The sequence below is a fragment of the Hyperoodon ampullatus genome, assembly GCF_949752795.1.
Source record: "Hyperoodon ampullatus genome assembly, chromosome: 4".
Classification (NCBI taxonomy): domain Eukaryota; kingdom Metazoa; phylum Chordata; class Mammalia; order Artiodactyla; family Ziphiidae; genus Hyperoodon; species Hyperoodon ampullatus.
In genome coordinates, this window is record NC_136917.1 from 171020578 (window position 1) to 171164756 (window position 144179).

Sequence of the window (144179 nt, forward strand, 5' to 3'; positions counted from 1 at the left end):
GCTGCAGCGATTTGACTCCTTGAAGGAAGAGCAGGTGAAGCAGGTAAGGGCTGAGAAGGGCCATGGCACTCACAGCCACAGCTCTTATCCGCTGGATACCAGGCATGTGGCACTGCTTTATGCCAGGGCTTACACGGATTAACTTATGTAACATGCATAGTGGCCCTAGGCAGTGGTCATCTCAGCTGGTTCTTACAAATAAAGGAACTGAGGCTCAGAGAGGCTCAGACACTTGAGCAGGTCACACAGCAAGGAGGCAGTGGGCGGGCCTTGCCCGGCTCCCTTGTCCCCACTTCACTTCTGCCACCTGCTTCCTTGTTCACGAACTCCATGATCAAACCATAAAAAGTAGCAAAGACTCAGGAAGCTACCTGGTCCTCATGTTGGTCTCAGACGGCGTCATGCAACTGTGCATTAGGCGCTTGGGTCAGTTTCCAGCACTGCATCTGTGATGCTTTTTCCTTTAGTCATTGGTTAGAAACAGACATTCTGCAGTTGAGGCTGGTAGACACCTCTACTGTCTGACACTCTTGCCTTGCTGTCCTGCAAGAACAATGCCCCTGTACCCACTGGCCCCTGTCCCCAGGCTGCAGGTAAGATGGGAGACAGCAGCTCTGTAAATGCCCAGACCTGTCCTGTCCAGCACTGCCGAGGGCTGTGTCCACCCGATGCTCTGATGCTGAGGTCCACGGGGTTTTACCTTTCATGGTTGTGTGGTGGCTCTTTGCAGAGGTGCTGTGCTTATGGGGACCAAGGTTTCAGTGTGTTGGTACCTGCCTCCTGGGCACAGGTGCATCCTGAGTGCAGAAGCCATGGAGGTTGACTGGGAAGGCAGATTGTGGTCGCTGCCCCGTGGGGTGGTGTCTATGAAGTCCCCATGTCCCTGCAAGGGCAGGGTGTGCAAACCATGCCAGGGGGAGCCATGGACCGGGAGTCAGGACCAGAGACCTGGTCCCAGCCGCCCATCAAGCTCTTACCCTGCCTGAGCCTTGCTTTCTCCATCTGTGCAAAGGCTGGTGTTCGCACCACATGTTACAGCCACCGAGGAGCCTTTAAAACATCCCCCCACCCCACACAGAGGACCTGACTTCATGGCCTGGCAAAGGCCTGGGCATCAGCATTTCAGCCGGGGTCTGGACCCACAGGCCAGATGAGCCCTAGGGCTCCTCCAATGCCACAGTTGGATGCTGTTCTAAATTTTCTCTTTTTTTCTTTTCTAAAGAGTTTTTGACATGGACCCCCCCTTTTTTTTTTTTTTTTTGCGGTACGCGGGCCTCTCACTGCTGTGGCCTCTCCCGTTGTGGAGCACAGGCTCCGGACGCGCAGGCTCAGCGGCCATGGCTCACGGGCCTAGCCACTCCGTGGCATGTGGGATCTTCCCGGACCGGGGCACGAACCCGTGTCCCCTGCATTGGCAGGCAGACTCCCAACCACTGCGCCATCAGGGAAGCCCACGTGGACCATTTTTAAAGTCTTTATTAAATTTGTTGCAATTTTGCTTCTATTTTATGTTTTTTGGCCCCAAGACATGTGGGATCTTAGCTCCCCGACCAGGGACCGAAACCGCAACCCCTGTGCTGGAAGGCAAAGTCTTAACCACTGGACCGCCAGAGAAGTCCCTATTCTAAATTTTCTATCTGGAAAAACAAACGGGTTCCCCGAATAGCTGATCTTGTTTGGCAAGGGAGAAACATCAATAAACTTGTTTATTCAACAAATATTGGTCAGCTGTCTCTTACAAGCAGAAGCCTGTGCTGGAGCCAGGGCCGGGAAGGTGAACGTGACACACGGGGCCTTCGAGGGCCCAGCAGGGTGTCAGTTCATCCCCTGCCACAGCCCTGAGCCCGGTTATCACCTCCCTGGGAAACTCATCCCTGCCAGAAAGGAGGAAATCCTGCAGAGTTACAGGGCCAGCCCTGAGGGGGCCTACGGGTGTAACCCCCGTGTCAGCGGCCCAGAGACCCCCGGCAGGTCTGCTCTTCCCCCACCAAGCGCTGACAGCTTAGGAGAAAGAAAACAGTTATTCCAGAAGACTTACCAGAAATCCGGGGGGTGAGAGACCGGACCCTCCAGTCCTTCTGGGCTCAGTGACTCATTCTGCAGGAAGGGCCATGGGAGGGAGGGAGGGAGGGATGGTAACTTGAGCAGGCCTGACAGGGTCACTGTGGCGACAGCCAGCCCCTCTAACAGCAGGAACAGGAGCAGCGGGGAGTGGGTCTCGCTCTGAACAGCTGCCCCCTTCAGGGGGAAGAGTGGCACTCCCAGCTGGATCTGTAAAACTCCAGGCATCCCAGCAGGACTCTAGCCAAACCCCGCCCTGCCCCAGCACCCAGTCCCCCAGTCCCCCAGTCCCCCAGTCCCCTGCGCTCCTCCCCCAGCTTTGGAAGCTCAGGGCTGTGAATGAAGCAGAGACTCTCCAGCCACATGGGCTTCCCCGGGGCCCTCCTCCGCTCAGACCTTAGGAGTCCATAAGTTCTGCTTCACTTACTGATGTCCAAAACGTACAAGTTGCTTTTCCCATCCAAATCCTGAGCCTCTCTCCCAGGACCAGGCCAGGGCCCCTCCCCTGGCTAACCCTGAGGCACCTGGGGAGAGCTCGGCACCGCTTTTGTACAGGAGGCTGGGAGTGCCCAGGGGTCTGCCAGGGAAGGCAGGCCACGCTGGTCCCCACAGGACACTGTCCTTAAACTACACCCCTTTCCCCCAGCTTGGGGGCCAAGTGGTACCCTCCCACAGCGGAGGGTTCGTTTTTTCGCTGGGCCCTGAATCAGCCTGTGCCTGGCAGGGGTGCTTCTGAGCATGGGCTTGGGGGGTATGGGCCTGGAGCCATGGGAGAAACTGTTTCGTGTTTCACTTTCTTCTAGAAAGCAGCAAAGCAGCCGAAACAAGAAGTAATACATCATGTTCGCAGCACTATTGTTCATAACAGCCCGAAGGTAGGAGCCACCCAAATGTCCACTGACCATCAGTGGGCAAACGGACAAATAGAACGTGGTCTGTCCGCACAATGGAATATCATTCAGCTATAAAAGGGACAGATATCCTGATACAATGTGGATGAACCTTGAAAGCATTGTGCCCCGTGAGGGAAGTCAGACACAAAGGGTTCTGTGTGGAATGATTCCTTCTACGTGAAACATCTAGAACGGGCAGGTCTATGGAGGCAGAGAGTAGATTAGGGGGAGTCGGGGTGGGGTGTGAGGGGCTGGAGACAAAGAGCACAGGGTTTTCTTCTGAGATGATGAAAATGCTCCAGAATGGACTGCAGTGGTGATTGCATATCACCGCGAATACACCAGAGACCATCAAATCGTAGACCACAAGTGGGTGGATGGTGTGGTATGAGGAGTATATCTCAGTAAACGTTAAAAAACGAAAACAATGGCCGTCTCGGGTCCTGAGCTGTCTCTGCAGCTCAGTGACATTCCTCAGGTTTCTGTCTACACCACCAGCACCACCAGTCCTGCCAATCCTCCCAGGACACAAGAGGATGAGGAAACTGCCTAGGAGGTAGGAGTGAGGCTGCCAGCCCCGTTGCCCACCTGCAAGGGCAGGGTTGAGACTCGCTGAGACCCTGGAGGCTTCTGCTGCGTTAAAGAGCATCTTCTCACCTTCACCTGCTCAGTGAACCACCATCTATTCAGGGCCCAACTGGACCGGGCACCCACCCTGTGCCGGCATTTTGTGGCAGACCTTAGGGTCTGTAAGTTAGTTGTACAAATCAGTTCCCCAGACGGCTGCCCAAGGCCTCAGGGGGACATGCAAGATTAGACACCAGTCACCCTCCCTGTCCCTAAAAGTAAATTGGAGAGCTTGGTCACGGGCACACTCTCTGAACAATTCGATTACAGCCACGAAAAGGAAATATAAATAAAACTGAGTCAATAATACATGATAAACTACCTACAGTGAATAATAGCACCAGCTAACTCAGTAACTAATTTAACTTGACTAAATAAAACAATTCCTGGGAAAAGGGATATGGGTGAGGGAACAGGCAAGACGCCTGGGAAAAGGGGTCATATCAAGGCCGGCAGCTGCGATACGGCCACCCTAAGCCTGCTCCCTGTCTCCGGAGAGAAGAGCTGAGTGAGGCGGGCCCCCAGCTGAACCCCTGAGGCTCCAGACCTGAGGCGGAGGCAGTACATGGAGGCGACAAAGAAAAACCTGCCAGCTTTACACAGTGGGAATCACCAGCTGGGAGGCCACAGTAGCAACTAATTCCCAAGGTGGGAGGTACAGGCCAAGGTGGAGAATTGGGGTGCGTGAAGGCAGGGGGAGCGCAAGGCTTCTGGGAGAAGGCGGGCGGACCTGTATGGGTGAGGCGGGAAGCACAGGAGTTTCAGGGAAAGAAAAGAGCAGAACAGCCATGGCAGCAGGAACGTGCCGGGGGTGAGACAGGCCTGGGGCAGGCAGGTCTCGTGGCTCAGCAGTGGGGCCGGGCCTCAGAGGTGAACAAACATGCCCAGGATCACAGGAAGACACACACAACAACTCGTTCTGTTATAGGAAGAGTAATCGCTTTCCCCTCTCCGATGCAGGTGGGCAGAGGCATGAGCAGGGATGCCTGGCCCTGAGCTAGTTAAGGACACTGTTGCTGCTGCTGTTGATAATGACGCTGCTGATGATATTATATTGGTGCTGATGCTGTCCAGGCTGCTGCTGCTGCTGATGCTGATGATGCTGATGTTGATGCTGCTGATGTCGATGTTGATGATGCTGATGCTAGGTTGATCATGATGCTGATATTGATGATGATGGTGACGTTGATCTTGTTGATGCTGCTGCTGCTAACGATGGTCACCTGCTGATGCGCATTTACGCATATGTGTATTTTTTAAATTAATTAATTTATTTATTTTTCTTTGCGGTATGTGGGCCTCTCACTGCTGTGGCCTCTCCCACTGCGGAGCACAGGCTCCGGACGCGCAGGCTCAGCGGCCATGGTGCACGGGCCCAGCCGCTCCGCGGCATGTGGGATCCTCCTGGACCAGGGCACGAACCCGTGTCCACTGCATCGGCAGGCAGACTCTCAACCACTGCACCACCAGGGAAGCCCGCATATGTGTATTTTTAACATGGAAGAGTCCACGCAGCTTTTACTCAGAGCCTGTTTGTGACTGACTTTTGGTAAATTTCCAATTAATGTTGCAAGCTGCTTTTCCAGGCTGCCACAGGCTGGACGCAGAAAATAAGAATGGGGCGGAGGAGGTGGATTCAAACCCAAAGCTGCAATATGACACGAGATCCCCAAGTCATCCAAAGCAGACCAAGAACTCAAAAAGCTGTGGCCACCTGTGTTCCCAGGGCAACTGCCCTGCACGTAGCCACATCACTGGAGGGTGGGATTTGGGTGGTGTCGGGGCAACCGGCCTTCCTAGAGCTCATACTCAATCACCACAATGTATAACCAGGGTCAGAATTCTCCATTCAAGAGTATGGCTGTGAGTATCCATGTATTAGTGCTTACATCAAACATGTCTAAATCCCTTAGAGTTCTGTCTAAACATTATTTAAGATTTTTTTTTTTTTTGGCCTGGGAAACCACTTCTGTGTCTCAGCTGAACCTGCAATGATGCTGAAAAATAAACGGTCATGGAAGGTGAGCTCAAGGGCTGGTATAGCAGGATAAGTCTAAGGTTGGCCTGGTCAGTGTTCCTGTCATGAGGATTCCCTCATGACCCCCCGAGGGGCAGGTGGGCCAGCATCGTCCCAGGAAAACTCAGCTGCTGAGAATCCTTTTTCCCAGTCAGACCGACTCAGAAGATCTACATCAATGGGTCCTGAATTCTGTGTTTACTTGGTTAGGACTGCGGCTACACCAGAACATAGCCCATGTTCAGTCTCTGTTCCCCTGTCTCCCTGTTCTCTACCTGTGTTACAGAGCTGTGCACTTGCACACGTACACAGCAGCACACACACATGCCAATCTCTGCTGTGCTTGGCAGGTCCCAGCAAGATCTACTGAAGATTCCAGCACTGATTTGAATGACCAGAGTATGAGTATGGAGAAAAGAAAAAGGGTCCAGAGTAACTGGATTCACGAGTCACCCACACATCTATCCATCATCTATGTATCTATCTCTGTATCTGTCTATCTGGGGAGAGATTTATTGTACGGTGTTGGTTAACATGATTACGGAGGTGGACAAGTTTCATGACCTGCCATCTGCAGGCTGGAGACCCAGGAAAGCCCGTGGTGTAGTTCAAACACCTGAGAGCCAGAGAGCTGATAGCGTGGACGCCAGTCTGAGTCTGAGGGCCTGCGAACCAGGAGCGTCAAGGGCAGGAGAAGCTCAATGTCCCAGCTCAGCCAGACTGAGAGCCAGTGAATCCTTCCTCGCGCCACTGGTTTTGTTTTATTCAGGCCTTCAAAAAGGATTAGATGATGCACATTAATATTGGGAAAGGCAATCTACTATACCACAAATGCTCCAGGTTCAAATGCTAATCTCTTCTGGAATCTCTCACAGACACACCAAGAAATAATGTTCAACCAGATATGGGTAATGCAGTTAGGCTGACACATAAAATTAACTATCACACCATCCATCCACTCATACTTCCACCCATCCAACCACCCTTCCATTCATGCATGCATCCATACATCCCTTTATCCATCCATCCCTCCATCCCACCATCATCCCTTTATTCATCCACCCCCCCACATGCATCCATCCAACAACTCCTCACTGAGCACCACCTATATGCCCCAGATATTCTGCCAGACCCTTCATGATGAGCAGTGGACACACAGACCAGAGTCCAGCCTTCATGACACTTAGAGAAAAAGTTAGAGATGAAGAGACAAAAGATGATTATTCTCACCTCTTCCTGTTAGTGATGTATGCCCTGAGGTCCAGAAAGGTGACCGTCAAGAAGTAGGAGGTGGTAAAGCTGTCCTTACCCCATTCCTGGTGCTCTCAGAGGCCGATGTGAACTCACCTGATCTTTGCTGAAGCCAGGAAACAAAGAAATTGTTAATGTTCTCTACTAGTCAGAGTTCTCCAGAGAAACAGAACCAACAGGATATGGATAGAGAGATAGATTTATTACAGGGAATTGGCCGCATGATTATAAAGGCAGGCAAGCCCCATGATCTGCGGGGTAAGTCATCAAGCTGGAGACTGAGGAAGAGCCAATGTTTGGGGTTGAATCCTAAGGCAGGAAAAAATTGATGTCCCAGCTCTATGGTCCTCAAGCTGGAAGAATTCTCTCTCACTCCGGGGATGGTCAGCACTTTTGTTCTATTCAGGACTACACCTGATTGGATAAGGTCCACCCACATTAGGGAGGGCAATCTGCTTTATTTACTCTAACAGTTTCAGTGTAAATATCATCCATAACACCCTCACAGACACGCACAGAATAATTTTTGACCAGATATCTGGGCACCCCATGGCCAAGTCAACTTGACACTTAAAATTAACCATCCTATACTCCAGAAAGCTACACACCTGTCCTGCAGGTGTCATGGATTATGAGAGGCACTCTTTAAGATGAAGAATGTTCAGGACCTGAGTCATGCGGAAGAAGCTAAGTATGAACCATGAACGCTGAACGCAGCCTCCTCTCCCTCCTGGGGGTGATGCTGGGGGAGTCTGCCATGGAAGGGAGGAACCCAGTTTCCTTTTCTGTGCGGAGGGAGAGTTTGGAGCTATTTTCTATTGTTTGTAAGCAAAGTTCTGCAAAGACCAATGTATCCCTTTCCAGAAGAAGATAAATGAAACACAATACATGGGGAAGAGAACAGCTCACGTTTGCAAGTTTCTAATGAGAAGCTGCTCTGCCTAGAAATTAGATCTGCTGGCATTTAATCTTTTCTGTTAAAGAACAGGGAAATAATTGCCCTCTGGTGCCCCCAGTGATCGTCGACCCTCATTAAGCCAGTCCTAGATAAGAAGGTCGGAGAGCTGGGCTTGGGTCTTGCCTGTGGCCCACACGTTTTTCTTGGGGAGGGTGGTGAAGGAACGCAGAATGCTCACGCTTTAGGATTGCCACCTGGTGATGGCAGAGGAGGCTCTGCCGTGGCTCGGGGGCCCATCTGTCATCTGACCCAAAGCCCAAGTGACGGAGCTTGTTCAGAGGCCCTGGACAACTTGAGCACTGAAGGTCCACACCTTCGGACAGAGGGCAGGAGTGGAGCCGGGCAGCCCAGGTGTCACTGGACACTGTTCTGTGGTAAAAGGTCCAGGATAAGGGAAACCACGGGGCTGGTCTTTGCCCCTGGATATTCTCCAGATGCCCGCTCAGTGCAGTGGCAGCAACTCCAAGTGAAGGTCTCCGTGAAGGCTGTGATGCCAGCCGAAGCCCTGGGTTAGGAGACCCGTGGAGGGTGAGACCAAGTGCTCCAGCTTCTAGCCCCCAGGGAGTGGACAGGGATACACTTGCCCAGAGCCATACCAGGTGGCTCCAGAGTCTCAGGGGAGAAACTTTCCTCCTGACCATCAGAGCCAAACGCAGCTCCGGGGGGAATCGAGCAATTGGCTGTTCTAGGCTTGTGACCCCAGGAGAAGACAAAGAGGTCACAGTCCCACCCTGTCTTGGCCTGTTCCAGCCTCCATCATTGCCTCCTGCTTGATTGTCCACGTCCCACCTGCCGACAGTGCCCCAAAGGGACCAAGTGTCCCAGGTCACCCACAACCAGAGGTGAGCTGGACACGGTGGGAGCTCAGGGAGTGTGTGGGGGAAGGAGAGATTAGGGAGAAAGCCAAGCAGATGGGTGGGAGGAGCACGAGGACCGGAAGTGCCCGGTCAGAGCTGGGGCGGGAGGAGGGGACGCACGGGATGGAAACCACAGCGGCAGCCGGGACGGGTTCCTGAAAGGGAGGTAGCCGACGGGGCTGGAGGGACCAGGCGCCACTGGCTGCACCTGCCAGGACCCAGCAGTTCTGTGTGGAGCTGACCTGCAACATCGTGGTGATTTATCTTTTTTTCTTTAGTCACTTGTTCATATTGTCTGTATATCTGCTGATTCGACGGTGGCTTCTCTTTGACAATAAGTCCCCAAAGCATGGGCCCTGGGTTAGACTCAATCACATACCCATCCTACTCCAGTAAACATGTATGTTTTTTACTCAACCCAATTTCAAAACCCAATTTGACAGGATTTTTCACTTCTGAATGGCCCCAATATGTTTACCGCATTCTTTTGATGACTCATCATTCGTTTATGCATTCAGTAAATATTAATTGAACATCTTTGCACTGTGCTTGGTGCCAGCGTGATAAAAGGTGGGTCAAGCTTGGATTCTGTCTTTTCCAAGGAGTCAAATACATGAGTAACTTTAACACAAGACCAGTAATTACAAATTATATGATCATCTTATAAGAAAAACCAGGAGAATCAGCAAACGATTATAATGAGAAGAAAGTTTAGCAATGTAGATGGGTATCTAATTAAGTTTTAAAAATCAACAATGTTTCTTGACATCAGAAATAATCAACATAGAAATATAATTAAAAAGCAAGACATTACTCACAATAACAAAAACTATAAAGTGTGTAGGAATCTTCTAACCCTGTAAGAAACTTCTATGGTTAACACTTAAAACTCTAGAAATGGACCTGGAAGTTGATATGAATTAATAAGAAACAATCCATGCCCTGGGAGGGGATGAAGACATTTCTTCCTAAGTGAAGCCCAATCACATTTGCAGTTAATTTTTTTTTTTGAGGAACTTGATAAGTTTACTCTAAATTTTGTGTGGAATCTCTAAAGTCTTTGAAAAAGAGCAGAAAGAAGGAGGATATCTTGTCCTGCTAGATATCAGGACACTGTGTGAAGATGTAGTAATAAAAACAACATAGTATTTTTGAGGAAAAAAAAGAATCAATGAAACAAGACAGAGCCAGAGCCAGACCCTTGTACATGTGGGAATATTATACACAGTAAAGGTGACAACTCCTTAAATCAATAGTAGAGAATGTGAATGGGTATCTTAGTAATACAGAGGGGGAGTGGTCTTGTTAAATAAACTTCCCGAACACTATAAGACAAAATAGACTATTGATGAATTCAGGGATACCTCAATAAAGATTTCTGTTTAGTGATTATTGAGAGAAGATGCTTCTCATGTCTAAAACTAGTAGCTGAAAAATAAATTATACAAGGAAACATTGGAATTGACCAACAGAAGTCAAGAACCCCAATATAAAAATGAGCAAAACGTACAAAGAGGCAACGTACAGAAGAACCTTCAAAGACTTACAAAAACAAGAGTCTTTTGAACCCATTCATAATGGAAGAATTGCAAATTGAAAAACACTTTCCACCCATGAAAACTATCATTTTACACCCATCAGACCTGCAGATGTTTGAAAGGTGGATGATGCCTTTTGTGCCTCGGGATGCAACCCTCCTGCACTTCTGGGGGGAGCACAGCCACTCTTTAGCTCAATCCATCAGAGTTTAGTAAAATTAAGCATATGAAGAGCTATGGTCTAGCACGTACACCTGGATCCTACAGAAACTGTCCCCAAGGTTCCTATGGGAACTCCTGTGAAGATGTTCCACGTGGTGGGAAGAGGAGACGTCGGGGCGTGTCTCCAGGGCTGGGCAGGTGCCAGGAAGTTTAGTTTTGTGTGTTGGCTGGTGGGACTGAGTTCATCACACACTCTTCCAGTGTTACAATGAAGGAAGTCTGTAGACGTGATGAGTGTCTGTAATCAGTTTACTTTAAGTAAGAAAGATTATCCTGGATGAGCTGAGTGGCCCTGATTCAATCAAAGACCTGAAGAGCAGAGCTGCAGCTCCCAGAAGAGGAACTTCTGTCTGTGGACAGACAGCAGCCTCAGCTGGGCCCAGAGCTCCAGCCAGACCTTCCTGACACACACCCCACAGCCTAGCCTCCCACAACTGCATATGTATGTACGTATCTCCTGCTGCTTCTGTGTCTCTGGCGGAGCCCTCTCGGATACACACATTGTCAAGCACCGGAGGCGGCTAGACCCACAGAGTGTCCCTGTACATGGTGATAGGTCTTAGTAACATAGGGCTGGTTGGGAAAAGTAAGAAGTAGCACGAGACCCACAGCCAAACACACTTCAGTAAATTACGTAAGAATGCATGCGCCCCAAACAAACATCCACCATGTTTTACGGGAGTCTACAAGTGAAGGATGTGCATCACTCATACGGGACTGGCTGCCTGTGTGAGTGTGTGTGTGTGTGTGTGTGTGTGTGTGTGTGTGTGTGAAGGTTAGGATGGGAGAGGAGGATAGTCAGGGATAAATAAACTGACAGAACAGGAGAGGTACTTACCTGGACCAGTGATGGAGAGAGTGAATCAGGAGTAGATTTGTACCTGAGATCCATGGAGTGGGCTTGGGTGGGAGGTGGGAGTGGGTTAGAGGGAATGATGGGTGGGAAAAGGGCAGTCAAGTGTGGAGAGGAGAGGCCATGAGGCTATAGCCAAGACTCGGTGGAGTCATGTCATATCTGCGTGTCCAGTGAAACAAGGCAGACGGGGAAAGACAGAGAGACAGAGACAGAGACACATACTGCCTGCCCTTTTTCCACCCCATGGGGCTCTGCTTAGGTGGGAGACATACCTCTCCTGTGCATGACCAAGTATAGCTTTGTGCCTGCTTCTCCATGTAGGCATCTAACTGACTAGCTGTAACTCTAATCTTTACAATTTACAGGGGTTTTTTTTGTTTGTTTGTTTGTTTTGTTTGTTTTAAATCCAAGGCCCTTAAGTGCAAGCTGACTACTTCATTTTGATACTCAGTTGGAGAAAAGTGCTTTGTTGTGGCCACAATAGCTGGTTGCTTCCCTATATCTAGTCTCTCCTTCTCCCTCAGTAACAGACCCTGATTTTGTTTGGGGCATCAATAAAAGACAAACATTTCCAACTTCTGCTGCAGTCAGGTCCTGCACAATAAGACATACGTTGAAGTGTTGTGTGATGTGTCCAGGGACTATCTTTAAAGACAGAGCCTATCCTTCTTTCCTCCCACTCTCTTTCCTGTCATCTGGAATATGAATGTGATGGCTGGAGCTCAAGCAGCTATTTTGGATTATGAGGTAATGTACCGAGAATGACGGAGTAGCTAGAGCAGCCTGGTCTCTGACATCCATGGGGTCACCGTATCCATCACCCAAATAAACCTCTGGCATGAAAGCTCCAGACTTTTAATGCCAGAAGCTAAGTCTGGACTTCTGCCACAGACTATACCTGTGAGTTTATTTTACATAAGAGAATGAAACCTCATTTAATTTCTGTTGTTTGGAGGTTTTTTGGTTATACGTAGCTGAACCAAAATCCAAACACACTTGGAGAAGGGAGATTAAAACTAATGGTGGTACCTCCTGGTAGCACAAGACACAGGTCTTGATGACTAATTGGTGCGGGAGGTGTAAGGAAAAGAGAAAGAGGTTTAGATGACACTCAGGTTTTATGCCTGAGAGCTGGGTAGACAGTGGGAGGAGTACATGAGGAAAGATCCCGAGTTTGATTTTAGGCAGAGAACACCCAGGCTCTTGGAGTTGGGGGCTTAGATATTAAGAGATAGGCCTGGGGTAGAGATTACATCAGTATAAGAGGTAGAACCATGATGAGTGAGAGGACCCGAAGAGCGCAGAGAATTTGAGAGGGTGACCATTGCAGCTAGCAAGCAAGAAGTGGAAGCTGGAGGGGGAGGCAGAGAGGTAGGAGGTGAAGGGGCAAATGGTTAGGGAGCCTGATGCCTCGATGCAGGGACTGGGGACCTGTCAGTGACACGGGATGCAGCCGTTGTCATAAGCAGTGACCAGGCTATCTCACTATTTTTTTCCCCCCTAACAAAACTCCAGAGCCGAAGGGAGTTGTAGACAAAAGAGATGAGTACTGCAAAGCAGGGGAAGCCTCAAAGCCTCCGAGGTGCTGTCGAGAGCAGAGTTGAAAGGTCCTGGGTGCAGGTGGGAGGGGAAGGGGGAGGAGCCCAAAGTGGCCCAAGGAGAGGGCGCCTGGAAGGGGCAAAGTTCGGGCAGAGGGAGCCGTGAGGATGGGGACCAGGGTCCACGGGAAGAAAGGAGGCAGGGGTGGGATGGGGGCTGGTTCCGAGTTCCAGAACTTAGAAGTGGACCCCGGTGTGGGTACCCAAGCCCAGGGCCGTACCCGGCACCGAGGACCGTGGCCTCAGAGAACTTGCGTCTTTTTCATTTCCTGTAGGTCAAGCGCATTTGCAGGGATTGTGCACCCTGTCCTGAGATTAGGGGCAGGCATGCTTCTCCCTGGAGATCCCGGCCATGGTGGTGAAGCCGGGGCTTCCTCCAACCCCCGCCCACCATCTCCACATATCGGCAGCAGCAGTTTATACAACTGAAAACCATTTTTCCAAACCTTATTGTATGGAAACATCAGTACATCATGAAGGAGATGAGAAGCGCAGCTCTGGTTAAACTGTGGTTGGGCTTAGAGTCCTCCTCCTTCCCCCTCCCCCCCATCAAATCCCGCCCTCATCCTGATGGCATGAGGGGCTCACGCATACCAAGTCCCCCAGCTTCGTGAATAGCAGTTTGGAAGACGCTCAATCCATGGGCTGTGACTGACGCAGGAACAGATTGACTCTGAGAGGCTGTGGAAGAAACGGCGCTTATCTTATTCTCTCCTTTGTGCCCCAAACTGGGCTGCCCCTTGGCTCCCTGCCCCAGTGTCTCTGCCCCTCTGTTCCCTAGATCCCCATGTCACCCTCATTCACTCATTGCCCCAGCTGTCTTACGTCCTCTGTATGCATCTCACCATGACCCCTGTGCTCTGACCCCCGAGCTGCCCTCCCCAGACCAGTCCTGCTGTCCAGTGGGCTTCCCCAGCTGGACCTGTGACCCTATGGCCCCAGCAGGCTCCACGCCAGAGCCAGCCTATGCCACACCAGGCACTGACTCTATGTGCTCTTGGTGGGAGGGCTGGCATCTTGACTCCTGATCTCTGACAGGATCGCAGGCGTGTGGGGTGCTACCCGGAGGGCCAGCTCGGCAGGTGCTCAGTGCTGTGGCACCGACGTAAGTGGGAGCTGTGGCTGGAGTCCTTTTTAAGAAATATCTTAATGGAGCTATAACCCACATGCCACACAAGTCTGTCATTTACAGTGTACGACCCAGTGGTGCGATGGACAATTTTCTGTGTTAACTTGGCTGGGCCACGGTGTCCAGGTACATGTGTCTCTGAGGGTGTTTTCTGGATGAGATTAATGTTTAAGTCAGTTCAGTAAAGCAGGGTCTTTGAAATAATTCTCTCTTTCTCTATATATTCACATCCTATCGGTTCTGTTCTCTGGAGAACCCTGACTAATGCAAGTGGTCTTGGTATATTCACGGATATGTGCAATCATCACCACAGTCGGATTTAGAATATTTCATCACCCCCAAAAGAGATCCTGTGCATTTAACTATCACCCCTTCAAGTTCCCTAATCCTCTCCCAGCCCCTGACAACACCTCACCTAAATTTCAGTCTCTATAGATTTGCTTATTCTGGACATTTCCTATGGATGCAATCATACAACATATGGTCTTTTGCAGCTGGCGTAATGTTTTCAAGGTTCACCCATATTAGAGCATCATTGATACTTCATTGCTTTTCATTTGCTGAATGATATTCCATTATATGGATAGACCACTTTTTAAATTCATTCATCATTTGGTGGACATTTGGGTTGTTTCCACATTTTGGCTATTAAGAATGATGCTGTAAAATTTTTCATGTGAACATATGGTTTCATTTCCGTTGGGTATACACGCAGGAGTGGAATTGCTGGGTCACATGGTGACTGCGTTTCAGTCTTTGAGGAACTTCCAGACTGTTTCCCCAAGTGGCTGCATCCTTTTACCTTTCCACCAGCAGCTTATGAGGCCAGACTCTTAAGCCAGAAGAGACCCTGGGGATGCCCTTGTGTTTGAATGTCATTAAATGACTACTGAGAGCTCCAAAATGACCCAGGGGAGGGGAGGAGCCTAGGCCGTTTGTGTGTGTGTGAGTGTGTGTGTGTGTTGGGTGTGTGTGTGCGTGTGCATGTTCATTCTCTGGGGACCTCTGCAGGTGTACTGGATCAGGCCCTCAAGGGTGGTGACCCAGTGACTCAGGGTGGGACAACTGATAAGCCAGCTGGCCTGGGCTGTCTGGGAGGCCTGTGTCAGATCTCCTCAGGGATCCCAGGCCCCGACCCAGCCTGCAGCCCTCCTGGAGCCCTGCAGGATCTCCGCTCCTCTCTGATGCACCACTGTCCTGGGGGCCCCTCACGATGCTGACCAGGTGGGGCTTGCCCCCTGCACATGTCCCTTCGTGGAGCTGAACCTGCTCCAAGGTGAGGCCAGGCCACCCACCATCAAGGAGAGAGAACCAGAGTGGGGATGGACTTCCCGCAGCCTCCAGACAAGAGCGTCCCAGGTCGGAGTCTTCATTGAGTGCCTTAAAATTACAGACAGGGCGGACCACCTAATGTAGTTTAATTATCTCATTATAACTATGACACCTGAGACCTCAGAGATGCTTGGGGGCCACGCTCACAGAGAGGCGGCTTTCTTGAAGCTGAGGGGCTGCCGTAAAGCCACGGCTGTTTCTCACGCTCCACCTAATGGCAGTGCTGTGTCTGGATTGCCTCATCACTCTGGGAACCAACTCCTTCCTGATCAGCGCTGGGTCTGCCCCATTAGCCTGGAGAATTTAACCCCAAACAAGGCAGAGTCCAAAGGCCAGAGACCAGAGGAACTTGTGTTCTCGTGTGAGGTCCGGTGGAGGGCTGTTACTAGTCAGCTGTCACTGCGTAACAAATTTCTCCTAAATATAGTGGCTTTAAGCAACATGCGCTTATTCCACAACAGTCTCTGTGGGCCAGGAATTGGGGCCCTGCTTGGCTGGGTCCTCTGCTGCCATCAAGGCATCGGCCAGGCCTCATTCACCTCAAGCTTGAAATGGAGAAAGATCGGCCCCCACTGGTGGTGGTTGGCAGGGTCCAGTCTCTTGAGGGGTGTTGGCTGGGGGCTGCCTTCAGGGCCTTGTCATGTGGGTCACTCCAGAGCCAGAGGGAGAGGCTGCCAGCAAGATGGAGTCCCTGGCTTTTGTATCCCCATCACGGAAGTGGCTTTCCCTTAATGTTGTCGTGTCCTTGTGGCTTGAAGCAGTCACTTGAGGGGAAGGGATTACACAGGATGGTGGGCATCCTCGGACCATCCTAGAGACTGCTGCCACATGCCTTGGAGTAGCGCTGTCCATCAGAAATACAATGCAGGCTGCATATGTGTAATTTTAAATTTTCTTTAGCCATGTTAAAATAGTAAGAATAAACTGGTAAAATTAATTTCAATAATATATTTTAGTCAAACGAATGTATCTAAAATATGATTTAAACATGTAATTAAGATAAAAATCATTAAAGGGATATTTCACATTCCTCTCGGCACACTCAGATTTTGAAATCCGGAGCATCTCAGTTTGGACTGGCCGCGTGTGGCCCATGGCTGCTGCATTGGCTGGTGCAACTTACACCAGGCTTCTTCCAGGGGCTAAGTGATGAGTGGGCTGAGGCAGGACCCGGGGACACAGGAGGGAGCCTAGGTCCTCAGCCCCGAGGGGCCCCTCCCCGGGAGAACTCACTCCTGACCTCTGCCTCTGGCACCCAAGCCAGCCACGCTGCCATGAACTCACCTGGCAGGTGCTCACATCTCTCCCTATTTCGGACTTTGTGTCTTTGGCCTAATTGTTGCTCTGTGCTGGGTGGTGGCTCCCTTCTTTCCAGCTTGGAATCACCTAAGGTCAAAGGAGTTCCTTGTGACATTGGGACCCCAGGAAGAGGGGTTGATTTCGGTTTGCAAACCTGCTTGGACGGCCTGGTCTGATTTACACTTCAAGAAAAGGCCAGATGTGGTTCTTAGTTAAAACACCGATGCATTTTCGATGGAGGTGACAGGACGCCACGTATCTGGGACCTGCCGGCTCTTCCTTCTCCCCCGCCACCCCCCACCCCGGGAGCCCAGTTCACCTCTTCCATCCAAGGGGACTCCCCACCAGCCTGCTCTGGGGCATCCGTCCTGCTGCTGGTTGGCGCCTCGTCCTGCAAGTCACGTGCTGTTGCTTGTCCCGGTGCTCACGGTTGTTGTGGAGTTGGCGAATGCCACCCCAATATTTACTCCACTGTGCCTGCCTCGCTGGGAGATCCTTAACACTCACCTGACTGGAGGACGTCATAGCTCCAGTAACAAACAACCTGCCTTCCTTGGTGTCACCTGCAACCCAGGGTGACTCTATCGGGGACCCTGGCCCCAAGGGGGGAAGCCACCTACCCTGACTGGCCTTTTTGCCACCCATTCCACCCAGATTCTATCTTCCTCAACCCCTGTCTACACTGACCTTCTCACCAAATTTAAGAGAAGAGTGTAAAATTCAAGCCCTAGGAGCAAAGCCTCCAAAACCCAGCATTTTCTGGTCTCTGCAAGTGCACCCACCTGTCCCAGGGCACCCAGGACCTAAGACACTTTGAAATCCCAGGAATGGATAAATGCTGTTGAATGGGACATGGGGGGAAATGAAATCTCCCTAAGACTCCAGATATGTTCTTTTTTTTTTTTTTTTTTTTTTTTTTTTTGCGGTACGCGGGCCTCTCACTGTTGTGGCCTCTCCCTTTGCGGAGCACAGGCTCCGGACGTGCAGGCTCAGCGGCCATGGCTCACGGGCCCAGCCGCTCCGCGGCATGTGGGACCCTCCCAGACCGGGGCACGAACCCGTTTCCCCTGCATCAGCAGGCGGACTCTCAACCACTGCGCCACCAGGGAAGCCCCCTGTTCTTTTTTTAGTAACATAAAATCGTCTTTTACTCGCTTTCTGTTGTAGGATGTGACTATACGTCACTAACTCAGCGATGATAACATTTACAAAATTAAATAACCAGTTTTCTCTGTGACTGTTTGAGTCCGAGTGAACAGTCAGGCTGATCTCCCCCCAGAGTCGCACAGCCTACGGATCCTTGGTTGTAGCGGCCTCTCCTACCGTCTCCGCCTCCACCCCTGCCGTCGTCCCCAGCTGGGTGACCCTCCCTGGTGGTGGTGATGCCCCTCCCTGAGTAGAGACGGCCGGCCCAAGACAGAGCGCCGTGGGATTTTTTTAAAATTTATTAAAACAATTTTTTTATACAGCAGGTTCTTATTAGTTATCTATTTCATACATATTGGTGTATACATGTCGATCCCAATCTCCCAATTCATCCCACCACCACGCAGGTCTAACTGCTACCTGGACGTGGGCCCCAGCGTCCCCTCTATCACTCACCATCGCCTACTGCATCAGTCTTGCCAGCGAGGCTTGGCTCCCACTTGGAAATACCCTCTACCGCCTGCTGATCAATCCTCTTTCTAATAATCCAGTCTTCTGTGAGCCCCACCCTGAGCCCCATGTTCTCTGTGAAAGAGGCTGTAAATGGACTCATTTGTGAGACCTCCCTAAGCCTGGACATCACCCCTCTTGTCTCCCATCCCCAGTCCTGCGACCCCTCTCCCCGCAGCGGCTCGCGATTGGTGGTGGCTGAGACCTCAGGATTGTTCCAACACGCTTCTCTTCTCCAAACCTTCCATCACGGTGATGCGACGTGGAGATTCTCATGATCACTCAGTGCCAGGTCGAGGGGCCAAGTACAGAGCAAGGAAGACAGATCAAAACCTGTCCGTACATGTGCACTTCGGTGAAAAGAAAATCCTTCCAATCCCGTGAAACAAAGATAAACAGGACTGGAGCCAGCTGGGCTCACACAGGCCCCATCAGCCCTTCTCCACTAAGCTGTGTTGAGGTGGAACTTACAACCGAACCTGAGTGACGACACCCCATCAGAGACAAGTGAGGATGTGCGGGGGCAGGACGAAGCCTCTAACTGGGACGCCAGCGCCGGGAGCTGATGGGGTCCCGAGCTTCATTACCCTCTGTGGTCCTGGAAGTATCTGATCAGGTTTATAGAGTGTTCTGGGAAGCCTCCCATGCCCCCCACTTAGAGATGGGTGTCTGATCAGGGTTCTCCAGAGAAAGAGACAGGACTCAGACTCAGGGGAGAGTGGAGGCTGCAGTCCTGAGTCTGAATTCCGCAGGGCAGCAGGCTGGACACTCAGACAGGGTTTCTATGTTATAGTGCTTTTTTTTTTTTTTTTGGCTGCTCCACGTGGCTTGTGGGATCTTAGTTCCCCGACCAGGAATTGAACCCCAGCCCTCGGCAGTGAACACGCAGAGTCCTAACCACTGGACTGCCAGGGAATTCCCTCTATGTTGTAGTCTTGAGGCCAAATTCCTTCTTCTCAAGGAGGAAAAATTCCAGTCTTTGCTTTTGAGGCCTTGTATTGACTGGGTGAGGCCCACCCACCCCATGGGGCTTGATCTGCTTTACTCAGAGTCCACTGCTGTAAACATTAGTCACACCTAAAATACCAGCAATGTCGTGTCTAGTGTTTGACAGAACGGGGAACCAAGGCCCAGGCAAGCTGAGTCAAGCACAGGCCGTTTCTAAAGTCTCAGGGTTTCCATCCATCGCCTCCTGTTTTCTGCTCTGTTTCTGGCTCTGCGGGCTGCTGGGACCACGCAGGTCTAACTGCTACCTGGACCTGGGCCCCAGCGTCCCCTCTATCGCTCTCCATCGCCTCCTGCATCAGTCTTGCCAGTGAGGCTTGGCTCCCACCTGGAAATACCCTCTACCGTCTGCTCACCAATCCTCTTTCTAATAATCCAGTCCTCTGTGAGCCCCACCCTGAGCCCCATGTTCTCTGTGAAAGAGGCTGCAAATGGACTCGTTTGTGAGACCTCCCTAAGCCTGGACATCACCCCTCTTGTCTCCCATCCCCAGGCCTGCGACCCCTCCCCCCCAGCGGCTCGTGATCCTGCCCCTTGGTGGTGGCTGAGACCTCAGGCCTACAGTGGAAATCCACCCGACCTGGCACTCATCGCTCGGGTGGCCCCCCCATGACGCCCAGCCCTCCCCCTCCAGTGACCTGGGTGACCACCGAGCATCTGCTGGCTGGCTCTGCTCGCCAGGGACCCTGGTCTCTCTCCTCTTGCCACCAGCCATGTGTCTCTATGTCGATCAGTCAGCTTTTCCTCCTTCACCTGTAACTGGAGCTGAGTCCTTCGGTGTCCTGTAAAAAAGTATGGGAGGTGTCTCACTAAAAGCTTGTGTCCTATCCCCACATACCCAGACAAATGGACACCTCTGGGGACAGGAATCACCAAGCATCCTGGATCAGCCTCTGGCCTCAGGGACCCCTAACTTCTCGGGATTTGGGGTCCAGCCTTATTTGTGTCTTCTAAGAACTTCCCTTACTTTCTCATCTGTTCACTATGAATTTAAACATGAACAAGATTTTAAATATATATATATAAAACCCAGGTTTTATAGGTCCATTGGAATGGCAGGATTCTCAGATTTTTCACTTCTCCCAGATTTTGTCTAGCAGAGAAGTGTGGAGTCTGAAGTTAAAATCATTTCGCTTCTTGTGGTCCCAGCAATGCCCACATGGCGGCTGTCCCCGGACGGCCACGGATCTAAACGAGGCCGCCTGCATCGGCGTTGGTGGCAGCAAGCGTGTCACTGCGTCGAATCCCGGATCCTCTTCTTCCGTGAATTACAGAGAAAGCCTCTCAGCCTCTACCTGTGTAAGCCGGATCCAGGATTTCACAGTGGTGTTTGTCACATTTCACCCAGCTTGTCTGGCGAGCACTTCAGCCTGCTGACTTTGCCTGTGGGCCTGCAGTCCATGAAGTGTGGAATCACTTTCCCTCCAGACTCCGGCCTTCTGCAAATCTCATAAGCATTCCAGCCATAGCTCACCCCGGCCACCAGCCAAGATGTTGGCCAGGGGAGATATTTGCAGAGATGATTCTCAGGGCATGGTTCCGTCCACCCTTCTAGGTGTCCAGGTCTCATCCTGGCATTGGGACGGAGAAAGATTCAGGGACACGGACATCTCAGCAGCGGACATCTCACATCGGGTGGACATCTCACCAGTGATCACTGAACACTCTCGGGGGATGGTTGTCCAGTGGTTTGAATCTACTGGGCGATGCTATCGCCCACTCTGGATTCTGTAATTGTGCTCACGGGACACAGTGAGAGGCTTGGGAACGAAGCCCCAGAACCAGATGTGCCACATTGGCCTCTGTTCTGCCCCAGACACATGCCCCCTCGAGGAGAGGAGGCCGTGTTGCCCTGACATGTTGCTGGTCGACCACACTGACCTTTGGGAGATCAGGCTCGACTGTGGCAGGGCTGGTTTCAGAACTGTGCTCTGGACCTGCAGGCAGCCATTTCCAGAACATAAGTGGGGAACCTGAGGCAGGGTGACCTCGCTTCTCACTTTCCGGGGTGGCCTCTCTCACTGCTCCTGATTCTGGGAAGTTCCCTGAGCAGCACGGAGGCTCTTGGGAGACCCTCAGTCCCAGGGGTTCCGGTAGTGTGAGGGTCCTGCTGGGAGGCCTGGGGTGGCAGGAGACCACGCTGGGCTCGGGGTGTGGAGGCCAGGGTAGCAGACGGCTGGGCTCGGGGGCCGTGGGGGAAATCGCACCCCCCTGGGCAAGGAGAAACTCAGCCTCTCCGCTGCACTGCTCCCCAGACGCTGCCGAGGGCTCGCTTTCCTGTCTCCTGCCGACTTCCAGGGCTGGGGGTCTCCGGCGCTCCACCGAGGGCAGGCACCGAGCTGCGGGAAAGCGGGACTGGTGCTGACTTCTGCTCCCCCGCCAGCACTCCGCTCCAAGCGTGATGAGTCAGACACTCCCCTGAGTCATCCACACGCTCGTCTGAGAAGCACTTTCATCAGCCGCATTTGTTGGAAACAGAGGTTGGGGACTTGTCACGAGTCCAGTTTCTAGCAGCGCCTGCCTCCCTCTCCTGTGAGCGCTTCCAGAGCGACTCGGCTTCTGCTGGCTGGCCTCACATCTGCTTCTCTGACTCTGACCCTCCTGCCTCCCTTTTATAAGGACCTGTGATGACACTGAACCCACCCAGAGAGTCCAGGCTCATCTCCCATCTCCAGGTCCTTCAGTGGATCCCATCGGCAAAGTTGTTTTTGCCGCGGAAGGGACGTCACACGGTCACAGGTCGAGGGGGTTCGGAGGTCCATTCGATGTCTTCGGGGGTCATAGGTCTGCCAGCCACGCTAGTTCAGGCCTAGGTTTTCACCACCTGGTGCTGGCTCTCCATCTGTGGGCAGGTCACGCCTGACACGTGGTACAGGTGTGTCCTCTGCCAAGCCCCACCCCCTCCTGAGTGAGCCCAGCCCCCGTTCGTAAGCCATCTCGTCTGATTTGTCCTCACTGCTGAGTTCTGCTCCTGGGTCATCTGAAGGTGGTGCTCCTGGGTCAACGGGGCACTGAGGCCTGTGGGCCCTAGGCTGGCCTGAGCCTTCAGTGTGGGATCTGAGGAGACACCCCCCAGGTTGACCCACACCCTGAGAAGGGCACACAGAGAGGTGGGTGTACACGGGCGCCCTGGCTGGAGCCTTCCTGTCCGTATGACCTGGTCCCACCCCTTTCCCAGCCTCCAGGTAAACCCGGCGTCTGCCCCCTTGATTGGCCTGATGTAGCCACAGCACCTTAAATATTTTCATTTCTGCCCCCCACTTCTAGCTCACAGCAACTCTCTCTGACCACGCATTTCCCTTTTCATTCCTGCTTTCTCATCTTTTTTTAAAGTAAAGATTATAGGAAATATATGGCTTTCCCTCCCTACCAAGATGGAAAAAAAAAAGATTAAAAAAAGAACCCACACAAATAGAAGGAAGCTTAGGAAGCTCAAGTGGGCAGTTTGGACCAATCTGTGTGAATTCTATGCCTTCTGGGCCCAAGCAGGCCACCCTCCAACCCCCAGCCCGCCGAGGCCTCTTTGTTCTGATGGCCCCGCTGGGCCCGCTGAAACGTGGATCCTGGCCAGGCACTGGGGCAGGACAGGAATCTTTTATTGGTGCATCTCTTAGTTCCGTCCAACATTCAGAATTATGGGGAAGGGAAGGAAGTTCTTGCAAGAAAAAAATATAGTTCTCCCTATGACAGAGAAAGTAAATTACAGGGTGAACTCCAGATGGATATTTCTGTACAGGTCTTGCTTATGTTGCTGGTTGGTGTCTTATTTGTGGTTGAGAAATGCCAGCCTTCTGTTTTAGGCTTGGAATCGGAAGGGGCAAGTCCTCCTGCAGGCTCATCTCACCAGGCGACCCCCAAATCCTTTGCAGCAAACTCACCCCTACCCCGGGGCTCTGAAAGGGCCTGGTCTCCAGGACCATCGGTTCCAGTGGAAACCGTCAGAATCAGGTCCAACTAATCCCCGTAGAGAATCTCATCTGAGTGCAGATTGATTATTTTGAACACCACGTGGTGTCTCACTGAGTCCCAGCCTGGATGAGCTCTGGAAAGGAAAGTAATTACATCGCCCAGAACCCCCCACCCGGTTGAACATGCCGTTCAGAAGCCGCCAGCCCAGAAAAGGGGATGATGCTGAGCATCTAGTCCCTATTCCCCATCTTCCTCTAATTAAAACATTCTCTCTTTCTAGTTAACCCGCCAAGCAGACCTTACAGCCTCTGCTCTGCACTGGTCAGACGTAGCAGAATTGGGGCTGAATCGTTGCGGCTCAGGCTACAGGAGCAACCAACACGGGGAAATGTAGTGCTGGGGGCAAATCCCATACAGACTCGTTTGGGAGAAGTTTGAACCTTCAGCCAATGGACAGAGTGGAGGGGGCACCCAAGGTGACCAGGAGAAGCTGAGGGAAGGGTGGGGGCTTCCTCTGTCGGCTCCAGGCAGTGTTGCTTCCCAGAGGGTGGTGGCGTGTCTTCACAGTTGTTGGTGATGATTTTACAGGGCTGGGGGTTTCCCTTCCTGGAGAAGATTTGCCTTTTCATACCAAGATCAATCTTCCCTTTCTCTTTCTCATGCTCTGTGGTCCCGGAAGACGTCCGTCTGTTCTCAGCCAGGAGGGCGGAGGGTGATGAGTCAAGACGGCGGGGCTTCTGCAGGACCAAATGGCAGGATGGGTGTGTCAGCTGGTGACTCAGTACACAGCTCCCCACAGGTGTTCATTATGCAGCGCTGGTTCGAGAGAGGAAAATCCAGTTCAAGGGGAAAGGTGCAGTTTGGAAGTTGTGATTGCCTCTCCCAGAGAAGTCAGCATGGGGTTTCCTAATGAGATGCGCTGACCCGGAGGTGTCCTCTGTGGATCCACAGACTGAGCGGGACCATGGCGGCCTTCCTCTTGCTTTCTCCCCAAGGTCTCACTTGGAGAAGCAGTGGACCCCCTGTCCCTCCCGCTGCAGGGCCTTGGGTGACCTGGCCTGCCAGCTCTGCCCCCGTCCCCTGCCCCTCCCCAGACCCAGGATGCTGAGAAGAGGGACCCGAGAGCTCGGGCTTCCAGTGCCGAGCGTGGGCTGATGGAGGAGCAGGCAGGACGGTGCTCTCTGGAGAGGGAGATCGGCAGACTCAGAGGACGGAGGTTCTGCCCCAGAGTCAAGGGCAGACAGAGCTGGGCTGCAGTGTGCATGTGAATTTCAACATCATTGGCAGGGATGCCTGGAGCGGGTTGACAGGCAGCTCCCCAGAAGACATGTCCGTGTCCTAACCCCTGGTACATTATTTGGAAAAAGTGACTTTGCAGGTGTAATTAAATTAAGGATCTCGGGCTTCCCTGGTGGCGCAGTGGTTGAGAGTCCGCCTGCCGATGCAGGGGACACGGATTCGTGCCCCGGTCTGGGAAGATTCCACATGCCGTGGAGCGGCTGGGCCCGTGAGCCATGGCCGCTGAGCCTGCGCATCCAGAGCCTGTGCTCTGCAACGGGAGAGGCCACAACAGGGAGAGGCCCGTGCACTGCAAAAAAAAAAAAAAAAAAAAAAAAATTAAGGACCTTGAGGTGAAGAGATCATCCTGGATTATTTGGGTGTGCCCCAAATCCAATGACAAGTGCCCAGATAAGAAAAGGCAGAGTGGAATCTGGCACAGATAGGGGCAGAGATTGGCAAAATGGAGCCACAAGCCAGGGAATGCCAGGAGCTGCCAGAAGCTGGAAGAGGCAAGAAGGAGCCTCCCCAGAGCCTTCCGAGGGAGTGTGGTCCTGCCAGCACCATGATCTCAGACTTCTGGCATCTAGAGCTGTTAGAGAATACACTTCCGCTGTTTTAATCTACCTACCTTGTGGTGATCTGTTATGGCAGCCCCAGAAAAGGACGGTGATGCCCAAGGGCCCCAAAGAAAGCATCACTTAACATCTGGGCAAGTGCAGGCCCGCTGTCCTCTGCCAGAACCTTCCCTTCACCACGGAGTTCAATGTCTCTCAATCGGGGAAGAGGAGGACAAAAATGTGAGGTTCTCCTGGTATATTAACTTTTTACTGCTATTTTTATTGTAGGTGTTTGCTGTTAAAATAACATACGTCTGTCGTCTCACGTTTTGCGGTGGTGCGGGGTCCAGGCAGAGCTGGGCTTGATCCTGTGCCCAGTGTCTCGCCAGTTTGCAGTCAGGGGTCAGCCAGGCCATGTTCCTTTCTGGAGCTGGGAGTCTTCTCCCAAGCCCAGGCCTTGCAGCTGTAGGACTGGGCCTCTTGTTTCTTGTAGGTGTCAGCTGGGGGCCGCTTCCAGCTCCTAGAGACCCCTGCAGTCTCCCACCACGAGGCACCCTCACAAGTTGGCAGTGGACTTTTTCAAGGCCAGCAGGAGAATCTCTGCTTTCAAGTAAAGACTAGGCTCCACTGCTTCATTCTTGCCAGGAAATGGAACATAATCAGGGGGTGTACCCCGTCACCTCTGCCATGTTCTGTCCATCTGCCTCACCTCCGCTGTGGGGGGGGATTGTACAAGAGTGTGACTCACTGGGGGGTCACCTTCAGGGGTGGCTGACACACCTGGAGCATCTTCCTTCCTGGGTCTGCTCTTTGCAAGCTTTCCGTTTCTTTCCCGCTGGCTTCCTTCCATACCTGCCACCTCGGCACCATCACACCACTGTGATCTTTGCCCCCGAGGGAAGAGAGTGTCAATGTCGTGAAGGTCTTGGCACTTACATTTTCGGAGATTTAAAGAGAGAAGCTCAAAGGGATGGCTTTTAGTAGGACAGCATCTAATAATCTGCCAACCCATGAAGTCCAAAACTGGGTTTGGTTCCTTCCGGAGGCTGTGAGGGAGAATCCATTCTCCATCTCCCTCCCAGCCTCTGGTGTTGCTGGCCATGCTTGGCGTTACTTGGGTGGTAGACTCCTCATTTCAATCGCAGCCTCCGTCTTCACGTCACCCCGCCCCGTGTCTCAGTTTCTCAAACCTCCCTCTGCCTTTCTCTTATAAGGACACCTGCCATTGTCTTTAGGGTCCAGCCTAAATCCAAGGTGATCTCATCTTGAGATCCTCAACTTAATTACATCTGCAAAGACTTCAAATAAGGTTGCAATCACAGGTCCTGGGGGTTAAGACTTGGGCATATCTTTTGGGGGACCACTATTCAACTCACCACTACATATATATTTATATATATATATATATATATATTTTATATGTCTATAAGCATATATATATTTTTATGTTCCAAGACAATGCCTAGTTCTTAGATGCATCACACATACGTGAGAGTGTTGATATATTTTGTACATCTAAGACAATATGACTGGAATAACAAGGCCCTCAACTCTGGTGCCAGCTTCACGATGTGTTGGATGAGGACCTTCACAATGCTCTGAATTTAACTTCCTGTGCCTTAAAAACCCCCTTCTGAAAAGTGAGGTCCCTATGTTACACTTCTTTTGTTGTAAAGAGTCCTTTCACTAGTCGAAGTCATTGGGACAGGCTAGTTTTAAAACCCCCTATGTGATCTGAGGGAAGTGTTTGAACAGCTCTGAGCTGAGGACTCAGCCTGGGGCCGACTGAACCAAATTAAATGCCGGGGTCATTCCCAGTGACCGCTGAGGTCCTTTCCAGTTCATTTATTAAATAAATGATTGGCATGAAGATTAGAATTCAGAGCCTTTGCTTTTATTTCCAACACTAACTTTCTAGAGTAAATATGAGCAAGCTCCAAGCTATCATTTACTAAAATCAGTTTCTATTCCCACCATGTGAATGTGGGAAAGTTGGACCCTGGATGCCACGAAGTCCAGGGCTCTGACGACAGCCGAAAGAGGACACAAGCCCCCCAGCAGGTGAGAATGGAGACCCCCCAGAGGCTCCAGATTGCAGAAGAGAGGAGGTGGCGTGGCATGGACTTGTGTACTGTCTCAGAAATTAACATGTTTTATGGAAAAGCAACACCATAAAATGGAGAAACTGAGTAAAGGAAGAAGAAAACCTGTGAAACAATGAGAATAAGGTTACATAAATCAGGTGTGTGTGTGTGTGTGTGTGTGTGTGTGTGTGTAGACACACAGAATTTGGTAAAAATAAGAAGTACTGTCTAATGCAAAATGATCTGTATCATTTAAAAGCAGTAAACTTTGGAAAGTTGTAGCTAGAAATATCCTTTGAAATTAGAGATTTAAGAGTTGCTTTAGGATTAACTTAATGTAATGTTTAAGTGACACAGGAAAGTAATTGACCACGTTTAAGTAAAATCAGACTAGAAAAATCAATTAAGCTTTTAAGCCCTGCTTCCTATCTGTAAGCCTGGCATAGTACGGCCTATAAATCTACCTCAAAATGTTGCCTAAGGTGATGATATGAAAAGATAGTTCTAAAAGGTCTTTAAGAAACTAAAACCTTTGCAAATGTAGAAGAAGAAGAAGGGAAAAAACCAGGAATAGTTCCCCATGGGAAAGTTTATTCATGTTGTTTAGAAGTATTTGATTGGATTTAACCTTCAAAATTATTTATTAAAGAAACTTTTCATGACTCAAAAAATATCTTAAAAAATACTATGGGATAAGTTTAAACAAAAAAGTTTTGCTTTCAAAACTCACCATATTCTGACCCTGTTGCTTCTATAAGGACCAATCCTTGCAAGATTATACACAATCCCTACACTTGAAGGCTGACCAGACTAAACACGATTGATTTAAACTTCATTTTTGCCAACAGACTGTGTACACATCTACCTCAATATCTCTACCTTATCCTTGTGTTTAAGTAAAAGTAACTTGTTTCCGTTAACATGTAACAGTTATTCTAGCATGGAAATAGAACTCAAGACAAACACCTAAATGACAAACATAGCAGAGGTCAAGAGCACACATTTTATGTAGTTTTGACCAGCCCCTATCCTACAGACACAGACCACACCTTGACATCTTAGGGTGACAGGTCAGTTGCAATCCTTCTGGATCTTTAACTTTTGCCTTAAGGAAACCATGTCTCTGGATACAGGTTACCCAGGCCACCGCAGTCAACTTCCCCACCAGCTGGGGTTGGATACGCTTCAGGGAAGAGTGTGACTGGACACACGTCCATCTCCATTGCCAAGAGAAAGGCAGAGCCAGTGCCCAATTGATGGAGGACCTTCCATGCCTTTGCCCAAAGGAAAGGGTGCAAATTCACTTGGAATGAAGTGAACAACTTAAAGTAGATCCTAACAGCCAACTCAAGCTGTCAGATCGACCATACCAGATCAATCTCTTTGTTGTTTCCAAAAGAATGTATTGAGTATCAGTTACCTGCCAGGCACAGGGCTTCAAGACTTGCTGCCTGTCTCATCACAGAAGCCTCAGCTGTAAATAGTAACTTCATGACTTTAGTTTAGAAAGTGGAAAACAGTGTCTGAGTAGCCAAGTTCCTTATCTACATGTGATGAGAGGCAGACGGGATTCAAGGCTGTTTGATTCCAAAGCCCGTGCCTATTCAATACCAAAATAGTCATATTTTCCGATTTTAAAAGAAAAGTATGCTCTTGATTGGAAAACAGTTCCAAATATTGACACAGGGCTGAGAAGTTTCTCTGATAAACAGTATAAAATAAAAACTGAAAGCCAACTAGTGTGAAAAGTTGGCTGAATTATCTTTTAAATAAATTGAACTTAGGTTATGTGAAAATTGTTGCTTTCTAGAATTACTACTCTATAAGAGTTTTCCAGAGAAGTATCTCTGTAATTAAGTATTAGTTTAAGCTACAATATTGTGCTAAGCACACAATTTCAATTATGTTGAGAAACTTTGTTGGGAATCATCAGCAAACATGTTTACAAATCTTTTTAATGCATGTGGCAGCTGAAGGATAAATCTTCTAAATCACCCGAATGCTTAATTAGATTTGGTTCAATTACATTTCATTGACTTTTTTTTTTTTTTGCGGTACGCGGGCCTCTCATTGTTGTGGCCTCTCCCTTTGCGGAGCACAGGCTCCGGATGTGCAGGCTCAGCGGCCATGGCTCACGGGCCTAGCCGCTCTGCGGCATGTGGGATCCTCCTGGACCGGGGCACGAACCCATGTCCCCTGCATCGGCAGGCGGACTCTCAACCACTGCGCCACCAAGGAAGCCCATTTCATTGACTTTTATAGAGAATACCTGTGACATGCTTCAGAGTTTTCATCTGGCAAACCACAAATAAATCAAAGCAAATCAGAGGGGACCACGTGACAGACAGCTGCCCACAATGGACCACAGAGGATAACACATATGAAAACCCAGAGAAATTCTGACAAATCCTGAACACAGACCATGCAAGAACACAACCAACATTCCATGGAAAGACATTTATTGGTTTTAAAGTCTTTTCAGCACCATTGTTTTCCCCACGAGGACAATGTCTCTAGATTATGTGACCCGTGCATTCACCTCCTTTCAATAGTCAATATTTCTTTCCTATTTATTTTACGGCACATGCAATTCCACCCACCCTTTTGAGCATCACAGACTAGGACAACTGTGGTGATAGTTTGAAAGTTTCCAGTAGCCTATGGCATGTAGATTAGCATCCTACCATGGTCAAAATGGAGACAACCTTCATGAAAAATAGTCACTTCGGTAAAAGGGACAAGTGGGAAGTGAGACCAAGCATATCAGTTTACAACAATTCTATTTTAGCTCAGTTAGTGTCATCACAAGTGATTGCCCAAGATCTAGAGATACAAAGTGATTGCATGTCTACAAAGCAGGACAGCCAATTTACCTCCCATAGAAGAAATGGGGGGCGGCTTCCCTGATGGCGCAGTGGTTGGGAGTCCACCTGCTGATGCAGGGGACACGGGTTCGTGCCCCGGTCTGGGGAGATCCCACATGCCATGGAGCGGCTGGGCCTGTGAGACATGGCCACTGAGCCTGCGCGTCCGGAGCCTGTGCTCCGCAACGGGAGAGGCCACAACAGTGAGAGGCCTGCGTACCGAAAAAAAAAAAAAAAAAAAAAAGAAATGGGGAAGCACCTGCTTGTTTTAACTCTGCAGGACAAACAGGGTGAGTCTGCAGTGAGAAGGAGTACAGGTATTTATTTTCTCACCACATACTGCCTTCATGACCCAAGAGGACGACCTTGGAACCAGACTCCTCAAGGTCCACTCTACTATTTGTTTAGCCCTATTATGACCTTGTGATAAAATCTGGGTTACTTTTGGATTTACACTCCTTTCAAATACTCTGCCTTGATTGTGCCTCTTTGGCCAGCACACTTTGCTCCTGTGTTTCTTCTGGAACAGAGCTAACATTGCTTATTTCCTTCCCTATGACAACAGTGTTTGGCTCTCCCCATGCATTGGTCACATACTGCAGGTCAGATGGGCCCTGGGATTGAGTGATATTCAATACTATGTAAACTGGAGGCTGAAAAACTCAGACAGATAAGATGGAACATAGCATCATAGCATAAAGTTAAGGAATGAGGCTGTATTTTATTTTAATGTCTTTGGAGGGAAACAGAAGTATTGATTGTGACCACATGGACTGAGCTCTAAGCCCCTCGCCATGGCTTCCCGAAACAGTAGGGAGTGGAAACTGCCCTTTGCACCAAGTTGCTTTCAACGCAGAGTGGATGACTTTGGGTGATTCCCAGCCAGCTTGGAAGACCTGTGGCTCTTCTGACCCAACAGTGGGCTAAAAGGTGTGCGCTTGGATGTGGTCCATGTGAATTGCCAAATGGTCCATAGGAAGCTTCAAGGAGGACCAGAAAGCACCACCCAGACAGTGGGCGTATCTTCACCTCTCCAGTTGACTTTGGAAAAGCCACTCAACCTCTCTGGTTTATGGCCTCCACTGTAGGGTGTATAAAGTTAGACTAAATGTCTCCTAGATTCAATGGGTCTGCCCTCACTACAGCTGGGAAGCAGCCCTGCTTCTCTAGAAAGAAAATTCCATGGAAATTCTGCATGCTTTTAGGAGGGGTCAGATAAAACATGGAAAATCCAGTTCTTAGGGGAGGGGCCAGCCCCACAAGCCATGTTAGGCTGTGGGGTTGGACTCTGTCCTGCCTCCTGAAACCAGATCTGCAGACAGGGTCCCTGCAGGGGAGAAGTGACAAGTGGCTGCCGAGCTCCCCCCTCCAGGGCCAGTGTGGATGGAGACCGTGCCCGACTCCTATCCTTCCCGATCCCCCAGCCACAGCTTAAACCTGACTCACTCTGAAATCTTCCCTGGTTATCAGTCAGGAAGCCTCTGGCCTTGCACCACGTCGACAACTGCTGCAGCGCAATGTAGCATTTAGCTGTCTGTGTGGTATTCTTGTCTTGAGAGTTTCTCCAGGAAGGAGCCATGTCTTTAACTTCTACATTCCCTGTATCTAAGTGGGTAGAGAGATGCTAAGTTTGGTTGATTGACTTAAAGTAAGGGATTGGGGACAGAAAGCCAGTGTAGGGTTATAAGATAATTGTATTTGAACCATTGTAACTGCTCAATCTGAGTCTTTATCCAAGTGTGTTCTAGTGAAATCCTGTTGTTATTATAATTTCCCCATACTATAAAAATGACACATAAAGTTCATATGACAATTTTTGGTTCCCAAGCACTTTCCCTCATTGTTTAAGTCAATTCTCACGCCAACCTGGTAGGAGTTTACGGCTGAGGAAATTGGGGCTCAAGCAGGTGACGTGACTTGCCATTATCACACAGACACTGTGGGCATTTGTCTTTCTATACCAGGTCTTTCTCATGAGGCCACAGATTTTCCTCTCATGAGATAAGGCTGAGTTGTGAAAAATGGAGTAAATTGGGGGCTGAAAAATTGAGGCTTATTTTTTTCCGAGTAATGAATTTTAGATATTGTGAGTCTTCCAGGGACTGTGTGTGTGAGTGTGCATGTGTGTGTGAGTGTGGAACCTTACTGCTCACGGAGAACTTCCTAAGCAGACGTAATTCTTGATCTTTATGAAGCCGATGAGCCACCTGCAGCACCACCACAGCCCTTGGCCCGCTGTGGAGGGGACACCCAGGAGTAAAGGCAGTCAGTCCAGGAAAACTGCTGAAGGGAAAGGAGGCACATGTGAGTTTGTACTTTTTCCTTATCTTGGTTCTGTGGCCACTGGCTGGATTCAAGTTCCTGTCCATAAGCAGGTTTGTGGAGCTGGTGGGCCGTGAACATCTGCAGGCCCGTCCAATTACTCCCCTGCTGTTGGCCTGGAGAGGGATGGATCTCTTGGCCTGTGTGGGAATGTGAGCCCAGCAGGACCCACATGCGGGGTCATCGGGAAACTTCCATGGCCAGAGGGCTCTGCTGGTTGGCCAACACTGCCATGTTTTTCTCCAGCCCCCAGAAAGGGAGTTCTTGCTTCAGACTAAGAGTCAAAGCAATAGTTGAATTTTAAATTATTCTCGGCTGCTTTTAAAATAAGAAAGTCTTACCAATTTCAGTGAAAAATAATATTTCTTTTACTAAAGAGTATGTTTTCTATAACTTCCAGTTTCTAAAAAACCTATTGGAAATGCCATGGAAAAAAAGTCAAGTTTAGGGTGTACACAGAGGTTGAAATTGAGCCGACGGTCTCCCTCCCCTTTGCTGTTGGCAGTAATCTCTCCCACCCTTAGGTTATAAGTCAGCTCCTGGCTACACCTGAACCAACTGTGGCCAAGCTCCTCAATCAGCTAATAAGCAGCACTGAAGTGACCCAGCTGTGGCTATATAGACATATGTCCAAATATATACATACATTCCTAAAAGAAAGTTGTTTTTAAAATCTGGAAGAGGAAACTATCTGGAAAGAAAGGAACTCAGGTGCTCTGCCTAGCTGGTGTTTCTGCCCTAGATGTTCAATATCCACCGTGTAATTCCATTACAAGCAGGAGCCCAGGGGCCCAAAGACCATGGGTTAAACGTCAGGTTTCCAGGATGGAGAATTCCGCTGTGGAGGATCAGGTGAATGGACACTTTAAGTTCATTGTCATCAAATTTCATGACTATTATTTCTCACAGGGAACTTGAGCAGGGGGTCAAGCATTTTGGCTGCACAGAACTGCATGTGTATCTGGGGCACATCAGAACCTTGTAAAAAAAAAAGAAAAGTAGCAATAAAGGGTAGATTTTAGGGGAATGACCGAACCTGCTGGGAGGAGCTGACCCCCGTCCTTTGAGGCGTGGTGTCTTAGATCTCTGATCACCTTGGTGAGTGAACAGGTCTCTGAATACCAAAAACGGCCTGAAGAATTTAATATAATCAGCAAAGAAAATTCCCCTTCCTTCATAGTGGCAAAATATAATTGGCAACATCCGAGTTTGGCCAAATCAGCCCTTAATGCTTCCAGTTAGTTTCTACTTGTCTCCCTGGTTGCTTCTGGGGGTGATTTTAATCCATTGGATTTTTGCAAAGACCATGGGTTCCTAAGACTCTTTCCCTGCACCTTGTTGCAGAATGCTGTCACGGTATTTGTAGTGTTTGAAATATTAAATTTTGAAAGTAGATTACATATTTTAAATCGAAGGATAGCCCACAATGACTGGATTCAGGTATGCATGATTTTATTTAAAATGTGTCCGATAAGATTTTTCCACTTGGAATGAACATTTTAACCTCTTTCCGCATATTATTATAAACAGTGTTTCCTCATCTCATGGTTTTTCTTAGAAAGTTTCTAAGTAACTTAACAGAAGAGAAAAATGAAATTGTGGGGAGTTAAATAACAGAAATTTATATCCTAGCAAGGGTGCTCACGCATCCCAGCCTCGGGGACACACAAGTGACTACTGGGCCATGCAAATCATCGTACGGTCACTGGGTCTCCTTTGGCAGTTCTGGCATTCCCTGTCACGAGCACACAGAAGAAAATGAGTAAGGTGACTTCAGTGTATGGGACATTGTCTTTTGCTTTTGGTGGTGGGTTGACCAGCAGAGAGAAGACAGGAACACAGATGTCGTAGGAGCATCTCAGGATATCGGAAGAGACTGTCCGCATCTCACCACCGTTGCTCTGAGCCCCAGGGAGGGCTCCCCTGGCATCTGCACCGTGTGTGCCCCATCATGGCCACAGCATGCCCGGCTTCACCCATGGGCACGAGCTGAGCTGTGGACAACACACACACACTGCAGCATCAGCATTGGGAGCACGGTTTGACCAAGTGGGCAGTTGCTGTTTTAAATCACTAGAACCTGGCAATATTAAATTTTTGTTTTCATGAGCCAAAGGTCATAGCACAGATGAGGTCTACATGTCATGACATGGGGCCACAGGAAGACACGTCTTCAAGTTATGTTGACCTGCCAGGGAGAGAACCGGAGATACAGAGCACAGCAAACATGTACTGGTGATGCAGGGCGTTCCTGTTACCTATGAACAGCGCCTTTTACATGTAAACGTGTCGAGCATGGGGCACTGAGTTTCCTGCCTGCTCTTTGGAGTTGGTGTCATGGAAAGAAGCTAAGGGCCAAAGTGATGGGGCGGGCGGAGGGTCAGGCGGGCTGGGGAATGTCACCTTCTTGACATTTGTTCTAAAGTGACTTAGAGATGATCATTCATTTATAATTGAAACCTAATCCCAAACAGCATCGGCTCCCTCTTTCTCTCTGTAAACACATCTGGTCATAAATAACTTAAACGTCTCCTTGGCATTCAGGATTCAGTTCCGGCTGGAGTGAAAAAGGATGAAGGATGTTGAGCGTGGAGGAGGAGATGTCGGGTGTCTGTGTGTGTGCAGAGGCGGCTTAAGCGTCTAATGCACGTTGCAAACATCAGCCATCAGAGACGGGCGGGGTGACCCAGCCGTATTTTTCATGAGTCTTCACCAAACTCTTAAAGGTAGCTTCGGCTTCCTTGCGACTGAAGGACTTTTTTGATTTGCCCGCTTTTCTACAGATCCGCCCCTGAGTGAGAGAAAAAGATAAACCAGGTTAGAACCCATCAGCAACCCCAATTCCCGCCCTCATTGTTAAGAACACACAAATTGTCAGGGATTTCTTTTTTTCTTTTTTTTTTTTTTTTTGCGGTACACGGGCCTCTCACTGTTGCAGCCTCTCCCGTTGCGGAGCACAGGCTCCGGACGCGCACGCTCAGCGGCCATGGCTCACGGGCCCAGCCACTCCGCGGCATGTGGGATCTTCCCAGACCGGGGCACGAACCCGTGTCCCCTGCATCGGCAGGCGGACTCTCAACCACTGCGCCACCAGGGAAGCCCGTGGCAAGGATTTCTGATGTCTGAATCAGTGTGATGAAAGTAGAGATATGGAACGTCACAGCTTCGTTACCAAATGGACGGAGGAGTCCAGTGGCAGGCAAGCTTTTTGGGGAGAGAGAGACACGCGGGCTGCTGGCGTCCTCAGAACGAGCTCATCCCAGGATGCTGGAAGGTGGCCACTGCTCCACGTCCCGCGCCCGAGCGGGGAGGACCAGCTTTATCAAAAGAGCATCGATGCAAAACGGAGCCCATTATCCCGGAGGCAAGATGCTGTGCTAACTTCCCTTCCCCCCCAACACAGAATGCCTTTAAAGATAACTTAGAGATACATGTTTCTGTATAGATGTGTATATTTATAGATTCACACACACACTTTAAAACTCCAAGTTTTTATGTTCAAGCTCAGCAGCAATGAGTGACTTTCTTGTAATTCATGCCACGAGGGAACCAGTTCCTGAGAAGACGGTAGGGCCATTTCCACGGACGCGGAAGCCTGTCCTCGAGTCCCCAGTGAGGGGTCCAGGGGAGGCCAGTGCTTCCTCACACGGCCGCCGTGGCAGGGGGGTGGTGCCGGGAGAGGTCCACTCCCCTCACAGTGACCAGCGGTGCTCTGGTCTGAAGGACGGAGCCTTTGGGTCTGCAGGGACCAGAGGGTCTGGTTCAGCTCAGGATGGACGCAGGCTCTAGACCATGAGCGAGAAGGGACCAGCAGACACCGCCGAGGTGGCCGTGTCTCAGGCCATCACCACCCCTCCAGGGAGCCCTGGGGAATGAGGCTCACTCGGCATCAGAGGGGATGGGCAGGCAGAGGGCCATGAGGGGCTGGGCGGAGCTGGACCGCCCATCAGACGAGTCGGCGCCTCTCTTACTGCTCCTGGCTCAGCCGCTCGCCACGCCGCCTCCTCACGGCCCATCGACAGAAACGCTCTCTTAGCCTCTCAGCTACAGTTCCTCGCACTTGACTTCCCTCCGCCCGTCCTGGAAGATCTGCTTGTCTTCCCGAGCATCCCACGCACGTGTTTTGTAGGTGGGATGGAAACACCCTGAGTTTCACCCACTAGCAAATGCGCGCACACCGTTCCCAGCAGTCTCCTGTCGTTTATGAACGTTCACTAACAACGCTCTCTGGACAGGCCCTTGGCAGGTAATATTTTTGTTACAGCACGCTGCGGGCAAGTGCCATCCGTGTAAGGGGACCTGAACGGGGGGGACCTGGGCCTCACCCGCAGGGCCTGGCTGGGCTACCCCACATACCTGTTCCCTTGTACAGGAATTGAGGGCAGCAGCCACCCAGGTCTGTGTGGTTTGGGGACCAAGATCCTCCCGTCTTAGGTCTCTCTGATAACCCACCCATAACTCCCCTGGGAAGACGTCTTCATTCACAGGGAAAATGGCACCGGATCCCTACAAACTGGGAATGGGAGGCTGTTTCACATATTTAAATTCAGAGCTTATGGTTCCTTTTTAACATTTGTCTTTTCAACAGTGGAGACTCAGAGCAAAGCCCAGTTGGGGGTGGGGGGTGGCGAGTCAGAAACCCAGAGCTACTGCTTGCTCTGGCTGCTCTGGACGTCCCTCTGGCTGAGCTTTTCCATCCGCCAATCCAGGGCAAGACCACCTCTTCTAATTAGCTTCTTGGTGCACAAGAAATGAGCTGCTAAAGGGTGAAGGAAAACTGGAAAAGAAGACAGGAAAACTGGAAAAGAAGACAGGAAACCACCAATTATTGGCTTACAGAAACTTCCCCCTGTCTCTCCTGCTTTGCTTATGTGGTGTAGTTACACGTATAAAAAGGGACTATGAAAGGCTAATACATTTATAATCATCATCATGTGGGTCAAGATCAAAGTCCAACGTTATTTCATTAAACACAGGCAAATGCATCTTTGCAGGGATGTCGGCATCAATTGTTACATAAGTGGGAGCAAGTATCAAAGGCTATTGTTTTGTATAACATGCAAATTCTAACCATCTCTATCATTCTTTTCTATAATACTGAAAATGTATGGTATGACTTGAGAATTCTGAACTAAAAGCAGCCAGACAAATACAAGCTCACAATAATCTTGGAATATTCCAACCCTCTTGGCATGAACATATACTTTGCTAATTCTTTGTGAAAGTCTCAATTGTTACAAAAAACAACAGAGAAACCCCCAGATGAACAGACCGGTCTCTGTTGCTTCTTCTTCCCGAGAAGAATTATGAACATAAAGCACCAGCACTCAGTCAATTCAGCAGCCGGGAGACAGAGACCGTGTGTGGCACTCGGAGGTCTTAGCATCTTCACTGCACTCAGCTGGCCACAAAGCACTCCCATCTCGCCCCCTTTCTTACACCCTAGTTTGCAGCTAACAAATATCTTTTAATAGATCACCTGTCCTCCTCTGATGGGCTATTCAAGCATCACCCAGAAACACCCTGGGCTTGAAAACCAGGGCGGCTGAGCTGTTCTTGCTGGAATGCCCTTGAGGTGCCCACTGCACCAAGAAGGGGAGGGTCACTCTGTCCACCCCGCGCCTCTGATGGTCCAGGGCCATTCTCATGTTGAACCAACTCCCATTCTTCTTATTCTTTTTTGTTTTTTTGGCCACGCCATGCAGCTTGCGGGATCTCAGTTCCCTGACCAGGGATTGAACCCGGGCCTCGGCAGTGAAAGTGCCGAATCCTAACCACTAGGGCACCAGGGAACTTCTTTATTTTTTTAATTGGAGTATAGTTGATTTATAATGTTGTGTTAGTTTCAGGTGTACAGCAAAGTGATTCAGTTATATATATATATATATTCCCAGAATATGTGTATTATATATATATTCTTTTCCATTATAGGTTATTATAAGATACTGGATATAGTTCCCTGTGCTGTACAGTAGGTCTTTGTTGATTATCTGTTTTATATATAGTAGTGTGTATTTGTTAATCCCACACTCTTTATTTATCCCTCCCCCGCCTTTCCCCTTTGGTAACCAGAAGTTTGTTTTCTAGGTCTGTGTGTCTGTTTCTGTTTTGGAAGTAAGTTCATTTGTATCATTTTTTTAGATTCCACATATATAAGTGATATCAGATGATATTTGTCTTTCTCTGTCTGACTTACTTCACTTAGAATGATAATCTCTAGGTCCATCCAGGTTGCTGCAAATGGCAATATTTCATTCTTTTTATGGCTGAGTAACATTCCATTGCATATATATATATATATCACACCTTCTTTATACATTTGTCTGTCGATGGACACTTAGGTTGCTTCCATGTCTTGGTTTTTGTAAATAGTGCTGCTATGAACATTGGGGTGCATGTACATTTTTGAATTGGTGTTTTCTCTGCATATATGCCCAGGAGTGGGATTGCTGGATTATACAGTAGCTCTATTTTTAGTTTCTTAAGGAACCTCCATACTGTTCTTCATAGTGGCTGTACCAATTTACATTCCCACCAACAGTGTAGGAGGGTTCCCTTTTCTCCACACCCTCTCCAGCATTTATGATTTGTAGACTTTTTTTTTCTTTTTTGCAGTATGCGGGCCTCTCACTGTTGTGGCCTCTCCCGTTGCGGAGCACAGGCTCCGGATGCGCAGGCTCAGCGGCCATGGCTCACGGGACCAGCCACTCTGCGGCATGTGGGATCTTCCTGGACTGGGGCACGAACCCGTGTCCCCTGCATCGGCAGGCGGACTCTGCCACCACTCTGCCACTCTGCCACCGCTGCGCCACCAGGGAAGCCCTAGACTTTTTGATGATGGCCATTCTGACTGGTGTGAGGTGATGCCTCACTGTAGTGTTGATTTGCTTTCCTCTAATAATTAGCGATGTTGCAGCTCCCATTCTTCGTTCCAGGGTACAGTCTCCTAGAGTCTGGATTTTGGGGAAACCTTCAGCGTAACTCCTCTGACCCTCTGTATTTTCCTCTATAAATCAGGGACAAAAACCACATTATAGCGTCACTATGAATGTCAGATAAGATGAATTTGAAAACATTTTGAGAATTTTAAGGTGTGTACAACCAACTAAGAACAGTTTTTCTTATTTTCCTAACATGGATATTTCTCTCTTATCTATTTCCATGTAACTAATACTCAGAGAGTCTTTTCTGGAAATCTTCCTTCAAATAACTCTTGTTTTCCCTAAAATACCTCTACTTGTATTTAATGCCAAAGGACCTGATGTGACAGCTTGCTTAGCCCACTGTGATAGCTCTGTGCAAGCACTCAGAGGTTAGAAAAGTAAACTCTCTCTCCTGATTACAATCAATCTGTTTTGTTGCAGATTGTAAACGTAGGGTTATGTGCAACCATAGGATTCTGACCTAACAAACCTTAAAAATCTCAAAATCTCTCAGTAATATTGATGCCAAGCAATTCTAATGATAACACAGTTCTCTGGGGCTGCATCTGTCAAACAAAACCATTAGTTGGTGCTTTGGTTTGACCTTTTTTTTTTTTTTTTTTTGCTTATAGCTTTTTGGGGGGCCAATCACAGTGATCAACATGAAAACATTTCCACACAGCTAACAAGCGACCCCATACTCAGGTCCTCGGACAGGCCACCTGGTCTTACGTGGCTTTCATTACCCTGATGTGCACAGTGAATTTCAGTCTGCCTCTGTCACTTCTTCACCTCTTGTTCATTCATTCATTCACTCACTCAGTATGTTGGGTGCTGGGTTTAGAAAGACAAAGTGATCCTGGCCCCTGCCTGTAGGACTTTAGAATCATTACAGGGAGAGAATCGGGGGTGTTGTCGCCACTGAGACAGAAGGGGTGCATCGGGGTTTCTCAGCCCCAGTACTGTTGACAGCATGGGCTGGATAGTTCTTTGTCGTGGGGTGTTCTGTGCACCACAGGATGTTTAGTAGCGTCCATGGCCTCCACCCACTAGATGCCAGCAGCACCTCCTGAGCTATGACATCCAAACTGTCTCCAGACATCGCCAAATGTCCCCTCAGAGATAAAATCGCTCCCGAATGAGAGCCACTGGTGTATGGAATAAAGACAGCGCAGAGCAAGGAGGAGATAGTCCATCTCTATTCACCGCTGCAAGTCCTCCCCGGGTCAGGGACTGTGCTGGTTACCGGGACTGCAGGGCTTTCTAAACCGGAAACGATTTCGGTCCTCATAGAACTTACAGCTCAGAGGGGAGGATGGATTCTACCTTGGGGGAGAGGAAAAGAGAAGGGGTAGTGTTTGTTGTCTGTGTGGTCAGAAAGATTTCCACATTTGAAGACACTTGAACTGAGCCTTGAAATACGGGTAGTAAATGTTTATCAGGTCATGGCGGGTGAAGATAAGTGGTCCAAAAGTGGTGGTTGAAATATGCAGTATTCAGAGGATGGGCAGACAGTTGGTGAAGCTAGGGCACAGTGTGTGTGTGTGTGTGTGTGTGTGTGTCTGTGTCTGTGTGTTGGGTGGGTGTACAGAATTCAATAGACCTGACTTCAAATCCCTGCTCCAACACTTCCTGGCTGTGTGACCCTGGGTGAGTTACTTAACCTCTCTGAATCTCCACTTCCTCATCTGTAAAATAAGGATAGTCGCAGTATTATATGACACTGAATTTTTATAGGGATTTAATACGTTAAAACGTACAAGATGCTTGGCACAGTGCCAGGCACAGGATGACCACAATAAATGTGGATTTTTATTTTTGAAACTATCACAGAGGATCTCATCCTTATTCTTTGGCAAAGTTAGTTTCATTCTGCCCTCTTGGGAAAAAAAAACACACAAAATTCTCTGTCTTTCATGAGGATATTATGATTTGGCTTATTTGGTCACAAAAACATCTTCAGGCAAATCCAATATTTTGCATTTGTAGGGCTAATTTCTCAGTCTTTTTGATAATGTCATTTTAACTTGTTGACATAAACATATTCATTCAGTATTTGTCACTTGGTTAGATTGTCCGTCTCACTATTTTTTTTTCTTTGCAAACATATTTTCATGACATTTTTGTGTTTCACTTGCCCGTGAATTACAGGCTTCTGCTCCTTTAAAACTAGTTAGAATTTCAAGGCTCCTCCTGTAAAATTTTGATGCTCTTCACTCACTTCCTGGGCTGAATTTTAGAGCTGCTGCTACTTGTTTTTAAAGTCTTTGAAAGTGTAATTTTTAGTCTAAAAGCGTTCACGCACCCTGACCCCTCCGACGCCGGTTTCAAGCATGTGTTGTGCTCAGTGTGGACTCCCTCCAGGATGCTGCCTGTGGAGGAGAAGCTCAGATGGGTCACACGCTCGGCTTGAGGAAAGCACAGGAACAAGCATCTTTGAAAGGAGGTCCGCTCGGAGAGACAGCAGTGATTTCGCCTCTCTTTTAAGGTCTGCTCTTCAAAGCAGATCCACTTACAAGTTCTGAAGGACAGATAAAACTCTGCAACGGTTGAGACTGCTTCCAAGAGACTCTTTCCCAAATCAAAACAATGACTCTGAAGCCACTGACCAGTGAGGGAGGGACTCCTGCTGGATCTCTCCAACGGAGCCCCAAAGAGAAGCACGTGTGGGTGGAAATGCATTGATGTGACTCTGCAGCCCTTACCATGGGTCTGAGAGTGTGTATGTGTGTATATGCTTGTGTGCATGCATGTCCACGTGTGTGCATACCAGTGTGCATATGCACGTGTGTTTGTATGTACATGAGCAATCACATGTGCGTTTGTATGTGCACACGTGTGTGTGTGTGTGTGTGCGTGACTGTAGTGATGGGAGAGATGTGAGGGTCCTTGCAGTGACTGGAACCCAAGAGTAACCTTCCCGAGGGAAGCCCCGGGCCTCATACGTCGACTAGGAGGACGGTGAGTTTACAGGGGGGAGACCTGCTGCCCGTCAGGGGTCCCAGCCAGCACCAGCCAAGGTGGGGAAGGAGTAGCCGAAGGTGCTGAAAGGGCAGGAAGGAGAGGGGGCGGAGTGACGCGGTGGGGACATGCCGTCAACCAGCTGGTGTTGGGTTTCGACGTGAAACACCCTGAATCCCCACGTGGCCTCTGTCCACAAGTGCGATGGCATCTGGTCCACATCCGGTCACGTGTGCTGACGTGCTGCAGTGGTGTGGCTGCTTTCACATGTAGTATCTCATTAAACTCCCACAGACAACACTCCACTTGAGCTTGATCATCAGGGCTGGTCAGGAAAGTGGGCTTCCACTATCAGCTTCATCCCCCCCAAGCACAGCTGCCTCCTCCAGACCACTGGGTGATGACCAGAGGCCCCTCGAGGTCAAAGTACCAGGGAGAGATGCGTCATGGCCGGGCTCGCAGGAGGCACGGAACCTGCCAGGGAAATGGCTTTGCTAGTGGGGGTGGGAGGGGCTTGGCGGGCTCCCTCCAGGCAATCAGTGCGTCCAAAGACACAGAGGCTCAGCCCTTCCCTGCGTCCCATCCCTCTGCTGGGCATTTAGGTCCCTGTGCCCTCCTTGGGTTTTAAGCAGAAGCTCATGCTTCTATTTGCTTCCATTATTTCGACGTCCTATAGCAAACTTATTTAATGCCATCCCCCCACCTTAGCTATTTGTAATTTAGTTCCAGATCTTGTTTTTTTTTTAAGATTTTTTTTTGATGTGCACAATTTTTAAAGTCTTTATTGCATTTGTTACAATATTGCTTCTGTTTTATGTTTTGGTTTTTTGGCCACGAGGCTTGTGGGATCTAGGCTTCCCGACCAGGGATTGAACCCACATCCCCTGCATTGGAAGGAGGTGAAGTCTTAACCACTGGACTGCCAGGGAAGTCCCCCAGATTTTGTTGATAAGATCTTTTGTGAGATACAAAAAACTAAAAATAGGACTACCATACGACCCAGCAAATCCACTCCTGGGTGTATTTCTGAAAAAAAACCCAAAACTTTAATTCAAAAACATATATGCACCCCAAATGTTCATAGCAGCATTATTTACAATTGCTAAGATATGGAAGCAACCTAAGTGTCCATCAACAGATGAATGGATAAAGAAGATGGGGTATATTTATACAATGGAATACTACTCAGCCATAAAAAAGAATGAAATATTGCCATTTGCAGCAATGTGGATGTACTCGGAGAGCATTGTGCTAAATGAAATAAGTAAGACTGAGAAAGATAAACACTATATGATCTAAAAAATAAAACAAACTAGTGAATATAACAGGAAAGAAACAGACACAGATATAGAGAACAAACTAGTGGTTACCACCGTAGGGGGGAAGGGCAAGAGAGGGGGAGGGGTTTAAGAGACACAAACTATTATGCATAAAATAAGCTACAAGGATATATTGTACAATGCAGGGAATATAGCCAGTATTTTATAATAACTATAAATGGAGTATAACCTTTAAAGTTGAGAATCACTATAATGACCACCCGTAACATATAATATTGCACCTCAACTATACTTCAATTAAAAAAATCAAACTTCTATATCTTTGTCACAAAATGTTGTAAGGATTCTACTATATATTAAAGGTCTTATTTTTATAATATAAATCACAAGAAAAGACTGTAAGGCAGGTTCTAGAAATCGTCAACTCAAAATATTCACCTCAGAAACAAAAAGCTAAGTTTATCTTTCTGGAAGTTACAGCTTGAGGACACAAGGTCTGTTTTGTAATTCTGACATTGGGTACTAATTCATAGTCACACACATAAAGGCTATTAGAAAAGCAAGTTTCAAGACAGACCACTAGAACATTCCATAGGAACAAAGGATGCTGGGGACAGGGCACTCGTGCTGAGCAGCACTAGGGGCCGCACTGCCAGGTAGACAGAGTGGAGCCACTCTTGGGTGGTTTTAGGTGGAAAAGGCCAGGATCCTCCATTCAGGGACCAGGATGAAAGCTTTGTGCACGTGTGCACGTGGACATACCATCTGCTGGAGGAAGGCACTGCAGTTTCTCCCTAGCAGAAATGTTCTCACAGTGCATCGTGGGCTGTGTGTGTCCACCCGAGGCAGGCAGGGAACCAGCAGGGGATGCCGTGTTTTGGAAAGATGCCTGAGTGAACCCCTGGGGACACCCAGAAGGAAGCTGTGACTCTCTGCCCATCAGGACACAACCTTTCACTGCACACACGTCCAGGGGCGTCTCCCTTGTGGTTGACCCATCCTTAAAGAGACGCTTGGGTCTATCAAAGTCATCGACATGGAAGGGACTGTACCCAGGAGGTTAAACGCCTATTTTCTCCTATGGATGCCAACAAGGCTGTCTGACGTTACGACCTGTAGCCCAATTACGAGAAGGGAGGTGACGTGGCAGGCAGAGCTGGGCCACGGCCATGGGTGATAGGGTGCTCCCCACCAGGACTGGGGTAGACAAGCAGGGAAACACACAATATATCTCTGCAGAAGCGAGTGTCCTCTAGATCAGAGAGTCTCAGCCTGGGCACTACTGGCATCTGGGGATGGATCATTCTTGGTCGTGGGGCCGTCCTATGCATTGTAGGAGGTCTAGCAGCACCTCTGGCCTCTAACCACTGCATGCAATAGCGGCCCTGTGCCAGATGTAATAACCACAAATGCCTCCACATACTGACATGTGTCCCCAGGGGTCGGGGCAGAATCGCCCCCTGTTGAGATAGCCTGCTCTAGTCTGTGCAAGGGGCGTGCTGTGTGGGGTGCAGATGGAGCGCCAAACCTGGCCTGTGGGGCCAGGCAGGGGAGACTTCCTGGAGGAGGCAGTTCAGGAGCTGGACTCAAGGACAAGAGGAATGATCCATCCAGGACACAGGGAGGGAGACCGGGGGAGCACGGGGAATACGTGTCCAGGTGCTCCCGGGGGGACAGAGAGGGAGCAGGCAGGGATGGGAGGTGGGTTAGTTCCTGGGGCTGCCGTGACCAAGGGCCATACTGGCTGCCTTAGAAGGACAGAAATTAATTTTCTCTCAGTTCTGGAGGGCAGAAGTCCAAAACCAAGGTGTGGGCAGGGCTGATCCGAGAGGCTCCAGGGGACAATCTGTCCCATGCCTCCCCCCGGCTCCTGGTGGTTTGTTGTCCATCATAGGCATCCATGGGTTTGTGGACGCCGCACCCCGATCTCTGCCTTCAGGTCACGTGACCTTCTCCCTAGGCGTCCCTCTGTCTCTGTGTCACCCTTCCTCTTCTTACCAGGACACTCACTGATCATGGCATCAGGGCCCCTCCTGACCCTGGATGATCTCTTCTTTACTTCTGCAAAGACCTTGTGTCCAAATAAGGACACGTTCACAGGTGGGGGCGGGGGCGGACTTCAGTATACCTTTGGGGCACAACTGTCCGCACTGTAGGAGGAAGGTTGACAGAAAGGTCAGCACCTGCGTCTCTCCTGGAGGGGACACAGCGCAGGGTCCGGGTTTCCTCTGGGACGGGTCACTTGGGAGGTGGGTGGCCGTCAAGTACGAGGTGGGGGCCAGCTGCGTTATTGCCACCGCCCAGAGAAGACGGGCAAGGGCCTGGCCCGGGACAGAGGCAACTCGGGAGGAGGGAAAGGGGCTGAGAGCAGCTGGGCGACACCTGCGGGACTGGGAGGGATCTGTCGTTGAGGGAAGGAAGCCAGTTTCTGACCCTGGAGGAAACAGGTTTCCAGGGTAAGATACGAGCCCTTGGGAGCGGGTGGGAGGTAAGGCAAGAGGGGAAGCAGGGGGCTTCCCTGGTGGCGCAGTGGTTGAGAGTCCGCTTGCCGATGCAGGGGACGCGGGTTCGTGCCCCGGTCCGGGAAGATCCCACATGCCGCGGAGCGGCCGGGCTCGTGAGCCATGGACGCTGAGCCTGCGCGTCCGGAGCCTGTGCTCCGCAACGGGAGAGGCCACAGCAGTGAGAGGCCCGCGTACCACAAAAAAAGAAAAAAAGAGGAGAAGTGGGAAGTGGAGGGCTTAGCAGCTGGACCCAGCAAGGGGACCTCGGGGAGGCGGGCACAGGTGGCGGTCCACGAAGGGTGCCTGCGAGCGTCCAGAGAGCATCCGTGGTCCAGCCCTCAGGAAGAAACAGTCATTCAGAAGTGTGATGCTCCCTTGATTCATAATAAAATCAGAACTTTAAAAACTCTTCTCGACCTTATTTAAGTGTGATGCTCGCTTGATTCATAATAAAATCAGAACTTTAAAAACTCTTCTCAACCTTATTTTTTAGCAATTACTGCATGTTAAAAAAAGATCTGGTTCTTTGGAAAAGTGCAGCTTAGCTATGAGAAAGCCCCAAAAGGGCAAACTGTATTTCCCACAGATTAATAAGTGCCTGCCACGGAACAGACCTCATGCGGGTTTCTGGAGAGACCAGGTGAGGCCAGGTGAGGCCAGGTGAGGGAGATGTCCAGGGCTTGGCCCCAGCCTCATGGGCAGCCGCTGTGGGAATGCATGAAGGAGTAAACACATGAGTGCCATGGGCCAGACTCGCAGTCCCTCCCCGGAAGGACCACAGGCCAGCTTTCCACGGCATTGACACTCATCTGGGTGAAGGATGACAATAATGCCCAGGATGCAAAGCCACTGCAGTCAGGAAGGAATATTTCCTTGGTGGAACATTCTAGAATTGTCCATTGAGAAACCTTATGGAAGGACAGACTCTCTGTGACAGTCTCTAAAATAGCTTCCCAATTATTAGGCGATAAATGTCCTCAGATATTTCCTTTTGATTTTTGTGAACCTTTCAGGATGACAAAGTCAGCATCAGTTTTATATAACCTGGATAATATTAATATTTAATAGAAATTAAAGTGAAACTACATTATTTAACCCAGTAGTCCCCCTTAGACACCGTTTCACCTTGTGTGATTTCAGTTACCCTCGGTTGACCTTGGTCCAAAAATATTAAATGGAAAATTCCAGAAATAAACAATTCATGAGATTTAAATTGCACACCATTCTGAATAGCGAGATGAAATCTCATGCTCAGTCAGATCATGGAGATATTTCAGGTTTGGTTCCAGACCATCTCAATAAAGCAAATATCGCAGTAAAGTGAGTCACACAGATGTTCTGGTTTCCCAGTGCGTATAAAAGTTATGTTTACATCGCACTATAGTATATCAAGTGTGCAACAGCATTGTGTCTAAAAAACAATTTAAACATTTAAAAACAGCATTAATTGAAAAATAATATTGTTGAAAAAAAATGGCACTGATAGGCTTGCTTGATGCCGGGTTGCCACAAACCTTCAATTTGTAAAAGACATATCTATGAATTGCAATACAATGAAGTGTGCCTGTCCCACTCCATCTCACCTGGGACGTAAATCATCCCTTTGTCCAGCATCTCCACGTAGTATGTGGGAAAAAAACATAGTATATGGGTTCAGTACTACCGCGGTTTCAGGCATCCAATGGGTGCCTTGGAATGTGATCCGCTGCAGATACGAAGGGACAACTTCATTATCACTAAAAAATCCTCACGCCACTGGCAGCATCAAAGGCATACCTCATGGATATTTTTGATTCTTGCAAAACATAAGCATCTCTTTCTTCTACACTTTAAAGAAAGCTCTAGCAATTATGGAATCTGTTTTAAGACAGATTATATTTTCTTGGAAGAAGCAAGCAGGGACAAAGGAACTTTTTGCTAAAACTTTAAACTGTATCAGATAATCATTTCGAAATTATGTTTTCTGGAGATTCCACTAATACTTCTGCTTAAGTGGTTGAGTCCCAGTGGGTCTCACTAGCTGTGCAGGGACACAGGCAGTGGCCGCTGGACGTACTCTTTAAAGGCAATCTCGGTGGTGGTGGCTTGTCCTCGCCGTGTGCTGGGCAGTGTTCTCAGGATTGAGCTTGAACAGACTCCTGAAACCCCCTCTGGAACCCCTCCAGGTGGGCTCCGCTACCGTCAACCCTGATTTATAGATGAGGAGACAGGCACAGACAAGCCAATCACATGCTCGAAGCCACACAGGGTCCCCACGCAGGACCAGAGGCCACACTCTGAACCCCAAGGCCAGGTCGCCTCTCAGAACACGAGAAGGTTGGCAGGTGTCAGCGAGAGAACAAGATATCGACCCTCCGCTGCACAGAATGCGCCCGGCCTGGCCTTCCCTCACTGGATGTGCACCCCGGGGTCACTGAACCCCTCTATCCCTCTGCACTGCAGCCTCCTTTCAACGTGGAGCTCCGGGCCTCCATCCCGCAGGGAAACCCCGAGCCGTTCAGCACCGAATCTGCCTTCACCACCAAAAGCCGGGTCCTCCGGCCACAGTCGTGTGGACCTCGGGCCCCTGCCCAAGTCTGGGGGCCTTGCTCAGCGAGGCCTCCTTCACCCACGCGTCCTGTTCCCTGGGACGCCGGCCACCTGTGCTTTCCATTTGCTGCGCACAGGGTGTAGGCAGAGCTGCTGGCCACAGGCCGAGCCAAGGGCGGCGTGTTCCATTCTCAAGGCTGAAGTGCCTGTTTAACACAACACAGCCACCACTTCCAGATTTTCTACTTGCGAGCTGAGTCCAGCCGCCGGCATGTGGCATTCTAGAAAAGCTCCTGAGTGCACCCTCTGCCTTGCCGGACGATCCCCATGGTGGCAGCTCTTCATCGCGGACACGCTTCCCCAGCTGGCTCCACTGACAAGCACGCGGTCACTTAGCAGCCTTCTTACTGGGACAGCTCCATGACTGCCCTGCACCCGGCGAGTGAACAGGGATCGGTGGTGTTTTCCTACCCAACTGGACTTCTCAGGTCAGAATCCAACCCTCTGTACTACACAGGCAACCTTCCAAGGGCACCATGTTTTCCCTTCTGGGAACACATTTTGAGAAGGACGAGACTTGTCGTTCATCCCCCCAGCACCCCACTGGTTTTGGAGTCCACCTGTCCATTCCCTGCAGCCCCCTGTTCTGGGGATGGGACCCCACTGACTCCGAAGTACAGCCACCCACCCACTGGGGCCCCATGACACGCGAGGCTGCTCCTGTCCGGCCACGTAGCCTTGATTTAGGGACCAGGCACTGGGGATGCGGATCCTTCCTGCTGCTGCCTGGGGGAGATGCAAGAAGGGGTGCATGGGCTGGGGCAGGGGGGGCTTTGTGGGAGAGGCCGGGTCTTCCTTTATCCCGGGGTGGCCAGAGCTGACGGCTGCCAGCGGGAGGAGACACCCACTCCCCACACCTCGTGCCCCTGTGCCCTCCCGAGAGAAAGCGGCCGTGCTGACAAGGGCCGCTCACTCCTGCAGCTTCACCCCACATGCGTAGGGCTGGGGGGAGAGAATCTGCTTCCAGCCGATGCCCTTCTGGGGGGTCTGCTGTTGATTTTATGACCCTCAGTAACCAGGTGACCTGGACACTCTCGTTATCCACTCCCGTCGACGGAAGCAATTCTATGTGATTATAGACAGTAGTTACGGCCATGCCATCGGTGGGAAGTCCAGAGAAATAAAGGAGACTGAGACTGTCACTAGGAAAGGTGACAGGAATCAGCTCAGGGAATTAACCTGTCAAAACAGAGGGCAGCCACCTTCTGCCCTCGGCCCTGCCAGCAGAAGCTTCAAGAGTTTGATGAGAGGGCTTCCCTGGTGGCGCAGTGGTTGAGAGTCCGCCTACTGATGCAGGGGACATGGGTTCGTGCCCCGGTCTGGGAAGATCCCACATGCCGCGGAGAGGCTAGGCCTGTGAGCCATGGCCGATGAGCCTGCGCATCCGGAGCCTGTGCTCCGCAACGGGAGAGGCCACAACAGTGAGAGGCCCGCGTACCACAAAAAAAAAAAAAAAAAAAAAGAGTTTGATGAGATAATCCCAAATTGTGTTGTTCTAGAAAAATTACATCAAGAAGTAACCCGAGACTTTCACAGGCAACCAAGGTAACATATGCTTTCACTCTCGGGATGGCTTGATGGTTTCTAGTTTCAGGAGGCACGTCCGCCTTTGCGATTTACGGTGACATCCCCCAGCATCAATGTTTTCCACGAGCAATGTGACAGAGTGACAGAAAAAGTTCCCACCACACGACACAGTTGGTACAGGAACGTCAAAGTGCTAAAGGAAATTCTGCAACATTAAAAAAATAAATGAGATTCTGGAATCACTGGAAGTCGCAAGAGGTATTTTCCGGAAAAACTCAAAGGTGAAAATGTTATGATTTGAGCACAAATTCTCTAATATATATTACTTTTGAGAAGAGTCTGTTTTTGCTGAAAAAGCACAGAAAGACAAAGGCTCTGTGTGGATGACTATTCTTTGCTACTTTACTGATTTTCAGTAAAGCAGTGGTGCTCAGAAAGCTGTGAAGTTTCAGCTCTGCCCAGTGGAGAGGCCTCAGTCCTGCTCTTCACCTGGTTCTAGTAGGACGGGTACAGGAGGGCAGGGTCTGTGGTCAGCTGGGTTTTCTTTCTTGAAGCACTGGGTAAAGATGGAAACGATCGTGATGGGACGTGGATGAAGCCTTGGACAACAGCCCTGGATGCGCAGTTTGTCTGTAAAGAGCCACACAGACGGGTCTCCAGTCCACAGGTCATGGTTCACACATGCCCTGTGCGGGGTCTCCGGAGTCCACACCTCAGCCTCTCCTTCCCTCCCAGATTCCGGTCACTTCCTGCTGGACACGTGCCGCGGGCCAGCCACTGCTGCCTCTGCGTGGACTCTGCTAGCATCCAACTCATTACCTTCCTGATTAAAGGATTTCTCTCTAACTTCCCTATTTTTACTTTGACCTTTTATTTCTACATAAATTAAAAAAAAATTTTATTGTTCATACCATTTTAAAGGTTATTTTCCATTTACAGTTATTACAAAATATAGGCTATATGCCCCGTGTTCTACAATACACCCCCTGAGTGTATCTTACACTGCATAGCTTGTACCTCCCACTTCCCCAATTTGCACAAAACCCGCCAACTTCCTAGTCAACCGTTTCTCAAAGTCTGGAACGTCACCCAGAGCCCCTCCCTCAGCCTAGGAGGCCTGTTGGGCCAGCCCTTCCAGTTTGAAGGTGCTGGTCACCCCTGTCCTGGGAGGGAGAAGGTGTGCCGCTCCCTGTAAGCCCCACCTCAGGCCAGCGCACCTGCCCTGAATCTCAGCAGGTGGCCTGTGTGAGGGTTGGGTGCTGGGGGCAGTGCACCAAGAATCCCTAATGGGGCTGAAACCAGGAGCCCATGAACTTGGCCTGAGACAGCGTCTCCTCCTACCTCAGTTTGGCTGGGGGGGGTCATGGCCTGAGTCGAGCTCTGTTCGGGAGGCAGGGCGAGGCTTGGAGGGCGCTCGGAGGTGGGGGGAGAAGCCCAGGAGGTGGCAGACGGGCAGACAGCAACTCAGTCTGAGGCAGGAGGCTAATCGGGGTGCGGGGCACGTGGGAGGGTCTGCCCTGCTGGCCCTGCCCCGCCCCGCCATGTGACCATGGACCTTCAGCACCGATGTGACCCGGTGGTCCCAGGGCTCACAGGTGAGACCACCCACCGAGGATGGCCAGAGCAGAGATTTCTGAGCCCCTGGAGCTGGGGAAGAGATGTTTCCACCTGTGTCTACACCAAGGTCGGGGGGATGCTGCTGCCCAGTGAATGGTAACCATTACGGGGGCAGCTAGCGTCCAGTGAAGACAGTGGTGGTTTGCTTGCACAAATGCAAAATAAGGAGACTCATGGGCAGGTGGGCATCACCAACAGGATGTGACCTGAAACATTATTCCAAGCAACGAAAAGAGCCAGAAAAGTGTCACCAGGAACCTGTCACTCACGGGGCTCCTTTCCTTTCTCAGCATGTCCACACACACTGGCGTAGGTTTGGGGCGGGTTTTGCACACTTGTGAGATGCACCTGTGCCCCTTCAGGGGGCCCCCAAGTTTCCATTCCATCCCATAATGAGTCAAAGCGGGGGCCCCGTCCTTCCTCAGGTCCCACCTACCCCCGAGCACCCGCCATGGTCTTAAAATGGGTTTTTTCAAAATAGACCCACAGACATAGAAAACAAACTTATGGTTACCAAAGGGGAAGTGGGGGAGGGATACATTAGGAGGATGGGACGAACACACACACAAATTCTATATATAAAAGAGATAACCAACAAGGACCTACTGGATAGCACAGGGAAGCCTACTCGGTGTTTTGTAATAACCCATAAGGGAAAAGAATCTGAACAATAATATGTGTAACTGAATCACTTTGCTGTACACCTGAAACTAACACGACACTGTAAATCAACTATACTCCAATTAAAAAAATGGGGTGTTTTCCCACGTGGGAAAAGTGGCCAGCTACATGCTGGAAACCATTTAATAAGCAAGCACTTTGTAGTAAACTTGAGCCATGCCTGGTGTATTTGCCCTCAATGCAGTGCTACTGAGGGGCAGGGCTGGGGGCAGAGGCAGTGCTCAGGGAGGCTGGAAGGAGGGAAGTGTGAGCGCGACCAGCACTCCCCCACCCCCCGCCTCCGAGGTTGCAGATACTCCCCCAGATAGCCCAGCAGGCAGTTCCCCACGAGCCACGTCAACGGGTGTGAAGACCTTATCCTGACACAGGAATCCTAGTGCACTTGATCTTAACAGCTACATACATGTGTTTCATCAGGCGTACTTTCTGGAGGGTCTTGGGGTGAAATGCAGCACCCATAACTGGGGTGGGTGCTGGAAGCCTGTGCATTTCTGCCCCGCGAGCATCCATCACAAGGCAGCATTTCACATCCAAGGCTGGAGTCTACTGCTCCGTGCCTCGTGCCCCTGCCCCCCTGGCTTCCCCCATCCCACCTCCCTACACTGCCTTCCCTGTATCATTTTCTTGTTAAATTAAGAAAACACTAGAAGCCCAAAGAGCCCATTTAGCCACATGTGCTATGAAGACCTGGATAAAAGTAAGGCATGCAAACCATTTCAGGGCTACATACTGTCATCCGTATTTGCTGGTGTCATACACGTGTTGGTTCCAGTGCAGAGGAAACCCAACACGTGCTATTTTTGTTCGCGAGAACATGCAGGGCAACGACATGGCATGAAGTAGCTTGCTCTGTGTTGAGAAGCAAGGGGGTGGGGATATTTCTGGAAAACCTGGTATTCTGTTCCCAGAAAATAGTCTCAAGATTGTAATCAAGAAAGGAAGTTGGTTCTAAATTCAAATTTCTGGTCTCTGTCGGAAAAGCTTAGAAAGCTGAGGGGCTGATTTTGGTTGACCTAATAAAAATTAAAAAGTGATTTTCTACAAGCACCTGGGATGGCTATTATTACTTTTAGGTCATCACTTTAGGGATGTTCTGACTTCAGCTCTTGTATCTGTATAAGCGTGCGGCTACAGAATCTTTTCCTTTTGATGAAGTCAGATTCATAATGAGCAGAGAAAAGAATTCAGTCAGTGATTTTTATAAACATCACAGAGAATCTTCAAACAATGCATACTTTGTAACACAATATAGGTAAAACTTGTTCCAGTCACAGCTCTGAGGGATTTACATGTATAAACTCGCTCAATCCACACCACAGAGAGATCACTATACCTGCCATCATGTTGAGGAAACTGAGGCTCTGAGTTAAACTGTCCAAGGTCACACAGCAGGTAGGGGGTGGAGCTGGAATTTGAACTCGCACAGTTGGATTCCAGAGTCCCTGCCCCTCAGTGCTGTGCTGTACTAGAGAAAGCAGCCACCAGTGATGGAAACATAAATACTGGGTGGTTTGCTGCTGTGGCTCACCCACATATACGCCTAGATTATCAGCAGGTTTACACGATATTGGTCCAATTTTTAATTGAGCATTTCACAATCGTATTTAAATGCTAAATAGAATTTTCAGGCAATATACACAATTGTGCCAGTCCCTTTAAAAAAAGAGATCATTTTATTTATTTATATCAGACTATTTATTTATAGCAGACTCTTAGGTCCTTTCCTAGCCCTACCACCTCCTCTCATCTCAATCAGGATTATATTTGTGTCATTTCATTGTTTTCCCAAATTAATTTTCCTCTTTTGTACGAAGGCACTGAGCTTTGGAGCCAGAGGAAGAAGTCTTTCCCTCCCTCCAGTCCTTTTCCATGAGCATACTAACCTGCTGTTGCCTGTGACGGATCGGGGAGCTTGTCTTTCATCAAAACCCGTGTGAGTGCTGAGAACTGCAGCCACAGACCCGCAGGGATGCGTGTGCGACACATCCCTGCTGAAGGAGCACGCCAAAGCACAAAGGGCGGGCGTTGTAATGGAGACAGTATTGCCAGGTTGACTTATGATCGACCTGTGGGTTACTTCTGCTTTACAATGCTGTGTAAACGAAACCCGTTTTACAAATTGAGGACAATCCCTGAAAAGCTTGCTATGGTTTCTACATCACTTTCAACTGACCTTTCTCATTTGCATCTTCGCTCCTTGATGTGGCAGAGAGAGCAACTATTACCTTCCGTGATAAAAAGGGTGGAAGTGGGGGCTGGCAGGTGGGGAATGGGGTCACCCCATTAAGAAATGCTGGAGTCAGGACTGGAGCTGGGACCCCCATTGGATTCCTAAACATTCTTCCCACATTATTTAAGGCAGTAAGCAGCTACCAAACCCCACAGATTTGGGGAATTTTAGAAGTGAGACCAAAAGGAACCTCTGATTCATACATCATTAGCAACATAATGTCAAGGTCAAGACTACACCATGGTAAATCCAGTTACTTTAGTTTTCTTTATTAAGATCAGGTTGGGTAACTATTTGGTCAATATAATTGTACACAATAACAATTAATGTAGCCAAGAAAACTGATTTAGCCACAGAGAGCCCAATGGTGCCTCTATAAAGACACAGCATTCGAGAAAAAAATCCTAGAGTTATGTTTGCACACACGATGCATACAAACTGTGTTTTGCAGATACATGAACTCTTCTTAAATGATAGACTTTATATTAAGCCTAATAAAAACTATATAAATTGAGTACAAATATATTCTCAAGACCTCTAAAATGTAATACAATTAAATAATGCAGTTTTTATAAATTAGATTTCTAATTAAACGACAGCATACATCAACTATTTTGAAGATTCTTACTTTTAAGTTTTTGAAACCGATCTGGACACTGCAGGGCCTTCTGGGGGACAGACTTCTCTCCCCCAGCCCCGCCTCTTGTTTATAGAAAAGCTTTAGCCTTCTAGGCCCTCCCGGAGTCCCAAAGAACAAATCTAATCAGACAAGTGAAAAATGCAGAAACAAAGGAAAACAGTCAAGCAAGACAAAATACTAATAGTTTAGCCATAAAACAAAGTCAAGGACTTTTAGTTCCTTCTCAAGAGCTATAGATAACATCCTGAGCCATATCCTTGAGCTGTTTTGCAGATACTGAAGTCCCCACCAGGTAGAAGAAATTAACTGCATGCTGCCCACAAGCACCTAGACCCCAGACTGGTTGGAACCAGAAGGTTGGTGATGTCCGAAGTACCACCTGGTTACCTCACCTCCGACCAATAAAAAAATGTCCATGAGCTGATCAGGCACCCTTCGACCCTCACCCTTAACACTGTCTTTAAAAACCCTTCCCTGAAAGCCGTCGGGGACTTCGGGACTTTTGAGCATGAGCTGTGCATTCTCCTTGCTCGGCCCCATGTTGGATGCCTTGGAAAAAACACGGTGCTTTCCTTCACCACAACCCGGTGTCAGTGGATTGGCTTTACTGCGTGTGGGCGAGCAGACCCGAGTTGGTTCGGTAACATTTGTGGGAAAAATGAGAAAGCCATGCTGGCTGTCAGTTGCTAGCCTACTGTGTAAGTTAAGGGAATTATATTTCAATTTTGGATACTTAATTTTAACCATGGATATAATGTATGGATTTATCTCTAAGGCAAATTCAGGTCAGCTCTGATTATGTATTTTATTCCCACAGTCACCTGTTTTCGTATGCCTGTGAACATAGGGCACAGGCTGGAGGTGAACAAAACCACTTCTCATATGTGTCAGGATGAACATGTGAGGCTATGGCATCTCTACTCACTGTCTTGGGTACCCAAGGCCTCAATGAAAGCATCACACAACTACATAACTGGCACCCAGCGTGTGCACCAGCACACTCCCTGAGGAGGGAAGGAGGAATCTTATAGGATTATCAGCACTGATCTGAAGGCTCCTTTACGTCCCAGCCAGAATTCCAAAGAAAAGGTAGTACATGGGTTGCCATTTCCCAAAACCTGTCCCATACGGTATTTCACACACTGGCTCATCTAATCCTCACCCGGGAGGTGGACACACTCGTCCTCTGGCAAACGATCCAGTGGAGAACAAAGAGGCAAATCACTTCTTTGTGGCAGCAGAGGTAGTTAACGGCAGTGTGCCTCAGCAACTATTGCTGGAATTAGACTTGAAACCCACGATGCCAAATTTTGCATCGTAGAACCGCGTCTGAACTTTCACAAGAAATATCACCATGTCATTGGCTCTAAGAAGTTTTAATGGCTCTGAGCAAGCCAGGATATCCCAACCTTATCTGACCACAGTATACCCCGTTCCCACCATACTGCCTCCTGCTCGCACCCGTCGTCAGTAACAGCCTAAGAACTAGCGTTCCATGCTGGATGGGTGATCTCCACGGAGTCCCAGATTGAGGCGGTGGATGGTACCAGCCAGATACTGTGAGCACGGACCAACATCAATATTAGCCCTGTAGACTCAACACCAACCAGCACACCAGTTCTGATCAGAGCTTTCCAATAGGAATCTTTAACAAAGTCGACATTTTCAGAAGACAAATTTCAAAGTAAAATCTTTCACTTTTACTGAAAGTACCTCATAAAATGGGTTGACACGTTTACAGTCACTAATTTGGGGGAGGGTTTATTTTGGAGGCACTAATCACGTCAAAGGAAGTGAAGGAGTAAATCAGCAAAACTGCCCTTTTCCCAGTAATGGGAAAGTTAATCTCAGGTATATTTTGCAGTGATATTTTAAATGGTAAAAGGGCAATTTTTCAAAACTTCCTGGCTTTGTTATGTAATATTTACGTTGGCTTGTGTTGAGATTCAAATATACAAAAATCAAGCTTATTCAATCTTTTTTTGTTTTTCTTTTTTGATTGCATTGGGTCTTGGTTGCTGCACGTGCGCTTCTCTTCTTTGCAGTGCGCGGGCTTCTCATTGCAGGGGCTTTCTTGTTGTGGAGCACAGGCTCTAGGCGTGCAGGCTTCAGTAGCTGTGGCTCGCAGACTCAGTAGTTGTGGCTTGTGGGCTCTAGAGCACAGGCTCAGTAGTTGTGGTGCACGGGCTTCGTTGCTCTGCGGCATGTGGGATCTTCCCGGGCCAGGGCTCGAACACGTGTCCCCTGCATTGGCAGGCAGACTCTCAACCACTGCACTACCAGGGTAGCCCAAGCTTATTCAATCTTGAAATTTGAAGCGGCAAAAATAATCGTTTTGCTCTGGCTTTGTTTGCCTGCCTCTCATGGTATTAAGAGGTTTTCTGTACCATGGGATGCAATATTCTGTTGACCTCATTATTTGTAGATGATACAATTGCCTATGCAGAAAATCCTAACAGCTTAGCAATTTTTTTCAACCACTTTGAGGTATGATTGACATGCAAACAGCTGTACGTATTTAAACGTGTACAACTTGGTGAGTCTGAGACATGGCTATTTTTGAGGAACTTGATGTGGTGGAGAACATTGGTTCTCCAGAAACAGCCACATGCTTCTCCTACATTCCCACCTCCCTGGCATCAGATTGTGGCCGTGTGGTTAGTTCTGGCCAGTGGACGGTGAGAAGTGGGCATATCCGTTCTGAGCGTGGGCAGTCAGAGCTGCTGTGCTCACCCATCCTCAGCCTCCATTGCTGGGAATCTGTGAATCTGCTTCATGTGCTCCAGATGGAGATGCTACAAGATGGAGAGGGGCACCAGCCCACAACAGACTGTGTGCCGGAAATACACGTTCACTGTGTGATACTGATGCGTGATGTGTGATGTGCGATGATCTCTTGCAGAAATGAGAGCCCACTACTATGATAAAATTCTTGACAAACAATTGAAAACAATTCACATGGAGCATGAATGATCCACAAAGAGCTGAGAAAAGCAAAGAGGAGGTCTTGCCCAACCTGATGTTAGACAGACTAGGAGGCCGTATTCCTAAGACAGAATAATATTCGTGCAGAAGCAGGGAGACAGATGAGTGGAATGGAAGAGAATCCCATCTGTATGGGACCTGTACACGATAAAAATGGCAAAAAAGTAAGACAGTGGAAGACAGCCAGGTGGTTCTTCAGTACATGAAGAAGCTGGGCTCTTACCTGATGGCACACAAAGCAAACAGATTACACTTAAAATGCAAAAGGTAAAGTTATAAAGCCAATGGAAGATCACATAGGGGTGTATCTTGTGATATAGGGTGAGGAAATGGGTCTTAACAAACAGTTCTTGCTGTGAAAAGATGGATGAATGAAACTACTTCAAAATTAGCGATCATTTCTTCAGTAAAAGAAGAGAGAGAAAGACTGGTGGGCCATGATTAACCTAATTCTCTCTGCACCTGAGGCAAAAAGAAAAAGTCACAGTAAAAATGAGGTGTAAATTGATACATAGCTATGTAAATACATCATGTGTATATGAAAATTTGATAGTTTTCGTATATATCAATAATAAATGTTTAGAAAATGTAATCAAAAAAGGCCATATTGGGGCTTCCCTGGTGGCGCAGTGTTTGAGAGTCCGCCTGCCGATGCAGGGGACGTGGGTTCGTGCCCCGGTCCGGGAAGATCCCACATGCCGCGGAGCAGCTGGGCCCGTGAGCCATGGCCGCGGAGCCTGCACGTCCGGAGCCTGTGCTCCACAACGGGAGAGACCACAGCAGTGAGAGGCCCGCGTACCGCAAAAAAAAAAAAAAAGAAAGAAAGAAAAAAAGGCCATATTGACAAAACCGGCAAGTCCTGCCGTTCCTGTGATGGGCAGCTTCTAAGTTGGGCCCAATGATCCCCTTCCTGGTGGTCATGCCCCTGTGATCTGAGTGTGGGTAGGACCTGTCACTTGCTTCTAATGAACAGACTATGGCAGAACAGATGGGACGCCCCTTCGGAGATGACGCCTCTGTGTTTTGGGCTCTGTCTCGTTCTCTCACCAGTTCCCTCTGAGGGAAGCCAGCTGGCCCAGAGAGAAGCCCAGGTGCAGGGAAGAGGGGCGGCCCCAGCCAGCGGCACCAGGCCCCTGGACGCTGCCAACACCATGTGAGTGATCTTGGAAGCAGGTCCTAGCCCCGTCAGGCCTTCAGATTCCTCAGCTGATCTAGGCCCTAATCTCTAAGTGACTCTACTTGGAGATGGGGCCTTTGCAGTGGTAGTTAAGGTTAATGAGGTCACTAGAGTAAGCCCTGATCCTATAGGTCTGGTGTGCTTAGAAGAAGAGGAGATTAGGACACAGACACACACAGAGGGACGACCATGTGAGGACACGGAGGAAACACATCTACAAACCCAGGAGAGAGGCCTCAGAAGAAACCAACCCTGCCCACACCTTGATCTTGGACTTCCAGCCTCCAGAGCTGTGGGAAAATAAATGTCTGTTGTCTAAGTCACCCAGTCTGTGGTCTTTTGTTATGGTGGCCCTAGCAAACCAATACAGATGCTATACCTCAATAAAATAAGAAATACATAAGTTTAAAAATAAGATCTGGGGCTTCCCTGGTTGTGCAGTGGTTGACAGTCCGCCTGCCGATGCAGGGGACATGGGTTCGTGCCCCGGTCCGGGAAGATCCCACATGCCGCGGAGCGGCTAGGCCCGTGAGCCATGGCCGCTGAGCCTGCGCATCCGTAGCCTGTGCTCCACAGCCGGAGAGGCCACAACAGTGAGAGGCCCGCGTACCGCCAAAAAAAAAAAAAAAAGATCTGTTTTTGCAGAAACATGGATGGACATAGAGATTATCATACTAAGTGAAGTAAGCCAGACAGAGAAATATCATATGACATCACTTACATGTGGAATCTAAAAAGAAAATACAAATGAACTTATTTACAAAACAGAAATAGACCCACAGACATAGAAAACAAACTTATGGTTACCAAAGGGGAAAGGCGGGGAGGGATAAATTAGGAATTTGGGATTAACATATACACACTTCTATATACCTACTGTATAGCACAGGGAACCATACTCAATATTTTGTAAGAACCTATAAGGGAAAAGAATCTGAAAAAAAATGTATATACACATATATACATATATATATATATATACATATATATATATATATATATATATAACTGAACCACTGTGCTGTACACCTGAAACTAACACAACATTGTAAATCAACTATACTTCAATTTTAAAAAACACAAACCCACAGATTAAATAAATAAATAAATAAATAGGGAGGCAGTTAAGTGTAGAGTTTAAGAAAATAAAAGATCTGTTTCGTTAATGAGATTAGGAAGTACGACTGGAATAACAGTTACTGGGGTGGGGGGAGGCTTCTCGTTCATGCTGTTGATGGGATGTAACCTGGCATAACCTTGGTGACAGGCAATCTGATCACATCCTCCCATCCATATGTGAGCGTTCACACCCTCTGATCCAGTGACCCACTTCTGGGAGTGTCTTTCATGGTAACAGAAGCGCAAGTGAGGGACTGTGATGTACAGGAAAGCTAAGAGGGAAGGCTGCCCAGAGGACAGATCAGGAACGCAAGATTCCACACCCAGGGTGCTCGGTGGCCTTTTATTTATTTATTATAGTTATTTATTTTTGGCTGCATTGGGTCTTTGTTGCTGTGCGTGGGCTTTCTCTACTTGCAGCGAGCGGGCGCTACTCTTTGTTGCGGTGCACGGGCTTCTCATTGCAGTGGCTTCTCTTGTTGTGGAGCATGGGGTCTAGGCACTTGGGCTTCAGTAGCTGTGGTGCATGGGCTCAGTAGTTGTGGCTCACGGGCTCTAGGGTGCAGGCTCAGTAGTTGTGGCTCACGGGCTTAGTTGCCCTGCGGCATGTGGGATCTTCCCGGACTGGGGCACGAACCCATGTCCCCTGCATTGGCAGGCGGATACTTAACCACTGCGCCACCAGGGAAGTCCTCCGTGGCCTTTTAGAGTGACCTCGATCTAGATCAGCTGACCTAATATTCAGACATCCACAGTGCACTGGCGAGAAAAGATGTGCAAACTTCAGACCATAACGCAGAGCATAATTCCATTACTGTTTACGTTGTTACACTGGTGTAATTGTATGTGTGGTGCGTGTGTGTAAAAAATTATTATTTCTGGCAGGTGGAATTCTGGATCTCTTCATTCTCTATTTTGTACTTTCTGCTACTGCATGAATTTTGTACAATAAGCATGTACTATTTTCTATAATCAGAAAAAACTTAAGAATTTTACACATTAAACAGAATAACATACAACATTAACATTTTATACATTGCCACAAAATCTATGCATTTCGTGGCCCCTTCAGGAAATCCTGCGCCCCTAGTAGTCATGGTAAGAATCGAAAAAATTAATGATGATGATGATGATAGAGCTGTAATAGCATCTTATAACCACCTCATCACAATCCCTGCCTCGAGTGGACACAGGCCACTCCCGGACTGCCCTCTGGGAAGGACAGTCCTCTGAGGGACCATCTTGCATTTAGGGAACAAAGGCATTACACCATGTGCTTCCTTCTAAGGACCTTCGAGCCTCTGGACTCAGTGCTGGTGCACAGACACACACCTGCACCTCGGCTCCCCTTGGCGTTGTTGGCCTGTGATGGCCATGGACCAATGTGGGCTCTTACGTGAGTCTCTATCATAAAATGTCTCCTGGAAACAGGAACCCTCCTACACTGTTGGTGGGAATGCAAATTGGTGCAGCCACTATGGAGAACAGTGTGGAGCTTCCTCAAAAAACTAGAAATAGGGGCTTCCCTGGTGGCGCAGTGGTTGAGAGTCCGCCTGCCGATGCAGGGAACACGGGTTCGTGCCCCGGTCTGGGAAGATCCCACATGCCGCAGAGCGGCTGGGCCTGTGAGCCATGGCCGCTGAGCCTGTGTGTCCGGAGCCTGTGCTCCACAACGGGAGAGGCCACAACAGTGAGAGGCCCGTGTACTGCAAAAAAAAAAAAAAAAAAAAAAAACAACTAGAAATAAAGCTACCATATGACCCGGCAATCCCACTCCTGGGCATATATCTGGAGAAGATGAAAATTCTAATTTGAAAAGATACATGCACCCCTATGTTTATGGAAGCACTATTTATAATAGCCAAGATATGGAAGCAACCTAAGTGTTCACTGACAAATGAATGGATAAAGAAGATGTGGTATATACACAATGGAATATTACTCAGCCATTGAAAAGAATGCAATAATGCCATTTGCAGCAACATGGATGGACCTAGAGATGATCATACTAAGTGAAGTAAGTCAGACAGAGAAAAAGAAATACCATATGATGTCACTTATATGTGGGATCTAAAATACGACACAAATAAACTTATGTACAAAACAGAAACAGACTCTCAGACATAAAGAACAGACTTGTGGTTGCCAAAGGGGAGGTGGCGGGGAGGGATGGAGTGGGAGTTTGGGGTCAGCAGATGCAAACTAGTATATACAGGATGGGTAAGCAACAGGGTCTTACTGTAGAGCACAGGGAACTATAGTCAATATCCTGTGATGAAACATAATTGAAGAGAATATGAAAAAGAATATATATATATATATATATACACATATGTATATATATACATATATAGAACTGAATCACTTTGCTGTACAGCAGAAACTAACACAGCACTGTAAATCAACTATACTTCAATAAAGTCAGTTAAAAATAAAATAAAATAAAGATTAAAAAAATAAAACATCCCCTGGTCTCACTTTCATCGCAGAAGGGCATTTGATTCCAACTCAATAACTGTTGTTACATTGAACCGAATTAGAGCCATCTATTCTCTAATAAATCATTATCATCACGGGGGGAATACGAAAGTCAGTAGCAACAGAGAAAACCGATTTGTTATTTCTCATTTAATTGGCTTTTTGTGGTTAAATGCATTTAGTGGAAGAAAAAAACCCCACAGATCATTTTAATTATGATCCTGTGAAAGTCAGCGATATCATCCTGAAATTAAAATGAAACCTCTAAGTGTATGCTGTTTGAATAAGAAAATTACCTCAAAACTTTAAACATGCATTTTTATTTTATAAGAAACCTTGGATGATATGTATTAACGCTCAGTCTTATGACATTTTGTTAGACTCTGATACTTGTGAGGTTTATGGAAGAACCCCTCCACTCAAGTAACATCTGGGGTCAGTTGGCCTTGGCAATCAATCGTGACAAAGATGCTGAGGGTCATCTGCAAAGCATTTCGTCTGGACCCACAGAAGTAACATAATTGTGATTGAAGAGACGCAGGAAGGGCTCAAACGGTGTTACTGTCCTCTGTCAAGGCTGGTGATAAAACCAAGCCTGTCTTGCTCTACAGAATTCCAGGTTCCAAGAGGACCAGAGATAGGAGGGATGGTTTAGGTGGACCGGAGCTGAACAAGAGGAATTCAAGGACGCTGGAAGGAGACGGGGATGGCTGTGTGTATGAATCACGTTGGCCTCTGCCGGGAATCATCACGAAGGGCTGTCCTAGCCTGTTCTCAGGCTGGTGGAGGTATTGTGGGATATTTAAATGAATTCCTCTATTTCTCAATAAAACAAGAATGCACGCACAGTGCAAATGGCTGAATAAAATGGTTCTTCCTGATAAGCCTTGCGATCTGACGTATCCCTCAAACTCTTAAGTGCTTGTTTCAGACATGATCAATAAATTTACCAGTGAAGAATTGTTTTCTCACATAACTTAGTTGAATGAATAAAATTACCATAAGAATGGAAATGAGGGCTTTCAGAAAGCGTCCTACATCTAAAGACATCTAAAATGATAAAAATCACTTTTGATTAAAAACATGAATCAACTTGGATGTATCAGCATAAAAATCAATTGGATTAAAGCATATTCACTATAATTTTGACCTCAGCTGGTCCATTAGTGCGGCCTTCCAGGATCACTGAATCCCAAGCCGCCGTCTGAAATAATTATCAACCAATCAGCATCTCTCCCTTTTGGCCCACTCGGCATGTCTACACTGCCCACCTGACACCATCCCCTCTGCAACGTGGCTTTGCCCAGAGCCCTCTTTTTGGCTGCAGGCCCCCAGGAAAATGCACGGAGCAGAACAGCCCTTTCCTCAGCTGCCTGCCCCCAGGGCTGAGACGACCGGGAGGAGAAGAAGGCACAGAACCCGGTGAAGCAAAGGAGAGGGAACACTGAACCAGAGAGAGGCAAGAGGATGGGCGGCCGCTCCCGTGTGGACGCGGATGCGGGAGACAGTGACGGCTGGAAACAACGGGGAGAAAAGAACACTCCGGCCAACCGCGGAAAAACGGGAGAAGCAGCGTGGGAGCAGGAATGGGGAGATTTACAGGAGCTGTGACGTGGAAGAGTGGAGCAAAACTCACAAGGCATGCAGGGATAAGGGGGAGCTGGGGGGGCGTGCCAGAGAAGACGGGGAGCCCCTGATCACTGGCTCTAATAAAAGTAGGGGGAGAAGCCCACAGCAAACAGAGCCAGAAGGAATCCTTCAGGTGGAGAAGAAAAGGAAAGCGTGAAAAAGCAAAGGCAGTCGCCGTCTTTGGGGAAAAGTAGAAAAGGAAGATTCTGAAAATGCCAGGGAAAACAAAGAGACGTGGGAAACCTGACAGTGATGAGGAGGAACGTGTGGATGTGGCAGGAGCTGCTTAGATGAGAAACGTCTGGTCACTCAGTCAAGGGGCCTGGACGTAGCCAGATCCTGGGACAGCGACGGGAAGATGTGAAATCGGAGACCAATGTCAGGAGAGGAAAACAAGTGGCTAAAACTTACACGCTTTGAAAGGAAGAACCTGTTATGGGTTTAATGGTGTCCCCCAGTATTTGTATGTTGAAGCCCTAACCCCTCAGAATGTGACTGTTTGGAGACAGGGTCTATACAGAGGTAATTAAGGTAAAATGAGGTGAGTACAGGGGGCCCCGATCCAGCCTGACGGGTGTCCTTGTAAGAAGAGGAGATTAGGACACAGACACACACAGAGGGACGACCACGTGAGGACACAGGGAGGAAACGGCCATCCACACACCGAGGAGAGAGGCCTCAGAGGACACCCACCCTGCCGACACCTGGATCTTAGACTTCCAGCCTCCAGGACTGTGAGAAATAAATGTCTGTTGTTTAGCCACCCTGACTAGGTGTGAGCCCTCCAATAATAATAGAGGCCATCACAGGCTCCGATAAGCTGAATGGAAGGAGGGAGAGAGGAAGGGAGAGAAGAGAGAATGAAGTTACATGGCAACACGGAAACCTCCAATCAGGGTCAGACCACAGAGAAACGAAAGAGATGGTTACAGGGAAGCTCTTTCATATTAAAATTGCTTGACATAATAATCATGGAGCCCTAGGTGTGGACTGATCATCTGAGGACAGTGGGCAGGAACCCTCACCCACTGTCTCTTGGACACTAAATACCAGCCTCCATCCAGTGTCCACCTGGTGTATTTTCTGGCAAATAGAATGATGACATTTCAAGGGCACATGATCAAACACAAAACCTCATAAAATGAATTCTCACTAAGACACCAGGATCAATCAATTCAGTGTTTAGAGAAAAACAAAAAAAATTAAATCACATGGGATGGACACAGGGCAGAGGGTAAAATTATTTTGGTACTTAGCATCAACCAGAAGACACCACCTTGATTGAGTGTCTGTTGCTAAAAATGTCCATTTTCCCGACACTGCAATTACAGGGCACTCATCACCCTTAATCTTTCTTTGATGATTCATGGTCTTGCGGTACCTGAAGGTCATCAACTCGACTTCATTCTACAACAGCTGTGGACTGCCTACTAGGGCCAAGGGCTGGGCTAGTCCCCTTGGATCCCACACACCCCCTGGGAGCCCCACCAAATTGCTCCCCCCATGCCCCAGGAGAGGTGCTCCATCTACAGGGAACTGCTGCCCCCATGGGGAGTTGCTCCCGCTGTGGGGAGATGCTCCTCCTGGGGAGGTGCTAGCATCCCACTGGCTGTGACCGGAGGCTTGTGTGTACACTCGGGGCAGGGCTGTGCAGCCCAGCAGTGAGGCCTGCAAAGGTGGCCTTCCCAGACCCCAGACCCGCTGAGCCCCAGGGAGGGCTGGTAGGAGTTTGTTTTCTCTCTGACCTCCACATAACCAGTCCAGTCCAGCTGTAACTGAGAAAAGCAGCCGGAAGTGGACAAGAACCCTCACATATGAGAGAGTGAAATCAGCTACTTCTGATAAAGGACTTCAGAACCTCACAAACGAACAAACAAACGGAGAATCTGTGTGCTAAACAGTTCTACTGGAACTGACTGGGGCTATTTCCCATTTCTTTTTCATTGATGAGACAATTCACCATCTTGACTTTGGAATTTTGTGTGGTGCAGGATTTCAAATCTCTTGTAGCTTCGGTGTTCCTAGCACGGAATTTTAAACTATGTTATACTGGGGACAGAATTCGCTTTGCATGGCAAGGAAATGTCAATGTTATCACAGCTCAATAAGCATCACTGAAATCTGGGATTATGTGCTTCCCCAGCTCTGCTTAATCCCAAGATTCCACAAATTTGTTTAAAAAAAAAAAACCTTAGCATATTCTGGAACAAAAATTCAGTATAAAATCATAGCACAAATGCTAAGCCTAACTGGGTTTGGGGAGATCTTTGGATCAAGGCCTGGCACCTAGTCTCTATGGCCTGACCATGGCTTGAGGGCCAGGCAGTGTGGGAGCAGGTAATGGCCACACTGCAGGCCTACAATTTTGCAGTCTACGCCAGTGCAGAGAAATGGAGGGCCACCCCACCCAAGGCCCAGCATAGAGGAAACACTACCCTCCTCTTCACTGATGGCTTTCTTTTCCCTTCCAGTCACTACTAAACCCGTATTCTTTCCCCAGACTCTCTGCTGCACATGGCTCTGGTTTGTAATAAGTAAAAGTCTTATTGTTTAAGTAAAAAAAAAAAATACTGGCATCACTGTATTATAAATTTAACACATGGTACATGGTCAAGGTTTGCAAGAAATACATTTAAAGGATTCACTCACCCAACCTCAGAGTAAAACCTTCTAGAACATTCTGAAAATTTTTTCTAAAATGCTACCGATCTGTAAATATTGTGACTTACTGACTTAGAAGTGTAGCAGAAAGTAGTGGGCTAAATGAGACTGGCAAGAAATGAAGAAAATAAAGATTGGGTACAATGCACCAATATTCACTGTAATTATGTAAAGAAAATAACATGAAAAGGAAAGGAAGATACTAAGTAGCAAATAAATGGATGATTTAGACATTCATATGTCTGAAAGGTAAGATTACTTATGAAAAACTCTCCCTTCTTTCTATCACTCACTCAAACTATGCTTGACTTATAAGACTAGCTAGTATCACTGCATTGTCCTAAAGACCAAACAAATTACAAAATTCACTGTAGGTTTCGAAGGCAGACATGTCAGAAGCATTTCCTTGCAGCAGAAATCTTAACATTTCCCTCAGCCTTTGGGGGCAACTTAATTTAATGGCACAGTGTGGAAGTTTTCATTGACTCTATGGGGACTGTCCCCAGGAATTTTGGACGAGGCTCGTTCTGTCGTGAATGCACACTAGCAAGGGCATTCTCTTACCTCCCCGAGTTCTGTAACAAGCTCATCTGTCCAGCCCTTCAGGGTGGACCGTCTTCTTTCTAGTTAGTGGTCCTTCAGACTTGACTATTTGACAACTTCTACTTAATGATGCTACAGAATGAGACCACAGGGAGAGAAGATGCCCCTTGGAAATACTCACTAAGCCCCTAGTTCCTATTTGAGGAATAATGGTCTGGTTCTATCACGTTGCCCTTGGGAACTCAAGAAAACAGGCACTTGCTGTAGCCTCCGGGCTGCCAGCTTGCCCCGCTCCCAAGCTGGACTCCCCCTTGTCTCGGACCTCCAGGAAACCACACAAGTAAAGTGCTTTGTAAGCAGCAACAGTGGATGCAAGTATTGCTCCAGGATGGGGGTCTGTTTTGCCCACCTCCATCACAGACCCCCATTCAGCACCTGCTGGCAGCACCCCCATCCTTCCTCCATGCAGACCCATGCCTCTTACATCCTGCCATTGGCTGCATCCTTCATCCATCTCCTCCCACATTTGGGTTTAGGGTTCTGGGCCATGGGTGTCCTTCTGGGTTGGGTACTGACCAAGACCCAGTTCTGAAGTCTCCGGGGGTCTTCTGGCCACAGAGATGGCGTGAGACCATCTATCCTTTCTTCAAATGGCCTGAAAGGGTTAAACAAGGGTCACCTCTTCTTGTGCAGCATCCTGGCCCCAGAGGCAATCAAATCAGGTGTGGACCAACAGCTGCTGGGTGCATCCTTATCTGAATGGGGAGACCAGCCAGCCTCTGAGACCCTAAGTGGTACATGGTCGGGGCCAAGCTGCAGATTGAGGGCCTTGGATGTTTTTCTTAGGGTAGGGCGACTGAAATGATCTCAGTGAAAAGATTTGATGACAGCCAAATAATTAGTTTACAGGTGGGAAAAAGAGACATACATAAATGTGAAGAAAACAATCTGAGCAGTACTGGGTAGAACCGTTTCTATTTGCTGACTATGATGCTGAAAACTTTACCAACCTAACGTGGTAGTTATGGCAACACCACCCAGGCCCACGCACTGACTTAGATATTGTTACAGACTCCGCTTCCAGGCAGAAGATAACACCCCTTCTCAGAATGATACACACTGCAGGCTGAGAACCCCGGGGGATGGGAGGATGCTTCAGGTCTAGTGATCTCAGAGGTCAAATTTCAGGCTTCAATATTGCTAAACTATGGGGAAATCAGTGAGCGTACAACAAAAACAGCATAAAAATCCTGGAGGACCAATGAACCGTATACTGTTCCCGCTCCTTGTGAGAATGCTGGCTCCATTCATCTAAGTCTTAAGACTTGAAAAGAACCCTGAAGACATCTAGTCACTTTCCTACCAAGTGCAGGACGACTTACCCTAGATGCTCAGGGCCTTAACTGCTAAGCAATAAGAGAAGGTTGGTGTTCTTTGTTGATTAGCCTCCAATTGTCATAATATCATATATACTTATGTAGGTCAAACATTTCAACCAGATTTCTCTTGAATTTCATTACAGAAAAAAGCCTTTCCTAAAGGTATCAGTCAGGCAAAGGATCACTGACTCAGTGAAATTCTCTTTCAGTTGTACTGAGGCAATTTGTGTTCATTCTGTGTGACCTGTGATAACTGATGGAATCCACAGCATTTGAAAAAAAAATTTACATTTGATTTCTGAACCGGCTTTTCATCTTGAAACAAAATGGTAGCTCAAAAGTTTTCAAGTGAACATCGTGTTCTGTAATAAAGAAAGAATCTTAACAGTATGGAACAGTATCAGTGTGTGCATTGAGAGGTGATAAAGGTAAATGTTTGAAATAATTATATTCTTCTACGTAATTTTCTAACTTAGCAGCAGCAAAAAAATGAAGCTAATTTAAAGATACTGCTAACAAATAGGATTCTTAGAGAGCAAGGCTGCACAGGTGAAAACACAGCTCTCAGGGCTTCCCTGGTGGCACAATGGTTGAGAGTCCGCCTGCCGATGCAGGGGACGTGGGTTTGTGCCCCCGTCCGGGAAGATCCCACATGCCGCGGAGCGGCTGGGGCCGTGAGCCATGGCCGCTGAGCCTGCGTGTCCGGAGCCTGTGCTCCACAACGGGAGAGGCCACAACAGTGAGAGGCCTGTGTACTGCAAAAAAAAAAAAAAAAAAAAAAAAGCTCTCAAATCTGTGCTTGGTGGATAACATGATCGTGGTTACTATCTGAAATTGACACCTGATGGTGCAAAATGACTTGAGGATGGACAGTCCACAGAGGTGATGACAAGAGTCCACAAGGAGAGGTGGCAGTTCTGAGAGGGCGAAGTGGAGGCTACCGTGTGATTTTTGTGAATATTTATAAAATTCTGGTCAAGTACAAAAATATTTTGAGCCAACTGGATGTCAATATTGCTCTGATATACTAATAGTTATGAAAGCAGAACCCTTCATGTAATGAATGTTGAATGTAAACCCAAGTCTGAGTCTTTGGTCATACTTTTCTTATGTATTGATTTCAATAAAATTCTACTTTTATAAAAAGGAGGAACATCTATTGATCACCTCCTCTGTGCAATGCACCTGCGCACATCACTTCCTCTGAGCATCACGACACATCTGTGAAGTGGGTTTACGCTCCTCATCTTCAGATGAGGCACCTGAGGCTCAGGGAGGTGGCTACCTGCCCAGCAGGGAAGCAGGCTGGAGAGGAGGGGGGGTACTAGAGCCCGGCCCCTGCTCGAGGGGGGCACCCACCCAACAAGGTCACGGTAGGACTGAGCTATATGTTGGGCTCCTAAACCTCGTTCCCAGAGGTTCTGGCCATGAGCTGCATGATAAACTTTAAGTTCTTTCCCAAGACAGCTGTCAACACCTAGAGCCATCTACCACCTTGGGGTTCTTGGGGCCATGCATCCCCAGGGAACACAAACTTAGATGGAAAAAAATGTCTTTATTTTCATTAAGTCTAACTGTAGTCCAGCACTTCGTTTAACTGTGATTGGAAGTCACAAAGTAGAAATATAGCATTGCCTTGATTTTGTCACCAACAGAAACCCCAGACATTTAAAAATCATACGACAGTTGTTGTAGACGACTTGAAACGTCATCAGTTCTCCTTCCTATGTCCAGTTAGGACAGTAACTAGACCTTGATATTAAATGTGTTAATAAAGACATGCTTTTTAATTTCATATTTTAGTTCATCACTTTTTAAAAATAGCAATAACTATTTCTAAGTATGATTGTTTCCCTTTGAAAGCCTATGAGTTTTATTTTGTGCGTTTAAAAGCATTTTGCTGAGGAGGGGTCTTCAGATGTCCCCAGATGCTGAGGGTGGCCTTTGGGGTCAGAGGTGGCAGGAATTATTCTCGGATCTGCGAGAATAACCAAGAGGCATCCATCTCTCTTGTCTATGAAAAGGCAGATGCCGGGATCCCCTTTTAAATAAAATTACTAAAACAGAAATCACTGTAATTCAATCCAGCAAAATTCAAAGTCACTTTTTATTAGATTAGTTTTAGGTATGAATTAAACCAACCTCCTTTAAGCTTTATGTAATTTTACTGGTTGATCCTACAGTTAGAGAAACTTTGTCTTTCATGAACTCTCTAAGATTATGAGACTTCATAGGATACATTATAAAGGTGATCAAAGGAAAAACAAGCAGGGGAGGGATCACAGTAGCCACCGTGGGCAGCTCGTCTGTGTTAGTTTCAGGCATTCACTGGAGGAAGGGGCTTCCCGAAGACCCTAACCCGCAGATTTGAGGGGCTCTGCCTTCCCCAGGCTAAGCGAGCCTTGGTTTCCTCCTCTGTCAAATGGGAATAACAACAGCACTCACCCCATAGGCTGTTGAAAGCATTTAATCACATGACCCACTAAAGCGTTTTGCAAGCAGCTGGCCCACGGTAAGCACCTGGTAAGTTCACAATGTTACCGTATTCCAAATAGGGACGAGAGGAGGGGATGGGGTGTGTGTGCAGTTGAGCAAGTTGCACAGTGGACAGATTTATTCTGCACATACAGTGTCCTGGGCCTTGGGCGAGCGGAAGGGGAAACAGAGCTGTAAATAGGGACACGCGGTCTAGCAGGATGAGAGGAGAAATGAACACCTTCCAGACAACGCAGGGGTTTGGAGGAGGGAGCCGATGCCCTTACTGGAGGAGCGATTGCGGGGCCTCTGCAGGAGTTAAGACTTCTCGGCAGGGCTCTGAGGGATGGCAGGGCTCAACTGATGCATGAGGGGGTGCTTTCCCGATGGGGGCGGACCTGTGAGCTCAGCAAACGTGGAGAGCTGCTGGTGTGCCCTGGCTGGAGGGGCTGGTGGGAGAAGGGCTTCCTGGGGGCTGTGGAAGGTGGAAGAGCTGCACCCAGGCTGGGCAGCGATTGGGCGCTTGGATGTATTCCGTCCCCGTCATAACCAAGGGTGTGAGAAAGCCAGGTGTGCGTCTTAGAGGACCCAGGAAGGTGGCAGCAGGGAGGATGGACAGGGACGGAGAGGTTGGGCGGGGGCATCACAGGAATCCAAGCAGGGATGACGAGCTTCTGAGGAGGCAGGAGGGCAGGGAGGAGAGGAAAAGCCAGGCTTGGGAACGTGAACATGGAGGCCCGGTTAGTCTGCTGCCTGACCACACCTAGGCCTGCCGGGTGGGGAAGGGCACCTTCCGGCTGCTCCTCCCGGCTCCCCGCTCCCGCCCCGCCCTCCTCTCCCAAGCCTTTGCCACCTGGTTGGTCCCAATTCCGCTTCCTCCCCAGAGGTTCTCAATCTGGGGGCCTTGGTCCTCCTGCCCTTAGCGGAGAGGACCAGGGGTGACCCACAGGATGGGGGAAGGTCGCCACGGGAATGCTGAAGACCATGCGTGTTCAGTGCCCAAGTCATGGTAGACCCTCAGCAAACGGGTCTGGAATGAAGTGTGTGACGATGGGGAATTAAACAATTAAACCTCATCTCAGTTTGCTGACTCCTTGGGTAGGAAAGCGTAGATGTTATTGGAAATACTTCTGCCATTACAATGACTCCTTTGTCTGTTTTGGGAAATGCCTCATCCTCCCATTTATTAGCAGTGAAACTACGCTCAGAGAAACGGGCTAACCCTCAGTGTTACAATCACGTAACAATGAGCATTCCTGCCATGAGCATTCCTTCTGGGAACGTCACCCAGAAGTTTTGAAGACCCTGCTGAGCCCAGGACCCCATCTCTCTCAAGTCCCTGGCGCACCCACAGGCCACTGCCAGGTGTCCAGTCCACTTGCACCAGTGACTGGACAGTCACCCAAATACTAAGCAAGCGATAACTGCGGAGCTCCCTGGTACATCACAGACAAATGTGAGTGGGTTTCACTTTATCCCCACTAGACAGTCAGTTCTCCGTGGCTGGCACTTTCCATGAATCTGATTCACCACCGTGTGCCCAGTGTGTGCCTGATAGAGTGGACACTCAGTACCTGTGCTGTGTGACTAGCTAATTATCCACAGTTCTGGGTGGTCCGTGCACCTAAGCCCTCACAACTGTGTCTGATCCGGGGGTGAGGAACTCTCTTGAGCACATTTCCTTTTTCAGGGTTTACACTCCCTCTTGGTCCAGGGAGGAAGGACTGGGTTGTATGATGACCTCCTCTACAAAAGTAGGGCTTCCAGAGGGCTAGTCGGGGTGGACACAGGACAGTGAGTCCAATCAAGGTGGGAGGGAGCAAGGTAAGGGGTTCATTACATCCACCACCACCTGAAGCTCCCTGTTCTGGCTGTTGGTGGGAGGATGTACCGAAGATGGTAGACGTGATGAGTAATTCTGGTCCAGGGTGGTTTTTCCAACCCTGGTTTGTCCATTAGAATCAACGTAGGAGATTTTCCAACAGGCCTCTACCAGGGCCTCATCTTAGCCTCAAGAAGTATGAATCTTTGAGGAAAGGGCCTGGCATTGGAATAATTTAAAGGTTCCCGGAAGCATCTAATTAACCTGGGGCTGAGGACCACCGGCCATTGTGTAGCCGTAAGTAAAGGAAAGAGAGGAAAGGGGTTACCCCGTCCCCATCCTCTGCCTCATCTCCCCACGACCCTATCAACACAGCAAAAATCTAGGATTCAGGAGATTTGAAATGTGGCTCAAAGAACCCACTATTAGTGGCTGCTTAAAAAAAAAACCATGAAAGCCATTTGGCTGGTTCCTTAGCTGTCCCCAGAGTGGTACCACTGAGGCTGCACGACAGCCATTTGGCTGGTCCCTTAGCTGTCCCCAGAATGGTACCACTGAGGCTGCATGAAAGCCATTTGGCTGGTTCCTTAGCTGTCCCCAGAGTGGTACCACTGAGGCTGCATGAAAGTCATTTGGCTGGTCCCTTAGCTGTCCCCAGAGTGGTACCACTGAGGCTGCATGAAAGCCATTTGGCTGGTCCCTTAGCTGTCCCCAGAGTGATACCACTGAGGCTGCATGACAGCCATTTGGCTGGTCCCTTAGCTGTCCCCAGAGTGGTACCACTGAGGCTGCATGAAAGCCATTTGGCTGGTCCCTTAGCTGTCCCCAGAGTGGTACCACTGAGGCTGCATGAAAGCCATTTGGCTGGTCCCTTAGCTGTCCCCAGAGTGGTACCACTGAGGCTGCATGAAAGCCATTTGGCTGGTTCCTTAGCTGTCCCCAGAGTGGTACCACTGAGGCTGCATGAAAGCCATTTGGCTGGTTCCTTAGCTGTCCCCAGAGTGGTACCACTGAGGCTGCCTTCCTTCTAAACCGGGACTCACACACACCTCTTTGTGAGGATGAGAAAGGGCAGGATTCTGGGTTAAAACAAACTTCAACTTAGTGTTCATGTTGGCATTTTCCATTAAACAAACAAACAACCCCCCCAAACTCTCCTGACCCTTAGAAAGGAAAACAATCCTCTCACACCCTTTACTATAAATCAGAAAAGTAAACCGAAATGCATTTGCATCCTCTTTTTGCAACTTTAGATTCTCAAAAGTTTACAACTCTGGGTAAAGTAAGCCGCTACTATTCTTAACTGCACCGTCAGCCCCGGGATGAGCAGGCTCGCCAGCGAGCGGGCACGTGGGAGCTTGCCAAGTTGGCGTGGCACTATTTTTAGGGTGCAGAGTCCTGTCTGCGTCCTCCTGCCCGTCCTAGTTGATACCAGAACAAGCTATTTTTTTCTCCGAACAGTCGAGTACATAGAGACCTCAAGCTGCAGAGTCATCCTGGGTGGTAATGACCTCCGTCGTCTACACATGGGCACAGGACACAACGACACGGTGACTCATAAGACTCCTCCACAAATCCACTCTCCTCGGTGAGTCACACGGCAGGACCCAGCCCCTGGCTGTCACTTTTCACACTCTAGGTTCTCCCAGCTTCCCTTTAAAGCGGCCACCACCTCTGTGTTCCAAGTAGGCCCTCCTCAGTGTGGTCCTGTGTTCACACAGATGACCATCATTTATGTTACTTTGCAAACCAGCAATAGCCTCTAGAGAAACGAGAGGTTGAATTGGTTAAGAAATTCCTGTTTGGGCTTGTTATAGGCTGCACTGTGATCTCTCAAAATTGATATGGGGCTGCCCTGGTGGCGCAGTGGTTGAGCGTCCGCCTGCCGATGCAGGGGATGCGGGTTCGTGCCCCGGTCCGGGAAGGTCCCACATGCCGCGGAGCGGCTGGGCCCGTGAGCCATGGCCGCTGAGCCTGCGTGTCTGTAACCTGTGCTCCGCAATGGGAGAGGCCACAACAGTGAGAGGCCCGCGTACCGCAAAAAAAAAAAAAAAAAAAAAAATTGATATGTTGGAGTCCTATTCCCAAGCACCTCAGAAGGTGACTGTATTTGGAGGCAGGGTCTTTGCAGAGGTGACCATGTTAAACTGGGGTCATTAGGATGGAGCCCTGATCCAATGCGACTGGTGTCCTCACCAGAGGGGAGATTAGGACACAGACAGGCACAGAGGGAAGACCACATGAGGACACAGGGAGAAGACGGCCGTCTGCAAGCCAAGGACAGAGGCCTGGAGCTCATGCTCTGCACAGCCTCGGAAGGGCCCAACCCCACTCTCACCTTGAGCTCAGACTTCTGGCCTCCGGAACTGTGAGAAGTAAATGTATGTTGTTGAAGCCCGCCAGTCTGTGGGACTTTGTGACAGTAGCCCTAGCACCCTCACACAGGGCTTTCAAAAATGTTGTGTGACTTATAATAGTTCAGAAGCCAATAAACTTGAGGAACCCACAAGGCTGTTTATCTTCATTACTTTTTTCTGATAAGACCTGGAGATTGTGTAGCCATAAGTAAAAAGCTATTTCCAGGCCTAGTACTTTGGAAGAGGTTCTGAAGACAGGCTCTGTGTGTGTGTGTGTGTGTGTGTGTGCGCGCGCGTGCCCATGTGCAAGATTCTCAGTGACACCCACGGTGCAAAACACTTTAAGTCCTAAAGTCGACCTCAGAGATGCACTTTATCATCAAACAGAGCTGAGCTGCAGAGCCTGTTACTTCTTCACACACTGACACGTGGCGACATCCGCCAGTTTTCTGTGTTCAAAAATTCCAGAAACTAGTGCTGTCAGGAAACATGTTCCGGAATCGCTTAGCAATTTTTAATTCAAACACTAAGAACTGAAGGTGTTTAGTCCTGTTGTTTTCATTCTTCTGCTGACAGCTGACTGTGTACTTGTCCTTTGTGGACACAAATGATGATCACACCTGTCACTGCCAACCACTGGCTGGAGATGGCCAGGGACTCAGGTGGCCTAGGTGTGACTCTGCCGTCGCTGACTTTTACTAATGTGGACTGGTATTCAGAGCCTCACACTCATTGCTAGTGTTAGAACACGAGGCTGCATTCATTTCACCGGACCGTGTGGAGCTGAGGTTTCCTCACCTGTACGGTGATCACGGAAACAGTAGAATCAGGTAAGGTTAACACCCTAAGTGCTTCGCTGGTCCAGAGCTTGGCATGGGGCAAACAGTAAATGCCGCTGCTGTTACTGCCACATCGTCCTCATGCCGGGTTGAGGCGCATGGTTGGCACTGACGGGACAGAGGAGGAGTACGGAACTGTCTTCCAAGTGCCATCTGGTTCCCTGCCCCTGGCGATGTCTAACTAATTAAAAAGGGGACACTCAGGAGGCGAACTGACGTGAAAGTAGAACCCTGACTTAGTGCGCCCTCAAGCTACTTTTGGGTGCCTTCTGCTCACACAGCTGCAAGGAGAGGGTTTCTGTCGCATCATCAATCATCCCAGGTGAGAGACCTGGTACACACGCCAGTGAACGCCCGGCCTGGGCAGGACCCTCCCAGGTACGGGGATTTTTCATTTAATTGCAGGAACCAAGAGTTACCTAAAATGTTTCTTTGTAGTCAAAAGAGTATTCGGTAATAAACAAATAGACAAGGTATGTATGTCATTATTTCTACAAAGAATATATCATACAAGAAATTTTTAAGTTAATTTAAAACAACCACAATCCATAAGGTAGCACACGAGAGATTTTGATAACACGGGCCCCAAGAATCAGGTAAAGATCTCGTGAAATGACTGAATCTGTCACACCGTGAGATAAACGCAAACATTAATACTATACACAAAACGGTTAATCAGATCTTTTCTTACCAATGAAACCCTTAAAAGTATTTTATGATTTCTCTAAAGGTAGAGAAACAAAATCAACTTAGGACATCCCCAATTCAGAAAGTTAAGCTTAGTGGTTATGAAAGAGGAAAATGAGCCGTTTCTAATTGCATTGCTTAAGAAAAACGAAAGTGCCAACAGATGGAGGAATGTAACTAGAATGGAACCGTTCTGCCTTTTAAAGTAATTATTGGTTTGGTAGCACTCTTGGTTCTCTTTGAATACCTAATCAGGCATTTTGATTGCTTTCCCAAAGTCCTTTAACTACCTTTAACTACGGAAATAATTCGGTAACTACGGTAAGTGCAATGAACAACCTGGAGGTAGGAAATTTACAAAAGCAGGAAAGCCACCATAACGCTGAGGGCCCTGAGACCCTCTTAGGATCCTTTCCTGCACAGAATCCTGAAACACTGATGAACGTTCATTCCTCCTGTTCTTACACTGCATTTCGAGTTGTTTGTGTATATCCTACACAACTCTCTTTTGGATGTTGAAGTCAGCATGAAAAGTGCAAATAAATTGAATTGGTATTTTTATAAATTGCTGAATGCTCACCTTCCTTTCAGACATTTCATAACTAGACTTTAGAATAGATGATATAACACAATATGCTAGATGGAGGGCCCTGAGTTCAACTAAGTAAGATTTTGAAATTAATAAATAAAAATACTGATAATTACTTTCAACAATAAGGTCTCTGACTTGCTGACTGTATGAAGACTCTCAATTTGGATTACAAAGAAAAGACATATACACACAAGGACCTTCCTAATTTAATAGAAGTGCAGGGGCACCCAGAGAACTATCATTCACAGCATTAATGTGAACATGGAACTTAACTTACTGACATATATCTCTTCTAAAAAAAAAAAGTGACCGCCTGGAGGGGTGGGATGGGGAGGGTGGGAGGGAGGGAGATGCATGAGGGAAGGGATGTGGGAACAGATGTATATGTATGACTGATTCACTTTGTTATAAAGCAGAAACTAATTAAAAAAAAAAAAAAGAAAAATTGCCAACATAAAAAAAAAAGTCCTTATTTCTCATTTGAAATCTTTACTTTCCTAAATCTTTCAAAATGCAGGCTGTGGCTGAGGTGACCTCTAGGATCTCTTCCAAATCTAAATGCTATGATTCTGTGATTATAAGGCAAAGTCATCTCTGTGAAGAATGAAAGAAGGTAAGAGAGTGTTCCAGAGAGTTCTGAGGAGCAGTGCTTTCAGAAAACATAACAGAAGCATTTCTGCAAAATATTTTTCCCCATCATTTGTATAAATCCTGATAATAACATAAACCCTCTCCCACCCCCGTGGCTTGTATCGAATCACAGGCTCTTCACATCAGAGCCAGCGCTGAACCACAGGCTTCAGAGTGAATTTCTGATGTGAAAGCATTAAACCTCACCTTTCTAGAGCCGCCAGGTCCCTCTTATTTCGAACGCGAGAAATAAGCGGAAGCTAAACCCCAGAAAAGACGGACTAGCAAGATAGTACTTGGTAACAACAGACCTCAGTCAAGAATTAAGTGCCTTTATCCACTGGAGTCACAATGCGATTCGCTTGGAATCCCAGGGGCTCCACCTCTAGTGAAATTGGCAGAACAAGCATTATTTGATTAGTGTGAAAGACCCTGCCCTGAAAGGGACAGAGGCAGGTGACAGGGGACTGATGGCTTCTGAAATGCCAGCTGTAGAAAGATCAAATCGAGGTCATTCCGGGTCTCCTAAACAAAACAGGGATTCTTCATAAATCTAAAGGACACCCATATAAAATTATACTTTTATTAAGTAATGCTCAATAGCGATTTGGGAAAACATCAACCAACTTGAACATGATCAGGAACATATAACGTGGGAAGATAAAACCATCATGCCTCTGCCTGCAGCTGGGGGGGACAAATTACAGCAGATTCATTCATTCTCTGCTCTCAAGTTCTCTGGGGTTTCTTTTGGTAAAGCTGCCGTCTGGTGCGGTAGGTGAGAAGATTCAGGCGCCAAGCCTGCCCCTGATTTCAGTATTTAGTTAAAAATCTTTCGTTCTGGTAATGAATTTAACCCCCCGGGGCAGGGGGAACCCAAGGAAGAAACAGGTCTGAGAGAGACCAAGACCTTGAACGACTGCCCAGGAGGTGATGGTCCTGGAAGGAGTCAGGTACCATGCATTTCCTTGAGGGCATCTGGCCTTGTCACACTCAAACCACACCTCTGCCTGTCCAGTGAAATTTCTCAAGAGCAAAATGTTCACCTTTGCGCTACATGCTGGTCAGGAGGCATCAGAGCAGTGGAGCAGATACACCAGCAGGCAGCAGGCCCTCTGCAGAGCCCCCCACCTGCAGAGCCCCCCTGAGTTGTTGTCGGGCGGGGGGAACTTTGCGTGTGTGGCAGGGAAGGGGGCAATAAACTGGGCTGGATACTCAGATTCCTAAGTCCACGTGGAGCTCCACCCTCGGGGAGATTGTGGGGTCGGGAGGTGGGGAGAAGCCAAGGAAAAGGAGAAGGGGGTCAACGGGAGGGGGAGGGGGAGAGAGCGGAAGCCTGGGGCGGGGGCGGAGGAGGAGGAAAGGGAGGGGCACATGGGGACAGCGGGTCAGGAGATCAGGGCAGAGGGTACAGGGGCAGAGCCGGCGGGGAGAAGCAGCGGAGGAGAAAAGAGAGGAGGGTGTGCGGAGAGGGAGAGAGCGTGTTCTGGAGAGATGGGGACCGACCGGGAACAAGCGGGAGACCCGCAGAGACGGGATGGAAAAGTAGGGAAAGAAGAAAACGCTCAGGGAAGAGAAGCGGAGGCGCCCGGGAACGTCTCCCCTTGGCAGGCTGGGGTAGAGACACAGCCCCGCGCGCACCAGGAGCGAGAGGGCCGAGGGGCCAGCCCCGCGCGCCCCCGGCCTCCTCCCCGCTTACCTGGCCCTTGACCAGGCTGGCGGCGAACTGGCGCATGACGGCCTCCACGGTGTAGGCGCTGGACCAGCCGCGCGGCGTGAGCAGCTCCATGCAGATGGCGCCGCCGTCCAGCACGTAGCCGTTCTCCAGGCGCGGGCTGAGCACCCGCATGAAGGGCGGCGAGAAGGGGAAGTTGTCGGGGAAGGTGAGGTTGAGCAGGATGAACTCGGTGTTGGTCTCCTTCATGTCCTGCCACAGCACCGAGTCCTTGTCCACCTGGTGCAGCTTCACGTTCCAGTCGAAGAGGCTCTCGTCCACCAGCTCCACGGAGATGAAGCGGTCGCTGAGGCGCGCGATGTCCTGCAGCTCCTTCATGAGCCGCCGGCTGCGCACCTGCGTACAGTGCTGCTGGCGCGCCGCGGGCACCAGGCTGCCGCCCGCCGCCGCCGCCGCCGCCGCCGCCGCCGCCGCCGCCGGGCCCGGCCCCGCCCTGGCGCCCGCCGCGCGCTCCCGGGGGCCCCCGCCGCTCGCCGCCCCCGCCGCCGGCTGCGGCGGCTTGTCGCGCGAGGCCAGCTCCGCCGCGCGCTTGCCCTTGCCCTTGCCGGGTCCGGGGCTGGCGTCGCCCGCGCCCCCGGCGGGATGCTGCTGCTGCGGCTTGTGGCCGCCGCTCTTGGCGCCGCCCTTGCCGCGTAGCGACGCGCTCTGCTGGCCGCCGCCGCCGCCGCGGTGGTTGTGGTGATGCTTGGGGTCCTCGGTGTCCCGGTTGTGCAGGCGGATGAGCCCGATTTTGCGGAGCAGCGTGGCCATTTTAGGCTCGGCGCCGGCGCGGGGTTCCCCTCGGCTCCTGCCCCCGGAGCCCGAGAGCCGGGGCGCGGGGGCGCGGGGCGGCAGCGACCGGCGACCACTCAGCGGGGCGCGGCGCAGGCCCCCCCTGGCGCCGGCGGCCGTGGCGCAGCCGAGCGGGCAGCACGCGCGCTCGCCGGCCGCTGGGTCGCCGCTGTCATATGACGGGGCCCGCTCTGGCTCGGGCTCCAGCCGCCCGGGGAGGGAAACCGTGGAGGGGACGCGCCGCGACGGGCCGTCCCCCGGCTGGTCCCTGCGCGCAGCCCCCCGGAGCCTGGTGTCCGCGGTCCTTTGTGAGCGGCCGCAGCCTGGCTGGCTTCGAGTCCGAGCGCCGCCTCGGGGCGCGCCGAGCCGTCCGCAGCGCCCCGTAGGCAGCGAGGCGGCCGCGGGATCGCGCCGTGCGCGCCCGCCGAGCCGTGCTGCGCTGGCCGCTACCGCGGGACCCCGACCGCCGCCGCCGCCGCCGCGGCTGCTGACATTGCAAAGGCGGCTGCTCAGTCTGAGCTGAGTGCGGCGCGGAGGGGGCGGTCCTGCCGGCCGGGGAGGGGGGCGCGGGGCGGAGCCGCGGGACTGCCTGCGCCGCGCCGCTACCCCGCCGCCCGCCAGCCGCCCGGCTCCCGCGGCGACACGCGCACGGCCGCTGGGGGGAGACATCGGCGCGCGCCGGGCTGCGGGGTAGCGCCGCGCGGAGCCGACCGGCCGGCCGGAGCGGAGCGAGGGTGGCGACCAGGGCGAGAAGGGGCACGTGTGTGCGCGCGCTAATGAGGGTCTCAGAGGCTCCGGGTCCTTCTGCCCGGGATCCAGGCTCGGCCCCCGGCCCGACCCTCCGACCTCACTTAACCTAGTGGGAGCAACCCGGAGGGGAAGGGGCGTCGGAGAAGGATGGAAAGCAACCTGTTTATTGATTCCCGTGTGCACCAGATGGAGCCTGGTGTCCACACCGCAGTCCTGGACCGGGGTCTGCGGAACCGGTGCTCTTCTAAGGACTGATCAAAGAATCAGGGCCTGGGGAGGAGGATGCGGGAAGCGTGCTCCCCGCAACCCCCTAAAGAACCCCTCGAGTCCCGACTTTAAAGGATGCCGTTCCGCGAATTCACCTCTGCGACCGGGCCCGGCTCCTCTCCTCACCGCCACGCCAGGGGGTCCCTGCGTTCCGAAAGGGGAAGGAAGGGACCACGGAGCACTGGCTTTCGAGTCGTTTCCAAGAGGTTGCGGGGAAACGCATCCGACTCTGGCGCCAGCGGGCGCTCAGGGCGCGGGGCGGGCCCTCTGCGGCCCCGGAGTCCTCGGTACCCGCGGGTAACCTCGGGACTGGCCGCGGAAGGGGTGGGGGTCCTCCTTCAACTTGGACGCTTTCATCCCTCCCCTCCCTTTCTGCCTTTAACTCATTGAAACTTATTTTTATCTGGTGAAATTTCAAGCAAAAAGCACTTTCAGGGCCCCAGAAGCTGGAACAACCGGGGAAGCCGTGAAGAGTCCAACGTTTGCAGGAATCGCGCCGCCGCGCAGGGTCTAGTGTGTGTGGCCCAGCAGCGCAATGGGGAGGTGCGGTGATGATCCCCGCAATATAGGAGGAATCACCCCGAAAACCCAAATGGCCAAGGACTGACTCCAAACTTCACCGCTGTTCCTGGTTTGGCTTTCATCTTGAGGAGCCTCTAAATTCATCAGCAGAGCGCGTTCATTCTGATGTCACCGTGACGATTGTTTTTAAACGTCTTTACCGTTTTCACTTTTTATAAATTATTTAAAAATTTTCTCTGTGAAAAATAACTCTTCAGATCACCGCGGAAGTAAGTTCAGACCTAACGGGCCTGTGGTTCGGTTTTCTAGAGTTGCTTCCCGGTACAGTGAGGTGCCCGCCAGTCCTCACCGGTTTGTGGCAAGTGCATGCAACCCTGGGACGTGGTCCCCTGGATCGGTGACTATATATAAAGGTGCCCTGCCGTGGAGGCTGTTCTCCAGTGGGTGGGAGTGGGCAGTGCAGCAGACCAGGCAAGACCAGTGGCTGGTGACCAAATCTCGGCTGCAACTGACTGAGATCTAGTTGTCCTGGTCTCATGGGCTTTCTTGTGATCCGTTCTGTCCAGCTCTGATTTTTAAAGATAGGTTGAGCAGAAAGATGCCAAGGTCTGTCTGTAAAGTACCCTGAGTTCATTTAACCTATGGGAAGAGGGAATGTGAGAAGATCGGGAGGTGACACTGGTGGGGACAGGCAGGCATTAATGTTTTATCATTTCACGGCCACAGAAGCCATCTCGGGTTTTATCTGACCCATTTTCCTGGTGAAGAAACTGTGTTTCAAAGAAGCTCAGCAGCTAGCCCAGCTCAGCCGTGTGCTGGGACCTACATCCTGGTCCCTGTGACCCCAAGCCCTGTGCTGAGGTTGACCAGCTGCCCCAGACAGTACACTGCACTGCAGGGTTTCTGCTGGGGTTGGCTTTCAGTCCCAGTCCCGGAGGTGGAAGTGAGAAAGTCTCCGCAGGTGTGATTGTCATCCCCACAGGCCAGCTGACCTAGGGGGAGGCCTTGGAGAAACGTTTCCTACCTGAAGCAGGGGTGTCATCCAGTGCGGTTTGGGAATGGTTTAACTGAAATCTCAGGCAGCCATCTGTAAGGGCTTTAATTCTGATTGGAAGTATCGTTAGGGTGATCATATAATTTATTCTTGGAATGCAGGCCTTTTTTTTTTTTTTTTTTTTCTGAAAGTGAAAGGATCACAGTTAATACTGATGCTGGGACAAGAGGCCAAAGCAGGACAGACAGACAGGTGAGATACAGGTCATCTTAATTATTTTCTACCTGTCACACTTTCAGCGTCTCTGATCAACTCTTTAAAGGGCTAAAGGCAAATGTTAGTTAAAAATTGGAAACAACCTAAATGTACAACAATAGGATAAGTGGAAGGTAAATTATACCTAATCCACTTGAGAGAATATTATGCAGCAATAACATTACAGTTATGAAGATTATATAGCAAAATGAAAATATTTATGATGTACATAATAGTTTTAAGAGAGCAAAGTGCAAAATATACACACTATAGCTACAACTGCATAAAACTATGTGTAGGAAAAAAGATAAGAAGAGGGAAAATTGAAATGGTAACAATTATTATGTTAGTACAGGTAGGTATTCTCAACATACCCCCTCCTCAACCCTCCAGTCCATGGACTCAAACATTTGCTTCAGTGACGGGATGCTAGCAGCAGCAGTGGGAAGAAGGAGCCCCTCCTTCTCCTATCCCAGGAGATTCTAGAAATTTCCACGTCACCAGTGGAATGAATGGGCATCTACCCAGCTTAGCAATGTGTAGAGGTTGCACTTTGTTTTTAAAAGTACTCTCTTTTATTTGATTTTCAAACACTCTGAAAAAGAATATATTGCAGTTACAATGAAAAAATTGTTAGCAAGTTTTTAAAAATTAGCTTATTGGCGATTAAGTTTACAACATTAAGACAGTTGAATTGAGAGTGTTTAGCAAAATAAAATAATCTCTAAGGACAGCTGTGGGTCTCTATCTCCTCCTCCCTTCGCAAGTAGTGATGGGGTGGGGAGGGGAACGTCTAGGGGATCTCTGCAGAGAGAGCTGAGGCCAATCTGCCACAAAGGGGAGAAAGGCAGGGAGGCAGGGAGGGAGGGAAGCTGGTTATCACAGTCGTCTGTCGTCTGGGAATTGTGTTGTACCTGCCAGTGATGCTCCCATGAGCATTTGAATCAATGGTGCCAGGGGCCAGCTGTCTCCAGTGGCAGTTTTTATAAAGAGAGGCCGAACTGGTTTTGCCCATTTATTCTTTGTCTCAAAGGACTGCATCCCAGTTTTTTCCAGTTGGTCCTATTTCTTTAGGAGCCCCAGTCTCATAAAGGCATCAACCAGACTAGCTCAAAATATCAGCCCCCAATTCACACACATTGTTTATTCCCTTGAACGAAGGTGTTAAGGTCACTATCAAAATTCAAAAACATTTTCTGCTAGAATTCACTGCAAGGAAGCATAGTATTGATCTCTGATGTCACCAGGTCACCTGACCTATTATGGCATTCGTTCGTCGATCATCAAAGCCAGTGCTTAGATGGCACTTCATATCTCAAGTGTCATCCCAAGCACTATATATGTATTATATAAATATAGATATTCACTTACTCTTCATAACGACTTCTAAGTAGGTACCATGTTTAGCCTTACTTTATAGAGAAATTAAGTAACTAGTCCAAAATAATACAGTGAATGGTCAGTGAAGCCAGGATTCAAACCCAGACAGTTTCATATGGTGCTGCACTATTGCTCTGTGGGCACCTACTGCATGCAGTCATCACTGCAGAGATGGCAATGAAGAAACCCTGCCATCCTGGAGGTGGGGTTCTGGGGAGGATGCCTTTATCACCCTCTGAGCACTCTATAGAAAATTTCTCCAGCAGGCTCTAAAGGAAAGCTTGAGGATGTCAAGGAATGTTCCATACTCACCTCTACATTTGCTCAAGACCCATGATGGATGCAGATGTATTTTGTTATTTAATTGAAAACTCAGCCTTTCATTTTACAGCACAGACATCTGAAGTCACAGCAGTGAGGATCTTGCCCAGAGTCACAGGAGGTGATGGAGAGGGAGCCTGGAGCCCCAGGCCTGATGCCTCATCCAGTGCTATCACAATGCAGTCTTCAAATTCCATAGGTTGTGCTATAAGAGGACAGGGCTCTGACTGCTTTCTGTCAGGATGCTCGTCTTGGGAAACCAGCCACCATGTTTTGAGGAAGCCCAACCTTCATTAAAGAGGTCACACATGTTGGTGTCCAGCCATCGACCCAGCTAAGGTCTTTGCAGACAGCCAGCAGCAGGGACCAGACGTGAGGGAACTTGTCTTCAGACGGTTCTGGCCCCCAGCCTTTGAGCCTTCCAGCTGAGGCCCCAGATATTGAGCAGCAGGAAGCAGCCATCCCCACCGTGCCCTGACGGATTTTCCCACCCAAAGAAACTGCGAGGGATAAGAAAGAACACTGCTGATGTAGACCATCATGTTTTGGGCAACTTGTTACACAATAATAGATAACCAATACAGTACAAGTCTTTCTGATTGTCACTTCCTCGAAGCCAGAAACGTGCTTTCCCAGATTCCTTGCAGCCAGGCACAGACATGGGACCTGGTCTCAGCCAATCCGACACATCAAAGCAGAACTTCAGGTTAGAAGATGGAGGCTCCCTAGGGGTTGGTCTTGGTGAGTGGACTTTGGTCAAACTAATTCACATGAAAATTTAAATAATATATAGCAGTGTTTTTATTTTGAAATATGTTTTGTATTAGGTAGATTGCTTTAACAAAAAGTAATCTAAGGGCTCGAATAAGAAGTTTATTTCTCTTGTATGTAATAGGACAAGGCAGTCGCCACGTGGCCTCCCTGGTGGCTTCACCTGCTGCCTTTTGCTCATTCTGGATGTAGCTGTAATTAAATGTCCTGGGAATTCCATATACCACTCATAGCCAATTCCACACCCATGTCCAAGGCGGCACGGGAGATGTCGTTTTTTCACTGGATAGCATGTGCCAGGTTAAACTCACTAGAAAGTAACAGAGAGGTATGGATTCTGGGGGTCAGGTAGAAGTCTTTATCACCTGTACTTAATAGCTAATTTAGGAGAGTAAACCAAAGTGAAGAAGTTCAGGTCATGTGTGCACATGATCTTTATCGGGCATTTTCTCTAGCCTGTACCTGAGCAGTTCTTCACTCTGCCCTTCGGATTTGGTGTAAGCTTACACTGTGTTGCAGTTCCTCTGGAGTACAAGCTCTCTCCTCTTGGGTCAGACATGGCCTTTGTCCCCTTGGGGTGAGCTGGGCTCTGGTTTGGTGGCAGTGAGGGGTGGTGGCTGAGTGTTGGGGAGAACAGGCCTTCCCTTGCAAGGCAACTCCCTTGGGCAAGATTAGTATGGGGTCTTCAGGCAGAGGAGCTAGTACTTTCACGCAGGTGTGGAGAGACTACTTTCACAGGCAAGGAGTGTCAGGGTTGCAGGTTCTCAAAGCTTTCTGAGTCACCCACATGGGCCCGTTTCAGTTCTCAGGGTGCTATTTCTTCCCAATCGATGCTCAGAGTTTTACATCAGAGTGTTGGCAAGGCTGTGAGTTCAATGTACTTCCTAATTCTGCATCCTCAAGATTCAAATTTGGGGACTGGTCTTGCGCTGTACCAGTCCTGCCACTCTAAGGGTTACGACAGTCTTATGGGGCCACCGTGGAGTGTCCTGCCTGCTCTGACTCTTCTTGGACTGAGTGTTCTGATCTCTGAGCTTGTTGCTTTCCTTCTGTGAGCTCTCTCTCCGCTGCTCAGAGGAGCTCATCTTCCGCCTTTCCACTGTCATCAGCGTTTCTACTGTCATGGTCAAGCGCAGCAGCTACTTGCTCTCCCCAAGCCTTCCTTTCAAGTATGTCCCACATCGCAGGCAACCACAGGTGGTGATCATTATGGAACTGTGATGCTGCTTTACACTAACTACCAATTTTCCATTTTCCACCAGCATCGATTCCATCACTGTGCTCGAGGTCAAAGCCATTAGCTGGTCCTCTCAATCTTTGGACCCACTCCTGGTCCTAAGCCCTGTATTAGTTAGGGTCTAATCAGGAACACAGAGCTAGGCTAAGTGTTTCAACAGGAGATATTTAATCCAGATAATTGGTTACAAAGCCACTGAAGTGTTTGAGAAGCCAAAGAAGAAACAGAGGTGCTGAGGAAGCCAAAAGAAAGAAGGGTATTGCCTTTAGGTTTTAGCCACTCACCTCCCAGAAATGCCATCAGTGCCAGAAATGGCTGTCGAGGTGCTGTGTGCTGTCCCCATGTGCTGCCTCGGCCCGCTGCTGCTTCCCCTCTGCAGTGACTTTCAGAAGGTATCGGAACATCCTGACCCCTTTGTTCATTCAGGACTTCCAGAAGTCAGGTGGTCCAGTCAAAACGCGGGTCAGCGTGCGGGCTGCCTGGAGGACCCGTGTGAACTGTCGCCATGACGATCTCTGAAGGCTTCCTCCTGGGCTCTACTTAACTTTTTGAGTGGAGAAGACGGCTTTTGTTATAACGGAATTTAGATTTCCTCTGGCAGTTGAAGGCATGCTTGACTTTTGTTATAACGGAATTTAGATTTCCTCTGGCAGTTGAAGGCATGCTTGACCGATGAAATGAGTCATGCATTCTTTTCTGAAGAAGAAACTGCCTGGTCCTGGAGAGATTTCCAGAGATAATCATCCCGTTTTCCCTGTCCTTTTCATCTTTGCTTGAGGCAAAGGCAGTTAACTTTCTGGTTGTGTGGAAGTGTGAAATGACAGCTGATATTGTGTGTCAAGGTGGTGTCTCTACTCACTGTTACCTTAAATACTAGGTCTAAATATAGGTCCAAATATAGTGTTCTGAGAAAGAAAAGTCAGTTCTGCTTCCTGGCAAGCTGAGGGGTGGTGAGTGAAATATTGTAATTAGCTGAAACTGAGAACATGTATTATATTTATCTTACGCATTTTCAAAGCGTTAGAGTATAATGGAATCTTCTGAACCTTTTTTGCTATTTATTGTAACAGCAGTGTATGACAATAAATGTCCTATTGCTCTCATGTCAGCTTTGAAAAATATAATGAAAAATGAACGCTGCAAATTTGGTACTCAAATAGTATCTTATTTTCAAAAATTTTTAAATAGAGGATTCATTTACATACAGTGTAGTGCACAGATCTTAATTGCACAACTCAGTGGGTTTTGAAAAATGTATGCACTTGTGTAGCTTACACCTCAATCAAGATATGGAGTATTCCCATCACTCCAGGAAGTTCCCCTATGTTCCTTTGAGGTCAAGCCTACCCTAACCCTCCACCAAAGGCACCCTTTGTTCTGATTTCTATCACCATAAAGTAGTTTTGCTTTTTTTTTTTTTTTGAACTTTATATTAATAGAGTTATACAGCATGTACTCTTTTATATCTGGCTTCTGTCAGTGATATATAATCAGTATATGATTTCATGGTGAGATTCGTCCATGTCGTGTATGTGTCAGTAGTTGTTTTTATTGATCAGTAGTATTCATTGCATGAATATACCACAATATGTTTATCCATTTTCCTGTCGAAGGACATTTGGGTTGTTTCCAGTTTTGAATATTGTGTATATAACTTCTATGCCCACCGAGGTGCAAGTCTTTTTGGATATATGTTTTCACTTCTCTCAGGTTATAACAAGGAGTGGAATGGCTGTGTCAAAGTCTAGGCATATGTTTAACTCCGCAAGAAACTTCTAAACTCTTTTCCATGTTGATTGAACTGTTTTACACTCCCACCAGCATACTGCTAGAAAACAAGAAAGAGGATCATTAGTGGACATGAAACTTGGAGGCATCCTTGAAAGACAATAGCAGATTGAAGCAGATTGTCAGAGAAAAGTAGTTCAGTGAACACATACGTGAAACTTCTGTCACAGAGGCTGGAACTATTTCAGACTGAATGAAGATAAAGGACAGGATGGGGACTCCAGCGAGTCACCGAGGTGATCCAGGTTGTGCCACAACAGGCAACATTGGAAGATGCACCCAAAGTTAGGAGAAAGCATGGGTGCAGCTGGAGATCCCAGGCTGAATTGGAAGCTGCTTCCCTGGATGACCAGTACCAGTTCACTCCTTCTGGAAGTGTGCCCCTCACCTCAATCGTGGAAAACAAATTCAGAATCAGCCTTCCCCAGGGGGTGAGCAGGGATTCCTGAGCAATCCCACATGCACAGAGAATAAAACACCACCAAATGTTTGAGGAAAAGCAACCCTAAACAAAGAACTAACATCCAAGGAAACAAAGCTCAAAGAACAACAGAAGAGATTTTAAGATATATAACGAACATCTTCAAAAGCAATGGGAGATAAAATGTATTCCATCTTTCAGCGGATGACATTTTTGAACGTATTTTTACTGAATGATCGAATACATGCATAAATGAATTAATCCCGTCCTGAATATTTAAATAGAAAAGCCTGTGTTTTGATCAAAGAAATCCCACCAGTGATACAGCCTGGCTGGAAATGTGTTTGTGCAGTGATCCTTGGGTAGAAATCCAGGCACTGAAGCACTTCTACTGTCATGGTCCTCTATGACCCTGGGGTAATCAACACTGGATTACTCCTAAAATGCCTGGAACTCCCCCACCCCCTTCCTGGGGTCTGGATGAGCCTGGAAGCCACCCCTATCCCAAGCTGCCCAATGTGTCTGAGCCCGAGCGGCTGAAGAGCCTAAAACTTCATTGCTGCTCTTTGCATTCACAAGTAGCTGGGGAGCAAACACTTATAAGACCCCCCCTCTGAATCTATCACTTTGCAACCTCATCTTTTCTGAGAAAATATTCTATATTTTCAGTGCTGCTTTTTCATCTAGGCAGCAATATTTTTCTTGAAAAGAGATTTTATTCTGAGTGAGACTCTGCAGAATAAAAAATTAGGCCATTTAAGAAGATTAGATATTACTTCCCCCAAACAGAGAGCTTAAGCAGAGAAGCCACGAGTTGTGCACATATATATATTTTTAAAAGCAATTACCATCTACCTGATAGAGGAGAATAACTCTGTTGGAATTGGGGTTTATTGTGTAGCTTTCTAATTAGGATGCCTCCAAAAACAATAACATCCTTATCAGAATTCATGAAGAACGTCTTCTAACATTTTTCTTTTATTTTCAGACTCATTATATAAACAAGGTTTGGGGTTTGGGATAGAGGAATTTGAAGGTAGAATCTTGTCTTGCAGGGCAGAACATTTTTGCACATATATTTTTCAAGAGGTAGAGGAACCACTCAAGTTGAGGTGTGGATCCTTTTTGGTGGCTATCAGTCGTTTCACTCATGTCAGATGTGTATGTTGAACTGCCAGCTTCATCCAAGCAGCAGGGCCGGTTCTGAGCTTACGAGAAGCAGGTAGGATCCAGCCCTTATTTCCACCCTGCAGCCCCATTGTCCCCTCCCTCCTGCAGAGTCCCTCCCTGCACTGGGTTCGGCCTGTCCCTCACCCCACCCCACCCCGATTGTGTTCTCTGTGCCAGAAAATGATCTCCCTGGCCCCAGAGGCTCACAGCTCCCGGAGACCCCTCAGCTCACCTTCCCCGGTTACCTGTGACCCCCTGGGGCGCCAGTTATTTGAATTCATCAACTTGAGCATGGGTTGGGGGTGAGGAGAGGTCTACGAATGCCTCAAGACACCCATTCACAACTTTCCCCTGTTACGGACTGAATTGGGTCCCTCACCCCCGCTTCACATGTTAAAGTTCTAACCCCTAATACCTCAGCATGTGACTATATTTAGAGATAGGGCCTTTATAGAGGTAATAAAAGTGCAATGAGGTTATTAGGGTGGGGCCCTAACCAATATGAGTGGTGTCCTTGTAAGAAGAGGAGATTAAGATACAGATCCCAGGCACAGAGGGGTGACCACGTGAAGACACTGGGAGAACGTGGCGTCTATAAGCCAATAAGAGAGCCTCAGAAGAAATCAACTCTGCCAACACCCTGATCTTGGATTTCTAGCCACCAGGACTGTGAAAACATGGTACTTTGTTATGGCCACCCTAGTAAACGAATACACCCACGCTCGCACCCTTGAAGGAACCTGTTGACCCAATGAGTCCCCACTGTGCCCTGCACAGAGGGGGTGGGATTCTTCAGCACAGCGTCCTGGCCCGCTCTGCATGGCCGTGGCTTCTAATTCCAAACTTCTTCTCCAGGTAGTCTGGGAAGCACTGTGTCACCAAGGCTCACTTTTAAGTCTGCTAGAGCACACATTTTACTTGTCCCTAAAACACTGTTGTGTGCAGAGTATGTGCCCAGACTGCCCTACAGTGGTCCTCGAAACCTGAAGTGTGGAATTCTTCCCTGGCCATTCATTCTGCGCCTTTCCTCACAACCCTCAGGCAGACACACACACTTAACCCCCAGCCCTGGAGGTGTTTTGCTGGGACCACTGTAGCTTCCCCTGGGCTCATCCCAGGAGGTGGCGCTGGGGCTCTGGGTGCGACCCAGGTGGGACCTGGGGCAGAGGGGCAGGGCGGGGGAGCTGAGGACTGCAGGACTGCCTTCACCCCGCTGTTTAGAAGCGCATCACTTTAACGGCTGGTTCTGCTTGGTCTTTTCTCCACGCGGGTTATGACCTGACTGCCTGTGAGTCGCGACCTCACCTTCTCCTCCGCAGCCCTCCATGCCCAGCAGAGCACCCGGTGCCCATAGGTGCGCACCAGGCGCCCAGGGATTGTGCTGATGGAGGCTGTGACCTCAGTGGGGGGTGTGGAAGCGGAGGGGACCTGCCGGCCTCTTCTCCCCTAACGTGGACAGCTGCACCCAGAGAGAGAGTTTCTTTTCTCCCCTGTCCTGCTGCACTGTTGTTGAAGAGAGGAAGTGTCAGGCCTTAAGGGCTCTGAAGGGAAGGAAGGCAGGGAGAGGGGCCACCCTGCTAAGCTAAGGCTGGCACCTGTGGCGGAGGAGAGGCTGGCACCTGTGGGGGGAGGAGAGTCAGCTTCTTGGGCCACGAGCTGCTTGCTCCCCCATCTGCCAATGGATGAGCCCCGAAAACATATCTAGTCCAACCCCAGATTTCAGAGATAAGCTCCCACTAGTTGGAAGTTCCTCGTGGAAAGGTTTCAGAGGTGGAAGTCAAAGCAGTGTCCTGGACCTCTGGCTGATGGCAGGGTCCCTGAGCCCTGGGCCACAAAGGGCCAGGCTGGGTTGGGCTGTGCTCCGGAGTCTCCCACACAGCCCTGCCGCCCCTCCAGCCTGGGAAGCTCTGCAGAGGAATGCAGAAGCGAAGGACGAGCCAGCCCAGGGGAAGGACGAGCCAGCCCAGGAAACAGAGTGAGCTATTTTTAAAAGTAATACGCAAAAGCTCTGTCTGTGACATAGAACAGTCTGCATGCAAAGTGGAAAATGTGATTCATCTCATGACTCTTTGCAAACGTCACTAAGTCTGAGGTCATGAAGACAGCTGAGAACTCCCTTGTTAAAGATCTAGGATTTGTTGGATTTTGTAAAATAGGAACATTTAATAATATTTAGATATGGAACTAATATTTAAATATCTAGGTATGAAAATAGTGTTAAACTAGAAAAAAATATGTAAATAGAGAAAGTCTTGATATGCTTGCAGACATTACCCTGTCTTCAAGGGGAGTTCTCTGAACTGGTAGTGGAGACATGTTTATGTGTTCCCAACTTAGCTACCCCATGTCTGCTCACTATCCAAGTTGAATTCATCCACTCTCAGTTTAATTTTCTTTCTTTCTTTCTTTCCCATCCTTCCTCCCTCCCTCCCTCCCTCCTCCCTCCCTTCATTCCTTCCTCCCCTCCCTCCCTTCCTCCCTCCCTCCCTTCCTTCCTCCCTCCCTCCCTTCCTTCCTCCCTTCCTCCCTTCCTCTCTCCCTCCCTTCCTCCCTCCCTCCCTTCCTTCCTCCCTTCCTTCCTCCCTCCCTTCCTTCCTCCCATCCCCCCTCCCTCCCTTCCTTCCTTCCTTCTTTCCTTCCCTCCCTCCCTCCCTTCCTCTCCCTCCCTTCTTTCCCCCCTTCCTCCCTCCCTCCCTCCCTCCCTTCCTTCCTTCCTCCCTCCCTCCCTTCCTTCCTCCCTTCCTTCCTCCCTTCCTTCCTTCCTTCCTTCCTTCCTTCCTTCTCTTCCCACTCCCTGCCTCTCTCTCCCTTCCTTCCAGCTAAGAACATATAAACATAGAAATTGTCAAGTAAAACTCTGTGACCCATTCCACTGAATCTTGTCTTTGACCGGAACATCAAGAACTTCAGACGAATTTGACACGCAATTGTTGATTGACTACTGAGTATGAGATGCCGGATGTGGCCTCAATCTCAAAGTAGCTTCTGGAAAGAGGTGATTGTCCTTTCTGATGTCAATTTCAGAAATGTGCCCCAAACAGCCTATCTTCCCATGAGAATGCCATTAGTAATGTTATTAATGAATTTATATAGTGTCTGTGGGGCTGGATTTATGCTTAGCTGGTACTGACTTTTGTGAGTATTGAGTTCCATAAACTTACTCACAACTATGTGAGGCCATCCTTCTTTCAGTCTTCGATTTTCATCTTTCATGCTTTGTTGAAGCTTTTTGATTTGATAAGTAGAGGCATTTTGGTGAAATGGTTGGGTTGATTTTGGAGCATCATGATAAGAGTTACATAATTTGGGGCAAGTTATCTAACTTCAGTGAAACTTAAATTTCCTCATCAATAAAGTAAAGATAATACCTACCTCTGAAGGACTGTGATAAAATTAGATACAATACATTTTCCAAGTTTCCCAGCACATATTAGCCACTCAGAAAATATCTGTGAACCCTCCCTTAGTGATCTAAAAGACATCACGAATGCTCCTTTTTAGCTTTATTTTCATTCCAGGTGTCTAAAACGTCACTGATTCAATCCAGGGTTTTTCTCCTTTGATATTATTAACATTTTCAGCCAATCAAGTCTCTGTTACGGGAGCTGCCCTGTGTATCCTGGGATGTTTGCTAGTATCCTGGTCTCCACCCACCAGATCCCGGTAGCAACCCCTACTCCACTTGTGATGACGAAATATGTCTCCAGACCTCACAAATTGTCCCCTGGGGGCAAGATTGCTCCTGGTTGAGAACACTGCTTTAACCTAAAAGGGCAGAGTTTCTAGTTATGGAACTTCAGGAATAGAGCAAGTCTGGAGAATTCCCCAGATGCCACATCTGTAGCTCCTTCCCTTGTCTCCTTGGTAGCCTGTCTTTGCCAAGAGAAGAATGGGTACTTAGCACAGAAAAGAGACTCCATGGAGAACTACTGTGTGACTGAATTGTATTGTTAGAAATTTGGGTAAAATCATGTGATTTTGAGGCTATGACCACCCTTAAAGAAAATACTTGGTACTGGGAATTTGCTGCATCTTTAATTCCTCTGGGCTCAAACATTTACACAGTAGGAAAACATCCTTCAGAAAATCAAGACATTGAGAAATAATTTTGAAAATGTGTAAGTAATGAAGGAAAGTAGGAATAAGTTATGTGATATCAACCAATGTAGGAGCCCCAAATTCTTCATGGAATGGTCAGAGGAATTAAAGATACAGAGCTGAATTTAATGAGATGTTGTTTGTTTGAAGCTTGATAAGTAAGATGTCATTTAACCAGGTTTCTCCTGTACAAAGAATGAGAAAGTTTAATAAGTTCCAGCGTGGCCCTGGCAGCTCACTGCCACGGTCACACTTACAAATGGTTTATTAGAAACTCCCTTTTACTCACCGATTTCCATTTGCTTCCATTTCCCTGGTTGTGGCTTATGTCTGCAACTCTCCATATTTAATCTTATTCCAAAGTCAAATTACTCTTGGTTTATTTGGGTCAAACGAGGTCTGCTGTTAGGTAATTTTTCAGGCATGAAAAAGGTGTTATTCACTTTCCGTAGAGCGTTGCCCTTTTCCTGTCAAATAACAAATTCCAGCGGATCACAGTTTAGCAGGAAAGTAACCTTCGTCTTTATATCTCAGAATTGGCAGATCACATACAAACTCTTCCTCTTAAACTGAGGAAGGCACATAAGGCTTCACTCGTTTGTTCGTTCGTTCATTCATTCGTTCGTTCATTCATTCATTCATTCATTCATTCATTCAAGGAACATTTGTTAAATGTGATGGACTGGGCTGGGCTTTTATATCAATAATTAAAACAAATGTATAGATGGCAACACCATAACTTCAGGGGTTAATATTCTAGTTCAGCCATCTCAACCTGGCTACACACAGGCTCACCTGGGTGGGCATGTGGGGCTGTCTTGGGAAAATTTGATGCCCACTCCTCCAAGGCCAATAACATAGAACCTCCTGGGTGAGGCTTAGATCTGGGCAATTTGACAACTCCCCCAGTGTCATGTGTAGCCAGGTTGGGTTTGCTGGCCTGGTGAGACAGGCAGGAAACCATCACACTCTGTGCCTTGGGCAGTGACTTAATTGTCCAGTGCTGTGGTTGAGTGGCTGGAACCAAGCATGGCCCCGAGTGGACAATGCTCTCCTCCAGGGCTGTACACGGGCTCTGGAACCCCAAAGGCAACTAGCTGGGCACAGGGCAGGTTCTGAGAGAGGGACGACTCGTGTCACTCGACACAGCAATCGCATAAACTGCTCGTGCTGGCGGGTCACCCGAGGGTCACTCCTGGTCTATTCTCCAGGCGTTGGTGGTGAGTCAGACACAATCGTCCTAGATGGTGTAGAGTGTCTCCCACGGGACTCACACACCTGGCTGGGACAGGGCTGTGAGCTACCCGCTGCTGCCCCAGTGACCATGGACCTGAGTCGGGAACTCCGTCGAGAAGAAGAAAGGCTGCAGTGATGGCAGCCTCAGGTCGCTGTTTAGAAGCTTCTTGGGAAAAGAATTAATCAACACTCCCTCCCTCTTCTGTTCTGTCCTAGAGGGAAACTGTTGGGCAATTAATGGTCATTATTAAGAAGATTGATAGACACACAAGTGCTCCATAGAAGCAGCCCCTCTTAGCACACTGCAGGTGGGGAGGTCCGAGGTGGGATGGAGAAGCAGTGCTGTAGGTGACTATATACAGTAAGGGCTTTCCTGTTTTCCATGTGACCTTCTCTTCCTTCCTCCTCGGCCCTCAAAGTCTGAGTCCATATTCATTTTCATGACCCACAAAACCTCGCCTCGGTGAGTGCTTTTTCTTAATGGAAGAAGTTGAGCCAGGCAGGTTGGCAATAACTCAGGAAGATGGCTGAAGGAGAGAGAGGCCGCCGGCCCGCTGGTGATAAAAGTGCCATGGACGGTCTCCCACTGAGGACCCGGCAGCGTTCTGCCCGGTGCTGATCTGTACCACCGTCCCAGGTCCCCTTCAGAGACTCCACCACCATGAGCACAAGCTCAAGCCCTGACTCCTGACAAAACAGCTGGGCAGGGAGCAGTGGGAATATTGTGTCCTGCTCATAATACTAGGAAATCACTCATTTTCAAAGGAGGTGTTATTTTGGTTTTTGCTTTTGGTTTTAGTCTACAATGAATTCAGTTTCTTACCACTAGCAAAAGTTCTCTGATGAATTTTATTTGAATGGTCGGTGCCTCCCCACTGGACCCCAGCTGACTCATAACAGGCAAGGTGCTTGGCTGAAAGAAGGAGGATGAGGTCCTGGGGCGGCTGTAACAAAGCGCCACAAACCGGGCAGCTCGAAACAATGGAGATTTGTTCTCTCATAGTTTCGGAGGGCAGACGTATGAAATCAAGGTGTTGGCAGGGCTGAGCTCCCTCTGAAACTCTAGGCTTCCGGTGGCGCTGGCAGTCCTTGGTGTTCCTGGGTTTGCGGCTGTGTCACTCCAGCTGCCTCTGTGACCACAGGGTGACCTCCCAGTGTGTCTGTGTCTTCACATGGCATCTCCTCTTCTAAGGACACTACACTTTGGGTTAGACTTGCCCTAAGGGCATCTTCTTAATCCGATTACATCTATAAAGAAGCCTATTCACAAATAAGGGCACATTCACAGGTAGCAGGGGTTAGGACTTTTGGGGGGCACAATTCAACCCATAACAGAAGGTGAGAAAAAATAAAATAGCAGTGGATGGGAGGTGGCAAACAATGAATGAAAGAGTAAGAAGGAGATGGTGTTGATGGTGAACAGAATCTTGGGGGCCAGGGAGGGGACCTTCGTTATATGGACTTGCTGACCATCAGAAGCCCTCTACCTGCTACCACCTGCCCCATGAAATACATTGAACTCCCAGGAAAGTGATTTTCCATTTGTCCATATGGTATTACGTCATGGACATAACTTAAATCGGCAGAAGGCGAATGTCTTGATTTGAGGGGCTAAGTACAGAGTCTGTCTTCCGAGTCGAGTTGCCTTTTGGCTGGACTGGGAAGTGGGGACAGGGCAGGTGAGAGTGGAAACGAGGAAGGAAGAAGCGATGACGTCCTCCGGAATCCTGACCTCAGGCACGTTCTTCAAAGTCCGGGCCCTGAGGACCCCATCCATCTGAGGTCCGTATGACTATGCCCACTGCCCTGGGAGCTTTCCTCACTGGCATCACAGTATGCACTTACCCCCTAGAGTTGTGAAGAACTGCTTCCTGCTTCAAAGGCAAGAAGTTCTGTCTTTAGAAAAAACAGAAGACAAATAATCAGATGCAGGCTCTCCAATACCCTAACGACAAGACTTAGAAAAATCACTGCAAAGCTGAAAGGCTGGACTTGTCTCCTATGTTGAAAATATAAAATCATGGAAGTGAGTCTCCAAGTGACACATTAGTGACATACAAGGGGCTTCTGGGTTTCTCTAGGGGTGCTAAGGGCTCTCAGATCCTTATAAGAGCTAAATTAAAGCTACCTTACTTTAATTACCAGAATAAAGAGAAGCAGTTGGAAGTAGCAGGTTGGACTGGGGAAAGGCATGGCCTTTAGAGTTGGTTAGACGCAGTTCTGAATCTTGATTCTAGAGCACCCAGCTGTGTGAGTGGATCAGCTCATTTAGATGTCCTCTCGGCCACTTTGTACCAGTGGGAATAAATTTAACCTACCCCCTTGGGTTTGTGGAGGGATCAACTCTAAGAACATGTACAAAGGACTTTGCACAAGGCCTAATGCTCTGTTGGCCCTCAGCAAACATATCCCCCCCTCAGCACATGTATCTAGGAACAAACCAATGCAAGCAGGACCTCAGAATGTGAACTTATCTGGAGACGGGGTCTTTAGAGAGGTAATTAAGATAACGTGAGTTGTCTTAGCTCAGGCTGCTATAACAGAATATTGTGGAGCACAACCATTTATTTCTCACAGTTCTGGAGGCTGCAGGGGGAGGTCCAAGACCAGATCCAGTGTCTGCTGAGGACCTGCATGCAGATGGCTGCCTTCTTGCTGCATCCCCACATGGCAGAGGGCACAGAGAGAGGAAGCGGCTCTCTCCAGCCTCTTCTTAGAAGGGCACGAATCCCATTTGTGAGGGCTCCATCCACATGACCTAATCACCTTCCAAAGGTCCCACCTCCTAATACCATCACATTGGGGATTTAAGCTTCACCATATGAATTTGGGGGCAAACATTTTGTCCATAGCATGAGGTCATTAGAGTGAGCTCTAATCCAATATGACTGGAGTCCTCATAAATAGGGGAAATTTGGATGCTGAGACAGGAATGCACAGAGGGAAAAGGTGGCCATCTACAAGACCTGGGGAGAAGCCTGGGACAGGCTAGCACCTTCAGAGGGAGCATGGCCCTGTCCATACCTTGAGCTAGGACTTCTGACCTCCAGCACTGTGAGCAATATATTTCTGCTGTTTAAGCCTCCCAGTTTTTGGTACTTTGCTATGACAGCCCCAGGAAACTCACAAACATGTGTTGGGGCAACACAAAAGCAGGGATCAGTCCACGAATTTGGCAGATGCTACCCAAGTTGGAGACTGTTTCCATTGTACCTTCCACATGATGGCCAGTACAAGACAAGCATCACTTCCATAAACACCATGGCACTCAAGCACCAGTGAGGGCACAGTCAATGTAAAGAGACCCTTTTTAGCAGCTGCCTTGCTATTTCTTTATTTTTATTAGTTAGATCTATAAAAAGATTAGAACATCTTGAAGCTTGGGAAACCATTTGGGTACAGCTTAGGCACTGAAAAATCCCCCCAAAAGAAGAGTTCTGAGTGAGTCTGTGACATCACGTGCTGTAACAATGTATAATTACATGAGATATTATTAAATTGTAACATGTGAAGCTGGAAAAGTAAGCACAGTCTCCTGTGGGTATAATTACATGCCTCTCTGTCGGCTGACATTTGATTTACAGGGCAAATATCATATGGGCTCTTGCCACCGTTGTTAATGTGAGACTCACCAGAAAACATGCCAAGGTGACAAGGTCAGCGAAAAAGGAACACTCGTCTTATTTGGTACCTAATATTTTATTTGCACTATGATGTGATAAGACATTGTTTAAGTTTAATAAATGCCAGCTGGAAAGTTGATGGTTACTTATTTCCTTGCTTTCTATTTTCTTACATGACTTTCTTTTGGTCTCTATAAGTAATTATTTACATTCTTCAGCTAATCGTGATTAGTTTGGTCGGATGAATCTGGGGTCTGAAAACATAGTGACAACTTAGAACCTGAATCTGTGGGTGGTTGGGACAGGTTTCTCAGCACGATCATCCTTGGGGTGGGGTCATTGTTCGGGGGGCTGTCCTGTATGTAGGACGTTTAGCAGCATCCAGGCCCCCTATCCACTAGATGCCAGTAGCAACCTCCCTCAGCTGTGACAATCAGAAGTGTCTCCAGACACTTCCAAGTGACCTTGTGGGGGGACAGCATTGCCCCCAGTTGCAAAACACTCGGGTTATAGGAAGAGGGTAAAGGATTTTGCAAGGACAGAAGACTTAAGGCCAACTCTGAGCTGCTGATATAAAATGCCTCATGCTGGAATATTGAGGACACCAAGCACACATTTCACCTCTGAACAGTTCCACCTTCCAAAGTCAATCATCTTGTTTATTTTCCCATGTTTATATGATGAAATCAAATACAGAGTTCTTGATAAAGCAGAAATGAATAATCCCATATTAGTTTGCTAGGGCTGCCATAACAAAGAAACACAGGGCAGCTGAAACAACAGAAATTTATTTTCTCACAGTTCTGGAGGCTGGAAGTCTGAGGTCAAGGTTGGGTTCTGGTGAGACCTCTTTCCTCAGCTTGCAGAAGACGCCTTTTTGCTGTGTCCTCACGTGGTCTTTTCTGTGTGTGCTGAGAGAGAGAGAGAGAGAGAGAGAGAGAGAGAGAGTGAGAGAGAGAGTGAACTCTGGTGTCTCTTTTCTTCTACTAAGGACACCACTGGATTAGGACCTCACCCTTATGACCTCATTTAATCTTCATCACCTCCTTAAAGGCCCCACCTCCAAATACAGTCACATTGTGGGTTAGGGCTTCAACCTATGAATTTTGGAGGACACAATTCAGTCAAGGACAAATGCTAAGAGTATAATTCTGTCCAGAAATTTCCAAGATACAATCAGTCACAGGGAATCAGGAGAAGGAGCCCCAGCTTTGAATAATGTCTGTTCTTTTTAGTGTCGCCCTCCCCCGTTAGCATTTATTAATGTCTTATTTGGGGCTCTCTACCTGCCAAAGTATGGTGTGTCCCCTGCTTCGTGTTTGATCATTTTGAGCAATAAAACCCAAGATGGAATGAACGAAACCGAGCGGCCCTGCTCGGCTGTGCCGCTGGCCCTCATGAAGTGGCAGCATCCCTCCCGCCCCTGGTTTTCAGCTTCCCTGTCGGTGATGAACTTCCCGCGTCCCTCTTGATTTCATGTGCAATGCCTCTCGCCTATTTGGAGGAGGCTGCAAGATGGGAGAAAGGACACACGCTTTTTGGAGTAGTAGGAAGAACTCTCTTTTTCCTTGACAACCGTGCCAGCCACCGGGCCAAACCCCACAGATGCAAGAGAGGGCCACCCAGCTGGCCGTGTCCTTAGCAGGTAGAGGGGAATCACTTACCCGGGGATCAATGGCTACAGATGCTGAGTGACAGGGAGAAAGGTCTTCAGAGTTGGGGAGCCCTTGACCAGGGGCTTTGTCTACTTTGGGGGTGGTCATAGAGGGCTTCCTGGATGAAGTGACAGTTGAAGTAAGATGCTTTTAAGTTAAGAATTTGCACACTTGTTTTAGAAATTTAAATAGAGACCTTGATTTCCTCCGGATGATTCACATCTACCAGGGCACTTTAATTACATTGAATCTGTTTATGCTAAAATGAAATTTGGGATTATTTCTTTAAAGTATTTTAATAAAATTGCCCTAATTCGGATGCCCCTGAATACAAACAGGGATCATTCAGGGGGAAGGTATTAATCTTTCTCATCTCTCTACAGAAGCGAGGATGCCATGAATGAAAGGGCTTTGCCGGAGAGGCAGCCCAGGAGGGAGACCCCAGAAGGCGTTTCTCAGGTGTCTTTGTAGTTCTGTGATCCCAGGTCTCAGGGCAGGTACAGGAACCCAAGGGTCATCTAAAATGTCACTCAGGAGGGGTGGTTTGTGAATGACTAAGACCCAAATCATCTCAAACTCAATTGACCCAAACGAAGCAAACAGCACTTTTAATCTATTGTGTTCTGGCGGGAGTTCCCACCTGGCTATTCTGACTCTAGTTGGAATGTGTGGGGCTCCCCGACCCATGAAGCTATTCTGTGTCATCAGCTGAGGGTCCTGCAAGTCAACTCCATTCTAACATCATCTACCTGGAGATAGTGCCAGCTCCCACAGGTTAAGGGCTCAGTCCTAAGACCGACGCCCACCCTTGCCACCCCGCCAGTTCGAACGCCAGGTCACCTGTGCTTCTGACCTACTGGTTATAGATCAGAGGTTCCAATGATCCCCCCTTCCTTGGGTTTGATTAATTTGTAGAATGACTCACAGAACTCAGAGAAACATTTTACTTACTAGATTACCGGTTTGTTATAAAAGGCTATAACTCAGGAAGAGCCAGATGGCAGAGATGCACAGCACAAAGCATGGGGAAGGGGAAGGGGGTGTTCATGTCCCTGAGCGCCACTGTCCCTGAATTTTCACCTGTTCACCAACGCAGAAGCTCTCCCAACCCAGTCCTTTTGGATTTTTTAATGGAGGCTTCGCTACATAGGCATGGTTGATTAAATCATTCAATCTCCAGCCCCTCTCCACTCTCCAGGGGTCGGGGGTGGGAATGAAAGGTTCATCATCTAAAACACAGGTTGGGTCCCCTGGTAACCAGCCCTCCTCCTCAGGTGCTTTCCAAAGTCACCTCATTTACATAACAAAAGACACAAGAACTTCCAAGGGTTTTAGGAGCCCTGTGCCAGAAACAGGGAGAGACCAAGAACCTATTTCTTATTTAAAAACACAGTATCACACCACCCAAGCCCATTTCTGAGATAATTCAAAGTCTGGTTGGGAAAGGAGAATTCCTACCCAGATGAAAATGGGGGATGTGTCCTTAACCCTTGATTCTTAACCCTGATTGCACAAGAGAATGACTTGAGAAATAATAATTTTAAAACAAATGAAAATCTCTGAGACCTCCTCTGATGATTCTAATGTGCAAGAGAATAGTGAGACCAGTTCTAGAACAATCTTTGGAGAAGAATGAGTATTTTGGACCTAGAAGACACGGCAGAATTCCCTCGGTGCACAAGTTGGGGCAGGACCTGGGCTCAGAGCTACTGGGTTGTTCCTGACCAGCAGTCCTCCCACTTTGCTGCCCATCAGAATCACCTGAGGAGTTTTGAAAACCTTTGTCCATGCCACACGTCATGTTAATGAATCATAGGCTCCATAGAGACATCAGCTATTTTTTTTAATGTACAGCCAGGTTTGAGAATCAGGTAACCAGAGTTGCAGACCAGAGGTCCTCACCCTTGAAGGTGCATCCGAGTGGCCCTGAGGGTATGTTAACTCACAGGTCACTGTCTCCCTCCCACCCTGAGGTCCTGATTCAGCCAATGCATCTCTAACGCGTTCCCAGGTGATGCTGATGCTGGAGGTATGCCCTTGCAGAACAACCTTCTAGGTCAAGTAAAATCTCTTGGACTTCATCCTGGCCACCGGCTGGTTCTGCAGCCCCCCAAAAGGAGACCAGAACATCCAAGTGGACAAATGTCCACGGTGCCCTGGATTGGGCAGATGTATGAGAGTGGCCTCCGCTCCTTGAGCAACAGAGTCACAGTCTCACTGTGACTACAGGGGAAGCACTCCCGTGGCCCCTGGCCAGTGGCTCCTTGGTGGCTTCAATCTGTGTTACCTGACCTTGGTAGTGGGCTGTGACTGTTGAATGACCAAAGCCAACAGGACATCAAAGAGAGGACCACTTTCCAGCCATTGATGACCGCCCCCCTTTAGTCAAGCCCAAGATAATTAAGCAAGGATTAAGTTATTCAGGGTAAGAAGGAGAGAGAAATTATGCAAGTTAGTTTGACATTTAGAAAGCTATTTATAAAAATGATCGGTTCTCAAGAAAATAAAAATAGTGAGAAAACTAAAAATTGGCAGTTCTAGCAGAGGGAGCTAATGTTATACAGAAGGCATTTTCAGGGTTTCCTTAAAACATATTTTGGGTTTATTCAGTGTTCTTTCTCCTCACTGGCATTCAGCTATCCCTCTGGCAACATTCCCCAATCCTACATGTTTTTCACCTTGTCAATTTAAAAACTGCTTATTTGTTCATTGTTGTAGCCACATCCACATCAGCACTGGCAGCTTCCAGGGCTGGGTCAGTTCCCCTCGGTCCTCCCCTGGTGCTGGGCAGTGGAGGAGGAAGTACTGGCCTCTGTGTTCCACGAGTGTGTGTTTTGTGGCATTACACTGGAAGTTACGCGCCACTACACAAATGGGAGAACATTTTTTAAGCTCTCAGCTCAAGTAGAAGGTGACTCTCCTCCCTCCCTCCCTCCCCCCGCTCCATGCCTGGTTTCACCTAACAAGGACACAGCCGATGAAACGTCCCCTGCTGAGAGGGACCAAAGACATAGGAAGGTGGGAGAGATACTTGTAGCATTATGTGGCTCCTTCTTGTGGCTCCTAAGAGAAGGCTGAGAGCACCATGGTCAACAGGCATGGAGCCACCAGGCAATAGTACCACTCAACCATTCCAGACAGCGTGTGGGCAGAGTAACATGGATCGCACAAGTCTGGATCCAATGGGATGCTGTCCATGCTGATTTGGGGCTGTAGTTAATTCTTTGAGGATCCTTACCAGAATCTACAACGTGTCATGCCTGGTCAGTCATGAGCTGTAAGTGGAGTCCTTTAATACACTTCTCACACTCAACAGCTTCTTTGGGTTTGTAAAGCTCTGAGCCAAGGTGTCCCTTTGGGTATTGTTAAACACGGGTACCTACCTGGGGGGCCCCTGCTGGATTATTATCTATCACTGGGATGGCCTAATGTCACTGTCTGTGTACCTGCTCGGCAGGTGTAATAGGCTGAGCCCTACACTCACAGGCTTGGAGCGGAGCAGACCCTGCATGGTCACGGAGCCAGATTCTCCCTTTTCCTTGCCAGGAAGATTTCTGTTCCATATCCTAATAAGGATATTGAAAGACTCCAACCAGAGCTTTTTTCTTTCATAAGCTTTTTATTTTGGAATGATTTTAGGTTTATAGAAAAGCTGCAAATATAGCACAGAGAGTTTCCACATGGGGTCACACGTGGCTGGTACATGCAAGACCCCCAGAGGGGGTCCCTCCCTCACTTTGCACCCAGGTGCCTTGCTGGGCGATGCCTGGTCCCAGCCCCATTCCCATACACCCTTCACCCAGAGTCCTCGGATGTCAGCATCCTACATGACCATGGTGCACCTGCCAGCACTAAGGTTAACACTGCTGCATCACTACTAACCAGACCTCAGACTCTGGATTTCTCCAGTTTCCCCAGTCCTGCCCTTTCTCGAGATCCCAACCAGGGCTGCACATTGCATTTAGCTATGGTGTCTCCCCAGACTCCTCTGGTCTGTGATGGTTTCTCAGTCTTTTCTTGTTGTTTGTGATGACCTTGACCGTTTTGAGGAGTGCTTGTTGGGTATTTTGTAGAATGTCCCTCAATCTAGCTTCTTCGAGGTTTTTTTCTCGTGTTGATACTGGGGGTGTTTTGGGAAAGCACACCAGAAAGGTGAAAGTCCCCTGTAATGCATCACATCAGGGGCACCTGATATGGACATGACATCCCCGGGCATGATGACCTGGACCATTTGGAGTAAGTCTGCCAGATTTCTCCACCATAGCATTATTCTCTCCTCTTTCCATATTCTGTCTTTTGGAATCAAGTCATGGAGTCGAGCTCACACCCTGGTGGGGCAGGCATGAAGTTAAGTTCTACCCGCTGAGGGGGATGTATTTACATGGACCTTTTGGAATCTTTCCTGAGCAGGGCTTTTATGGGAGGTGGGTCCATATGTTCCCTGAACTTAGCCCTTTGCAGACAACAGGTGATGAAAACATCAGTGGCTCAAGCAGTTCTTGTTCAGTGATGACCACGACAGACATTGGTGCTTGCTTCCCAGGGGACCCATGCTACGGGCACGCCGTGGCACTTGTGCTGATGGGGCTTCTTGTCAAAGGCAAGAGGCGGGCTACAGGAGTCTGAGTGGATGGCCTGTCCACCTTGCCCTCTTTTGGAGAACCGCACCGAGCAAAGGTTTTGCCCCAGCCTGAGACCTACGGCAAGGCTGGGAAACTGGGAGCCTCCCTGACAATATGGAGATAGTTGTAACAAACAGAGGCATCACAAGACAGTTTCCTGAATGAGGGTGGAACTGACAACCTCCTCTTTCAAAGCTGTCATTAAAGAAACAGTGGAGAAATGTTATCTTTTCCAATTATGCACATTCAAACTTATCTGTCACAAACTATTGTTAAACTCTCTCTTCGGTGTCAAAAGCCTACTGCATTTGCTACAGAGCCTTATGTCTTTAAAGGGCTATCCAGGTCTGGGGGGCTGAGTTGTGACAGTTCAAATCCACTTTCTGTCTATCAGTTATTTCATTTCCCCTTGCTGGGAACAATCTTGTTGAAAACCCAACCTTTATAGGTGCATTTTTTTCCTGTTAGGTGTTTGCATGGGATTATCAGCAGCTTTATCAAAAAATGGACTCAGGTCTGGGAGTTATTAATTGAGCTCCACCTGGGGAGATTTGGATTTTGTTTCTCTGATTTAAAATCCCCCAGTGCAGCAGCTTTTACTCGTGATCCTGACTTGATATTGAATCTCTCCATAGGAGAGGAAGCACTTTTTACCCCCATGGGATCCACATGGCCTTGGCTGTGCCCATACACTCTTGGAGGCAAAGAGAAACAAGGTTGATACTCACTCGGGAGGGTCAGCCCAGGCTTGTGGCAAGGGGGTGATGTCCCAAGCGAGGAGGCAGGGTTTGTACCTCGATGATGCTCAGGACTGGTGGCATTGTGGGTGTCCCATCGTCTTATCATAACTGTAAAGAAACCACGGGGGTGGCTTCGCTCATGCCTGCTTGATTAGTCTTGATAGTCTGGTCTGGCTTTTTTTCTTAAGTGAGTTTACTCTGGAATTGGAATACTGAGAGGGATCCTTTCTAGACACGACCACTGAAATCCTCCAAGGGGCCACCCAATGGGGGAGAAGAAATGAACTTCTCGGTCAGCTCTGCCAAGTATCTGAAGTTAGAGGGTCTGAGGGGTTTACTTATTCCTTCTCAAGGGTCGCTTTTGTCAAGGAGCTGACATGTCCCTCTGCCACCCTGCCTACCACGCCATTGCTTCGTCCTGGCCCCGGCCCTGTGGTGCTGCAGGTAAGGGTGCAGGGTGCCCCAGGCTCTGCTGACCAGCAGCCAGCACGTGAAGGCTCAGAAGGAGACCTGAGCTTGGAACTGTAGTCATTCCTTCACTGGAAAATACACCTTTCTCCCTTATGACCACTGGCTCATTCCCAAGAGTTTTCTGGGCTGATATTAAAATAAACATGGCCTCCGTTCTTTCCTTCTTTAAAACAGGACCCTATGAACACAGAACAAAATTAAGGCAGGGAGAGTTATAAGAGGCAAAGAAAGAACGGAGGCCGTGGCTCTGTGCTCACCGCTGACTCCTGCTAGACCTTGCTTTTGGTTGTCCTGTTGAATCAGGTCACTGCCCACAGAGCAGCTGGCTTTGGTTTAACCTGTGTTTTTCCAGAGAAGCTTCTGGCTTAGAATGGGCATCCCTGGGGTCACTGGAATTGAGTGGGCAGGAGGCCAGAGGCCAGACAGCCTCTTCAGGAGTGTGCTTGCTGGAGATGAGGTGACCACAGCTATGTGACCTCAAGGGGAGGACGCCCTGCCCAGGGAGTGGGTGTTGTCATGAATTACACTGTTGTATTTCTGTAACTCAGCCATCACATAGTTGACCTTGAGGACAACTGAGGCGGGCCGTCTATGGACCAGGACTCAGTCAAAGAGGAATCGGGTTTATTACCAAGATCCCCTGCTTACCGGTGCTGGTGCCACAAAACTAAGTCATCATATCAATTTCAAAGTGCTGATAGGAGTGTCTGTGGATCGTGCTTGAGGTTTTTAATTGAACTTACTTATTTAAATAAGATTATCCACCTGTTATGTAACTGGACATGCGTGTTCACACTTCTGGTGTTTACAATTCAATGTCAACATCATAATTCAAGATAAAATAGGTCCCTGGGCTGTAGAAAGACGGAAGTTGACATAAATGCTTTTAAATATAATTTCAGTGCACTTCTCATCAAGACATGCTGAAGTTTCAACTTTTGTGCGACCTGAAATGAGTAAAAAATGCCACAGGCTTCAGTTAAAAACTCCACCGCTAGAGCAGAGAGGACATTTAAATGGCTTGTGCTTGAACTACATTCCACGGGAAAAAAAAAATTTTTTTTTCATTTGTGATAAAGAAACATGGTGCTGGGACAACCCCCAGGGTTCTTTGTCCCCAGAGCCTCATTGTACAAACGAGCGAGCTGAAGCCCAAAGGAGGACAAGTGACCCACAGAGGCTGCCACCAGTGAGGGTGGGGTGAGTGCTGCCCTGTGGAGAAGGGCCGTGATGACGTGTTCACTATTTGTACAGGGAGAAGCAGGCATCTGCTGGCCTCAGAAATAGCATCTTGGGTGGTTTGTATTCCCACCCCCAAACCCTGTTATTCTCCAAGCTCCTTTGCTTATATCTTGAAATTTCCCTCTCAGAGTTTGACTGTAACTAGCCTAAGATTGCTGTGCAGAAATCCATCAGACAGGACAGTCAGAAGACCCATCACCATGAGCAGCCTTTATCATCACTTTCAGCTAATTCAGTCCTGTTCTGGACCCACCTGTGCCAAATTGAGACAGTGGGAAGGGTCCAGATGGGTGGAAAGAGGACCTTATGTGTGTGCCGATTGGTCTGGTAAACAAAAGTTCACCATTGAAATTCTGAATCCTAATGAATATTTATTTAGAAATTAACAAGAGTTTAAAGTTATTAATGGAACAAATACTCATGTAAATATATTATATAGTACTAAATACTATTACATACTAAATAAATGTTAAATAATACTAAAAATCATTAATTAGGATCTAGCCACATGACTCCTATATAATATTAATCACCCAGAGATTATCCTGACCACTCACGGTTCTCCACCTTTTTTAAATGGTCCGTGTGTCTCTGGAATGAATGGTCTTGGGGAATGTGTCAGCAAGTGTTTATCCACACATCTGTATTCTCATGGCTTGAAACCCATGGAAGCTCCAGTCCACAGCACTTCTGGCCTCTGTTGTTAACTTGCAGTGTGAATTTGGTCAAGTTAACTTATATGTTCTGTTCTTCAGCTGTACAATGAAGGCATCAGGTTGGATCATCTCTTAGTCTTCTTAGAAGTCTTAAAATATAATGATTCTTCAAATCTCTGACATCTCTTTGGATCCTTCTTGATTGCTTCTGAGAGCTCCATGAAGAATGCTGGAGAACAATTTGGTTTCCAAAAATTCACCTACACATTCAGACAATGATGGTTAGAATGGATTCAAGCAAATGTGACTAGGGTCTTCCCTGTCCTTTAAAGGGCCATCTGGAATACTCATCTTACACTTCTCAGATAATTTTGATATTTTTCAGGGTCTGTTGGGATCTAGAACACCCAAAATTTCTGCTCCCAGGACTCATGTTCACATATTAAGCCACCAGAAACACATCCTAGGCAATGTGTTGGCCAATCCAAACTAGCAAACCTGGATCCAAACCCAGATCTTCTCACTCCAAACCCCATGTCTCTTCTTCTATTGCCTCCCACCAGCTGGTGGTGTGACCTTTAAAAAGTTCCTTGGCCTTTAGTTTCATCACCTCTAAAATTAGAACTTAAACTAGGTGACTACTAAGGCATTCCAGCTTTAAGATCCATGTTAGCAAGTAAGGCTACCTGGTTTCATATATCATTTGAGGAGTGTGGCTATAAAGAAGGAAGGGAGATCCGTGGGTAGCAGAAACATACATCTGAGAACAGACCACACTCCCATTTTGACATGATGGAAGAGTTCTGTTCCATTTGGGTTCAAATTGTCATGCTTTGCTTTTTGTCCTCATCAGGGATGTCTTAGAAATTTCAGCTTCAGCATGACCTAAGAAGGCCAGTCCAATTTTCACTCAGGGTTTGATTCCACAGAAATCTCTGATTGGATTCCCTAGTTCCTCAAGCTTAAGGGATTTTGACTTGGTTGCAGGATATGCTATATATTTTACTAAGGATCAAACACTCCTCCAACTCTCAGGAAGACCATCCCATCCCCAGGAATTTATTTCCTAGCAAAAACTTCAATAACAACAGCAAACACAAATAATCCCCATAACCTCATCCACCTCCCTTCCCCAAAGTAGACTTATCGTCTAAAGACATTCAGTGGAATGTCTGGGGAGAACTCAGACAGCTAGCTGCAGGACCTGGTTTCTCAAGCAGCATCCTTCCTTTCTTGCATTTAGGGCCCTAAAACAAAACAGTTACTCCCCACCATCTGCAGCCAAGCCAAGTGAAAGAGCTCCACCTACACATATAGAGCTCAGGCAGCTGAGCTCTTGCTCTGCACTTCATTAGGAACAAGTAAGCAGAGACCAACAAAGGAGGAAAGTGCTCTCAGTGACTACAAAGTCCTGTCAGTGTTACAAGCTGTACAAACAGGAAAAGAAAGAAGAAGGAAGAGAAATAGACCAAAGCAAATGGAGCTAATACAGGGAAGAAGAGAACACTTTTTTGTGTGTGAAAAGACACCCCACACACACTATTTTGTATTCTCAGAAATTCAAGATGTGCTGCTTATGCTAAACAGAAAGGGAGCAATCAGGGAATAAGAGAAAACTGTTGAAATAAACGCTAATTGCTGAAATTTAAAAAAAAATCAGTGAAAGGTTAGAAGATGAAACAGAGAAAATCTTCCAGACAAGAGAAAAATAGCAAAAGATGTATAGGAGAAAAAACAAAAGACCTGGAGAAAAAATGTATGAGGTCCAATACCTGATTAATAGGAGTCAATTAAAGAAAACAGAGTGGAAGGAATGATATAAAACAGAGATTGAGGACCTTCCAGAATTAAAAGACACAAGTGTTCAGGTTGAAACAGTCCACTGAGTTCTCAGTGCTGTGAATGAGACCCAGGCCGAGACCCATTCCTGGGGGGATTTCAGAAAACCAAGGATGCAGAAAGTCTCTTCCTGGAAATAAGAATCGGTCTGAAATAAGATCTAATGAAATAAGATCTCTTGTTATCTATAGTGGATGCTACAGGAGGATGGAGTTGTTTTTCAAGTTCTAAAGAAAAGTGACTTTGACCTAAGATTTCTCTACACAGCCAATCTATCAAAATATAAAGTATGAAAGCAGGATGACAATGTTTCAGATGTGTGAAGATTCGGAAATTTTATCTGCCAGCGTTCTCTCATCAAAAGTTACTGAAGTTTGTACTTGGGGCTTCCGTGGTGGCGCAGTGGTTGGGAGTCCACCTGCCAATGCAGGGGACACGGGTTCGTGCCCCGGTCCGGGAAGATCCCACATGCCACGGGGCAACTAAGCCCGTGCGCCACACCTACTGAGCCTGCGCTCTAGAGCTTGCGAGCCACAGTTACTGCGCCCACGTGCCACAACTACTGAAACCCGCGCACCCTAGAGCCCGTGCTCTGCAACAAGAGAAGCCACCGCAATGAGAAGCCCATGCACCACAACGAAGAGTAGCCCCCACTCGCTGAAACTAGAGAAAGCCCGCGTGCAGCAACGAAGACCCAATGCAGGCACAAAAAACAACACAAAAAATGTTACTGAAGTTTGTACTTGAGCAAGGCAAAAAAGAGGAAGATGGGGGTCCAGGAGATAGTGAGTCCCACACAGTAGGAGAGAAGTTCTCAGACGACAGTGGTGCGGCCTGGAAAGTGGATCCAGCCCAGGAGGGTGAGGATGGGGAGCTCCTAGAGGTCATTTCCAGGGGAAGGAGGACTTGACTGAATAGAACAGGTAGTGGAGAGGTTGCAGGGGGAAAGGATGTGAAGAAGGCAAATCCTTAAAAGACATTAGAAACTCCAGGAAAAACAATAAATAGTATAATAAAAGAAATGAAATCAAAGCACGCTCTCTGGCCATGCATGAACATATTTTCTTAGTCTGAGGAAGACACCACTGTTGGCTGCCTTGTGATATTCAGAACTAACCCTACAGATGATGCATAGAAGAGCCCATTGGGTAGGGGGCTAGTCGCTTATACATTTGAGGGTGGGGATGTGTGGTTTATACCTGATGGAGTTAAGAGATGAGAGGGCATCACTCAAAGTTACTTAGGAACCAACTGGAAAAGTAAAAATAGTGATGCACTTGTTGGGAGCAGGGGTGGAACATAATAAAGCTAAGCCCTCATATGTCAAAGCATGAAATCAATATATACTTCATAAATTGACAGATTGAGTCATGCCAATATGAGCACATTATGTAGAGATAGGGCGGTCGCCACAGGAAGGGGAAACAGCAGGGAGGAGGGGGGGTTTGGGAAGCAAGGGGCCGAGGACAGCTGCTCTTTGTAAGTCCTCCTGTACGTTTTGAGTTTTTTATTCATGTAGTGTATTACTGGATAGAAGTTGGAAAAGGTATAGAATAAATTTAAAAAACGCAAAGGGACTTTCACCAGGTTGCCTCAGGCTGGATAGGGAGCAGATGTGGAATCCCCTGCTCTGTACTGGAGATTCTGTTCTGGTCTGAGTTCTGGGTTCCGAGTCCTTGCTGTCTCTACCCTCCCCCGTCCCAGGAAATTCCTTGCTTTTCCTCCCTCCCTCCCCAAAAAGGTTGCAGTCTGCCCTCAGTTTTGCAAGAGACCGTTAATTCCCGGCTTTGATTTCCAGATGTCCCAGCAGCCGATCAATTGGTCCATCACTCTTGCTGTTGAGTGAAGAAAAATCTTTAAAGCTAAAATGTTATTTCTCACCAGAAGTTTATGGCTTACTCCACTCTGAACACGCCCATCAACATACACAGTTGCATGCATTGCAGGCACACTCACACACACTCACACATGCTGGAGCATCCCTGGGTCCCCCAGGACACGACCTGAGGGGACTTTTCAGAGCAATGTCTGACTTGTCAGAGGAAGCTGACTGGGGGCTGGGGGTCCCCTGGGGCACCTGCAGCAGTAATTAATCAGCTGTGAGTCTTACCACCTCAGCACTCCCAGAGAGGTTCTGGAAATCTGTGGAGAAAGCACTGTTTCTAGCCAGAGAGATCCCATAAAGAAAGAGCCCATTACAGAAAAAAGAGAATATAAGAGTGAGACCAAGGAGCTGCACCAAGAATTAATAAAAGAAAAAATGAATTTCTAAAATTAATTACAGTAACATATGTAAAAATGCCTGCCATGGAGTGGTTCCTTAATACTTGTTAGCATAAAAAAATTCCTGTCACCAATTTAACATCTATAAATAGTACGAAGCTCTCAGAAGTGTTAATTCACCCTCTCAAGGAGTGAGAATTCATATGCTATTTGGAAAATATGGAATTAAAATCCAGCAATTATTATAGAAGGATAAAATATAATAAAATATATACCTGGGATAAAATATATACCTCAGGATAGTGGTTTATGTGTTAAGTACAGAAGTCCTTTGATAATTGAGTGGCCGGGTGGTTTTTTAGTTTAATTTACTCCTATGATTATGCAAAAAAGTTATTTATGCTTTTAGTCAGAACCAAAGCTGGATAATTTCTGCTATAATTATGCTTGTGAAATATATTTTACTCAGATCAACAGACTGGAGATTAGCATGAGAGAGTGAAGGCTAAGAAAACATAGCTCTTGGGGTGAAGATGTTCTGGCTATGGTTATACATACATAATTCAGCATAGCAGACACCACAGATAGACCCATAACACTATTTGTCTGATAGTTTCTTAGCAATTTTACATGGCTAACAAATCATTAGACCCTAATCTAAGATTTGGAAAAAGTATCGTGTTGAAATGGACCAACACCCAACTCTTAACTACTAGGGTAACTACCACCTCACATGTAAAAGCCGTTAAGGGGATGTGATGTCATAAGTGAGGAGGGGACGCGGTGACCCAGCCTTAGCACCGTGGGCACATTTCAAGTCCCAGGCATGGGAGGCAGGCAGTGGAGGATAATGATGGGTGGGGGAAGCTTGGACAAGTCATCTCCTGCTGTGTGGCAAAGAATAATTTCAGGTGATGAGAATGAGTTTTAAGTAATGGGAGTAAATTTGTATAATACAAAAAAAAATGTAGTAAGCATTTGAACCCGAGCAAATTCTGCACTGGGTCACAGCCTTGCTCTTCTTGTGAACAGGTAAGTCAGTGCAAAACCCCATCTTGCCTGAGTTCATACATCTGATTGTTGTTGGTGCCACATTAGATGCCCCAAAAGTCGTAGAGAGACATTCCAAGTTGAGTGTTTCAGTGTTAAATTCCTGTGGCTTGTGGAATTTTAAAATACTTTCTGGAGACCTTACTTTGTAGAATCTCAGGTGTGGTAACAGGAACAGGGATGTTTGTGTCTCAGGGTCAGCAGGGAATGAACTCAGGACAGACTCTGGACCATCCTCTATGATTTTGATGTATGTTTGTTTCCTATTGCCTCCATAAAAAATTACCACAAATTTGGTGGCTTAATACAACAGAAATGTATTTTCTCACAGTTCTGGAAGCTATAAGTCTAAAATCAAGGTGTCTGAAGGGTCTAGAAAAGGACCCTCCCTTGTCCCTTCCAGCAGCTCCTGGAGGCTTCAAGGGCTGTTTGGCTTGTGGTCACATCACTCCAATCTCTGCCTCCATCTTTACAGGGCCTCCTCACCTGTGGGTCTCTCTCCCCTTCTGTCTTTTGTAAGGATACTTGTCATTGAATTTAGGGTCCACCCAGAAGGACCTCCTCACCTCCAAATCCTTCATTTAATTATATCTGCAAAGACTTTTTTCCCCCAAATTAGGTCACATTCAGAGACTCCAGGAGCTAGGCCAGTGGGCATGTCTTTTGTGGGCCACAGATCTACCCACTACAAAGATTATCCAAGTGAAACAGGAAACCTGTGAGGTAGAATCTCTTCCCCAGCTGCTCCGCCCACGCCTGGTGGCACTGCATGTTTTAGGAGTTAGTCTCTGGAGCCTACTGCCCGTGCTCAGTCCTGGCGTGGTGCTCCACTGGCCACACAGCCTCAGGCAAGCTACTCAGTCTCCCTCTGCCTCTGTCTTCTACCTGAAAAATGGAGAGAACAATAACACCTCTATCCTATATCATAAGGTTGTCGTGAGGATGAAAGGAATTAAAAGGTGTGAAGTGATTACAAGCAGCCTGACCCATGCTGGCCCTATAGAGTGATGGGTTCATTTTCAACCACCCAGGATGTGAGCATTTGCTGTGTACGATGTGCATAGTTCAACACACAGCAAGATGGTTCAAGACCTGGGAAACTGAATCACCCTCCGGGCAGGTCGCTGCTCACATGCCACGTGATGTGGGAGGAGACTCCCTACTTGCCCCAGCAAGTCTCACTTTCCCCTCCCCTGGGTGTGTTTCCACCCCGATCTTCCCTGTGGTCCCCTGTCCCTGTGTCCAGCTCTTGCCTGAGACAGTGCCCTGTCTTGCCTCTCCTGTTCCTCTCACCCCTGCATCACCTTGAACCTCTCAAGGTGCCTTCTCTCCTCTGCTTGTCGGGTCTCTTTCCACCCTCCACTGTGCATTGCAGACCCCCAGGTTCCTGCCCTGAGCCCTTCGGTTCTTACTGCATGCTCTCGCCCTTAACCATCTCACCCCGTACATGGAACTCATGGCTTGTGATCCTGGGTCTCCTGAATCCCTCTCACAGTGACCTTGTTACAACCTTGACACCAAGCACAGGGGCATCTTCTCAACTGTCTGATGGGCATTTCCATTTGGAACCCCACAGGCAGCTCAACCTCAACATGGCTAGACCAACACCGTGCTCCCTTGATTCCTTCCTCGGGAACCTTCCTTAGTGTTTCCTCCTTGCCTTCCCGCCAGAGCCATAGAGCCACACGTGGCTCTTCCCTAGTTCTCTTGTTCAGCCAACTCCACCCCATGTGTTCTCACAGCCACCTCCCTACCTCTCCGGTCAGACTCTTCATCTCACACGGACTCGTGCAGATGCCAGGGACCGCTGAGCACTGTAGACAAGTCCACATTCACCCTAGTCTCATCCTCAGAGCCTCCCGTTGGGTGCAGGTAAAGGTCCCTGTGGACTGGTCCTGCCCCTCACAGCACTCACTCCCTGAGACCCTGTGCTCCTGCTGGACAGACCCATTGTCCATGTCCAAACCCCTGGGGTGGCCCCAGACCTGTGTCAGCATTCCATTTTTCTGGCTTCATAAAGGACTGCGGTCATGATGCTTAAGTGTATGTGTCAACTTGACTGGGCAAAGGGACACCCAGGTAGCTCGCAAAACATGATGTTTGGGCATATCTGTGACTGTGTTTCCAGGAGAGATTTGTATTTGAACCGGTAGACCAAGCAAAGAACACCATCCTACCTGCTGAGGGACTGACTGGAACAAAAAGACAGAGAAAGGGCAAATTTGCTCCCTACTTGAGCTGAGACATCCATGTCCTGCCCTTGGATATCAGCACTTCTGACTCTTGGGCCTTTGCACTCAGACCAGGACTTAGACTTTTGGCTCCTCTGGTTTTCAGGCCTCAGACTGGTACCGAATTACACTGCCAGCTGGGCTTGCAGACAACAGAACATGGGACTGCTCAGCTTCCGTAATCACATGACCCAGTTCCTTACAATAAACCTCTTTCTATATATCTATACATGTCCTATTGGTTCTGTTTCTCTGGAGAACCCTAATTGACCACCTTCTCCCAGGGTTCACTGCCTGATGGATGTGCATGTGGGTCTCTGGCTGTCCACCGCCCAACTTTCCCCTCACCCAGCCCTGACTACAGGTAAGATTCCACAGGCTCTTTCCTTCCGGCAAGAGCTTGAACAAAGTTTCCCTGCCAGGCTCCGGCTTAGGGCAAGTAATCTGTGGGAGTCAGGGTACAGCGTTGGCTCTGCCAAGGCCCTTAGATTCCAGCCACATGTCACCACCTGTCCCCGGCATCCCTCGGGGCACACACTTAATAAACAGGAATTGATGAGAGTGATCCCAAAGGTGTCCTCTGCCAACAGCCTGCTGGAGTGAGTCATCCTGGCTAGTCTTTGTGCTTGGCTGAGGCTACAGAGTAACCTTTTTGTTAGTGTTGGAAGGGCTGCTGTCCCTAGGGAGGATCTGGGTGCAGGGGACAGAACATCCTTGTTTGGGTGTGCTCATTTGATGGCCATTGGGATTTGAAGTCCAAGGGAAGAATCAGAAGCAGCATTTCAACAGCTAAAGTATTGGGTTTTCAGGTAAACTAATACTAGAGGAGTTATTTACCTATTCAGTCATCCGTTCAATAAACATTTGTTGAGAATCTTCATTGTGCTAATCACTGAAGGAAAAAAAAATGACAGTCTATCCTTGAGTGCTCACAGAGGGATAACTAAACAGCTGCCTATACTAGAATATGATATGTTCTACAATAATAGTCACAGATATGAGTGCTTAACTTGGACCAGACACTGTGTTAAGCTCTGTACTTGTATAATCTTTTTTTTTATTACTCCCAAGAACCCTACAAGAAAGAGCCTATTATTTCTCTTATCCTATAAGAAATAGAGAAAGCTAAGGTCCAGAGAGACTGAGTTGCCCAATATCACACATGTGGCAAATGGTGGAGCCTGATTCAAACCCACATGTATTAGTTAGGGCAAAGCTAAGATGCTATAACAAAGAGCCCCCAAATATCTTAACAATAGTTAACAATTACAGAGGGATATGATATTCTAAGTGTTTTACATTCTTACTTCATTTACTTCTCACAAGAACCTGAGGTTGTGTACTCTTCATCTCCCCAGGGAAGTGTTGAGAACTGAGGCAAAAGGACATAAAGAGACTTGCTCAAGGTCATACAGCTATTAAGTGGCAGAGCTGGAATTTGAACTCACAAAGTGACCCTCCAGGTCATTGCCATAACCACCATGTCACAGTATACTAACTGTCCTAAAAATATTGACTTTTTTCCCCTCTCAACTGTTCTGAGTTAAGTAGTCCATGTTGGTGGGGTAAGTCTGCTCCACTGGGCATTTCAAGACTCATATTGCTTCCAAGTCATTGCTTCTCCATCCCCAAGGATTCCAATGTCTGATACAGTATACACTGCTGACAAGGCTATTTTACAATTAAAAGTTTGGTTCCTCAGTTGCCCTAGCCACATTTTAAGTGTCCAGTGGCTACCATCTTGGACAGCATGGATCTAGAACATTTCCATCAACTCAGAAAGGTCTACTGGACAGTCGTTGCATTGTCCAGGTCCAGCCAGAGACATGAGGGAAGTGGTCATGGAGAAGACCCACCAGATGTGTTAAGTCCCAGACCCAGCTATGGCAACATCACTTCTGCTCGAACTTCTTAGTGTCAAGGCCAGAGGTAACTTCAAGCAAGGCTAGAAAATGTGGACCAGCCGGGCAGCTCTGGGCCTGGCTTCACTTCCATTTCTTTGGAAGAAGGAAGACTGGATTTTATTGGGATTCAAGGGGTCTCCACCACACTTACCTGTCTGAAGGTAGAGTCTGTGATTTTAGCCTCTAGTGGACCCACTACCTTTACAGAAGGGAACAGGTCCCAGATGTGCCAGAGCTCTGACCAGGGAGTTATGATTTTGCCTGAAGCAGTAAGTGAAAACTTCACTGAGATGGACAAGTGAGTTCCCCAAGCATGGGACAAAAGTGTGAAAGGGGACTTCCAAGCAGAAGGAGGAAACCAACAAAGACTAGGAGACAGGGACAGCAGGGGTCCAGCCAGTCCCTGGGGTGCTGGTCAGTGGGAGGCAAGGACTTGGAGTTCATTCTGAGGACTGGAAACTCTCAAAGGGGAGACGAGGGCTGCAGCCTAACTTCCTGGAGGATGAGAATTTTCAGGCTACACATTCTACTCCTCTGAGGGTCTCATGCCCTCTCCCAGGGGCAAATGCACCTGCTCCCCCACAGAATTCGGGTAATGTAATAGAGCCAGTACGAGGGGCATGTGGATGGCGTTACACAGAGAGTAAGGTTTAAAAATCCCTGCTGTAAATGGTTAAGAATACGTCTGCCAATGCAGGGGGACACGGGTCCGAGCCCTGGTCAGGAAAGATCCCACATGCCGCAGAGCAACTAAGCCCATGCGTCACAATTACTGAGCCTGCACTCTAGAGCCCATGAACCACAACCACTGAGCCCATGCGCCACAACTACTGAAGCCCACATGCCTAGAGCCTGTGCTCCGCAACAGGAGAGACCACCACAATGAGAAGCCCGCACACCGCAACGAAGAGTAGCCCTCTCTCGCCACAACTGGGGAAAGCCCACGTGTAGCAATGAAGACCCAATGCAGCCAAAAATTTAAAAAAAAATCAATTAATAAATAAATAAAATGAGTGATTAAAACAAACAAACAATCCCTGCTGTAGAAAATGGAAGCTGTCAGAAGATTTTAGGTTGAAGAATGACATAATCAATGCATTTTTGCAAGAGTTAGTTTATGGTACAAGAAGCAAAGCTTGACTGTGCATGCTCGGTGTAAGCTGATAGAAGGGACCACATTTGTTAAAGGCCTTTCACATTCCAGATGCCATGCTAGATGTTTCACCAATTTATAGACATTACCTTGATTCCAGGAGGAGAAAACTAATGACTAAGGTCATTCTTAAAGTCATGTAGCAAGGAAGTACTGGGCTTTGTCCCTTCCTGGTCACACCTGAGCTCTGTTTTTAGACAGTCAGGAGGATTTAAGGAATACCATTTGGGACCATTAAGGGCCCAGTGTGATGATGAGTCATTTGATGGAAAGTGTGATGGTGTCAGTCTCAAATCTTGTCACTTATGAATTATGCAGAACACAAGTAGCATTGTGGGGTTTTTTTTCACATCTTTATTGGAGTATAGTTGCTTTACATTGTTGTGTTGGCTGTGTTAGTATTGTTTCTATTTAAAAAACACTCAACTTTTTTTGGCTTAACAAGTGTTTCTTGTTGAGGAAGCAAAAGTCTTCTCATGTGTTTACGGTGGTAAGAATATAGGCTTTGGAGCCTGAGGGACCCAGGATTTACTGTCACTTCTGCACCAACCAGCTGTGTAGTCTTGGTAAGGCACTTACCCTTTCAAGCTTCAATTTCCTCATTGAAACTGAGGAGCAACCATACCTAGCCTGGAGGGTTGTTTCGACAATTATGTTTAATATGTAAAATATCTAGTGCAATGCTAGGCTCTGAGCAGGCTGTCAGTAAACAGCCATTATTATGATTATGGTTATGATTGTCGCTTGACCTGATGTGGTGCCCATGAAAATACACCCCTCAGATCTCCCACTGCAGTGGCCAGAATTGACAAGGAGCCCCAGAGCTCTACTCTGAAATTTATTACAGTTTCTGCTCCCATGAACTGCTTTTAGCCAATGACTGGGTGAGGCAGGAATACTAAGTCATGTTCATCCAGAAAGACCTGGGACTCTGCTGATGAGGGATTTGGGTTTGAGGATTCTGTAGTGGTCTTACCAAACTCTCCTTTGAACTGCACTACAGTCTAAGATGCTTCTAGCCTGCCTGCCCACCCGCCTTCCTCCCTCCCCCACTTCCTTCCTCCCTCCCTCCCCCGCTTCTTTACCACCTCTTCCCTCCCTCCCTGCTTCCTCCTTTCTCTCCTTTTCTTGGGATCAGACCTGCATCTTGGTCTTGATTCTCCTGGCCTTTTCTGGTTACTTCTCCATTTTCTTTCACCAATATTTCCTTAAAAAATGTCTTAAATGTTCAATCCCATCTTGGGATCTGCTTCTCACAGACCTGGAATAGCACAACTAAAGCCATTTTCTAGAAGGTTAAGGAGGTTGACACTAGTTCTAGTGTCCATTGTAACTGAAATTGTATAGACCTTGATCATGGCCCCTCTTAGCTTCCATCTTCCATACTGAGAGTTTTGATATATTTTTACTTAGTCTTCTGACACAAGCTGCTTCATATTTACTTATTTCAGGTGTTCTTTGCTGGAAAGCATTCTGGTGCTCTTTCTTGACCAGAACCAGAGGCAGGTGTCCCCAGTCCACGTGCACCATGATTTTCTGCAAGGTAAGGCTTTGATTTCTGGATCATCACAATTGGAAGAGCATACTTGAGCACAGTGCATTTCTCTTTGGAGTGTTTAAGACAAACTTAGACTTCTGCTGAATGTCATCAGTTTTTACACAGGACTGCGAGATATCAGGACTTCAGCAATGTACTGAAGGAGCTAGTAGGGTGAGAATTGGTATGAAGTCTAAAAAGTTTATATTTCTGTGTATAATTGCCTAAAGAGTTAGATATGTCACCTTTTTCCTCTTTCTATAGTGCTACCCTGTCCTCTCTTGAATTTGTGACAAACTTTTCATAAAAACTTAATAGTGAATGTCAACTGCATGCTTCCATTTCTTGATTGTCTCACATGTCAGTCTGTAGGCTATAGGAATGTAATCTTGTCATAGGTTCATTACAGAGAATTTCAGGTAGAACCACAGATGTTTCATGTCAAAGGAAATAGAAGAGAGATCTTACTGTTTCTCAATATTTATTAGTGTAAAAAACAAGATACAATTTATATTTTTTTACGGCACAAGTCATGCACGCTCACTGACATGTGAACCTAATAGAATGAATGGTAAATCTGATTTATTTGAACATTCATGTGTCAATGTGGCACTTGGGGAAAAGTGATATCAGCCTCCTCTACCAGTTGGAATTATTCTGCTTCTCAATTCTGTATTTAGGGAAGCTTTTTTGGTTTACATTTGACTATGTATGGTGCAAATTATAGTAGCTTCCTCTTAGGGTTATGAAGAATAAATGAAATACTCTTTATAAAATGCTCAGTAAAACGCTAGCTATTGGCATCAGTATGGTCATGACCATTATCATATCATCATCATCATCATCAAAGCAAGAGAGTTGCAAACCTTCCCTTCTGCTAGAACTGCTAATGTGCGGAAAATCCACAAAGTAAGAAGCAGAAACCAGCTGCTTTGCCCTCTTGGTAGGATAGCTGCATTTTTAAAAACCTAAGCTGAATCTGGTTCTCAGAATAAATGAAAATGAATGGCAAAAAATGTTCCAAATGGCATCACTAAGGGCCATGAGTGCTGATGGAGCAACAATAATGTGAATGAATAAAAAGAAAGAAAGAAAGAAAAAAAAATGCCTCCAGATTCCAAGGTCACAAAGCATTAGAAGCCTGGAAATTTCCCAGGGGCAGATCACCTTGACCTCAGAGGGAAACCAAAGTGACACCCTGTACCGTAAGCAGAGCCCTGCAGGCTTTCTGCACGCAGCGTCCTACCAGGTACACCTTCTGACCTGCTGGGATTTTCCAGCCTAATTCCATTTACATTTGGAGCTTTGGGTGTTTAAATCTTAAAACATGTCTTACAAACAAATAAACAATATTTACCATGTTCAGTAAAGGGAAAGCAGCCACAATTTAGCTGTGTCAAGAGGAAAAGGGAGAACCTGCATGAAGGTCTCAGTGGGTTTGAATAGCTTTTGGTTTCATCAGAGAACAATAGTCGATGGAACAATAAGTTAGGACAACTGGGAGATGAGTGATTTAGAGAGACTTTCAAACTCTGGTGCACTCAATGGATCTCAATGGCCCTAATTGGGATTGTTTCAAAGGTCAGCCTTGAAAAACTCCCATTTCTGTTCTCACTTTAGCCAATACAAATAGGAGGAGAGAGGAAAGAGAATATTTATGGGAACAATAATTGGAGCTGATGACTAATCACAAATCACAAAAATGTAGGGTACGATACCATAATTATACTCATTATGACCTGGCCTGAATTAAATGTCCTGCAGTCACAATACAGAGAGCAAGGGCTGGCGTTCCTGAACAGAAGAGGCAGGTGTTACGGCTTGAATTGTGTTCCCTCCAAAAAGAGACGCTGGAATCTTAACCCCCAGTCCCTAAGAATGTGACTGTATTTGTAAATAAAGTCTTTGCAGATGCAATCAAGTTAAAATGAAGTCATTAGGGTGGGCCCCAATCCAATATGACTGATGTCCTTATAAATAGAGTACATTTGGACAGAGACATGCACACGGGGAGAACACAATGAGAACATGAAGGCAGAGAGCAGGGTGGTGCATTTACAAGCCAAGGAGCACCAAGGATTGCCAGCAAACCACCAGAAGCCAGGAGAGAGGCATGGAACAGATTCTCCCCCCGAGCCTCAGAAGGAACCAGCCCAGCTGACACCTTGGTCTCAGACTTTTGGCCTCCAGGACCGTGAGACAATACATTTCTATTGTGTAAGCCCCCCAGTCTGTGATACTGTGTTGCAGCAGCACTAGGGAACTGATACAACAGGTAACATGATCCCAGAGCCAGGGTGACTATTATGAGGCAGGGCAAAAGCAGCAGTGCAGAACATCTCCGTGGAACCTTTTCTATGGCCACAGCAGCTCTTAGGAACTGGCCGTATCGTGGGCTACAGACACAAGTACAGGACGCAGCAGAAACAACTTGCCAAGTGCTGGAAAAAACCAGGGGAGGGTAGCACAGATGGGGCCATAAGTCAAAACTGCAGAAGCACTCATTTCTCTTAGTTATTTGGAAAGCAAGTTGCTGCCAGGGTCTACCCGACAGAAAAGGATGGCTTCCTGGGGAGTTACATCCGTGGTGGAAAAATAGGCATTTGGTTTCTTTCTGCCGTTTTCTTTTGTGGTTTTCTTTTCTTTCTTTTTTTTTTTCCTGTGACCTTCGAATAATCAAAAACTGTTTATTGAGTTAGTTTGAATACAATTGGGACTCTGGGGGATGTGTAAGATTGGATTCTTCTCCTCAGAATTCCTAAAATATAGCTGGAAGCTAAGGTATAAGATATGAGCAGGAGGGACATAGAGGTTCAATGTCAAAAAAGGCAGACAGGGCTTCCCTGGTGGCGCAGTGGTTGAGAGTCCGCCTGCCAATGCAGGGGACACGGGTTCGCGCCCCGGTCCGGGAGGATCCCACAGACCACGGAGTGGCTGGGCCCGTGAGCCATGGCCATGGAGCCTGTGCTCCGCAACGGGAGAGGCCACAACAGCGAGAGGCTTGCGTACCGCAAAAAAAAAAAAAAAAAAAAAAAAAAAGGCAGACACTAGGGAGGCCATGAGTAACAGCCCAGTGCCGCTCCCATGACTGTTTCTACACTGGCCGGTGCTCCAATGAAGTACTGAAGAGTTGGGGTGATAGGGAAGATTCTGGCATGTTCTTGACTTTAATGAGACTGTTTCCAAAGTTCTATCATTTAGTCAAATGCCCTCTATAAGTTTATAGTATGTATCCTTTATTAGGATCAGGAAGTTTCTATTCATTTTCCCAGAAGTTCCTTTGTTAAAAACAAACAAACAAACAAAAAACCACGAATCAAGTTGAATTTTATCAGGTGTCTATTTTAAAAATCTGAGATATTTCTCTGCTTTAATTCTTAATGGACTTAGATACATGAAAGATTTTATGATATTCATCATTCTTGCAGTTCTAGGAGAAGCCCAATAGATCATTATTATTTTTTTTTTCAGTGTGATGTTTGACAGGTTGTGTTTTTCAAAAATGGCTTCAAAAGGTCTCACCTGTTCTTTCACCTGTTCTTCCAACAAAGTGACTTCTTACTTCTTCCATTGACAGGTCAGGGTTATGTTTCCTCCCTGGGAATCCATCTGAGCCATGGTTGTGGTGCAAATGATGCTGTGGGACTTTGGAGGCAAGGTTCTAGACGGCTGTGCAGCTTCTATCTGTTTCTCTTGAGTTACGTGCTCTTGGAACCCAGCCGCCACAAGGCAAGGATGCTCCCGAAGTCCAGAGACTCACGCAGAGGGGGACTGTGTTCTCTAGCTTACAGTTCAGCTGGGCTCCCAGCCGACATCCACCATCAATGTGATGGCCCTGTGACCATCAACTTGAAAGTAGACCCACTAACCTCAGCCAAGCCACCCAGCCAAAGTGACATGGAGCGGGGGCAAGCTACAAAACGCCACGAACAGCCCACATTGCAGATTTGCGAGCGAAATAGAGAAAAGTAGCTGTTTCAAACCACTACGTTTCCACGAGTTTTGTTTATGTAGCAAGTGATAGCTGATAGGGGATAATTGATTCGATTTGCTAATATTTTATAATATTTGTGATTTTTACATCTACTTTCAGAAGGAAGATTGGCCTATATTTTCTTCCTTTTTTTTTTGGACTGTCGTCTTCATTTCCTATCAAAATTATATAATCCTTTAAAAATGAGCTGGGATGTTGTTTCTTCATTTTCTAGTCTCTGAAAATGTCTGCTTAAAATTGAAATTCTTTTTTCTTTAATGTTTCATTAATAAAGAACAAACTAGTGTTAAAAGCAGTCACAGCTTGATGTGTTGTTCCTTTGAAAGAGATTTTTGTCTGCTGGCCAGTTTATTGAAAGGTTAGGATCTATTCTGATCTCCTATTATTTTTTGGGTTAACTTTTGGGAGTTTCCTAGAAAATTGTCCACATCCTTCAAGCTTTCAAAATATGAATGCAAGTTTCACTGTAATTGAATGATGTTCCCTCATTCATTTATAATATTGTTTATTCTCTCTCTGCCTTCCTGATGGACTTGCTGAAGTATGTATCTTTACTCGTCTTTTCAACAGTCAGCTTTTCTTTACTGTTCATCTTTCTAGCTTCTAACGAAAGCAGAAAAAAAACTAATGAAAGAGTTTTCATTTTCCTTAGTATCTCTCTTTACCTTTTCCACTCCTTTCTATATACTTTCTGTGCTTGTGATTTCTCTCTTGCTCCTTTTCATTAACTCTTTGGGTTGAAAGCCCTAGCTTATTATTTCCAGGTTATTTTTCCTCAGTGTATCACCTTAGAAGCAAAGCAGAAGTTTGATAAGGAGTGCTTATCATTCAGTTCCAAATATGTTACAAATTCCCCTTTAACTAGTATGGCCATGTAATGTATCAACCAAATTGAGACACCTTTGATAATGAGTGACAGGAAGTGCTACTAATAATTACATTGGGATGACGGACATCAATCGGGTCTCACCCATACAAATTCAGATGTATGTATATCCATGAATTATTTCAAAGAGTGTGTTGTGGTTTTCAGGTCTGTGTGTGTGTGTGTGTGTGTGTGTATGAGTGTGTGTGTGTGTCAAAAGCAAATAACTTCGTTGATTTCTACTGTAATTATACCACTGAAGTCAGAAAATCCAGTCCATGTGACATCATTTGAAATTTGCTGAAACTTCCTTCGTAGTCTAGTGAAAGGTCAAATTTTTATAAATATTCCATATGTGCTTGAAAATAATCTGTTCTTCAGGGTTCAGTGTTTCTCAAAGATCACATACATTAATCATATTATTCAACTCTTGCATATTCTTCATTTATTTTGTGCTCTACTTGACATCATTTTCTGATAGAGGTGGTTCAAATCTCCTGTTATAATTATGGAGTTTGAATTTTTCCTCATAATTTGCCAACTTTTGTGCTAGATATTATAAGGCAACATTGTTAGTTGCTTATAGGTAAATATTAGTATAGGCTCTTGGTGGACTCTTTCCTTGATCATTAAAAAAGTCTTTTAACATTTTTATTAATTTTTAATTTCATATGTTTAATAATTTTTTTGGATTACCTGTCATATCTTTTTCTATCCTATTCCTTTATCTAAACCTTTCTGTATGTTTGTTTTAGGTGTGCTTTGGAAAAGCCACATAGCTGGATTAAGACAGCAGCAACAACAATAAAACAAAACACAATATAATAAAACACTTCCAATCTGAGAGAATCTCCCTTTTAAACAAGTAGTGAAGTCTGTTTACATTCACTGTGATCACCAACATATTTTTCTTTAATTCTTTTATCTTATTGTGTGCTTTATATTTTTTATGCTTGTTCTTTGCTTCACCTATTCTCTGTTTTTCTTGCCTTCTACTTAATTGATTGCATTGTCCTTATTCCCTTTCCCCTTTACTAGCTTGGAAATTATATTGTTCTACTAAAGAAATAAACTTAATTTTTAAAATCAATACTAAACAAAGCCTAAGTGCCATCAATATCTATCCCTTTTTATTCTTATGAAATTGAAAAGGACTAACTTCATATCCAGCCCTCTCCCCAGTCATCATTTTTTTCTTTTTGTCTAGTATTTTATTGCCACCTCGTTTTAAAATTCCCCTGAAGTTAACTGCCGTTAAGTTGGGAGGGAGGTATTTTATCTAACATGTCTGTGTATTCAGAGCAGAACAGAGGCTTTCCCCGTCACTTCAGCCCACCACATCAACTGGAGTTCCTGATTCAGTAAGTCTGACAAATCACGTACCTGCTCTGGGTTCCCATTTCTGGCTGCAGTTGGGAGAGGCTTTGGAGATCATCAAGAAAAGGGGCTTCCTCATTTTGCCTAAGTCTCTAGGAACTGAAAAGGCTGAATGCTGGATACTATGATATTCAGTAGAAAAGGAAATTACAGTGGCTTGAGGGATCCAGGCAGGCTACTGCAGGAGCAAACGTCAGTTACTCCTAGAAGAATGGGCGTAAACGTTTCTTAAGCACAAGAGTGGTCAAAATGGAATTTTAGTAAGATCAATGAACAGCAGTTTACAAAAAGCTCTGTGAAGTAGGGGAGGTTATTCTTCGCAGATAGGGAAACCCCACAGGGCACTGTTTTATTAGAGTTGCCACGAGGGGCCGGGGACCTGACCTAGGAAGGTGGCTGGAATTAGGGAAGGAAGAGCTGAGGGGAGATGGTTAGAAGGAAGAGTTAGAGTTGGTGGGTGCTAAATACATACCAGAAGAAAGAAGTCGGGGTGCCAGAGCTGACCTCAAGGATTCCGACTGAGGGGCAAGGAGACTGTCCTTATTGGGCCCTTCATGCAAACTTTAGGGTTTTCAGGTACGTGGGTATTTGTGAAGACGTTGCCTTATATGGCACATGCAGGGCACCGAGACCTCTGGGGGGAGGTGGCAGCAGTTAGCACTAGAAGCCTCAGTTGGGACACTAGACCTAAGGTCACCGTGTGTTGTTGTCCTTGCTGCTAATTCACCCCTTTGGGGATGGCAAATCACTACTGGAAAAGTGATGGGTCTGAAGCCCAGCTTGAGCTGCCTTTCAGGGTCAGGGCAAAGGCTGAGTGGCTCCAAAAGGGAGAGGCCAGCTTCCGGAGGAGCAGGTAGGAAGCTTGCTGGACCCTGCACAGCGGCTCGCTGGTGTGGAGTAAGAAGCTGACCAAGCCCTTTGTCCGCAAGCCGTTGTACCTGCCTGTAAAGAAGCAGAGGAAGGGAAGGTCTCCAAGATCTTAAAGATGGCTCATGTCACGGGGCAGGATATCAGGTGTCTTTTCCCCTTTCTTCATTACATTTTTTTCTTTATTGTTGCAATTAATTATCATAAGTACCTGTAATTTGAATACTCGGGGAAAAAAAGTCATTTTCATCATGGGTCAAGCTACTCTTTCCAAGTACTGCCCGCTGTGCTTCAGCCTTACCGGCGTTATCTCCTCTAACTAACCTCATGTAGCTGTCGGGTCTCATTATCCTGATTTTATGGACGGGCTCAGAGGCTCGGGAACTTGCCTAGGGCCAGTGAAGGCAGAGCGGGATCCCACAGGTCCCCATCGCGGGCTCTTTGTGGCCCTCGGAGCACGCGTGCGAGTCCTGAGGACCAACACCTGGCGTGCCCCGCTCACCTGGGCCGCTTAGAGCTGCTGGGGCCAGGCTGAGCTGACTTCCTCCTCTCCCCACGCTCAAACCCCGCCCCCGATCCAGGCCCCGCCCCAGACACCGCCCCGCCCCGCGTCGCCCCGCTCCGCCCCGCCCCACCATCCAGGCCCCGCCCACCAGCCCCCAGAGGAAACGGAAGTGGTGGCGGGCCCCGGCGGAAGCCAGAGGCGCCGGGACGGAAGGGAGCCCGCGGCGGTGCGGACGGCCGGGCGATGGCCGAGAAGTTCGACCACCTGGAGGAGCACCTGGAGAAGTTCGTGGAGAACATCCGGCAGCTCGGCATCATCGTCAGCGACTTCCAGCCCAGCAGCCAGGCCGGGCTCAACCAGAAGCTGTGAGTGGCGGCCGAGTCCGCCGGCGTGTCCCCGGCGCCAGCGGGGTGGCGTCTGTCGGCCTGGGAGCCGGGATGGGGAGCCTGGAGCCGTCTGAGAGCCGCCGCCTCTCCCCGCCCTGTTCGGGGCCGGGCCCTCCCGGGCCCTCCCGGTCCAGGCTGTGCGCAGGCGGGCTGGCCGCTCCCGCCTGTTGCAGGCCCGCCTCCTTCCCGCTTTGCCGCGCTGGGACCTTGTCTTGGGGCCGCGTTTGGACACGTTATCAGTCTCCGTTCCTGGGGCTGTCAGGGGGAGGTGTGCTTCTGAATCTGAGTCTTACCCCACGCACGTAGGACTCTCTCCCCTTCGGCGGGGGGTTCCGCCCCTGCCCCCCGAGGGGAGGCGGGCTTCACGCGGCAGTGCGGTGAAACGGGCCCCGGGAAGGTGAGGGCTCCGAAACCGCTTGATGGCTAGGCCCCAAGGGAGGAATCGGATGATGGTGGGCGGTGGTGGGGTGCGACGGGCCACAGAACGTTTATGAAGTGATTTTTGGGGCAGCAGCCTTGTGCTGGCGGCGGGGCCCGGCCCTAGGGTAAACAAAAGGCAGATACAAATCGGATGCTCCGGAGAAGGGCTCACAGCTGTACGGAGGGCACAAGCACCAACCTGTTTGCAAGCCCGCCTTGCGTACCCGGTGCTGCGGGACTAGCCGGCTGATCTAGGAAGGCTCCCGCGGGGAGCTGAAGTTAGACTAGGCAGCCGCGGCTTGCTTTCCCCCAGGCTTTGAGGATGGATGCTTGAACTGGAGTCGCCCACCCCGGGCGTTGTCTGACACCGCACACAAAATCCCCACCACCTCAGGGTGAATGTTTTTGAGAGAAGGCTCGTATTTTTCATCAGATTCTCAAAGGCTCCTGCCCTTATTCCTATTGGTTCCTGCCCCCCAGTATTGGCAATTCCTTGTTTGAAAAGACAATCGGGAGATAGGTGAGCATATGATATAACGCCAAAGCTTTCCTAGGAATTCTGTAGCTAACCAAAGAACTGAGAGCCACGTGTAACCTGTGCTTGTGCAAGGAACACGCGTGTGGATCCCTGGTCGCCCAGGTGTGGGTGGTGCTCAGTGCCGTCGTCCCAATTAACCTAACGTCCCAATTTTGCTTTTTCCCTCAGGAATTTTATTGTTACTGGCTTACAGGATATCGATAAGTGCAGACAGCAACTTCATGATATTACTGTCCCTTTAGAAGTTTTTGAGTAAGTAGCGTTCTTGATATTCTAATTATTGTTTAGTTTTGCTGTATTCATTTCTTCAACTACCAGTATATAAGTGTCTGCTATATGGCAGGCATGGTCTGGGTGTTTTGTATATGCTAGGGAAGAAAACAGACAAAAATCCCCGCCGTCGTGGAGCTTATGTTCTAATGGGATTAAACCATTAAAAAAAAAAAAATCCTCAGGGACTTACCTGGTGGTGCAGTGGCTGAGAATCCACCTGCCAAGGCAGGGGACACAGGTTCGAGCCCTGGTCCGGGAAGATGCCACATGCCGCGGAGCAACCTAAGCCCGTGCGCCACAACTACTGAGCCTGCGCTCTAGAGCCCGTGAGCCACAACTACTGAGCCTGCGCTCTGGAGCCCGTGCGCCACAGCTACTGAGCCTGCGCTCTAGAGCCCACATGCCACAACTACTGAGCCCATATGCCTAGAGCCCATGCTCCGCAACGAGAGAAGCCACCACAATGAGAACCCCGAGCACCGCAACGAACAGTAGCCCCCGTTCGCCGCAACTGGAGAAAGCCCGTGCGCAGCAACGAAGACCAACGCAGCCAAAAATAAATAAATTAATTAAAAGAACTCAGTATTGTATTGTTTAAAAAGAGTTACATGTGAATAAAGCCTTTTTAAATATGTGAAGAACATCCTAGGCTCTTAAAATCTTGCTTATATAAAAGGACAACCACATGAATTCCTTTTTTTTTTCTTGAGAAGGAAAAATTCTTTTGCAGCTATATTATAAATTAAAAAAAATTAAAGCCAGAAACAACCCAAGAAGTACGAATTTGGTCTGGTATCCCCCAGACTGCCCTGGCAGTGCTGGTTCTAGGAGATGATAATATCTGCTCTGTTGAAAAAAAAAGTTCTTAGGCCGGGTATGTTTGGTAAGTCTTTTTACCGTTTTCTGCAAGAGAGTTACCTGCATCTGGGCACAGTCCTGGCCTAGAGAATGCCTCTAGGAAATAAACTCTTGAGGTTTTATCCATCCAGGTTTTATCACACTGATTTCACAGGTGAAAGAACCAGTAAGTAACTGTAGTGGCTGTTTAGCTAGTCAGTGTCAGAGCTGAGACTAAAATTCTGGACTTTTAACAAAAATTTTATTGAAGTATAGTTGATTTACAATGTTGTGTTAATTTCTGCTGTACGGCAAAGTGATTCAGCTATACATATATATATTCTTTTCCATATTCTTTTCCATTATGGTTTCTCACAGGATATTGAATATAGTTCCCTGTGCTACACAGTAGGACCTTTTTGATCCATCCTGTATTAGCGTCTCCTAACCCCAAAATCTCACTCCATCCCTCTCCCACCCCCATTCCCCTTGGCAACCACAAATCTGTTCTCTATGTCTGTGAGTCTGTTTCTATTTCATAGATATGTTCATTTGTGTCGTGTTTTAGATTGCACATATAAGTGATAGCTTGTGATATTCGTCTTTCTGACTTCACTTAGTATGACAATCTGTAGGTCCATCCATGTTGCTGTAAATGGCATTATTTCATTCTTTTTTATGGCTGAGTAGTATTCCATTGTGTATATATACACACCACATCTTCTTTATACATTCATTTGTGGATGGACACTTAGGTTATTTCCGTGTCTTGGCTGTTGTAAATAGTGTTGCTGTGAACATAGGGGTGCGTGTATCTTTTTGAATTATAGTTTTGTCTGTGTGTATGCCCAGGAGTGGGATTGCTGGATCACATGACAGCTCTATTTTTAGTTTCAAATCCTGGACTTGTGTTGACCAGGGCCAATTCTCTGGGCCAAGCAGCTTCCCTCCCGGAGCTGGCTTGGAACAGCAAGAGTATTCTGGGGCTTTTTGCAGTAAAACTGCAAATGTAAATCACTAGAGTTCCTTGAACAGTAAAAGGAAAAGTTACCTTTTTACATCCCCAAAGGTCAGAGATGAAAGTCCCAGTTACAGCACAGCTCGGCAGCTGGCCACCAGGTCAGGACACGTAGGCTGCAGTTTTCCCAGTCTCAGCTCTGTCCTCACCTGCTGGCCAAGGTGTCACGTGTTCCCAGGTGGGCGCGAAGGTGTGTCTTGTGCGTGTGTTGCAGCTCTAGACTCCTGCTCGTGAAGTGTGGCAAGGTGGAGGCTGATTTCCCTTCCTTAAGTGTCCTCATTAGAGCCATTGTGGTCACGAGTGTGTGGGATGAGTATATTGACAGATGCCAAGGAACTAGTCCTGGCTTCTGAAGTGGAGCAAATGAGAGGAAGACAGATGGGGAAGACCGCTGAAGAGGCGGGGGCAGCGAGGCCTTGGCCAGCACAGCCAGAGCCGGTGGGTGCAGGGACAGCGGAGACCCACGTGGGGACTTGGGATGGGCTGGCCTCTCAGCGCCCAGCAGGCAGCAGATCCGAGCTGTCGGTCAGCCTGTGCCGACGTAGAAGGGTCTCCAGGCCTGTTCTCAGGCACGCCGACTGCGTCTGGAGCAGAGACACCAACGTCAACCTCGGCCCTTCTGCCCGGTGCTTGGGGTTGGCGAGTTGGCAGAAGTGGGAGTCAACCCTCGAGTCTTCAAAGGAGAGCCTGATCCAAAGGACATCAATGTCAAAAGGGGTTGTTTATTTAGGACCTGTGGGCCTGTTGGGTTTTTTTTTTTTCCCCAGAAGTGGATGGATTTTGCTTAGGATTTAACCAGAATGTTGCTTTTTTCATTCCATCGTTTCAAATACATCACAATAAAATGGGATTTCTAGGACTTTTGATTTATTAGTATTTATCTGTCATAATTAAAAGCCAGTTTTTATGCCATTAACAGCAACCTAACAGTGTCTTTAATCTGAAGTGACAATTTTTTTTAACTGAAGCATAAAAATGCATAAATCAGACTTAGTATAGTGGTGGTGGTTTTTGTTTCTTTGTAACGAGTCATTCAGTTTAGCCGGAGGATGCGAAGGTCTTCAAGGTGCAGAAGTAGGCAGGTGGCCTCCGCAGGTAAAATGTGGAGATTCATCTAGGCGGTACACTTAGTGAAATCTTTGGGACGGTGAAGACGTTTTGGGGACACGTGTTGATGATTTCACGGAACAGTGTTATACTGCTAAGAAATAATTGGAGAGAATCCGTCTCTTAAATTTAAGTCACGGAGGTATTTTTAGGAAAGTAGTGTATCATTCCCCCCTCTCTCCAGTTGGTAAACTAGTCTCAGGACAGGCAAAGCCGGTGCTCTCGTGCTCGCTGCTTTGCCCTCCCCGATCCTGCAGCCCCGAGGCTCCTCTACAGAGGACGGGGTGGGCCTGCTGGGTTGCATCTCGGTGGGCTCCCTGTGTTGCTCAGGCCTGAAGCTCTGGCCCACGCTTAGTTCTCTCTTGTCAAGAGCTGCCTGACCTTACAGGTGGTTGTGAGGATAAAAAGGTGTGGTTGGCCATGAAACCTTTCGAAAAACACGGGTGCTAAAAATGTGAACTGGTGTGGCTGTGAAGCTTGCTTGGTTTATCAGTGATCGTTACTTGATTTCATGAGTCGTTCATATTATTAGAAGTAATGTGAGTGCAAGTCATCTGTACTTGTATCAACGAAGGAATCCTAATTCACCTGGTTCCTGGCCACAGCCGCTTCTAAACAGGGCCATGTGAGGTTACAGATCGCTGCCTTTGTTTTTGCCCCATAAGAAAACTGTGAGAGGAGGTATCAGCCATGAATGTTCATTGAGGTGTTTCATGTTTCCAGATACATAGATCAAGGTCGAAATCCCCAACTCTATACCAAAGAGTGCCTGGAGAGGGCTCTGGCTAAAAATGAGCAAGTTAAAGGCAAGATCGACACGATGAAGGTAAGGTTCCTGTAAACAGAAGATAATGTCAGAACATCGGGGATGCTCACAAAGCAAGTTTGGCTAATAGACTTTGTAAAACGTCAGCTACTGGACAACATTACACAGTTGAGATTTCTGAAATGCATGATAGGTAATAATATTAGCAAGCCATGTAGTAGCATAATAAACGTAGCGACGTGGCTAGCCTCCCTTTTACGGAAGTCTGGGCTAATTTTTGTGGCGTTTGTTGTTGTTGGCTAACTGTGCTTGTTTCTGTTTTTAAGATTTTAGTATCTCCAGGTTGCCCTTTGGTGCTTTCTGAGTCCTTCTGTTCGGCCTTTTTCTGTAATTGTGGGTCTTTGGTTTAGAGGATTGCCAAATCCTCCTTGACATCTCTTTCTCTGGTGGTCATCTCCAGCTTCCGACTCCAGACCCCTTTGTACCGTATACCCTATTCTCCACAGAGACCCTACTCTTAGTGTTTCTTGGTTTTGATGGGATCGAGAAAACTCTGCATCTTGAACATGGTATATGGAGTGTTTTCTTACCTACATTGACACTCGTGTGGCGGGGGGCGGGGTGTGTGTGTGTGTGTGTGTGTGTGTGTGTGTGGTTTTCCTTTAGGTGGGCGGTGCCAGCCCCACCCCCCCAACGAGGCAGCACTGGCCTCGTTTGCGTTTCTGGAATTCACCAGCCCGTCTCCTTCCTGTCCATTCCCCTGCCGTCTCCTCTGCTGGGACTCCTGCACGTCCTCCCTGGTCAGCGTGTCACCTCCTCCGAGAGGCCTTGCGGACCAGCCTTGGCTGATAAGGATCGGCCCTTCTGTCTCTGTCCTGTGTCCCCTGCTGCAGCCTAAGCTCCAGGATGTGAGGGGCACGAGTGTTGTGTTCCCCCTGCTGCCCAGGGGCACAGGTGCCTGCTCGGTGTCTGCTGTTCGCAGGGATGGCCACGCGGAGGGCGTGCTGGTGAGGCGAGGGGCCGGCACAGAGGTGGTGACGGGACTGCCATGACAGGCCCGTCTCACGCTGCCTGGACCCCAGGGATCTGTGCTGATCTCAGGTCGCCTGCCCTGGAGGTGGCTTTGCTGTGAGGGTTAGTGTGGTGCCCCCAGCCTCATTTCTGCTTGGCCAGCTTGAGATTGAGTTGCTCTTGAACTGAGCATCACCTCTGGGGCACGATGACGCTTTGGTCGAGAGCCAGCTGGGGTCCTTTGGGCCAGTCTGCGGGCGAGCTGGGTCGTCCAGCTCAGGGACGACAGGCAGCAGCCCCGCCCTTCCCCTTAAGAACAGGCCGTGGCTGCAGGGCGATGTGCTCCCGGCTGCCTGCGCTCCTGTTTGCCTCCCTGCTTTTGAGCCTTGAGATGGCCTGTCGGCGGTGACACTAGCGACCGTGCTGTTTGTTCAGTTTGCACCCCTTTCTGTTGCCTCGTGGAGTCATTTCCTCTCATGAGATTGGGAACGTCTCACGGTGCAGTTTGTGTGCCTGGTGGGTCGAGTGATTAAACTTGCACGAGTTCTGTCTTAAGTGCTTTCTGTAGGGTTGGCATGCAGCCTCCTTTGAGGATGTGTTCCTGACCTATGTAAGGACCATCTCTTTGTTTATATCCGCAGTGCTGCTTTTCTGTACAGCTTATAAGAAAGGGTTTTGAGATGCTGGCAGATATTTAGCTGCTTTTAAGATTGGATTAAAACAAACGTTATGCTGAAACGAAGGCTCAAGAAGCGTCGTATTTGGAGAAGACAGGTTTCTAGGTGCTCTGAAAGCTTTGATCGAGAGCTGTTTGCACACAATGGGTTTGATGTGGTTCGAATTAATAATTGCTTAATTATTACGGGAAGACTCCTGTTACACGTGCTCTAATCATTTCCACCTGAGAGGCTGGCTCCGCGCGAGAGGGCTCCTTGTCACTTGAGGCAGGAGGGAAGAAGTAGTCTTTGAGTGAACATTCCTCTTTCAGGTAGTTCTCCATGTACCTGATGTACCTGCAGCATAGCTGCAAGCAGTTCCCTGCTGCGGTTTGGCAGCTCTGGCATCCAGGGAGGTGAGCAGACAGTGCGGGGAAAGCCCAGTTTCTCTTTTGAGTTTGAGGCTGTGGTGGGGCGTCGTCTTTACCTTGGGTGATGGGTCACAAGCAAAAACATCTTGACCGTGTGTATTTTTCTTCCTAGAAATTTAAAAGCCTGTTGATTCAAGAACTCTCTAAAGTATTTCCTGAGGACATGGCCAAGTACCGGAGCGTCCGGGGGGAAGACCATCCTCCTTCCTAACTCCCTCCTCCGTCTGTCTGAAGGTCCTCCCAGCCCTGCTCGAGTGGCCGTGACCTTCAGGCAGCCTTGACTGAGCGGCAGCCATGCTGTTTCCTGGGCCCATCCTCCCGCCACCTTGTCCTCGCCGTGGCCTCTGGGGACGGCAGGGCCTGGAGGGCGTGTGGGGCTGCGCTGCCAGCTGCCTCCTCTCCCTGACGTGCTCTGTTTGGTCCTCTAGCTCTCAGGGGACTGGTGATCACACAACTTTGAGTGCGATGTGTATGATTCTCCATGGCCAAATAGTCTTGGAAATATTAAATAAGATAGGTAAAGTAAAAGTTTTAAAAAATTCTACCTAATAGTTTTCTTTTAATGTACTCTTTCTGTTCTTTTCTTTCTTTTTTTCTTTTATGGTGTCAAAGAAAACTAAACAAAAAAACGAAGGAAAACTTGGTTTAATGTAAGTACTTTAAATTCGTTTTGTATTTTATATTTTAGTATAGTGCATAAAGAATGTGTTCAATGGAACTGTGTTTCCATAGGTTTCAGTTAGTCTAATAAAGTCTTTAAGTACTTATAAGACTTGTTCCATGTAATTATTTCTGTAACATTTTCATAGTATAGTATCTTGTATGTCGTAAACAATTGTCACTTCCCTAAAGTGTGAGGGATATTGGTGAAGTTTGTTCTGCAGGCATTTAGGCAGGAAAAGCCAAAGTGAAATGCAGGATTCTAATTTCCCTGCGGCCTCTTTTACAGAGGACATTACGGACGTATTGACACAGTTCAGGAACGCGCCCCCCAGCCCGTCCCGGGGCCCCGTGTGTCCGCCTGAGGGGGCTGCCAGATGGCGGGGACAGCCGCGCCTTCAGAGTCTGCAGGGCCGGGTGGGCCTTGGGAGGCTGCGTGGCTGGTGAGCTTGGGCAGTGCTGTTGCAGCACCTGCGGGCTGACTTTGAGCCGCAGGCCCCAGTGCGGTGTTTCTCGAGGGTCGCCGCAGACCACGGCATCAGAATGACCCGGACTCGTTCATCGGAAAGGTGGGTCCAATTCAGACCTATTGGGTAGAGGCTTTGGGCTGGGGCCTGGGAACCCGTGTTGTTGATTTCCTGGCCCCAGTGATTCTGGACCCCTTAGAGCCAGGATCCACAGTTAGGGACTTGAGTCTCATTGGTGTGTGACAGTGGGCATGGTGTGGGCTCCGCTGACTGGCCTGTGTCCGGTGAGGCCACGGGCGTGGCCGAGTGAAGTGAGGGTCAGAGCCCAGCTCGCAGCATTCTCCGCTCACCCCTTCCCGGGGACGGGGGCTCGTGTGTGCCTTTGCTCCCCAAGGGAGTCTTATATTTGCTAGGAGTTGGGGGCCAGGCCCCTTAGGAAGTTGCTACCTTGTTGTCAGTAGTTCCGTTCTCTCCAAAACATAACCAGAAAAGGATTCCCATCCCGGGCGCGGTTTCCTCTAGATGAGGGCTACCCCGGCCAGTAGACTCTGGACCCAGAGGTTCCTCTCCTGTGTTGGCTTTGCCGCTTCTGACCGCCCTGTTAGCAGCTGCATGTGGGTGGTAGGGGGCTGGGTTCAAAGCCCTTCCTAACCCCTGTGCCCATGGGACAACTCAGTTGGTCCTCCTCCCAGTCCCCGGAGCTGCAGGAACTGTTACCGTATTATGACAGAGCCAGAAGTCACAGCTGATGTGCAGGGAGTGGCATGTTACATGCAGCCCGACTGTCCAGAGCGTGTTCTGACCCACTCCATTCCGTTGACTCAGTAGAAGACATCCTTTGCAGTTCCAGCAGTGACCCGATTACTCCAGACCATCCCTTGTCCCCTGTCTTAAAACATCGTGTGTGACCCAGACGTGGGCCTTCTCCCCAGCCTTCTCGGAGGGTGTATTTCCATTCCCTCTCCATTCCCTCTGCCTGGGTGCCTGGTGGGTCCACAGGTGTCTGTAATTCCCCTCTGGGTTCTGAAACTCGCAGGATGTAGCTGGCAAAGGGCAGCTGTTGTACACATCTGGGGCCTGAGAATCAGGCAGTTTTCAGCTATTTCTCAGCCTTGAGAAGAACGGCTGCCGTCGATGAGTGGAGGTGCTGATCAAGTAGCCAGTGATGATACAAAGCCCCCCAGTCTGGGGGCCTGCTGAGCCAGGCCCAGCAGGGGCAGGGGTCGCCGGAGCCGGTCCCTCTGGAATGTCCCTCTGTCTTTTCAGTACAAGTTTGGGTGTGTTGGGGGGAAGCCTTGGGACTCCTCAACAACTCTTCAGCGCATTTGATGTTGCCTCTGCAGTGGAGCCCCCAAAAGATGCTGAGACGTCACGGTACATTCCCCTAAGTTCAGGGGTTGGTCTCCGTTTTGCACCGGGCCTGGCATTAGTATTCATTGCCAGTGCCAACCACTTTCAGGTCCTCTTTAGGTGACTGAGCAGTCCCCGCTCAGAACGGACGTCGTGTGACTCACGGGAAAGGTCTGTAGGCGGCCTTCTTGCAGACTCACGGTGAAGGTGGCCTGTTGAGCGTAACTGCCCATGGCCCTTAGATTTCACTGGAAGGTCCAAGTCCGCATCCTAGACTCAGGCTGTGCACACTTGACCTCACTGCCCCTTCCCTTGGCCCTTTGACCCCTCCTCTCAAGGGCCTCATTTCAGTTAAAGCAATGATTGTTGGAGTCATCCTGGTGCAATAGCAACCATTTTGATGGGCTGCTTCTCTTTACGTCACCCCTGCTCATCCACGACGCCTAGTTAGTTGCAAATTCCTCCTTCAATTTTGAAGTCACCCCTGCCTTCACTTCCCCAAAACACTGATCAACCAACCAACCAACCTGAAAGCCCGGTGATTTTCAACGCACAGCTACATCACTATGGCACCAAGAGGTGGGTCCTGGGGCCTGAGCTTTAAAAGTCACTATTCTCGTTACCTATGCTGCCCCTGCGGTTAAGAAAATGAAAAAGCAGATACTAAGCCCTGCCTTTATGCAGAAGTAGGATGCCCTCCATCTTTTTGGGTATACAATCATGTGTTCAGTACGGAAAACTCCGAAAAATACAGCTAAGAGAGGCACACATATTGCCGTCCGTATTGTTAATATCGTGACTTTTATCCATCTAGACGTCTTTCTACAAACACACACACACAAATGAATAGCTAGATGTGGAATTATTCCTGTACACATGAGTTAGTAACGTGCTTTTTTTTTTTTTTTTTTAAACAGTGTACCACGGACACCTAGGCCAGTCAATGAACTTCCTACATAATAATTTTTAACGCTTAGCGTTCCATTAATGTGTAACGTTGCCACTTATGTACCAGATACGGGTTAAGCACGCTACACACGTTGACTCAGTCACCACAGGAGGTCTGTGGGGTAGTTTACAGATGAGAAAGCTGAGGCCCAGAGAGGTTGGGTGGCCTGCTCAGGCCACACAGCTAACAAGGGTGGAGCGGGGCTTACACCTGATTTCTGGAAGTCTGAAATCAAGGTGTAGGCAGGGCCACGCTCTCTCCAAGGGCTCCAGGGGAGGATCCTTCCTGCCTCTTCCAGCTTCTGGAGGCTCCAGCTGTGCCTGGGCTGATGGCATCTTCACCCTGGTCTCTGCCTCAGTCTTCACGTGGCTGTCTTCTCTGTGTCTCTTGTAATGACATTTATCAGTGGATGTAAGGCCGCCTGGAAAATCCAGGATGGTCTCGTCTTATTCTTAACTACATCTGCAAGGACTCTTTTTCCAAATAACGTCGAATTTGCAGAGTCTGAGAAACAGATCTTTGGAATCCACCGTTTTGCACCCACTACTCTGCCCTATTAGGCAGGTCTGGCCATCGAGGCCCTGGCCTTGCTGACTCAGGGGCTGCCATGTCCATTCTCCCCGATCTGCCCAGAGCCCAGCTGCCACCCCCTGTAAATGTCTGGTTCCTTCTTCCCAGTGGAGGCCGGTCATGAATTGAGTCGAAGATCCAGGGCTGGCGAAAACACTAAGATCATGTGCGCCCACGTAGAGACAGAAGCAACATTTGTCTTCTTCCTTGTCATAAGATCCTTTTCTGCTTTTTGAAAGGAAAAAGTTAAATTTTATAAAAAAGGAAAAAGTAGTCACAGGCCTTTTGGCTTGGCGATAAGGAAGAAATATTGTGGGTGACAGTGGAAGTTACAAACCCGAGAAAGTAGGATGCCTTGCAGATGGCCTTGGTACGCACACACATGCACACACAGCTGGGAGTGCCTTGTGTGCATGACAAAGGTGTGGGAGCTGCAGGGGTGAGGGGTCTGGGGGAGAGGTTCTTGAAGGGCATCACGGTTTCTGTGGATGCGTCAGCACTGGAAGATGCTCACATAGTGCCCCAAGAGAGGAAGGGTGACAGGTGACCCCTGAAGGGAACAAATCTGCACTTCCTCATCTGACAGGGGGCTTCTCACACCAGGGTTGGCGGCTCCTGAGCTGTTTCTCCCTATAGCTCATCACACATAAGCTCTGGCTAATCATCCACAGGAACACTGTTTAAAAAACCAACCATTGGGGCTTCCCTGGTGGTGCAGTGGTTGAGAGTCTGCCTGCCGATGCAGGGGACACAGGTTCATGTCCCGGTCCGGGAGGTTCCTATATGCCACGGAGCGGCTGGGCCCGTGAGCCATGGCCGCTGAGCCTGCGCGTCCGGAGCCTGTGCTCCGCACTGGGAGAGGCCACAGCAATGAGAGGCCTGCGTACCGCTAAAAAAAAAAAAAATCAACCATTTAAAAAGAATTTTTTGGGGTAAGTGTGCTGTGAACACCAAGAAAGTCCAGGCACACGTCCATTTAATTTTGAAACAAGTTGGCCTTGCAGGAGGAGGCCGGTTGGGATTCAAGGGCCGCCTCTAGCTGCAGTGTTTATGTCACACAAGACCCCGTGCTTTACGCCTGTGTCTACACCTGCCGATCGGGTCCTTCCCGATGGGTGACTGAGGGGAACACTCTGCTCTGTGAGCTGTTCAGGGCATCACAACACAGGCAGAAGGTGGCCGTCTGCAAGCCAGAAAGAGTTTCCACCAGCACGAGCTGCACACAGGCACCCTGATCTTGGCCGTCCAGCCTCCAGAGCTGTGAGGAATAAAGTCTGTTGTTTAAGCCGCTCCTTCTGCGGTGCCTGGTCACGGCTGCCAGGAACAGACTAAAACGTGGTTCCTCTTGACAGTGCTCAGGGCTTTTCAGGCACTCAGTCCATCAGTTGTGATCCGTCGGTAAAGGGCCACTCACTTTTATTATTTCTCTCTTAATGTTGCTGAGTCTGATTGCTCGTCTTGGCTCCCAGAGCAAATGTCAATTTTTTTTGCCACCAAACACTCGGCCTAAGCAGGATGCTTAGCGCTGGTTGGGGTGGGAGGGCGGTGATGATGAGAAGGCTGGTGATATTAAGACATCTCCCTGCTTAGAAGGCTTCAAGCAGCCCGTGCCCGGGTTCCTGCCAAGACACAAAATCCAAGACAAGAGGGAGACAGACTGGACTGGCCTTGAAGTGGGCGCAGACCGTGGGGCTCACAAGAGCAGTCTTCCCGTCCTTTTTGATGGTGGAGACATTGGCATAATGAGGCAGAAGTGGGGACAGCCTTGCTCGGCAGCAGAGCAAGCACAAGCTGAGAAGACAAGGGATGCGCTGGTGGAATATTTATTCCTGGTCTTATTTATAGCATCGTCTGGCTCAGAATCAGAAATCGGCAAAGCCGCAGATGGGTGGGTCTGCCGCTGCTCACGGCTGGGGCTCTGAGGGTGCTCAGGCTTTCTGCACACGCCTCTTTGTTTTCTCTAGCATCCTGGCCCCTGTTCTGCTCTGGACTTTATCAGTTTGCTGTCTGCTCCTGCGATCGGCTCCTTGGGCTTCTGTGACCCAGTTACATTCTGCAAGACCTTTTGCTGCCCAGCGATTAAGGGACTCGTGTCCGAGACAAGCAAGATTGTTAGAATCTCTTCCAGGGGAACTTTTCCACTTTTTCATTTTTGTTGTGGAATGGTTATCCCAACTGGGCTGGGATTTTTCACAATGATCCAGAAGCATTGATTTTTTCCCCCACTATCTTTGACATGACAAAGGCTTTTAGGGGTGAGAAATCTTATATAACATGATAATATGAACACTACTTTAAAATTTAAAAACAATTTTACATACCTATCTCACTTGATAATTTAAAACTAATCGTGCATATGTATGTAATTTTATTACATTCATCTTATTATAACTATTTTATTATAATCGTTATTGGCCTTTATCTACTGTTTCATGTAGGTTGGCTGCAAATTAGGGAAGTTTCAAATAACAGTGAGTTAAAAAAGATAGGTGTGGGCTTCCCTGGTGGCGCGGTGGTTGGGAGTCCGCCTGCCGACGCAGGGGACACGGGTTCGTGCCCCGGTCCGGGAGGATCCCACATACCACGGAGCGGCTGGGCCCGTGAGCCATGGTCGCTGAGCCTGCGCGTCCAGAGCCTGTGCTCCGCAACGGGAGAGGCCACAACAGTGAGAGGCCCGCGTACCGCCAAAAAAAAAAAAAAAGAAAAAAAGATAGGTGTTATTTTTTTCTCCTGTGACAAGCAATTCCAAGTTTTCTGCCCAGAATAGCTGTAGCTGTTCACAAGCATCAACGGGGACCCACCCTGATCTGCCTCTTTCCTCTGCCATTTTTAGCACATGGCTTTGTCTTCACATCACAAGATGGCTGCTGAAACTCCGGGTCTCATGCCTGCATTCCAGGCAGAGTAAACATAGAAGAGGAAGGGCAAAGTGTGATGGGCCAAAGGATTTCTCCTGTGGAGGCTTTGCCTTTTTATTCTAGAAGGGCTGTATCCCTCAGGGACTTCGGCCCACACCTCACTGGCTGGAATAGTGTCTCATGGCTGTCCCTAACAGCAAAGGTGGCAGGTGATCTGCATCTTAGCTTACACAGCCTTTAGAGCAGAGGCAGGCAAGAAGGGAGGTAACTGGAAATGGGAGTCAGATAACCTACAGGACCCGCTCGGACACTTTCAGAGCAAAGGGCGACCTGGATCCGCATATACTAGGTGCTAATGTTGATCCTTTCCTGCAGAAACTTACTTTCTAGGGGTAACTTAAGGCTACAACTTTAAATTTCATATAAGTACAATTGGATCCCAGACACAGCGCCGTGAGTGTTTTTAAGTTCAGTTCATTTGGCGAGCATGTGGGGACTTTCACATTAAGAGCCCCAAGGTGTAAGGTATCAAGCAGCATTACATCCCACTGTCTAGACAGAGTTTGGAAGAAGAAGGATAAGGACTCGAACTTCCACGGGGTCACTCTGGGCACTTGGGGGATAATATCGATGATAAATTTTCAAGAGCAGAGTTGGAGTCCATGGCCCATCTCTCCTTGCGTCCCGGAGCTGCAGGTGAACGGCCTGGCCCATGCCTTGCCCCAGGCCCATGCCACGGCCTCCCCCTGCTGGTTTCGCCTTCGCCCTGCCTGTGTAGGGCCAAATCAGGGGTCCAGATGCTGCTGCAGCCAAGAGGCGTGAGATGGCTAGAAAGGCAGGAAGGCTGTCCACCCTGGTCCTCTGAGGTGAGGTGATTCCTGAGTCTGGAGCTGCAAGACCCTGTGAAGCACAGTGGTTCTAAAATGCTTCCTGCAGCGTGTGGGTAGCCAGGTAAGGGGAGACAGAGGACT

At 48.2% G+C, this 144179-nt stretch overlaps 2 protein-coding genes across 2 annotated transcripts; one reads left to right on the top strand and one right to left on the bottom strand.

Moving 5' to 3' along the window:
- Positions 1-34943: 34943 nt before the first annotated feature.
- UBE2QL1 (ubiquitin conjugating enzyme E2 QL1) lies at positions 34944-81126 on the bottom strand (the record flags this gene model as incomplete). The annotated part of the gene is made up of 2 exons (XM_079703165.1): positions 34944-35107; positions 80341-81126. The coding sequence occupies 2 exons, from the start codon at positions 81124-81126 to the stop codon at positions 34976-34978; spliced, it is 918 nt and encodes a 305-aa protein (XP_079559291.1). The 3' UTR covers positions 34944-34975.
- A 47992-nt stretch (positions 81127-129118) lies between these two features.
- On the top strand, positions 129119-137124 carry MED10 (mediator complex subunit 10). Its single transcript, XM_079701847.1, has 4 exons — positions 129119-129276; positions 130424-130507; positions 134214-134316; positions 136467-137124. Exons 1-4 carry the CDS (start codon positions 129155-129157, stop codon positions 136563-136565), a joined length of 408 nt encoding a protein of 135 aa, XP_079557973.1. The 5' UTR covers positions 129119-129154; the 3' UTR covers positions 136566-137124.
- Positions 137125-144179: the final 7055 nt, after the last annotated feature.

Excerpts from the sequence above, each read along its gene's own strand:
- MED10 (XM_079701847.1), top strand. The coding sequence starts at position 129,155 with ATGGCCGAGAAGTTCGACCACCTGGAGGAGCACCTGGAGAAGTTCGTG. Across the intron at positions 129,277-130,423 it reads GCCGGGCTCAACCAGAAGCT|GAATTTTATTGTTACTGGCT; the intron begins GTGAGTGGCGGC and ends TTTTTCCCTCAG. Across the intron at positions 134,317-136,466 it reads GCAAGATCGACACGATGAAG|AAATTTAAAAGCCTGTTGAT; the intron begins GTAAGGTTCCTG and ends TTTTCTTCCTAG.